Raw genomic sequence first — 137,538 nt, 5'->3', positions numbered from 1 at the left:
CGAGGACTACGCTGTCTATGGGCCCAGGGAAATGGGAGACTTTCCCCCTATGCAGCGCGCACTTGCGACGGCAAGCCGACCAGCCCAGCGAGGAGGACCTGGCTTCTAATTCTCCTACTCCTGATGTCGGGTAACGTGAAACCGAATCCAGGCCCAGAACTGTCTCAGCTGCAAACACCAGAGGAGTTTAGAACGGAAGACGGATTACGTCTTTTTCACCTTAATGTTCGCAGCATGATTAATAAAATGGACTCCATCAGAATATGGGCCGATTCGACTGACTCTGATATCATTGTCCTTTCTGAGACGTGGCTCAAAAAGTCGATTACAAATGATATGATAAATATAAAAGATTACAATGTCTTTAGAACAGACCGTGTGGGAAAAGGGGGCGGGGTTGCGATTTATGTTAAAAACCATTTAGACTGCACCTGCATCGAATCCCTAACAAAACCAAAATGCTTTGAACTCTCTGTAATTAAACTATTGCTCCCAAGTGGTTCAGACATTATAGTGATCGGATGCTACCGCCCGCCCGCTGCCTCAAGCGAAGCCACGAATATACTCTCCAATCTTCTCCATAACTGGACTAAATCCGAGATGGTTTTACTCGGAGACCTAAACTGGGACTGGCAAACGGATTTACAAAACTCTTTCAAGGACACTTGTGACTCTCTCTGTTTGGTGCAACTAGTTAACTCGCCAACTCGGTTAAACCAAAAAGATTTAGAGAAGTCCACTTTGATTGATGTTATTCTTACAAACGCACCTCAGCGTTTCTCCGCAGTAGGCACGTTTTGTAATGATATAACTGCGCAATTGCTTGTGTGAGAACCTGTAAGATCCCTAAAGGAAAGCCACGTTTCATTCACAAGAGGCGATTCAAACATTTCGATGAGCAGGCGTTTCTACATGATGTTTTTAATAGTGATTTACACATTGTTTCACTTATGACCGATGTTGAGTTAGCATGGAATTATTTTAAATCCACCTTCTTGGCTATATGTGACAAGCATGCTCCTTTTAGGACATCTAGGATAAGCGGTAAAGACAACCCCTGGTTTAATGATTCTATATCCTCTCTCATTCGACAGAGAGACACTGCCTGGGCTAAAGCAAAGAAATCGAATATTCCATTAGATTGGAATCTGTATAGGACATTAAGAAACAAATGCACTAAGCTGATTAAAAACTCTAAATGTGCCTACTATCTTAATGCAATACATGACAATTTGAATAACCCTGCAAAGTTTTGGAAACTTGTTAAATCCTCCTCAGGTTCTATCACTCTAAACAGCCTTCCTGATCTCTTAAGGGTAAATCAGAGTGAAATCAAGGGCAAAATGGATATTGCAGACAGCTTTAATAATCATTTTATTTCTGCTGGCTCAATCTTTGATTCTAGCAACTCAGGGATGATCGCTGCAGAAGGAGAGCCAGGTCCTCCGCCACTTGACCCTGATCAACTGTTCACCTTTGCCCCCATCTTGACCTCTCAGGTTCACAAAGCTTTAATGAGCCTAGATGTAAAGAAATCTTCAGGCCCAGACAAGATAGAGCCGTTCTTCTTCAAAGTTGCTGCAGGTCTGATTGCAGAACCCATAACCTCTATTCTGAATCTCAGTCTTTATGCTGGTGAATTACCTAGCTCATGGAAGTCGGCCATGGTTCTCCCCTTGTTAAAGGGCGGAGACCCCTCTGACCTAAATAATTATCGCCCTATTTCCAGACTGTCTGTAATGGCCAAAGTCTTTGAATCTCTTGTAAACGAACAACTGAAAAAGTTTCTAACTGACCATAATATTCTTAGCGAGTCTCAGTCCGGCTTCAGATCAGGCCATAGTACTACTTCAGCGGCTATGCTAGTCTCAAATGACATCATTGAAGCACTAGACAAGAAAAAACACTGTGCAGCATTGTTTGTTGATCTGTCTAAAGCTTTTGATTCTGTGGATCATGCATTGCTACTGCAGAGGCTTGGCTGCATAGGTCTTGGCAAAATGGCTTTGAGCTGGTTTAAAAACTATCTATCTGAAAGAACTCAGTGTGTCTCAGTTGAAGATTATACCTCAGCTGCTCTTACTATAAACAAAGGTGTTCCACAAGGCTCTATTTTGGCCCCTGTCTTATTCTCCATCTTTATAAATGAACTAGGAAATGGGATAAACCCAGCACGGTTTCATTTATACGCCGATGATACAGTTGTTTACACAGTGGCTTCCTCTTTAACTCAGGCTATAGAGCTTCTACAGGATGCTTTTAATACAATGCAACACTCCTTGCTAAGGCTAAGACTGGTCCTTAATGCAAAAAAGACCAAGTACATGACCTTCTCTCGCTCTCGAGCTAATACAGCTGTCCCTCCGATTCTTACACTGGAAGGGACATGCCTTGACAAAGTAGCATCCTACAAATATCTGGGCATATGGATTGATGAAAAGATGGCCTTTGATGTTCATATTGGGAACCTACTGAGAAAACTTAGACCTAAACTGGGCTTTTTCTTTCGTTTAAGGAAATGTTTCCCGTCTGAAGCCAGGAAGAGAATTGTGCAGAGTTCCTTTCTGTCTGTATTAGACTATGGCGATGTGATCTATATGCATGCTTCTTCCTCCCTGCTTAAAAAGCTGGACTCTGCGTACCATACTACTATACGTTTTGTAACGGGTGCAGGCTCTCGCACCCACCACTGCACTTTGTATCAGTCCTTAGGATGGTCCTCTCTGTACCAAAGAAGACAATCACACATGTTGATTTTTATCCTTAAGTCATTGCTAGGTAAGCTGCCCTTATATATCTCCAGACTTCTGTCATTTTATACTTGCTTTTTTAATACTAGACGAGCAGCAAATGGGATGCTTTTAAATGTTCCTTTGATGCAGTCAGAGCTTGGTAAAGCTGCATTCTCCCACTATGCTCCCTTTTTATGGAATACGCTGCAAGTAAAACTTTGTCTAGAGGCACTTCCTACTGTAAATGCTTTTAAAGGTATGCTACGATTAGCCCTGCATGAAACATGTAACTGTTTTACCTGATGCTATTGCTGATGTGATTATGCTTCTTGCCACTGCACAAATGGCCTTCTGTATTTATATTTGAATTGTATGTTTTTTTTGTTTAATGCCTTTGTTTTATGTTGAAACTTGTTGTGTGCCGTGTTGGTCAGGACTCCCTGGAAGAAGAGATCTTGTATCTCAATGGGACATTCCTGGATAAATAAAGGATAAATAAAATAAATAAAAAATGAAGTGAATGACAGTTCATCTCTATGAGCACTGAGGACGTCACACAGTCTGCAGGTGGAGTGAAGGAACAGGAATGCATTAACCTGTGAACCCATGAGGCAGTTTAACAGTTTCATCTTCTGGATGAAGAGAACTGTATTCATTATAAGAGAAAATGTTTGTTTCTTCTCTGCTCTCTCTGCGGTCAGGTTGCTTCTGTTTCAGAGAAATGCATAACTCTGAGAGGTGAGAAACTCACATGCCTGTTAGTGTGAACCCAACATGAACACACACATCACACACATAATCAAGTGGACAGGTAGGATTTGGACACACAGTGTTTAATGATAAGAAAAACATATTTTCAATGACTTTCAATGTTTAAGTCGATCAGTTGAATGAACTGTTAGCATATGTCCAGTGTTTACATTTATTAAAGCACTTTAGCATTTGAAAAACAACCTCACAGCATGCAGCAAAATGTATCACAAACGTTCTGCTTGATACTGGAGGTAATAGAGGAAATCAGTACATTAACCCTAATTCAACTTAAACATGTAACACATGATCGAGTGAGAGAAGACATCAGTACTTTAGTAGTTTGGGTGAACTGACCCTTTAAAGCAGAGGGAGGGAGCTCAGAGTGATGAAGCCTGAATGTGTCTCACTTAAGATCCCCCAGTAGAGGACAGTGAAACATCAGATACTGAACCAGGACCCTGAGACACATTCTAACATCCATCAGTGACTGTTTTGACAAATGTAAGTATATATTTTGTTTTTAAAGATCAAATGAGTGAAACCTATTGCCATTTCAGTCTTTTAGCATTAGAGGTAATTTACTGTATAGTAGACTTACACTTCACACCGAGGACCAACATCTTTGACATATTGGAAAGCAACTCTTTAAAACGGGTTTTACTTGAATAACGACTCATAATCAGGGCGTTGCACAAGCTCTTCCAAATGGACTTTTCTCCAGCACGGACCACTCCTCAACAATATGTCAGTTCAACTTTTATTACAGGTATTTGTGTTCATTGAGCACTGAGGAAATGTAAGAGGAAGGGGTAAGGCTGGTCTGAAGGACCTACTGTAATCCAGGCAGGATATAGGAGCGGTGGGTTTAGTGGTGAACTTTCCTTATAGAAGTGCTCCGTATTTGGCTCTGTATATGCTATATTCTTACCTTATGTTTGGCTATGAGACACATATGACTAAAACTTGACTACACCTGTGGTCAAGTTAAAGGTGTACTGCCCATAGTTAGTAGATGCAAATGAGTGGCAGGACCTTCAACACTTCCAGACCTCTATGCATCAAACTGTGAACTCCGTTTCCAGTGCACTTTTTTGACCTTGTAAAGACTGTAAAGATAGAAATGTTGGTGAGGAGGGCCGTGTTCATTTTATGGACAAAACATTTATTTGTACATCTCCGACATTAAATGGAGAGCCAGCCAGGAGAGTGTTTGGTCTCTTATGGTGCGTTTCCACCATGGCGTGGAGCGCGGTTTAAGCATGCCGTGTTGTGCCGGGCCCCAATTTTGGTTGCGTTTCCACTAGGCCTATTTCTACTTTTTCACCTTTTTTCTGGCCTGAACAAAATCGTGGTTCTATCAGGGCCAACAAGCGGGCTGAATATGCTAAACTAGTGAGAGAATCGCTGGCAAGGGGGCTACAACTACAACAAGATGAACATATTTGACCGTGATTTAATTGTAATACACGTTTCAAAATGATGCAGAAGTAACAACATACTGATACCGGTTAGTAAGAACCATGAATTAATGCTTTGACAAGTCTGCAGACAGACGGCAGAGAAACACCTTTTAAAATGCGTGCTTTCTAAATGGAGATCGGCTAAGCTAACGCTGTATATGCTCCGACCATCCACACTCACAACAACGGCCTACACAGACATAAATAAACCAGCGACTGTATTCTCCATGACACAGACAGTCTGTGGTTTGTACTTGTTTAACTTTTGTCTAGTTTCTGAACAGATATGAGGAGCTGTGAGCTCTGAGGGCTAACAGCTAACGGGTGTGTTGTTTTTCTGAAGATGACGTCACAGCTCCGCCTACACTGCGTTACTATAGTAACTACCCCAGTTCCTAAACTGTAATGGAAGCGCAGCATTAAAGTGAGCCGGGCCTAACAAGGCGTAACAAGGCCTAACAAAACCGTACTAAGTCGAGCGAGGCCTGCGGTGGAAATGTGCCATTAGTGTATGGAGAACTTGGCGAAAGTTAACACCAGACTAACTACAAATAGATTAAGGGAGACAGAAAGAGAAGATGTATAGTGCAGGAATAAAGTGAAGGAATTGACTATTAAGGAATGAAGAGTCAAGGGAAGCAGGGATGAAGGGATTTAGGGATCAAGGGTTCAGGGAGGGATGAAAGGATGAATGGATATGGGGATGAATAATTGAGGGGTAAAGGGTCGGGGTGATGGAAGGGAAAGGAAGGGTGGACTAAAAAAATATATAACATATTACTAAAAGCATTTTCCCCAAGTGTTGACAAAAGGAAAATAATTTAAATGGATTCTCAGTTGAAAACTGTCAGTGGATCTTCATATCAGAAACATCTCAGATCATTATGAACTTCCTATACAGTAGTAACACGTCACCACATCAGAATCAGAATCAGTATCAGAATCAGGTTCGTTACCAGGTAGGTTTGCACGTACGTGGAATTTGACTTGATTTCATGATGCATATATAAAAAATAACATGAACAAATATTAGAAATGCGGAGGAAACTTCTGTGTGGCAATGCAGAGGGAGTCACAGACTCATGAAGGAGACACGGGACGAGCAGGATCTTTGATGTCAAACACTGATGTTTAATACAAGTATCGGCCGGAGAAATTCACATCACAAGTCACAGCAACCAGAGATTCTGACTGCACGGGTGGTTTGCCACGTCAAATCTGACCAGCCTCTCTCCGGTACACCTTTTAACTAGTTTACAGAGAGTTAATCCACATATTGGGGGATGGTGCGTAAACACTGGGAACACAGGAGATATCCCCGACATCTGGATATACTCAATCACCTGTCTGTGGGGCTTAGAAAGCCAGCGTTCTCACAGTCCTAAAACCCTCTGTGACCGATAATAAAGCTGAGAATAACATCACATGACTGCATTATCACATTCCTTACAGGAGATAACAGACTTAGGGTTGGTTATAAACATCAACAGGCAGAAAGGTTAAATATCTAAAGTAAAGACAGAAATATTCCCTCACAGGAAATAATAAAAAATGTAGTAAAATATTGCAGTATTTACATAGAAATAGAATGGAATCAAATGGAATCAAATATGGAATAAAATGTGGCAGTAATACAAAAAAGAAAATAATGACATATATATACAAAAGCAACATTTATTAGATCTGTTTTTGTATTGCTAGCTAATAACGAGAGAATGCAATTCCTGAAGAAATTGCTAGTGGGAATGCTTTATGCTGAAAATGTGACGCTAAACTGCTATGCTGAAATGTAATGTGTAAGAAGAAAGTGAAGAATTTAGATTCAAATGAAATGTGTAAGAAGAAAGTAAAGAATTTAGAATAAAATGAAATGTGTAAGAAGAAAGTGAAGAATTTAGATTGAAATGATACATGAACACTGGGGGCTTGAATATGTGATGAGAGAAGAAAATAAAGTAAAAAGGCTTGGAAAAGCAGCCGAATATTTGAACTGCAAACTTCTGAACTAACTTGATGGCGAATGATCTGTCGCCATGGCAACGGCATTTGATGACACCCCATAATACGCTTAGATGCGTTGACGGCTGCATCGTTAGCAAACCTGTGAAGTTTTGGGCTGTTTGGAGTATTTTCACTGAAGTTTTTTGAAAACCGTGTTTCAAGGCGAGCATTGTGTTGCCATGGCAACAACATTTGAAGAAATCTCAAAGCTGTCCCGTAGATGTGTTCACGGCTGGACTGTTAGTACACATGTGAAGTTTGAGCACTTTCTGAACATTTTCATAGGAGTTATAGTGACATCATGTTTTATGGCGAGTGATTTTCCATGGAAACGGCTTATGGTGAGATCTCAGATTTGGCGTAGAGCTGTTGAGGCATGGACCGGTGATATACAAGTGAAGATTGGGGGACGATTGGACGGTGTCGATTGGACTTACAGCGACATCCTGTTTCATGGCGAGTTGTCTGTCGCCATGGCAACGGCATTTGATGACACCCCATAATACGCTTTGATGCGTTGATGGCTGCATCGTTACCAAACCTGTGAAGTTCTGGGCTGTTTGGAGCATTTTCACTGAAGTTATGAGAAAACCGTGTTTTATTACATTACTCTCTGTCTTCTCTCTCTCTTCTCTCTCTCTTCGGCATATGATGATGACACCCCATAATTGACGTAGAGCTGTTGAGGGCAGGACCATTAGCCTTTATCTGGAGTCTGCTGCTCTGAGCATGTCAGTTGGAGTGATGACATCAGCGTGTTCCATTACACAGGTGTTTATATTTGAGCTAACGAGGTGTCCAGAGATCAAAGGTTTCCATTGTTCTGAATGAGAGATAAACCTCTTACATGTGAACGTTTTGTGGAAGAACCGTAACAGATATCTGTGAAATTTCAAAACGTGAAGCATGTCAAGGAAGTTGAGTATCTGAAGTGTAATTTGTGTGTACTTACTGTTAACAGCATTCCCACCAAATTAAACATTATATACCTAGGGTTGGGTATCTTTTGAATTGCCACGATTCTGATTCCGATTCCGATTCTACTTTTCGATTCCGGTTCTTAACGGTTCTCGGTTTCGATTCTTTGAGGGGCAGGGTAACAAAATGACACATGCTTCTTCCACCAAAAAAATTAGATTTAGTCGAGAAACTTTTACACAGGTTAGTTTACAGTAATATTCACATTAATCAGTCTGTTTATATTCACTGCTATGTAACTGTAACCTGAGAACCACTGAAGCTACAACAGTGCAACTTTTAAAGGAAACCCCCCCCCCATTTAAAAACAGTTCTTGTTGAGAAAAACAAGCATATCTGCCTTCTCAGGCATACCGGGAAGAAATGTTTGAACATTTGAAAGTAAAATGCTTCAATCTGATGCACTTTAATTAAGCAGAATTAATAGAGACTAGATCTAGGGGGTACAACTCTAAACACCCATATGTAAAAGATCGGTTTACATTTGAATAATTAAATAAGTATGTGAACATAACCAATAACCTACCATAGCCAATAACAAGTAACGTATTTTATTTTTGTTGTTCATTCATATCTTATTTTACTATTTTATTAATGCATATGTTTTTATCTCTCCAGTTTAAAACGATATGTCTGGTTTACTGTTCTATAGTATATATTGGAATGATTTCAAACCTGTTTTACCCCAATAATTATAAAGGAGTGCCTTGGAAATATGTGTTTACATAAATTGTGATCAAACCGTTTGAGACCCACTGAGATAACTTAGATTAAAATGAACTATCTAAACACTCAGAGCCCTTTACCTCACTGAGCTGTAGTTATCAGCCACTCAGTCTGACTGGAGAGGACTCTCCCTCCACAACATTGTAGAAACATCTTCTTCTTCCATTAGAGCAGCTAGCACCAGATGCTAATAACAACAGTGCGTACCGGTGCACTCTCCCTTTCTCACTGGCTTGCTCCCAAACTCACTTGCACGTTGGCTGTGAGCTGCGGTTGCCAGATAAGCCAACATCCCCCATTTTCATCACTTACATCGCCCATCGTACAGGGCAAATGAAAAGTGTAACCGGGATGAAAAGGGTGTTACATTTACTTAATTATGAATGTTGTTACATCAAGGCCAAACATTAGGATGAGCACCAACGGTCAAAACATTTTGTTTTCTCCCAGAGCTGTCAGCACAGCGCCTCCACAGATCTGGCGCCCTAGTCGAACATCTATAACGCCCTGGTCTCAGGTTACGCTGTAGGAAGTGTAGGTACAACCGCAATGTGTGGGTTGTTGTCGTTGTACTATGGGTACAACGCTACACTTTGGGTACAACGCTACATTTCCCGCCCCTTCGCAGTCATACAGTAGGCTACGGAGAGCGGCGAGAAACATTTCCTCAGGCATCGAAAAGCGGAACCGAAATTCACATGTCTAAATGATGCCGTTGGAATCGAAATGTTGGAATCGGTACCCAACCCTATATATAACGCAAATTAATGAAACGTTATGCAGAAAATTGATGAAAATTGATTGAAAATGTATCTTTTCCAAACACTCGTCCGATGGTCCTTCACTTGTTGAAGAGCTGGCTGTTGATTTATTCTGATTTGAATCTTACACAGTAACATCTAACAAGGTCTTCTACTAGTGAGCTTGTTTCATTTTGTGAAAATCTAAACTGTACATAGAGTGAAATGTGATGTTTTTAGGCTCTCTCTTTTTTAAATAGACTTATTTGTCTGCCAGGACAGTTATTAACCAAAACACTGATGAGGATTTTTAAAAGTTATTTATTATGTGGAATATAAAAAAAACTATTTGACTAGACTTTTCAACAACTCTGCATATAACAAATAAGCATGTACACATAGCTGAAGCAGTAATATAGAGCACCTGACCATCGGCTGGTCTTAACGATAAATCATGTTTGAAACCTCGACATGATTCAGTTCAAGCTGCCAGCAGCTCATTCTTCTAAACCTACAAGCTGCTGCTACTGAAAACTGACTATAAAACCTTTAAGAGTTGAACATTCATATATCCACTTTGCACACATCCTGCACAGCCTCGCTCTCCACAGGGACATTTCAAAGTCCTTCTTCTTTGTTTCCATCAGGTGAGCATCTGAAGAAAATCACAGAGACTTTGTGTAAAGTTACAGCTGGAACTGTGACTCTAAATGTGGAGTGGGCCTGTTTTATCTGATGCAGGATGCTCTAACCTGACTGGACTTCACACCATGTCTTCCTGCTCCTCTGTGTCTTCTGTCTTTGCTGCAGTGTGTGAGATGTTATCATACTCAGGATCAGAGTCCAACTGATGGGGAAAGAAAACAAAATGAGGCTTTCATTCATGAAACCTGCATTATTTAATATTTTAGCTAAAATAATTTTAATTAAAACTGCGGTCGCAGATGTGCGTGCAGTGATGAGCGGGCCCTCGCGTGCGTGCGCCTGTCGGGTATGGAACGCCCTTTGAGCCACAATTCGCGCGTTTATTCGCGCGTAGTTTCACGCGGATTAACGGGGAGGTCCGTTTATTCGCGCGAAACTACGCGCGAATAAACGGGGAGGTCCGTTTTATAAATGGGGAGGTCCGTTTGAGTTCAAAGTCTCAGTAACCAATCAGTGAAGAGCAAAACCAGACCAAAGCAATCTGTAGATGAAAAGTTCCTGACATTGTGAGGCTGTAAATTGTACGTTATTCCAGATTCAGGGGACTATGTATTAAATTGGCTTTCAATATAATAAATATATCAATCAATATAACCTGCCTTCATTGTCTTTTAAAATAAAATCGCCTTACCTTATCTTACTGAAGGGTATTTATGTCTCCTTAAATCACCTTTTAAAAGTACTTCTTATAACATGGCATGGTGTAACATATCAAAATGATCAGACTCTGGTCTTGCTAGAAATGCTATGTCACTCACCTTAGAGCCACTGTTTTATGAGATACTTAGCTTAGAAATCAGATTTTTGGAAAACACAGATGTACTCATGTCATCCATTTTTTTTGGTGTTTCAGTTTTGGTTTACCAACGTTTTTGGTTCACAAAAGTAGTGAAATATATGAATTACACTATAGGCCTATATAAATGTGTTGTTCATGTCTAAAATGAAAATGTGTAAATTAGAATTTGGAGTAAAATAGTTCCATTACTCTACTTTCACCACAGAAAAGTTACATCAGGACTGATTCATGACTTCATATTCCATACTGGGGTTCATGTGATGTGTACAAATACAAATTGAGCATTACAACTTTTTTTTTTAAACCAACTATTTATGTTAACATAAGAAACTGTAAAATCTCAATATTTACAATACAGGGTTCATACACTTTTTCACCAGTGATTTTAAATGACTCTTTCATGTGGCTAGCATGCGGTACCTCGCCCATATTCGAATATGTTACAACACAGTTTGCATTTAGCACGTCTTGGGTCAATGTCTTTTGATAACCACAATTGGTACTTATTCTTTAGAAGCCATACATTGTTGAAACTGCACTTCCCTGACAGCTTGGCATCTTTATATCAAATAGTAGCTCCTGTAGACTAGAGGGCATGATTGTAAACATCTCTGACCAGCGAAATACTGCCACAGTTGCCATTTTACATTTCATTATACGATACAGTATTTATTATCATTATAGTATTACTATTTCGGCGATTAGATAACATATAAATTATATCTGATGCAACTTTAGTTATATTTCCATGACTTTTCAAAAACTTTGGGAAAAATATTACATTCCATGACTTTTCCAGGTTTTTAATGACCGTACGAACCCTGACAATATCAGAACTTTCTCAACCAATATTCATTATAAATGTAAAGACAGGGGGAGCAGTGCCATGGTCTTTCTCTGTCTGGTCTGGCTGCTGTGTAGGTGATGGTGCATGGGCTGCTGGTGGCTGTGTCGGTGGGAGGGAGGTGTGCTAGGCGAGACTTCTTTGCTGGCTGGGTTGATCGTGATGGCTGTGGTGGAGGCCTTTGTACCGAGGTGTATCTTAATCTTGTGGCAGGCACAGATGGAGGCTGCTGTAGTGATGCTGGTCCTCTGGTCCTTGGTTGTGATGGCTCTGGTGAAGGCCCTTGAGCCACGGTAGATCTTGACCTGGGTGCAGGCACAGATGGAGGTTCTTGCTGCTAGGCGCAGGCAGCTGTGAAATCGGAAAGAAATATAGGACAATAATTAGTACTAAGTTCATTAAAATATAAAGTTCAAGTGGAATGTTTCTCCCCTCTCTCTCTCTCTAACTATGTTTCACCCACACAATGAAAGTACACTATTACTGTAATATTTACCTATCTTTAAATGGATCCTTGTTGTTGTTGTTGTATTCTCCAGGTTCTGATGCTCCATCTCCACTGCTGCTAGTGCTACAAGTCCGCTGTGCAGAGCTGCATATTGCATTCCATGACTTTTCCAGGTTTTTAATGACCGTACGAACCCTGACAATATCAGAACTTTCTCAACCAACTATTCATTATAAATGTAAAGACAGGGGGAGCAGTGCCATGATCTTTGTCTGTCTTCCAAGACAGTGGGTCTGGCTGCTGTATAGATGGGGGTGATGGTGCATGGCATGGCAGGAGCTTAAGGACGTCCCGTCGTCGGAAAAAATAGTGTCGGGGAGGATAAAAAATAATTTTGGGACGAGAGTTAAAATAAAAATACCCTGCTAACTCTACTACAAACGGCGATGAAAATGAAACCGACTGCACGTTTTGTGTAGCACACAGTTATTAAACCTCCTTGTCAACATAAACACCATGATAAACACACACGCACAAAACATTTAGAAACCCGCGAAATACACACATGTTGCTACAGCTGTGCCGCTGACTGTAAGCCAGCCGCCCAGCTGGCTGTGCCCGTGAATTCCTGGCCCGGGTCTAGCTATGTACTGAGTGTGTGTATTTCGCGGGTTGAGTGATGTACAATGGCATCCCGTGGAGGAATTCTGAAATGTTTTACCATTACATCACAAAAATGCACAGCAGAACCAGACCCTGGAGCGCCGGCCTCTTTATTTACTTACTCCTCTTCATCCCCTATGAGAAATAAGGCTGAGATGAGAACCCTCCATCGTATTTAGTCCTTAGCAATATGCTGCGCCTCTCCCCATGTAGGGATGGGTACCGAGCCCCGGTATTAAACGGGCCCCGGACCGGAATTATTAAAGACTAGAAAAATGTGCAAAGTAGGCAATTAGTGTGAGTTCAAAGGCCAAAGAACAGCCTGCGGGGAGCCGCTGTGAAACATGTCCGTGACAAAATCAGACAACATTCAATGTTGCCATGAATGACAGTATATTCTGGATGACGTCCAAGATCTCCTCTACGACCAGCAAGAGGATCAACCTGCGGTGAGTTGCTCCATGTCCTCATCGCTGAGCAGGTGCTGGTTTCAAGGTACGGTGACCCTCTCTGGCTCCTCCTGAGCATCCTCTACTCTGCATCAGCTCTACCCTCTCTCTCTGGCTCCTCCTGAGCATCCTCTACTCTGCATCAGCTCTACTCTCTCTCTCTGGCTCCTCCTGAGCAACATCTCCTGCATCAGCTCTACCCTCTCTCTCTCTCTGTCTGTCTGGCTCCTCCTGAGCATCCTCTACTCTGCATCAGCTCTACTCAATCTCTCTCTGGCTCCTCCTGAGCATCCTCTCCTGCATCAGCTCTACCCTCTCTGTCAGGCTCCTCCTGAGCATCCTCTCCTGCATCAGCTCTACCCTCTCTGTCTGGCTCCTCCTGACCATCTCCTTGTCCTCCACCAAAGAGGCTCTGCATGGCAGAAGTGGTCTGGCCCTGCCGTTCCAGGCAACCTTGGACAAAAAGTTGTATGGGACTCTGGTGTCTTTCGGTCCTCAACCCATGATTGTTCCACTGCTCCAAAAACCCCGTAGGTCATGGTTTATGCGTGGGAGATAGACATAATGCAGGGCCCACATGTGCATTTCATTGTCTCTATTATGCCTTCACTCTCCAGGAAGTTGAAGAGGTCGTAATAGACATTGCTCACACCTCGCCACAGGTCACCCCAGAGCCGTTCTATTCTCTGGTTGTGGGTGCTTCTTCCACGGAGAGCACTGCCTCTGTGAGAGCCTCTGAAGATGCTCATCAATAGGCAGACAGAGTTGTTTTCGTCCCCATGGTCTTTATTTATTCAATTAAATGTCAAACTGTATCACAAAATCCTCTCATAAGCTAAGGGTCTGACAGGCTTGTGTTGGGGGAGGAGTAGAACATGAACAAAATTGAAAAAAGGTGTGTGGCGCTCCGAGACTTTGAGAGTGTGTTGCTTAACTTGTGTGGAACCCGCGTGCAAAATGTGGGGACCCTGCGACCTTCGACAAGGTCAAAATCGAGGTCAGAGGTCAAATGTGCATGTCGACAGTACCCTCGACGGTGCAAAGGAATGTCCGACGGCTTTGAGCTTGGTCTTGTTGGATCCGGCTCGGAAAGTACATGCATATTGATGCCTCTGGTCCAACTAAATGACAAAGGTTACGCCTTAAAATGTAACAAAACCTTCCCTTAAGGCCTTTTGAGATGCAACTGCTGCATGAGTTTTTAAAGGACTTTGGAAAGGGCTAAAGAGATACTTTTTCACAGGGCATTGTTTTTGCCTTAATGATGGACAAAAAACAAGAATAGACCTGAATAGGGGGACACAATCATGTTTGGACCTCATACTTGTGACGGATAGTTTAGTTAAATCGTGTGAATGGTATGTAAAAAGTGCCTGTACCATAGGAAGTGATCATTACCCAGTAACATCACACTTGTGTAAACGGATGGAGAAGATGATAGTGTATAGACTATCACATGTCTTAGAACAAAGAGGGTTACTGAGTGGAACGAGTGGTGTCATAAATGTTGTATTTAATATGTTAATATATTGTTTAATGTTACACTTCACACAAGTCACGACTGTTTGCAGTTAATGTCGTTGCCGTGTGTAGCGGTTAGTTTATATAATGTGCAGCGCTTCAAACAGTGTGCTGCCTTAAAGGCATTTTATAATGTTATAATTTGTTTGCAGTTCATAAAGTCACCACTAGGAGTGCTAATGGTATTGTTATCTTTAAGTTCGCCGTTCTTAGCCTCACTTCCGGTTTAGCGTTAGAGAAACGGAATGGTCTGAGAGAAGAAGAAGAAGACCACAGACGACAGACACATGGCCGCAACTTTCCCTATGCTTCATTCATTTCTCCTGTTCAACAGGTTAGTAGTGTGTACACAGATTATGTCATATTTCGATCTAAGATGTGTCTTTGGAACTGTTTTATGTGTAGTTAACTTTAATGTCATTCTGTGAGCTACGCCACTAGCGTGTGGCTAATGGCTAATAGCGTCCGCTAGCTTCTTTAACACAGGCTCCCTGGATAATGTAGCTCTACTATGTGTATGAGTCCCGTGCACTATTCTGGCTTACATTTCAAGTTTATTCTGTTTGTATAAATATGTGAAATGTTGGTCTGAGGTCATAATTTTCCATATTATTTAAAAGCTAAAGCGCTAATACTATGCTAATATTGTGCCTGTACAACAGCCATGTTAAAGTGAGTACAGTCGGGTTGTGTGTGTTATCTGTTATCACTGTATTATATACTGTAAATGAAAAAGGCTTTAATCCCTCATGAAAGTCATAATATGGCATGTGTATTTATGTCCATTTTTTAATAGAAAACGAAATATGTCAGACATAGTTACTTTGATTGGCTAAATGTATTTTTACATTCTCAGTTAGCTTCAGGCCTCACTGAGGAGAAGTATTATGAGGTAGAAAGCTGGTGAAGCCAATTCCTTATATTCTGTTTGCACAGATAATAAAGCTGGTTGGCAAGAAGGAAGTCATATTCATTCGACCACAACGCAGAGATACATAAATAGAGAAAACGGATATAATTTGTAAGTGAATTTATTAATGTGTTTAATACATTCTGGCTAGGACAACCACACAAACGGCAGCAACTTTCCCTCTGCTTCATTCTTTTCTCCTGTTCAACAGGCTTATTATCTGATTACCAGCTCTGCACAGCAGACTTGTAGCACTAGCAGCAGTGGAGATGGAGCATCAGAACCTGGAGAATACAGCAACAACAACAAGGATCCATTTGAAGATAGGTAAATGTAAATATTACAGTAATAGTGTACTTTCATTGTGTGGGTTTAGTTAAATAGTTTGTAAGAGAGAGAGAGAGACTCCTGTCCCACCTCCCCACCAGGGCTCAAAATTAACTTTTTTCCTCAGTGTCCCACAACTGTCCCGAATTCTACTTTGTATTGTCCCGGATATAACCAGCAGTGTCCCAAATTTAAATTTGTATCGTCGCCCCCCCCAATTATGCAGAATACATATAATTTGATACTTTTTTGTCACTTAATCATCACACCATAGACTCTGGTCCACCATGTAAGTTTAAAATACTTATTCTTTTAAACATATGAATATTAGTCTGATCTCTTGCCTCTCCTAGAGTAGAAGGGAAGAGAGTTGTTTTAAGACATGTTTTTCTATTGTTTCTCAATATCCAGACTAATTTATCATTGTCATGTCAACATTGAAGAATTCTGATTTGTATTTTTCAATTCAATATGGTATGGCTGTATGGTCTCTGTGTTTTATGATCGGAACCCTCTATCTGGCAATAAAAGTGGTATGAATGACAATAAAAAAACAGAAGTTCCATAATACAGTTTAATAAATGTATCTGTTTTCAGTTCTAATTACAAGTTATCCTCACAAGTCGTCAGTAGTACTATAGGAATATAAATTGATCTTCTATCTTCATTCATGAATGTCAATCATCTTGCTCTCACTCACTCACCCACCCCCCCCTCCCCCAGGCACAAAAACAACTGGAACATTACTCTCTCTTAACATGACACATTATTGTCATACCAGAGTTGATTGACAAACTAAAATTACCTTGCGACCCCCTTTCTAATCGTCACCCAATCTGACTGACGTTCTTGACCAAAAAAAAGTAAAACACTAAAAAAAGATGAAAAGCTAAATGATTAGCTAAATGCCTTACGTTTTTGCAGCTAAAGATTCTAGCCTGCTCACTGACTGACTGACAAAGAAAATACAAAAATGATAGGCTGCACCTCTTATTCTGATCAACTGTATTTCACATCATTTTCACAAACTTCAAAAGAACATGACACCGCATTTTAGGACGTTTGTATGCATTGTAAGGCACACTTCAGTTGCTAGCGTTAGTTAGCACCAACATTGGCACTTAAGACAACTAATTTACCACAATGGAAGACGGTGCATCATGACCAGGACTTGGGATGTTTTCGTTTCGGGAGTCGGCAGAATTGGGGCTTGCAACAGGGGGCTGTTTATTCAACCACCTCAGCATTTCTTTCTTCTGTTTTTAACTGTCGTGACCGTTGCATTGGCGCGAGTCTAGCAGCAGTCAGCAGCAGAGTGGATGACGTAGAATGCATTCTATGATTTGACAGCCCAATGACTTTGCAAATAACACCCATTTTGAAGTTTACTTTTAATTTTTTTTTCACTGTCCCGAAATAGTCCCAGACAAAATAGATTTGTGTCCCAGTAGGAATTTGTATGGGCATCGGGACATCGTTAATTGCGAGCCCTGCTCCCCATTTTATTTTGAGTTGTGCATTGTTATTTGTGCTTGAGAAACATTCCACTTGAACTTTATATTTTAATGAACTTAGTAGTAAATATTGTCCTATATTTCTTTCCGATTTCACAGCTGCCTGGGCCGAGCAGCAAGAACCTCCACCTGTGCCTGCACCCAGGTCAAGATCTACCGTGGCTCAACGGCCTTCACCAGAGCCACCACCACCAAGGACCAGCAGCCTCCATCTCCATCTCCGCTTGCCACAAGATTAAGATACACCTCGGTACAAAGGCCTCCACCACAGCCATCACGATCAATCCAGCCAGCAAAGAAGTCTCGCCTAGCACACTTCCCTCCCTCCGACACAGCCACCAGCAGCCCATGCACCAGGGCTCTCGACTAACTTTTTTCCCCATGCTCCCGGAACCGTCCCGAAATACAATATAAGCCGTCCCGAAATTAATGTGGACCGTCCCGAATTTAAAATGTTAGTTTTTCTACATTATCATGAGTTAAAATCATTCAAAGTGACCTTTAACATAAATAAAACATCATACAAATCATTAGATTATAATTCATCAACCTTTTTATTTGAGTAAATCATTCAATCACATAAACAAAGGCCAAATATATTTAAACAAACACACAAATGAGAAAATTACTCATCCAATTAACAAAAAAATTCAACACTGTCCTGAAGACAGAACCCAGAGTAACCACTAACCAGGATGAGAGTCTGTAACACAGTCAGGAGACCTTTACAAACAGCCCCGCCCCCTCGCACCCAGACGGGTGAGAGAGATCTCGTCTGGATTGGAAAACTCAAAAATACATCATAGACGCATGTTGTAGTCTTATTGCATATTAGAAACGGAGTCGGTGAAACTAAAACTGCGATATAATGTGTATGTAGCAATAATACATATGACATATATTTTTTAAATGTCTCCAGTACCGATAAAAAGTCTGATAACGTCGGAGCTTAACGTTACCACTGTCTTTAATAATTCTGGCCCGGGGCCCGTTTAATACCGGGGCTCGGTACCCATCCCTACATGGGGAGAGGCAGCATATTGCTAAGGACTAAATACGATGGAGGGTTCTCATCTCAGCCTTATTTCTCATAGGGGATGAAGAGGAGTAAGTAAATAAAGAGGCCGGCGCTCCAGGGTCTGGTTCTGCTGTGCGTTTTTGTGATGTAACGGTAAAACATTTCAGAATTCCTCCACGGGATGCCATTGTACATCACTCAACCCGCGAACAGAACATAGCTAGACCCGCAAATTTGCGGGCACAGCCAGCTGTAGCTGCATGTGTGTATTTCGAGGGTTTCTGAATGTGTTGTGCGTGTGTGTTTATCATGGTGTTTATGTTGACAAGGAGGTTTAATAACTGTGTGCTACACAAAACGTGCAGTCGGTTTCATTTTCATCGCCGTTTGTAGTAGAGTTAGCAGGGTATTTTTATTTGAACTCGTCCCAAAATTATTTTGTATCCTCCCCGACACTATTTTTCTACGACGGGACGTCCTTATGCTCGAGCCCTGCCATGCACCATCACCCCCACCTACACAGCAGCCAGACCCACTGTCTTGGAAGACAGACAAAGACCATGGCACGGCTCCCCCCGTCTTTACATTTATAATGAATAGTTGGTTGAGAAAGTTCTGATATTGTCAGGGTTCGTACAGTCATTAAAAACCTGGAAAAGTCATGGAATGCAATATGCAGCTCTGCACAGCGGACTTGTAGCACTAGCAGCAGTGGAGATGGAGCATCAGAACCTGGAGAATACAGCAACAAGGATCCATTTGAAGATAGGTAAATATTACAGTAATAGTGTACTTTCATTGTGTGGGTGTAACATAGTTAAATAGAGAGAGAGGGGAGAAACATTCCACTTGAACTTTATATTTTAATGAACTTAGTAATTATTGTCCTATATTTGTTTCCCATTTCACAGCTGCCTGCGCCTAGCAGCAAGAACCTCCATCTGTGCCTGCACCCAGGTCAAGATCTACCGTGGCTCAAGGGCCTTCACCAGAGCCACCACCACCAAGGACCAGAGGACCAGCATCACTACAGCAGCCTCCATCTGTGCCTGCCACAAGATTAAGATACACCTCGGTACAAAGGCCTCCACCACAGCCATCACGATCAACCCAGCCAGCAAAGAAGTCTCGCCTAGCACACTTCCCTCCCTCCGACACAGCCACCAGCAGCACATGCACCATCACCTACACAGTAGCCAGACCCACTGTCTTGGAAGACAGACAAAGACCATGGCACTGCTCCCCCTGTCTTTACATTTATAATGAATAGTTGGTTGAGAAAGTTCGGATATTGTCAGGGTTCGTACGGTCATTAAAAACCTGGAAAAGTCATAGAATGCAATATTTTTTTTTGGAAAAGTCATGGAAATATAACTAAAGTTGCATCAAATATAATTGATATGTTATCTAATCGCCGAAATAGTAATACTATAATGATAATAAATACTGTATCGTATAATGAAATGTAAAATGGCAACTGTGGCAGTATTTAGCTGGTGAGAGATGTTTACAATCACGCCCTCTAGTCTACAGGAGCTACTATTTGATATAAAGATGCCAGGGAAGTGCAGTTTCAACAATGTATGGCTTCTAAAGAATAAGTACCAATTGTGGTTATCAAAAGACATTGACCCAAGACGTGCTAAATGCAAACTGTGTTGTAACATATTCAATATTTAGAATATGGGCGAGGCAGCGCATGTTAGCCACATGAATGAGTCATTTTTTTGGTCGTGGAAAAGTCATTTAAAATCAGTGGTGAAAAAGAATTAACCCTGTATTGTAATTATTGAGATGTTACTGTTTCTTATGTTAACATAAATAGTTGGTTAAAAAAAAAAGTTGTAATGCTCAATTTGTATTTGTACACATCACATGAACCTCGGTATGGAATATGAAGTCATGAATCAGTCCTGATGTAACTTTTCTGTGGTGAAAGTAGAGTGATAGAACTATTTTACTCCAAATTCTAATTTACACATTTTCATTTTAGACATGAACAACACATTTATATAGGCCTATAGTGTAATTCATATATTTCACTACTTTTGTGAACCAAAAACGTTGGTAAACCAAATCTGAAACACCAAAATAAAATGGATGACATGAGTACATCTGTGTTTTCACAAGTTTTTAAGTTTTCCAAAAATCTGATTTCTAAGCTAAGTATCTCATAAGACAGTGCTCTAAGGTGAGTGACATTGCATTTCTAGCAAGACCAGAGACTGAACATTTTGATATGTTACACCATGCCATGTTATAAGAAGTACATTTAAAAGGTGATTTAAGGAGACAAATACCCTTCACTTCAGTAAAATAAGGTAAGGCTATTTTATTTTAAAAGACAATGAAGGCAGGTTATATTGGTTGATATATTTATTATATTGAAAGCCAAATTAATACATAGTCCCCTGAAGCTGGAATAACGTACAATTTCCAGCCTCACAATGTCAGGAACTTTTCATCTACAGATTGCTTTGGTCTGGTTTTGCTCTTCACTCATTGGTTACTGAGACTTTGAACTTAAACGGACCTCCCCGTTTATAAAACGGACCTCCCCGTTTATTCGCGCGTAGTTTCGTGCGAATAAACGGACCTCCCCGTTAATCCGCGTGAAACTACGCGCGAATAAACGCGCAAATTGTGACGCAAAGGGCGTTCCATAGTCGGGGAGGGCAGCCGGTCATCCCGGCATCAAGCAGACGCGCGCAAGTCTACCGAAATGCAATGCTTTAGTACAGGGGTCGGCAACAGGCGGACCGCGGTCCGGATCCGGACCCAGACGCCGACCTATACGGACCCGAGCTATAATCAATACATTAATAGGGGATTTTTCGGCGCCTCCCGCTTTTTTAACGCTGATTTGGGTGACTTGTGTAATTCGTGGAGAACCGAAGAGTTTTCGACTGACGGACAACTTCTCACTTCACAAAAGAAGAAGAAATCTAGACCGCAAAAATAATTAAACAAGCGAGTTCCTGTTTTTCCTGGCCAAGGACAGGTTCATTGAACACAACACGAGCGTAACCTGTCTTCACGTGGTATATGTCTCGTCTGAAAGGAGTGCTGAGCACCGGAACGCCGCTCCAGCCCTTAAAATATTGCATATAAGGATAATAATCCACAAGGAGCCGTACACATGCCGCAGTGTTTGCGTGGCTGTGTCTTTAGTTGTAAACACAGTGGCGATCTGTTGTTATTAGCATCTGTTTAGCTAGCTATGCTAACGGTTTAAAGAGCTTTTCTACAACCAGGTGGAAGAGAGCTATCTCCTGAGAGGCTCAAATATCCTCAGCTCAGTGAGGTTAAGGCACACCTTGATATGATCATTATAGTTATTAATGAGACTAAATGAAAAACAGGTATAAAATACTATATGACAGTAACAAAAAAGTTGTTAAAAATAACAAGAATAGAGTTTAAAAGGGGAGTGATTTGTAAAATATCCAAAAAGAAAAATATGCTTACAGTTCTGTTTCATATGGGTGTTGAGAGATGTATCCATAGATCTCTTAATGTTGCTCTCAAAGTGTACCAGATTGATGCTTTTAACTTCAATATTTTAAGCAAAGGTTGAGTTCAATAAGTTATACGACCCTCGGAGGATGTTGTAAAAATTGAAAGGAAAAAGGTTCCCCACCCTTGCTGTGAATAATAATAAAAACCCTTGATTTTTAACTTAAAGGTGGGGTAGGTAAGTTTCAGAAACCGGCTCGAGATACACTTTTTGTTATATTCCATGGAATGCTCTTAACATCCCGATAGCAATGAATAGCTTAAGTGCTTTGACAAAAAATCCATAAAAAAACGTCATCTGTGGAAGCCGTAATACTGTAAAAAGTACAACTTGACTCCATGTCAGCCCAGATTTACAAACTCCTGGCAGGACAAGCTCAAGCTCAATTCTCACACTGAATTTAACAAAAGTGAGTGGGGGACTGCAATATAAGAGGGACAGAAAGAGAAACTTTGAAACTGTTCAATTGTTATGATGTGTAAAGACTGATATTGTTCTATAATCGGCTGAAACTGTTAAGTCATGATGTGAAACGGTTAACAAAGAAAAAGGGACACTCAAGCTGCTGCTACACTTTATTTTATGTATCTAAAATTAAGCACTTTTAAGATGCATATATTTTCAAAAGCTATTTTATTTATTTTCTCTAGTTTATTTGTAAATGCAGCCCGAGAAGAACATTACACATATCCACAGTATTTAATTTTAATTGACAATAAATATTGTTGTTTTTGAATTGTACTTTCTTTATTTGATTGGCAGTCAGTTGTTGATTACATGCAGACGTTGATAAAGCTGCAGGTCACTTCAATATATATCACACTAATTCATGAAGCAAGTTAGACATTTTGATGTTCCGGACCTTTGCATGGGGACATTTTCTCTAACTGGACCTCGTTGAATTTTAGTTGAAGACCCCTGCTTTAGTAGATATCTACAAGTAAAGAGAAGATATTTTTCATGAAACCATATAGTGCTTCACATAATAAAATATACAAGGGCTGTAGCCTGATATACATTATATGCTTTAGGAGCTGTATGTGTGTGTTGTACAGTCAGTACATGTGTGTTGTGGAGTGTATAGGTGTCTGTTGTAATTGAATATGCAGCCAGCAGAGCCGGTGTGTGGGTTAGGGGTAACCCTAATGATTTAATCGCTGTTAGCTTACAACCTCCACGATTGAGCTATCAAACATTTCCTTCGCAATTTACCATCATATTGGATAGGGGATGAACTTGTCATGGATTGGAATTTTTCCGATCATTCCCCTAGGAGGAGTTTGCAAGAATGTCCTTAAAATGCATGAAAAATGCACATTTTTCTAAATGGCCGACTTCCTGGGGGGCGGGGCTAATGGAAGCTTACTACAAATATGTCTGCAATTTCATGAGGAATGTCAGTGCCAAAATCCGTGAAGTTCTGAGAAACTATATTTGACTACCACACAATAGGGGGCGCTAGTGAGCATTTTTCTTTTAAATTACGTTTTCTTTTTACATTCTCTAAAACGTCGTGGGCTCTGATGTGTGTCCCAAGTTTTGCGTCCGAAGCTCATTTTATGCTATCGCAATTTAAAAAAAAAGCATAGGCCACGCCCACATTCTGTATTTGTTGCGACACTTTAAATCTCAGTTCGTAGTCACCCCCAGAGTATGTGTAAAAATTATATAAAAAGATTCATCCATCCGTTCTTGAGTTATAAATTGGTGGTGTATTTGGCGCCCCCTATAGTCCAAAATGAAAAGTTGTTGGTGTGCCTATTCCCCAAGACAGAATGAACTTATCCACCAAAATCTGTGATCTTTGGATACATTGTTGATGAGTTATGAGCATTTATTTCTAAGCCCTGCCTTTTTGCGAGTACGTTTTGATTAATGGTTTGCAATATTTATCATCTGAACATGCTAATTTTCTACGGTTGTGTCTGACCCTCCACCGATACTGTATATGAAGTTTGGTTTTGAAAAATGAAAATTGAAATGTAAGTGAATATTTCACTGTTTTGAACATTATGCTAATTTAAGGATTATTTGTAGAGCAGGTCCACCCGGATATGTGTGCAACATATGGTGCGACTTTGTAAATGTATTCCGAAATGGGATTTTGATGGTGGCGCTAGCGAGCATGTTGGAATATTTGAACCGATTGACTCCAGAATGTTGCAATTTTTTACCGGTTCTGGCGTCCGTGCAAAATTATACAACTTTTGAAGCATCCTAAAGCCCTCAAACAGGAAAAATGGTGATTAATAATAATAATAAGAATTCCTCCAATAACAATAGGTTCCTCGCACTTCGTGCTGGGACACCGTTGGGTCCTAGCGCTCCATGCTCTGGCCCTAATGATGTTTCAAAGTAGATTAGTTTATGACGTTGTTTACAATGCATCCAGCCGCTATGGAGCGGGTTTTATTTAAAATATGAGTAGATTTTCCAGAGCATTAATGAACATATTTCTACTCGTGACATCGGGAACATTTTGTCGATAGGGCGTCTTTCTCTCACCTCTATATCTTCAGGTTCATGTGCTTCAGTGGTAGAGCTAAGAGCTTTCTTCTTCCTTGATTGAATACAACAACACATTTTTACCACAATGAAATTCATAACATTGAAACTACATCATGATGCATGGTGGGTGAACTGATGTATTTATATTGTTGTACCTCATCCACAGACTCAGGAGAAACACAGAGATCAGCATCAAGACCACCAGAGTCGTCCTGATGATATTCACTGACATTGTTGAACTCCCTAGAAACATGAATACATATGTGATACACCTCAGTAATAGATTGATACATCCCTTTGTCAGTCTAATTTCTCTGACCATTCCTGTGTTTTCTTTGAGAGCTCTATTTCTGTTCACAAACATTTTCAAAAAGAGATAACCACAAAGCGATATTTAACTGAAAATACTAGGGAAATGTTTACTCAGAATTTTTCTTCCACACTTGCCCCTGGTAACATCTCAGTAAATGAGCTAGTAGATCATTTTAATTGAAAAATTAAAAATTGTATAGATGCCATTGCTCCAACTAAGGTAAAGGAAGTGTCTGGCAAGAAAATATCTCCATGGAGAAAGGCCATGACCGTGAGAACAGAAAAAAGAGAATGTCGAAAAGCGGAACGCAGGTGGCGAAAAACAAATCTCCAGGTTCACTTTGAAATCTATAAAGAGAGACTTGGCCTTTATAATTTGGAATTGAAAAACGCACGACAATCATTCTTCTCTGACATCATTACCAAAAACAAAAACAACACACGTGCCTTGTTTGCTACCGTCGACAGACTAACTAACCCGCCAGTGTCAGTAGCCTCTGAATTTCTATCCACCAGGGCGTGCAAAGATTTTGCCTTCTTCACTGACAAAATTCAGAAAATCAGACAAGCAGTCAGTGCCTCTGCATCAGGTACAGCAAATGTGTTGTCTGTGTGTCCACTTAACATCAAGTCAAACACCATGACACAATTCCATCAGATTAATGATAAAAACCTAGAGGACATTATACAACTTCTGAAATCCTCCTCCTGCTGCCTTGATATTATTCCAACAGGATTTTTCAAAGATGTTTTGCCTTGCATGGCCTCAGAACTACTTCATATAGTAAACAAATCTCTTCACTCAGGTATTTTTCCACAGGCCCTGAAAACTGCAGTCATTAAACCGCTCTTAAAAAAGAATAATTTAGATGCTTCAGTAATGAACAATTACAGGCCCATATCAAACCTTCCATTTCTAGGTAAAATCATTGAAAAAGTTGTTTTTCAACAGTTGAGTAATTTCTTGCATTTAAATGACTGTTTTGATGTGTTCCACTCAGGCTTTCGTCCAAACTACAGCACTGAGACTGCTCTTGTAAAGGTCTTTAATGACATCCACTTAAACACAGACAGTGGCAGAACTTCAGTGTTAGTATTATTAGATCTCAGTGCTGCGTTTGACACTGTTGACCACAGCATATTACTAGACCGACTGGAAAACTGGGTGGGACTTTTGGAAACAGTTCTAAATTGGTTTGAATCCTACTTAAAGGACAGAAACAACTTTGTTTATATAGGTAAATACACATCTGAGTTGACAAATATGACATGTGGGGTTCCTCAAGGCGCCATATTGGGGGCTCTTCTCTTTAATATCTACATGCTACCACTGGCTCAGATAATGAAAAACAACAAAATAAGTTACCATAGCTATGCGGATGACACACAAATGTACGTAACAATTTCCCCAGGAGACTATGCTCCAATTCAAACATTGAGTAAGTGCATTGAACAAATCAATGACTGGATGTGTCAGAACTTTCTCCAATTAAACAAAGATAAAACTGAGGTAATGGTTTTTGGAGCCAAGGCAGAACGTATAAAAGTTAGCGCTGAGCTTCAGCCTGCAATGTTCAAAACAACAGATAAAGCCCGAAATCTAGGTGTAGTCATGGACTCTGACCTGAGTTTCAACAGTCACATTAAAACAGTTACTAAATCAGCCTACTATCACCTAAAGAACATATCTAGGATTAGAAGACTAATGTCACAGCAGGATTTGGAAAAACGTGTCCATGCTTTTATATTCTGTAGACTGGACTACTGCAAAGGTATCTTCACAGGTCTCACTAAAACATCTATTAGAAAGCTGCAGCTGATTCAGAACGCCGCTGCTCGAGTCCTCACTAACACTAAGAAAGTGGATCACATCACTCCTGTTCTGAAGTCTTTACACTGGCTTCCTGTGTGTCAAAGAATATATTTCAAAATACTGCTGCTGGTTTATAAAGCACTGAATGGTTTAGGCCCAAAATACATTTCTGACCTCCTGCTAAATTATGAACCATCCATATCTCTCAGGTCTTCAGGGACTGGTCAGCTTTCTGTCCCCAGAGTCAGAACTAAACATGGTAAAGCAGCGTTCAGTTATTATGCTCCAAATATCTGGAACAAACTCCCAGAAACCTGCAGGTCCACTGCAACTCTGACTACTTTTAAATCCAGGCTGAAGACTTTTCTTTTTGTCGCTGCTTTTAATTGAACTATTCATATCTTAGACTGCACTTTAACTTTTATCTATGTATTTTTTATTTTTATGTTTATTTTATTAGCTTTTATTTTTAATGACTGATTTTAAATGCCATTTTCTTAATGTCTTTCGTTTTTTGTAAAGCACTTTGAATTGCCTTGTGTTGAAAAGTGCTATATAAATAAACTTGCCTTGCCTTGCCATGCCTTGTCATCGACCTCTGACACCATGGAGGTTCCTCCCTGAACACTGACATTTTTATTTTCATTTGTATTTTCTCAACACCAGTTATGGTGAATATTACAAAGTGAATAAGGTCTGGTGAATGTAGAGAACTTACCTGCCACAACAATCAGAGTTAATATGGAGTTGCTACGTCCTAACTTGTTCTGGGCTCCACAGGAATAACTCCCACTGTGTTCAGCTCTGAAGTCAGTGATGGTGAAGATCTGTCCTGAGGCTTTTGGAGAGTCTTCATTCTCCTTGTACCAGGTGTAGTTAGCTGCTGGGTTAGCATCACTGCTACAGGTCAGAGTCACTGAACGGCCCTCCTCTATCTCAGCAGAGGGACTCACTGACACAGAGGGAAGCTTTGGACCATCTGGAGGAGAAAATAGTTTGGATAATTGATATTATTAGGGCCCGAGCATGGAGCGCTAGGACCCAACGGCAGTAACCTATTGTTATTGGAGGAATTCTTCTTATTTTTCTGCTGGCGTTTCCTGTTTTTTAGGTCTTTAGGATGCTTCAAAAATTGTATAATTTTGCACGGATTCCAGAATCGGTGAAAACTACAATATTCTGGACTCAATTTGTTCAAATTGTCCAGCATGCTTTCTAGCGCCACCTATGGCCATTTCCATTTTTGGAAAGATGTACAAAGTCGCACCGTAACTCTGAATGACCTGAAATGTTGCACACTTATTTTGGTGGACCTGTTCTACATATAATCTCCTTGAACCCCTAAGCTCCACCTACTTTTTATTTTGTAATTAGCATAATTTATAAAACAGTTAAATATTCACTTAAATTTCAAATGTTTGTTTTTCAACACCAAACTTGGTATACAGCATCACTGGATGGTCAGACACATTATCGTAGGAAATGAGCATGTTCAGTCGATAAATGTGGCCGTCATTACTCTAAACGTGTTTGCAAAAAGGCGGGGCTTAGATAGAAATGCTCATAACTCATCAACAATGTATCCAAAAAACACACATGTTGGTGGTAAGGTTCAATCTGTATTGGAGAATAGGCACAAAAAGTAATTTTTATTTTGGACTATAGGGGGTGCCAAAAACATGACAAATGTATAACTCAAGAACTGATGGACGAAATAAAAATATTTTTTTTAGACGTACTCTGGGGATGATTATGAGCTTATATTTAAAGTGTCGCAACAAATGACAAATGTGGGCGTGGCCTGTACATTTTTTTATGACAATGTTTTAAAATGTGTTTCGGAACGCAAAACTTGGGACACACGTCAAAGCCCACGACCTTTTCGAGAATGTAAAAATAAAACGTTTTTTTTCCAAAAAACTGCTCACTGGCGCCCCTTATTGTGTGGTAGTCACATATAGTTTCTCAGAACTTCACGAATGTTGGCACAGGCATTCCTCATGGAATTGCGGACATATTTGTAAATGGAATCTCCATTAGCCCCGCAATTTTAAGCACATTCTTGCGAACTCCTCCTAGGGGAATGATCGTAAATATTCCAATGCAGGACAGGTTCAGCCCCTTGCCAATGTCATGAAGAATTGCGGATTACATTTTTGATAAATCAATCATGGAGGTCGTAAGCTAACAGCGAATACACAATTTTTGACGATTTACATGTCGCAAATTACTCCAAACTAACCGGATATAGTTATTCCAATATTCACGAAACGCTGTATAGATATTGCTATCATGATTTCACACATATTTCAAATTGTCTTCCATTAGCCCCGCCCTCCAGAAAGTCGGCCATTTTGAAACATTTTAAGTTTTAAGCACATTTCTGCCAATTTCTCCTAGGGGAATGATCGGAAAAATTCCAGTCCAGCACAAGTTCAGCCCCTATCCAATGTCATGCTACATTGAGAAGGAACAGTCCTTCGCTCAAACGCGGAGCTCGTAGGCTAACGGAGAATATACCATTTTTGACCATGTATATGTCAGATAACCTACTGATACCTGCCTGTCTGCCTGCCACATCAACACACACACACACACACACGCACACACACACACACACACACACACACACACACACCCACACACCCACACACACACACACACACACACACACACACACACACACACACACACACACACACACACACACACACACACACACACACACACACACACACACACACACACACACACACACACACACACACACAGACACACACACAAAACCACACCTACAGTACAAATATCTACTGTTTATTTCTAGATATCTCCTAAAGCCTACAAAGTTTGAAATGTAGGCCTGTTACATATATTATTGAGCGATATATATTATACACACGTTCTGCTTTCTGCACTGACCTCAGCAGCTGTTCTCACTGTAAACATCGCCTCACAATAAAAGCATAACCTAACATCCAGGGGAGATGTGATTAGTGAGTAAACAAATAAACGGTAAAGGGCAGAAAGTCTGATGCACATTTGATAATCTCAAATAACTTATAATCACAACGGGAACAGTTTGCAGAGCTGTGATTCGTTGACATAAGTCCAGCCATGCGTCACGCATCTTTTAAACATCACTGTTGGCTGAAATAGTCTCCGGAGAATACATCAGTGTACCCTCGGTTATAGCTCCTCCAGAGAGACTCCTCTCTCCTCTATATCAGTGTATCCTCGGTTACAGCACCTCCAGAGAGACTCCTCGAAAATCGATCCTCGACGAGCCTTTAGAGAAATTTGTTTTCCTTCGAGAGGGCGCGCCGACATCCGTTTCCGGGTCGCTGCCGGAGGACCTGGGAGTCTGGGATGCGAAAATTTGAGAAATGACAAACGGCTAATTTCCCAGAACTCGCGCGTGTCTGCTTGACGCCGGGACGACCGGCAGCGCTCCCCGACAGGCGCGAGGGCCCGATCATCACTGCGCGCACATGTGCGACCGCAGTTTTAATTGGATGTATAATTCCGCATGATTTAATGTCATCATTTATTTTAGATGTAGACCCTTGAGCTCTAAAACATTAAACGTTTCATTTTTGTAACTGACAGCCAATAACAATTTAATATTTTAGTCCTTAATTGTTAACACCTCTACACATTATTTTCTTTATATTATAACAGTACTGACTGTCTTCAGTTCTAGTTGAGAGGCTGTCAATTATTTTTCATTACCACTTTCTGGTTCTGTTTTGTAAATAAACATCGTATGCGTATGAATATAATTACATTAAGACTAACAGACTGTAAGCAAATATATACTGTATGTATTTCACTGGGGGTGATGCAAATACATTTCCTGGTTTATGCAACTTTTACCTTTCATGTGACTAAATTTAAGAGCATAACGGAGAAAATGTGGAGGATGGAAGAATGCCTGTTCGATCAACTTTATTATCAGTGTGAGATTATTGAGACCTTTTATATTAATGGATGCTGTATCTGGTAATCAATTGTCAAAAGATTAATATTATACAAATGATTAAACTAACAACAGTGATCTGTACAACCCTATTTGATACAATAGATATAATCATTACTAGGCCCTTACTGCTCTTTTACCCGCTTAAATTATCTTGTGGGCCTTCATCATTTACTGTCTTTTTATTCATTGTGCACCTGAAACCTGGAAAACACAAAGATTAATCTAAAGCTAATGTCACTGTTATCCTCAGTTAAATATTTTATTTGATCCAAATGGACTTCCAGGTGTTGATTTAGTATTTAAATTGAATAATTGAATTGCTTTGATTATGACTCAATTGTTTTGTGATCTATTTGGTAAGTATAGGATTTCCTGTCATTGTTTTGTTTTTAACTAACTACTTACAGCTCACAGTTTAGCTATGGTTTTCTGTAAAAAAATACTGTGGTGTCCATATTAAGATTAAGAAGACTCCTGAGAGATATGTCTGAAACTGTGATGGTATTGTAATGTCAGTGTGTGTGTTGGTAAACTCACACACTGGAGGAGAAGGGAAGTCCTCATATCCTTCAATAGCACAGGAATATCTGTCTGCAGAACCAAGTGTGAAAAAACCAGTAGAATACATTGACTCCGGAGTTATCTGTCCGTTCTTGTACCAGATGTAGGAAGTATTAACAGGTACAAGACACTGGTTCTGACATTTCATCTCTACCTGGTCAGTATATTTGGCTTCCACCTGCACCGTGATACCTGGATTTAAGTAGAAGGAACAGGAATGTTATTTTAGACCAGGGGTGTCCAACTTTTTTCACCGAGGGCCACATACAGAACAATATCCCAAGAGCTGGGCCGCTCACTAGAGGTATATTGCCTCGTGAGTTAAAAGTCAGAAAAATCAATCAAATGTAGATAAATTATGGTTGATATTGATGAGAAAAACACACAGCTCTCTGATATGGTTTCATTTATTGTGTTGGCAGCTCATTCCTTAAAACAGAAGCATCAGATTGATGATAATAAGGAGAATTATGAAGGGTATATTTCAAGGTTATTATAAGTCATTGGGCTTTTTTCTCATAAACTAAGATATCTTAGAAAATGTTTTCAACTTTAATTGACTGATTTTATTTGAAAATTGGGATTATTAATACATGAATACTGTGTTATATATTTGAACCTATGTATATTAAGAAGTACAATAGCAGATGTTTAATTTGTGGGCCATATTTAATTAGACTTTTTAATTTGCTGAGGGCCGATTCAAAATGGTCCGCGAGCCGCATTTGGCCCCCGGGCCTTAGTTTGGACACCCCTGTTTTAGACAGAACTGTCAACACACATTCATACAAACATATTTATATTATTATATTCTTGATGCGGAACATTTGAAAATACTTGATATGAATGAAAATATTACCTTTGACAGACAAAGTGACTCCAGGTTCACCGGCATATATGACTAGGTTTGTTTCGATCCTGAACATGTACTCAGCTGAGTCTCTCTCTGTCAGGTTTTTGATTCTCAGAGTGCAGATGTTGTTTTCACAGCGATCCTCTACACGACCTGCATACTCTGAGTCTGTGGTCAGATCTACAAGTTCACCATCTTTCTTTTGAGTAAACCAGAACGTATTCTCCACTGTGGTATCACTTCCTTTCCATATGGATGGGTATGTGTAGGAGCAGTTTATTTCCACTGTTGATCCTATCACTGCACAGATCTCAGTAGAAGAGTAAGTCACTCCCCAGCCATCCTGACCCTGAACCACTGAAACACAGAGCACATCAGAAACAAGGATTTCAGATTATGATTTAGGGTTAACAATAAGTTAATGAGACAAACTGGAAGTTAATACCAGTATGATGTGCGTAAATGTTACCCGGACCAGTTTCAAAGTTCTCAATTATCAGATAATAACTCATCGGGCATCTACAGGATCTAATGAGAAATGAAGTTGAATATAGAATTGAATGATATATATATCATTGGTATGACTCAGAAATAATTCTTACTTAACGTGTTTGAACTAGTGTCTATTTAATGTACACAATCTTCAAATTGTTTGAAAAGTGCCATTTACTCGTCAACAAACATTTTACTTTTCACACACTTTTTCTATGAAAGAGAAGAAGAGAATTTTAAACTCACATCTTAATTCCTTCTCACATACTTTATAACTGCTGAAAATGATACCCTTTTAATGTTATTTCTGAACTAACCCTGGCAGAATAGAAGTAAAAAGCAATGTGTTAGCTTAGTTATACATATAGTCAGTGCACTCAAAGATTGGAAGATGTCTTAATAGTGAATTATTAGGGATCATAATAATTAGAAAAGTGTGTGTTTCTCTGTCCAGTTCCCTCTCTGTTCGCTCTGTGGTCAGGTTGCTGCTGAGTTAAGTGTGAAAAATAACAATAAATGCAGAACACTGAGTTGAGAGCAGCTTCTGTCGGATATACAGATAAGAAAAAGAAGAAGACTGCTTTTAACTCAGAGCGTGGTAACTTGCAGAGTTTGGTGCAGAGGTATTGCAACATAAGAGAAGATGATAGACAGCATGTAATGACTTGTGGGAGAATATCTCTTAAAAACACTAAAACGTATTGAAAACGACAAGCAATTCTTTAACCAGTGTCATCTTAAAAATAAAACAAAGCAAAATGTGTTCACATGGTGAGGAGTGAACAGTCATGAATGAATATTATTCTCAGTTTACAGCGTGTAAAAGTTGTTTGAACAAAGACATTTCATGAAAAAGATAAGTGCAAATGATGTTGACCAACACAATATCCACTAATCACAAGTAACATTAAAAACTAACTTTAAAAAAGAGTTTCAACAAATCTACACAGAATTGATATTTATAATATTTCTGGGAAGTTTGCATTTCACACAACTCTGATCTATTCCCACATGTGACCTGATTGAACAAGTCCCACATTTCCCAGAATCCCCTCTGTTCATGTGATGAATGTAAGTGTAGATGTACAGTACCTGACACAGAGAGAAGGAAGACAACTAATCCACTCGCTGCTGCAGTGAAACTCATAGCTGCTCCTCTCATCTCTGTGAGACTATAAAACATGTCAGATTAAATAATGTCCACAGGAGGTTTACAGAATCATTACATCAATAAACTGTTTCTACTCACAGTGAAGGAGGAACCATGTGTTGAAAGATGCCTTTCCTCTGTCGCAATGAGCAGAAGACGGATATCAGGCTGTTAACAGACTAGATTTACTTCCTCTTTAGATTATTGATATGCATGATGAGCCAAACCCCAGTAACACCCACTACACAGTAAAGTTTGGTTGTTTAACAAACAATACACTTTTCTTAAACTAAATAAACTCTGGGTAAAGACCCGTTTAGCTGCCTATACTGACTCCTGAAAAAAGCATTAGAAGGGATTTAAAATGATAAGGGTGAAACAGTTGATCTCTCTGAGCACTGAGGACGTCACACAGTCTGCAGGTGGAGTGAAGGAACAGGAATGCATTAACCTCTGAACCCACGAGGCAGTTTGACTGAACAGCATGAAGAGAACCAAATTAATTATCAGAGAGGATGGAAAATGCCATTTCATTTCTCTTGGTGTGTTTCTTCGCTGCTCTCTCTGCGGTCAGGTTGCTTCTGTTTCAGAGAAATGCAGAACTCTGAGGCGTGAGAAACTCCCATGCCTGTTAGTGTGAACCCAACATGAACACACACATAATCAAGTGGACTGATAGGATTTGGACACAGTGTTTAATGATACGAAAAACACATGTTCAATGACTTTGGATGTTTAGGTGGATCAGTTGAATTAACTGTGAACATATGTCCAATGTTTACATTTATTAAAACACTTTAACATTTGAAAAACAACCTCACAGCATGCAGCAAACTTTATTATGAATGATTTGCATGTTTAGGAGGTAAGAGAGGACATCAGTACTTTAGTAGTTTGGGTGAACTGACCCTTTAAAGCAGACAGTGGAGGGAGCTCTCTGAGTGAAGAAGCCTGAATGTGTCTCACTTAAGATCCCCCAGTAGAGGACAGTGAAACATCAGAAACTGTATCAGGACCCGGAAACAATGTACAGTTTATTATTTAAAACGGATTGTTTTGGCACATGTAAATGTACTTGTTCGTCGTTATCTCAATGAAGCAGGATAAACTGTTCAGCCCTATCGACACGGGGCAACCTTTCTAAAGAGATGAGCAAAATGCAAGTAACACAGATTTGGACTCACAGTGTTATGATGACGTTGATTAAAACAATAGTTTAATAACTTTAGCTTGTTTTGGTGGATCAGTTGGAAGAGCTGTGTTCATCTTACGTTTAAACAGAAGCTTTAACATTTGAAAACTGACCTCACAGCATGCAACAAATTCATCAAAACTATCTCCATGTTTAAATACGACTGGAGGTAAGAGAGGATATCTGTATTTTTGCAGTTTGGGTACATTTACCCTTTAAAGCAGACGCTGGAGGGAGCTCTCAGAGTCATGAAGCCTGAATGTGTCGCACTTAAGATCCCCCACTAGAGGACAGTGAAACACCAGATACTGACTCAGGACCCTGAGACAACATGTTAACATCAATGACTGATTATTTTGACAAATTCAAATTCACTTTTTGTTCTTTATCTAAAAATATTATGAGTGAACAAATGTGCATTTTTAGGTTTTTACCATGGACATCCAACCCAATAAACATTAGAAGTCTTATCGTGTATATAATACAAATAGTTCACACTGGTCACCAACATCATTTACATATTGCAAACTCAGCAGAAACTTTAATACAATCCTTTATTCTTAAACATAATCTCATAGTGTTGGTTATTGACTAGCATTAACTAATGAACTTTTCCCTGTAGGACCACACCAAAACAATAGTGGTGCAGTGGTCTGTGCGTTTGGTCATCAGATCAAGGGGGTGTTGGGGAACTCCAGTTCAAAACCCGCTCCCGCCCCACTGCCTCAGACCGTTGTGTCCTTGGGCAAGACACATATATCAATGTGTACTTGTAAAAGTGCCTTGATGACTTCGAGGTGTGAAGATGATGTGGCGCAGTGCGCTGTGCATTGATTATCAGATCAAGGGGGTGAAACCCGGCGCCGCTGCGTCTGTAAAGCCGTTGTGTCCTTGGGCAAGACACTTCACCTGAACTTGCTCCTGTGGGGATTGTCCACAGTACATGACCATTACGTATGATCTGTATGTGTAATGTGTATTTGTAAAGTGCTTTGAGTCATTGATAAAGTGCGATAATAAATATAAGGATTATTATTATTATTAATAGATCAGCTAACGATTTATAGCAGGCAGTGTAGGATGTTAAGCACTGATGAATTTCATTTTCATTTCAAACCTTTATTTATACAGATAAAATCCCATTGAGATCATTGATCTCTTTTCCAAGGGAGACCTGCTCAAGTAGTTCCACATGAAACATAAAAGCATAAACAGAACAACAAAAGGACGTCATACAGCATCCTTTACATAATTATCCACATGAACAGGTACCAACAGCTTCTGATTGAGTAGCATCCAACCGAGCTTTAAAAACATTTAGTGGCACCAGATTGTTCAGTTTCCATTTAATTTGCAGACTATTCCAAGACAGAGGAGCTGCGCATCTAAAAGCTGTCTTCCCTAAGACAGTCCTAGCAGTTGGCACATTTAATAAAACCACAGCATTCGATCTCAGGCAGGAGCCACTTACAATTCTCAGAGAGATCAGGGAGCAGATATAAGATGGAAGTTTCCCTAGCATGGCTTTGTATATAAAGATGTACCAGTGACTGAGCCTCCGTACAGTTAGTGAAAGCAAACCAGCCCTTGCATACAGGGTGCAGTGATGGGTTAATGCTTTACAGTTTGTCACAAATCTCAGTGCGCTGTGATACGCAGCATCTAACCTGACCAGGCAATGGGCAGGTGCATTCATATAGACCAGATCCCCAGAGTCCAGCACAGGTCAAAGGTCACAGAGCCTTTTCCTGGCCTCAAGCGAGAAACAGGACTTGTTTCTGAAAAAGAACCCTAGCCTAACCCTCAGTTTTTTTAGCAGGTTATTGACATGAAGTTTAAAAGAGAGACAATCATCTTGGGGAGAAGGGAAAAAAGGATGAGAAGGTACTGTAGTCTCTGCAGAGCCCACTGACGGTACCTAGAATGAGACAAAGTCTACATTGGATGAAAAAGGAAGTGATGAGTGGAGACAGGAAGAGAGGATGAAGGGATGTAGTAAATAAAAGTCAAAACAAATGTAGGCACGGAGGGATGAAGTGGTGTAGGGATGAATGGATGAAATGTCATTGGAAGAAGCGACTAAGGGATGTATGAATACAAGGAAGGATGAATGGTAGAGGGATGTAGCAATGGATGGATGTGGATGAATGAAAGGTAGAAGAGCAGCCAGGAATTAAGGGTTGAAAGGATGTAGACGGGGAAGGACAACAAACTAAAGGGATGGAGGGATGGAACAATGAAGGTAAGTAGAAATGGAGGGATGGAGAGATGAAGGGAGGAAGTAAGGATTGGATGAGGGAGTGTAGTGAAAAGGGGATGAAGTTTGAGGGACGAATACATGGATGACGGGATATTGGGATGAAGTGTCAAGGAATTTAGGGAGGAAATTATGAATGGAACAAGGGATGTGGGGAAGGAATCAAGGGATGAATGGAAAAGGGGAACTAGAAAGGGAGGGATGAATCAATAAAGGGATATAGGGAAGGAGGGATGAATGGATGTAGGTATTGAGGATGGATGAAGGGAGGGATGAAGACATGAGGGAGGGAGGGAGGGATGAATGGAAGAAGGGATACATGGATTTGGGAATTTAGGGTCGAGCGTTTAAGTGTCAAGGAATTTAGGCAAGTAAGGATGAATGGAAGAAGGAAGGGATGAGTTGATGAAGGAATCTTTAGGGGATGTAGGGACGAAGGGTGGAGAAAGAAAGCGGATGTAGGTTGGGGGGGATGAATGGAAAAAGGGATATATGGATCTGGGCCTTTAGGGTTAAGGGTCAAAGGGATGTAGGCAGGAAGGAATCAAGGTATACATGGATAAAGGGATATAGGTAGAAAGGGATACATGGATGAAAGGATGTAGGAAAGGAGGGACAAATGGTTGAAGGGATGAGGCTAAGAATGAGGTAGAAAGGGGAAGGAATTAATGGAGGGTGGATGTTGAAATATAAAACTTCAGCATTTTGTCAAGGTTTTGATACGGCAGTCGTATGTTTGGGTCTGTTGTGAAGAGATGAAACGAGGACAGATGTATTGACTGGATAAAAGAACTATAGCAGATGATAAGAGATGTTGATGCTGAAATAGCTCCTTCACATTCAGTGAAGCTGGATCTTACTGCTTAGATCAGGGGTGCAATACGTCGACCGGTCGATCGCGAAGGTAGTGTGGGTAGATCGCATGGCTTTTGTTTTGTTTTAAAGTTAGCCTATCGTCCATCCTTACTATGGCATTTGCCACTTGATTGACGTACAGGTAAGCCAGTCTGAGTTGTATTGTGACATACGGGCTCATGCAGTTATGAGGGGGCCTCACCTCCTCATCCGAAGTGAAAAAGTGTGGGCACCCCTGGCTTAGATGAATGACTCTGTATGTGGCAATGCCAGAGTTGGATCAACTTCTCAGTTCTCAATGTCCGGTCTCTGTTCATTAATTAACCTACATGGCATGGCATTGAATAATTGTATGCGTCAGCTGGAAATAGAAACACTGGAAACAGAATATAACTTGGTGAGCGTCCAGTTTTTGTCAAGATACATGACAAGGTGAACACAGGAAAGGCAGACTGGGCGATGGAAAGCACAGCCACAGTCCTGCTTATCATTGTGGGACATGTAGTTTAGTCAAGCTGCAGTTTGTGGTGCAGACTGTTCATCTATTTTGACTCATGCACTTTTCTACTTAAGATGTATTTGATGTGAAAAGTAGTATTGCAAACTTTTCCCAGTTTGTTCACTGCTGAGATTACCTGACAGACCATTGGTTTAGCTTTCTTTTACACAAAAGGGAGACATGAGAACTAAGAGAGGTGGTCTTTATAAAGGTTTTGTTTGGCCACAACACCTTTTTTGCAAAACAAGCTTTGCATTTTAATAATGTCAAGAGGAAGGAAGGGGCATTTTGAATCTTTTCACTCTCGAGCCCACAGAAGGACGTTAAGGTTCAAGAGAACTTCCTTTAAGTTGATGTAGAACTGTTTTCTTGTCATTATTCTTTATTTTATAGCCACACGGAGACGAGAGGAGCCGCTATGATTTTAACAGCGAGTGGATTTGTTGTCTTCCTTCTCTGTATGCCAGGTAATGTCTATCATTGTACAACATTTACTACACTTATTCAAAGCACTTCGAAGAGAGATATATTACACATAGATAGTTGTTTATTTTATTTTCAATCGACTGTTGACCTTGTTTTTCATTGAAGGTCCTTTGACAGTGTGTCTCTGTATGTGTTTATGCTCTTTATGTCTTTCTATAAATCGTTTTTTGACACAAAATACACCTTTAATACAATTTGTTGACAATTCCCATGTATCCAAAACTGATCAAATATAATACAAACTTGTATTCTATATTCTAGTTTAGGCATAGTTAAATTGACGCATTATCAGGACGTTTTGTTGATAATGACTGCTGATAGTTGGGTCATTTTAAGCTTATCTATGTTTCCATTGCCCAAAATCTCATCAGTAATTTGATCCACTTTGTCTAATTTACTGATATTAGCTAAGCATTGAATTAGTTTCTGGTGTGCTCTGTGTTTCAGCGGTTCAGAGTCAGTATGGCTGGGGAGTGACTTACTCTTCTACTAACATCTGTGCAGTGAATGGATCAACAGTGGAAATAAGCTGCATCTACACATACCCATCTAAAATATATAGATATGACAACACAGTACAGAAAACCTTCTGGTTTACTCAGAGGAAAGATGGTGAACTTGTAGATCTGAAAACAGACTCAGAGTATGCAGGTCGTGTAGAGGATCTCTGTGAAAACAACATCTGCACTCTGAAAATCAGAAACCTGAGAGAGAGCGACTCAGCTGAGTACAGGTTCAGGTTCAAAACTAACCAACCAGATGTGCGTTTTGCTGCTTCACCAGGAGTCACTTTGTCTGTGACAGGTAACTTTTTCATATAAATGTTAAATATGTACTGTGCTGTGAATGTTTGAACTTAGTGTGATGTTTCCTGCTATGCAAGTGGTCCGACCTAATCCTGCTGTGTGTGTGTGTGTGTGTGTGTGTGTGTGTGTGTGTGTGTGTGTGTGTGTGTGTGTGTGTGTGTGTGTGTGTGTGTGTGTGTGTGTGTGTGTGTGTGTGTGTGTGTGTGCGTGCGCGCGCGTGTGTGTGTGTGTGGGGGGTGTGTGTGTGTGTGTGTGTTTTTGGTTGATATTGTCTTCATTTAGTTCAATAGCTACTATATAATGAACCTTCTGGTGAAACAACACCCATTATAGATACTGTGAATAATTTGTGGTATTTATATGAATATAAATCATCATTATTACATGTTTTATTTCCTTCTCAGATCCAGATCTACTGGTCAACGTCATGGAAACAATGATCCACCAGAGTATTTCCAAAGCAAAGCTTCAGTGTCGCAGCAGATGTCTTTTACCTCATGATCCTTCCTACATCTGGTACAAGAACGGACAGAACATTCGGGCAGAAACATCTTCTGCTTTTTCAGTCTATTTTGATTCAGCTGACAGCTTTTCCTGCGCTCTTAAAGGACATGAGAATTTCCCGTCTCCTTCACATTGTGAGTTTACTTCACAGTCTTTCACTAACAGAACGCCATGGCGCAATGATTGCAAGTACTTTGAATATCAATAAACCCACTTCCCCTTTTTATGTTAAGTTTCTATTGTTGGCCCCTCGCTCTCCATGATCACTTCTGCTTTAAGCAACTCAACAACCTGCTCTGTATTACAGCTGTGAGAGAAGGAGCTGTATCAGCTCAGTTCAACAAATGTTTTATCTTTGAGGTGTTGACGGTCAAATCTCCAACCGATTCTCTAACAGGCACAAAAGTATCTGTGCCTTTAAAGGGTCATTAGTTGACATTAATTACATGTATAGGATTTCTATCATAACAATCCATCACATATGGTTTCTGGTTCAGTCACTCATCAGTGGCAGAATCCTTTACGACCTGAGGACCTTAGTGAAGACTGCCAGTACACAGCTCCTGTGAAGGTCCTTGAAACACAGGGGCTTTACATCACGTACAGCATGTACAAACACATTTAAAACAACAACATTTAAAACAACAACATTATAAATTGTTTTTGTTTTTCAGGTGTCAGAGGTCAAACCTGTAACAGAGTGATTTACAACGACAGAAGCATCTGTGCCTTCAAAGGGTCATCAGTGGACATTTCCTGCACGTACAGCAATGCATATGTTCAATCTAAGTTCTGGTTCAGACCTGAGCGTAGTCATCAGGGACAGAATCCCTCTCAACCTGAGGACCTTAGTGAAGACTCCCAGTATGCAGGTCGTGTTCAGATCCTTGAAACACGGAGGGGACGCTCCACTCTGAGGATCTCTGACCTGAGAGACTCAGATTCAGCTCAGTATCTCTTCAAATTCAGAACAACAAGCTTTGAATGGGGGAGTGATTTACCTGGAACCACTCTGACTGTCACAGGTACTGACCAACCCTCACTGATGTTATACAGCATACCAGTAGTTAATGTGGAAGGTAGCTGTTATAATGTAGACTGTTATTTACAACTCTGTATCCATTCATGTTTATCTTATTTTAGACTTTGTAACCTTGATTTGGGTATTTGATAAATAACAAACACTTTTTCCCCCTCAAAGATCCAGATCTGAAGGTGCAGGTGCAGGTGCATTCATCTTCATGGTCTAAGCTCCAGTGTTACACCAGTTGTCGCCTGCCACATGGTTCTTCCTACATCTGGTATGAGAATGGGCGGAAAATGGCAAAAGAAACATTCTCTTATTCAGTCTACTTTGGTTTTGCATCCAGCTACTCCTGCGCTGTGCGAGGACATGAGGATTTCCCCTCGCCTCCAGTGTGTGAGTGTTTCCCTCTGGCCCTCTGGTGGAGCTTGTAGGTTATTGCACTTTACCTTCAAAGCTTTTAATTCAGTAGTAGCTGTTCGTCAGAAATAGCTGACACTCAGAAGAAAAGCATACTGCTGATAACAACATTGCAGAGATGTTGCAAAGACCATGCAATTGTTTTTACATACTCTTTCTTCTTCTTTGACTTTTTTTAGTGACTCACTATTAAATGACGTCTTTATGAAAAACTGTACTGTGACTTTTTATGAGATTATATGGAATATTATAACATGATTTGATTGACTTTTGTGTGACATACTATACTTTTTATGACACATTTAAATATTACTTTATTGTGAATCCCAGCAATGTGTGTAACCCAATATAAACCATTTACAGTGATTAAAGCATGTTTATTAAAAAATGTGTGCACACAGTTATGTTTTCCATTGTTCACATGTGCCCTAAAAGACTGCTTATTTGCAATACACATTCACTGACAACATTTTAAATTGTTTTGTTTTTCAGGTGTCACTGGTCAAACCTGTAACAGAGTAATTTACACTGAGAGAAGCATCTGCGCCCTCGAAGGATCATCAGTGGACATTTCCTGCACGTACAGCAGCTTTGAAGACGATGTTAAATCTAAGTTCTGGTTCAGTCCTGAGCGTAGTCATCAGGGACAGAATCCCTCTCAACCTGAGGACCTTAGTGAAGACTCCCAGTATGCAGGTCGTGTTCAGATCCTTGAGACAGAGAGAGGACGCTCCACTCTGAGGATCTCTGACCTGAGAGACTCAGATTCAGCTCAGTATCTCTTCAAATTCAGAACACCAAGATTTGAATGGAGGAGTGATTTACCTGGTACCACTCTGACTGTCACAGGTACTGATCAACACACACTGATGTTCACAGCAGCAGCAGTTTCATTAAAAACAATATTTTTATTATTATTTTTAATATTTTTTATTTTTTATGTCTGAAAGTATTTCACTTTTTATTTGTAATGTTAAACATATCCAGCTCTGCAGGTGCAGGTGATCACATCAACAGTCCACCAGTCTTACACCTATGCAGAGCTGAAGTGTCGCAGCGGCTGCAGTCCAGCTGGTGTTTCCTACGTCTGGTTCAAGAACGAGAAAATCATCAAAGAGCAAAGACCTTTATATAAAGACCAGTTTTATCCTGGAGACATCATCTTTTGTGCTTTGAAAGGACACGAAAATTACAGCTCTCCTTTGCTATGTGAGTGCGCTACACGGTGTAATTAACATCACCTTCCACATACATTGCACCTGACATTTGCCTCACAGAATTGTTGTGTTCTACTCCAGATGCTCTGAAGTTTCCCGTTGTGTCGGTGAGTCCTTCTGATGACATCATGGAGGGCAGTTCAGTGACTCTGACCTGTAGCAGTGATGCTAACCCAGCAGCTAACTACACCTGGTACAAGGAGAATGGAAATCAGAAACTTCATCCACTCACTAAAGAACGACAGCTTTTCTTCAGCTCCATCCAGGTTTCTGACTCTGGAGAGTATAACTGTACAGCTGAGAATGAGCTGGGGAAACGGACATCTGAAAGGATCTCTGTTGATGTGAAATGTGAGGAAATACAGTGTCTCAATAATTGTCATGTTTTTATCACTTGAAATACTTACTTCAATTTCAAATTCTGCTAATTTTGAGACCCTTGATGGAGAGATGTTTTCCTGATGAGCTGGGTGCAATTTGTGCATTAATCGTGCAAACTAATCTCCTCCAGATGCTCCAAAGCTCCCATCTGTGTCAGCGAGTCCCTCTGCTGAGATAGAGGAGGGCAGTTCAATGACTCTGACCTGTAGCAGTGATGCTAACCCAGCAGCTAACTACACCTGGTACAAGGAGGATAAAGACTCTCCAAAAGCTTCAGGACAGACCTTCACCATCACTGACTTCAGAGCTGAACACAGTGGGAGTTATTCCTGCGGAGCCCAGAACAAGTTAGGACGGAGTAACTCCACCTTACATCTGATTGTTTTGACTGGTAGGTTTCATTAAACGCACCAAACTAAAAAGAACAAAATGATAACAGGATTATGACAATTAACATATCTGGGTCCTGTTGCAGTAAACTCAGAGAGCCAACTAACCTCTTCACTTGTTTTTTATAATGTGTCCGACTGCAACTGTGACAAATTAATTCTTGATTTTGACTTTGTTTCACTTCAAAATAATGAACACGCACAGCTCTCTTTTGAATGGGGGCGGTGGTGGCGAAGTCGATAGGGACTTGGCTTGGCAATTGGAAGGTCACCAGTTCAAGTCCCGGCAAGACCAAGTGCTACCGAGGTGTCCCTGAGCAAGGCACCGTTCCCTACACTGCTCCCCGGGCGCTGTTCAAAATGGCTGCCCACTGCTCCTAACACTAGGATGGGTCAAATGCAGAGAAACAATTTCCCCACGGGGATTAATAAAGTATATCAAAAAATCAAAAATCAGACTTTTTTAAAAGAAAATATGCATGAAAAATATGGAAACGGTTTTTCTGAGGTTTGTTTCTGATCATGCTCAATATTTTCGACTAGTGTATGTGGAGGAAACGTCTGTGTAGCAATGCAGTGGGAGTCACCGACTCATGAAGGAGACACGGGATGAGCAGGAGCTTTGATGTCAAACACTGATGGTGTATTTGGAGTCACGGCCGGAGAGTTGACAGGTGGTGTGTCACGAGTTGACACAGCGGTTGCCAAACCAATTCTGAAGAACTCTTTCTGCAGCTCGAGGTTTTAACTCGTTCAGAGTGTAATAATCAACATTCCTCATCAGTGAGACTAAACATTATGGACCCTGAATCTAACTAGAGCTCTCGTCCATAGGAAAGAATGTGTGCCAGGGAACCTGAACAGTAAACTACCTCATGGCGGCTTGTGCTCGGTCATAGACTGGCAACAACAATGCGCCCAAGCTGCTCCTCCTCAAGAGAGATAGCAGCAATACCTAAGCTCCTCCCCCTTAAGAGGGATAGCAGCAATACCCAAGCTCCTACCCCTTAAGAGATATAGCAGTAATATCCAAGCTCCTCCCCCTTAAGAGAGATAGCAGCAATACCCAAGCTCCTACCCCTTAAGAGGGATAGCAGAAATACCCAAGCTCCTCCCGCCACAGTGAGAGGAGAAAATGATGAACTGTGTCAAAGGTTGAATACCTAGGCATATTATTCCCTAACAATGTAGACCTCAACTTGATAAAACCAATACCGATAAAAAACGATATGTTGATAAAGAACCATTATTATTTTACTGTCAGAAAACACAATGTATTGAATTGTAAGATCTAGGTTTTTCTTTTCATATTATATTCATAAAAGCTTCATTAACTGTCAGTGTTTTTTGTCTTGTCAAAGGAGCATGGAGATCTAGAGCTTCTGGAATCACCACTGCTGTTGTCCTGTCAGTCATCCTCCTCTCTATCTTTTTACTGATCTGGTAAGCAGTCCACTGTCATTCAGGTAATGTTTAGTGAAAGCACTAAACACGGTATGCTGGATATTTTGATAATATTGGGCAATAAAAAATGTAAATTAGGACAACACTGTAAAGTTATATCTCATCTCAATATCTTCCTTTTCTTCAAACTCACTGTCAGACTGAATTTTCAGAAATGTGATCGTCATATCCTATTAAAGATTAGTTGAGGCTGTGGCGCAGTGGGATAGCGCTGGTTCCACTCCCACTGCAGTCAACTTGTCGTTATTGGACACTTCACCACAAATTGCACCTGTGGAGATGTCCACAGTATTGAGAGTATGTAAGTCACTTTGGATAAAAGCATCTAAAAGGTCAAATGTAATGTAATGGTTACCGCAAGATGGAGGATTAAATGTGTGGGAATCTGAAAGCAGAAAGGTCTTTGATCTTGAAATGTAAAAATGAGTCTGAGTTTCTTTTATGATAACAGGTCCCACAGTCAGGAACACCATGAAATAGTTCAAACTTGTGTGTTTGTATCATTTAGTGCTTTCCAGAAGTCAGCAATTATCTTGGATATTTGACTGCATTGAGTTATTAGGAAAGGATAATAGGCGCTTTCACACCGGAGTACTTTTCCCATACTTTTCCCGTTTAGTTGTCACGATCTTGGTGTTATGTCACGGTTTTAGTGTTGTCTGTCTGGTAATGGGTTTTGTTTAGCTGTTCTGTTCTTCTTGTCTCTTGTTTTCCTCCTGTGTCTGATTGTCTCATTGTGTTCACCTGTTGCCCTTGTGTTTCTGCCTCCCTTACCCAGCTGTTTCTCATCCCGTGATTACCCCTCCCTGTATTTAGTCTTTCCCTGTGTTCCCCTGTCGGTTCATTGCTTGTCTTTCCTGTCTCCCTCCATGTCAGTCACGGTCAGGTTTTTGGTAATGTATCTTCCTTGTGACCATCTGGTGGTGAGTTGGGTCGAGTGGCGGGGGAAGCCTCTGGATAGACCTGGTAAGCCCAAAGTGTGGTTCGGGTGAACAGGGAACATCTGGAGGAGGCCCAAGTTCAGGAGGCCTTCAACTCACACCTCCGGCGGAGCTTTTCGGGCATTCCTGTGGAGGTTGGGGACATTGAACCAGAGTCGTCTGTGTTCAAAGCCTCTATTGCCGAAGCCGCGGCAACTCCGCCCTCTATGTTAGAGGCAGAGCTGGAGTATGACGGGGGATCAACACCAATCTCCCGGGGGGAGGTCACTGAGGTCGTCAAACAACTCCACAGTGGCAAAGCCCCGGGGGTGGATGAGATCCGCCCAGAAATGCTGAAGGCTCTGGGTGTTGAGGGACTGTCATGGTTGACACGTCTCATCAACATTGCGTGGAAGTCGGAAACAGTACCGAAGGAGTGGCAGACCGGGGTGGTGGTTCCCCTTTTTAAAAAGGGGGATCAGAGGGTGTGTGCCAATTACAGAGGCATCACACTACTCAGCCTCCCCGGGAAAGTTTACTCCAAGGTACTCGAAAGGAGGGTCAGGCCGATTGTCGAACCTCAGATTGAGGAGGAACAATGCGGATTCCGTCCTGGTCGTGGAACGACGGGTCAGCTTTTTACTCTTGCAAGGATCCTGGAGGGGGCTTGGGAGTATGCTTATCCGGTCTACATGTGTTTTGTAGACTAGGAGAAGGCGTATGACCGAGTTCCCAGGGAGTTACTGTGGGAGGTTCTGCGGGAGTATGGGGTGAGGGGGTCTCTACTCAGGGCCATCCAATCTCTGTACTCCCAAAGCGAGAGCTGTGTCCGGGTCCTCGGCAGTAAGTCGGACCCATTTCCGGTGAGGGTTGGCCTCCGCCAGGGCTGCGCTTTGTCACCAATCCTGTTTGTAATATACATGGATCGGATTTCGAGGCGTAGTCGTGGGGGAGGGGGTCTGCAGTTCGGTGGACTAAGGATTGCACCACTGCTTTTTGCAGATGATGTGGTTCTGATGGCTTCATCGGTCTATGACCTTCAGCACTCACTGGATCGGTTCGCAACAGAGTGTGAAGCGGCTGGGATGAGGATCAGCACCTCCAAATCTGAGGCCATGGTTCTCAGCAGGAAACCGATGGACTGTCCACTCCAAGTAGGGAATGAGTCCTTACCCCAAGTGAAGGAGTTCAAGTATCTCGGGGTCTTGTTCTCGAGTGAGGGAACAATGGAGCGTGAGATGGGCCGGAGAATCGGAGCAGCGGGAGTGGTACTACAGTCGTTTACCGCACCGTTGTGACGAAAAGGGAGCTGAGCCAGAAGGCAAAGCTCTCTGTCTACCGGGCCATTTTCGTTCCTACCCTCACCTATGGCCATGAAGGATGGGTCATGACCGAAAGAACGAGATCGCGGATACAGGCGGCTGAGATGGGTTTTCTCCGCAGGGTGGCTGGTGTCTCCCTTAGGGATAAGGTGAGAAGTTCGGTCATCCAGGAGGGACTCGGAGTTGAGCCGCTCCTCCTTCGCGTCGAAAGGAGCCAGTTGAGGTGGTTCGGGCACCTAGTTAGGATGCCACCTGGGTGCCTCCCTAGGGAGGTGTTCCAGGCACGTCCAGCTGGGAAGAGACCAAGGGGTAGACCTAGGACCAGGTGGAGGGATCATATCTCTTCGCTGGCCTGGGAGCGCCTTGGGATCCCCCAGTCAGAGCTGGTTGATGTCGCCAGGGAAAAGAAAGTTTGGGGCTCTCTGCTGGAACTGCTACCCCCGCGACCCGACCACGGATAAGCAGGAGACGATGGATGATTGAATAAAGCTCGCTTTTGTTTTCTAGACCTTTTTATCTCTTTTTGTAGTCTGCTTTTGGGTCCTACCTTTTCGGCGATCTTAACAGAATGAACCGACCAACTATGGACCCAGCGGATTTTTATGATTTTTACTTGGATCTGTTCGATCTGGATTTCTCCCTTCAGTGTTATCATGCCGAGTGGAGTGGAACCTCGTCTAGAAGGAACAAAGAGGCTATCCTCAAAAAGGCACAAATGGAGGTGGCCAACATGCCTTGGTTGAGGAGCTTGTTGCCTGAATGGCTCAGAGTTTTTTCACGTAGCGCTGAGTGCCAGTCTCCATTTTCTGACCCTTTATTGGGATCCCGCCTGGCGTTTGGAGGTCCACGGAGCCTCCAAAAAACCTCTAAAAGAAGCAAGGTCAGGGGGCCAGCTCGTGCTCCAGTACCGGCCCACACAGCCATGGTTCCGTGCTCCAGTGCCGGCCCACACAGCTATGGTACTGTGTTCCAGTACCATCCCACACAGCCATGGTTCCGTGTTCCGGTTCCGTGCCCAGCAGCCATGGTCCCTGCTCCAGTACCGGCCCATACAGCCATGGTTCCGGCTCCAGAACCGGCCCACACAGCCATGGTCCAGGCTTCTGTTCCGGTCCCAGCAGCCATGGTCCCAGCTCCAGTTCCAGTCCCAGCAGCCATGGTTCCAGCTCCAGTTCCAGTTCCAGCCATGGTTCTGGCTCAAGTACCGGGCCCAGCAGCCATGGTCCCGACTAAATGTTGCTATTTAGTTTTAGTCATATTTAGTCACCTTCATCCTGTTTTTATTTAGTCAAGTTTTAGTCGACTAAAAGTCTGAGCATTTTAGTCTCATTTTAGTCGACTAAAACAGTAAACATTTTAGCCAAGATTTAGTCCACTAAAAGTCTGAGCATTTTAGTCTCATTTTAGTCGACTAAAACAGTAAACATTTTAGTCAAGTTTTAGTCGACTAAAAGTCTGAGCATTTTAGTCTTATTTTAGTCAAAGAAAACTAATTATTTTAGTCTACTTTTTGTCAATGAAAACTGTTGAGTCTTTTTTAAGTCATCAGATTATATAGAACATTTCAGTCAAACTGGTCTAGCCAAAACCAATCATTTGTCATTTTAGTCAAACGTATTTCACAATAAGTGTAGGAGCCATTTTATGGGTGTTGTTGGTGTGTCAGTTTATTTAAGTTATATGTATAGTGCAATATTATTTATGAACACTGGGTGGCGGCGTTTAGCTGCACCGGGTGTAGATAAAGAGGTCATAGGTGACAGGAGCCCTGTTGTTGCCATTCAATTTTCTGTTAAATAAGGTTAGTTGGACCATGAGTTTAGACGCGAGTCTTCCTGACAGTTCACATTGTGCCGCTGCCCGGTGTAATTAAAATCTACCGACGCGCTCAGCACAGACACACAGCTGCTGCCCTGCCGCAGCACCGGAAATGGAACTGCTGGGAGAAAAACTGACTATCAGAGATGTAACGTTATCTTTGATAATATTTCGTCTCCTCATTTTTCATCAACGAAAGTAAAGAGAGATTTTGGCATAGTTTTTATTTAGTAAACTACATTTTCGTCTCGTCACTTTTCGTCAACGATATTGCATGATTTCGTTACAGTTAATTGTTTACTGCCGTCTCGTCATCGTCTCGTTTTCGTCATGGAAAAAAAAGGTTGTTGACGAACATATTTCGTTTTAGTCAACGAAATTAGCATTTAGTCGGCGTTCTGGCGATTTACTTGGAAGGCTTCAGAGTCGGGAGTCCCAGCAGCTTCTACTGAAGCCAGTCTCCAACTCCGGGGACTTCCGGCCGGGGACTTCAGGTGGCAGTATACGTCGTGAAGTTGTTTACGGCCTGCCAGTAAATCCAAAGCAGAAGAAGAAGAAGTGACGTCAGAGGCTCATTTGCCTAATCCTCCCTCAGGGAACTTATTACGGTGTGAACGCGATCTGCTCTTAGTTCCATGGGGGTACTAAGTGCTGGGAACTAAGTACGGCAAAGTACTTGGTGTGAAAGCGGCTAATGACCAATACAAGTAACATGAAAAATATTGTTTTCATTAATCAGTTTAGCACATTGCTAAAACTTTATTGTTTAATTATTTTAACCAGGAAGAAGAAAGCTGCCAAGCGATCATCTGAGCCCGGAGAGCCAAACAGCAAACAGGTGAGAAAGAATAATAATCAACAAAAGCAAAACAGGTTTCAACAGTTCAGTTATTTTTTATAAAAATGTTTGCACTACTAATTACTGGTAATTTTTCCATTACTTGTGTGACCCTCTATGTTTCCTGTAGATGTTTGATTGCTCTTTTTACTGCACTTTTAGTGTACAGTTTTGCTGTTATGCTGCTGTGTTTGTTGTATTGTTGTGGCTCTGGCCATTTCCGTTGGGATAAATAAAGTCTTATCTTATTGCTAGGCTACACAAAATCTCTTCATGTCTTAAAAGATGCATTCAAAGTAGAAAAACAGTCCCAGAGGGTAAACTGGCACGAGTCTACATACAGTTTTGTTGGTCCAATCAGGACTTGAATCAGCAATTGTTCCGTTCCCAGGCCTACACACTGAGCTACTGCCACTCCAAGACAGAGCTTCAAGTAAAGTTCAAGATTGTTTTGGGGAACATTGGGGATTCTTAACCTTCACATATTCCCTCGCAACACAGACCCAAATCCTTTGGGTATTCTTAGCCACTTAACCAGTTAAGCCCGGAGCCTGTTTTTCAGGCCTCAGGCTCGAAAATGACATTCCCAGAACAAATGACCATATCTTCCCTTCTAAAAGGGGTAAATTAATAATCTTTTTTCTTAAAGCAATGATAAACCCATGAGTTGGATGTAGACAATTCAGAATCAATATAGAATATTTTTTATTTTAAAGTAAATTCAGATTGAACATAGTAAAAAAATAGAAATGATAGTGTCCGTCCAAAAAAAACATTACTTATAGTGAAAACCACCCTTGAATGATGGGATAGTAGACTAAAACTTTAGGAGTCCACACTATAACATATAATAAGTACCCTGTATCAAGATTGATGCAAAACAAGTTTCATTTGACCTTTTTTAGAGAGGTTTAGCAAAACAATTCTGTTTTCTGATCAAAAGTTATGTTCAAGGGCAGTAAAATGCATATTCTTATGCTGCTGAAGGTTAATCCAATGTCTCTGTGTCACTTTGAAATGATTACTCATCATAATCCATCATAACATTTATGGCAATAAACTTATTTCTCATATAGTGCTTTCAGTTTTGGGAAAACTGCGTGCACATCACTCACTCCTCAATGGTAATGTTTAGGTTGATTTAGGAGCCCCCCCTCGATTCTATTGGCTCTAATGGTTAAAAAGTGGTGTCAATCACCAAAGTCGACCAATGTGTTCCAGAGATACGGAAAATACACCCAAATTTGACTTCTAAAAAGGTCAAATGTCACTTTTGTTGCATCAATCTTGATACAGGGTAATTATTATATGATATAGTTTGGATTCCTAAAGCTTTTGGTCTAATATCCCATCATTCAAGGGTGGTTTTCACTATAAGTAATGCGTTTTTCTTTTGGATGGAAAATATAATTTAAAATGTTTTACTATGTTCAATCTGAATTTACTTTAAAATAAAAACACCTATATTGATTCTGACAGTTCTACAGCCAACTCACAGGTGTATCATTGCTTTGAGAAAAACAATTATTCATTTACCCCTTTTTAGAAGTGAAGTCATTTGTTCTGGGCATGTTATTTACGAGCCTCAGGCCTGAAAAACAGGCTCCGGGCTTAACAGGTTAACCTTCACATATACCCTTGCAACACAGACCCAAACCCATTTAAGGTAATCTTGTCTATGCAATATCTGCCCTTCAGAGTCCTCAGGAGGAGCTTCTCTATGCCAATGTCCAGTTCTCCAAAAACCAATCAGATCCTCTTTCCTCCAACATCGAGGATAGTGTTGTGTACGCTGAGGTCAAATTTAACAGCGCTGCCCCGAGGTGAGTAGATGCTCTCACGGGAACATTACCCTGAGTTTAACGTTGAAATGACTTGGAATAAAATCGACACTTGTTCACCTTTGCATCTGCCTGATCTGATTTTACGTGTTTTACAACCACTGTTTGGCCATTTGTACGATATCTAATCTGCAAAACTTCTAAATAAATGTTTCTCTTTGAAAAACAGAAGTCAGATGTCTGCCACGGAGGACTCAACTGCATTGTACAGCACAATCAACACAACCAGGACACAGTAGGAATCTACAGCCCATCATTTTTATTATAGGGACCATATTGGGTTTTCCCTTCACTGTAGTGTGTTCTATAAGTTTGTGTGCATGTAAATGGTCTGCAAAGGCTAACCTCCCTGTGTTCCCTCCAGAGGGAGTTTCTCCATTGGACTCCTTTGTTTACTTCCTTAACATAGTGACATCCCTATGGAACACTTGGCTCCTATTGGCTTCTTTCTGTGAAGATATGTGACTTTAGCTTGTTGTGGTGTTTGAGCATTGGCTCTAATGACTACATAGCCTATTTAATGCCTTTCATTATAAACATAATGTATGTATATTAAATGGCCTATTTAATTAAATGTACAGAAGTAAGGACACACTTTTTTAATCTTTTATTTGTTCTTTGGATTGGTGTTTAACAATGGAGTAGATTGATACGACTCTGCATGTCATTATTCAGAGGGCAATAGAACACCAACATTGTTTTTACTTTCCATTTTACCAAAAAAAAGAAGCAATTTAAGTAACTTGTTAACTTGTAAAACATGAGACAACCTTTCAACTTGAAATAAAGAGTATACAGACCAATGGGTGTTGCTATATCATGTTGTACTTATAAAACCTTTGTCAACAGTACTTTATATTTTAGCTCTTGTTATGTTAAGGAATGGGAACGGTCAGCTGTGGCTGACCTTACCAGTTTAATGACCGGTCAACTCTCGGTCACAAGAGCCCTAGAGTCAGATAAAGATGATTCAGTGCTTCCCGGTGGACACAGATGCCTTCCCCAATGTGGGGGTTGTCTCCCTGTAAGCTGGTTAAAAGGTCTATTAGGATGAGAGGCGGATTCAGATTTGACATGGCAACCCACCCGTGCAGTCAGAACCTTTGACTGTGTGACTTGTGATGTGAATTCTCTGGCCGATAGTTGTATTAAATCTCAGTGTTTGACATCAGAACTCCTGCTCGTCCTGTGTCTCCTTCATGAGTCGGTGACTCCAGATGCATTGCTACACAGAAGTTTCTTCCACAATAATAATGAAGCTGTTTGGTGTTTTATTAATGTGTGGCAGCTAGTCGTATTTAGTCTTTCCTTTTATGATATCATTACAGTAAAGAAAAACATGTATGGGTCCGGGTTGACAAACAAAACTGCACCCACAGCCACAGTCCTGCTTATCATTGTGGGACATGTAGTTTAGTCAAGCTGCAGTTTGTGGTGCAGACTGTTCATCTATTTTGACTCATGGACTTTTCTACTTTAGATTTTCTAATTGGCTAAAATAATGCATCTTTTATGTCGTGATATTGATGCAGTTTCTTTGATGGGAAAAGTAATATTGCAAACTTTCCATCGTCTCTTTGTGAATGATAGTAGTATAGTTAGTTTGTTCACTGCTGAGATTACCTGACAGACCAGTGATTTAGCTTTCTTTTACACAAAAGGAAGACATGAGAACTAAAAGAGGTGGTCTTTAGAAAGGTTTAGTTTGGACACAACTCATTTTATGCAAAACAAGCTGTGTATTTAAATAATGTAAAGAGGAAGGAAGGAGCATTTTGAACCTGCTTTCAGTCTCCTTTTCACTCTCAAGGCCACAGAAGGACATTAAGGTTCAAGAGAACTTCCTTTAAGTTGATGTAGAACAGTTTTCTTGTCATTATTCTTTATTTTATAGCCACACGGAGACGAGAGGAGCCGCTATGATTTTAACAGCGAGTGGATTTTTTGTTTTCCTTCTCTGTATGCCAGGTAATGTCTAACCACATTAACATTGTACAACCTTTACCACACTTATTCAAAGCACCTCGAAGAGAGATATATTATTCAATCGGCTGTTTTACTTCATCGTCATTTGACAGTGTGTCTTTGTATGTTTTTATGCTCTTTATGTCTCTCTATAAATGGTTTGTTGACACAAAATAGACCTTTTATACATTTTCTTTTTAGATTGAATAGACCAGAACTGAACAATCCAGTAGTAAGAAATATTCCCATGTACCCAAAACTCATCAAATATAATACAAACTTGTATTCTATATTCTAGTTTAGGCATTGTTAGATTGACACATTATCAGGACGTTTTGTTTGTTGATAATGACTGCTGATAGTTAGTCTCAGAACCCAATTCAAAGTACTGGTCTTCACATATAGAGCTGTCCATGGCCAAGCCCCAGCCTACATCAATGACCTTATCCACCCGCACATCACAACCCGGGCCCTGAGGTCCTCTGAGCAAGGCCTCCTAAGGGTGCCCTGAACCAGGCTAAAGACTAAGGGTGACCGTGCCTTTGAGGCTGTGGCCCCAAGGCTTTGGAACAAACTCCCCCAAATAATAAAAACCTCGGCCTCAATAGAGATTTTTAAGGGGCCTTTAAAGACCCACCTCTTCCGACAGGCCTTCGGGTCGTCGGAGGAGGTGAGTTAGTGGCATTATCTTCTTTTTTTTCCTTTTTTTATTATTGGTGTTTTGTCGTATGTTTTATCATATGTATTACCTGCTGCCGTTTTATGCCTTTTATTCTACATTTTATAGTTGTACTGTGAATTGTGTCCTGTGTCCTGTACTGTAAAGCACTTTGTACATCCGTGTTGAGAAGGGTGCTATATAAATAAAGTGTTACTTACTTACTTAGTTGGGTCATTTTAAGCTTGTCTATGTTTCCATTGCCCAAAATCTCATCAGTAATTTGATCCACTTTGTCTAATTTACTGATATTAGCTAAGCATTGAATTAGTTTCTGGTGTGCTCTGTGTTTCAGCGGTTCAGAGTCTGGATAGCTGGGGAGGGACTTACTCTTCTACTAACATCTGTGCAGTGAATGGATCAACAGTGGAAATAAGCTGCATCTACACATACCCATCTAAAATAAAGCACCAAGTAAACACAGTACAGAAAACCTTCTGGTTTACTCAGAGGAAAGATGGTGAACCTGTAGATCTGAAAACAGACTCAGAGTACGCAGGTCGTGTAGAGGATCTCTGTGAAAACAACATCTGCACTCTGATAATCAAAAACCTGAGAGAGAGCGACTCAGCTGAGTACAGGTTCAGGTTCATAACAAACAAAGATGCATATACTGCTTCACCAGGAGTCACTTTGTCTGTCACAGGTAACTTGTTTGTATATAAATGTTAAAAGTGTACTGTGCTGTGGATGTTTGATAAAGAACTTAGTTTGATATTTCCTGAAATGGAAGTTTTCCAACCTAATCCTACTCTGTGTGTGTGTGTGTGTGTGTGTGTGTGTGTGTGTGTGTGTGTGTGTGTGTGTGTGTGTGTGTGTGTGTGTGTGTGTGTGTGTGTGTGTGTGTGTGTGTGTGTGTGTGTGTGTGTGTGTGTGTGTGTGTGTGTGTGTGTGTGTGTGTGTGTGTGTGTGTGTGTGTGTGTGTGTGTGTGTGTATAAATCATCATTATTACATGTTTTGTTTCCTTCTCAGATCCAGATCTACTGATGAACGTCATGGAAATAATGATCGACCAGGGCATTTCCAGAACAAAGCTTCAGTGTCGCAGCAGATGTCTTTTACCTCATGATCCTTCCTACATCTGGTACAAGAACGGACAGAAAATTCGGGCAGAAACATTTACTCACTCAGTCAATTTTTATTCAGCTGACAGCTTTTCCTGCGCTCTTAAAGGACATGAGAAGTTCCCGTCTCCTTCAGAGTGTGAGTTTACTCCACAGTCTTTCACTAACAGAACGCCATGGCGCAATGATTGCAAGTACTTTGAATATCAATAAACCCACTTCCCCTTTTTATGTTAAGTTTCTATTGTTGGCCCCTCGCTCTCCATGATCACTTCTGCTTTAAGCAACTCAACAACCTGCTCTGTATTACAGCTGTGAGAGGAGGAGCTGTATCAGCTCAGTTCAACACATGTTTTATCTTTCAGGTGTTGACGGTCAAAACTGCAACAGAGTTATTCACACTGACAGGAGCATCTGTGCCTTCAAAGGATCATCAGTGGACATTTCCTGCATATACAGCAGTTATGAATCTATCACTGATGGATTCTGGTTCAGTCCTGAGCGTAGTCATCAGGGACAGAATCACTCTCAACCTGAGGACCTTAGTGAAGACTCCCAGTATAAAGGCCGTGTTCAGATCCTTGATACAGAGAGAGGACGCTCCACTCTGAGGATCTCTGACCTGAGAGACTCAGATTCAGCTCAGTATCTCTTCAAATTCAAAACAACAAGCTTTGAATGGAGGAGTGATTTACCTGGAACCACTCTGACTGTCACAGGTACTGACCAACCCTCACTGATGTTATACAGCATACCAGTAGTTAATGTGGAAGGTAGCTGTTATAATGTAGACTGTTATTTACAACTCTGTATCCATTCATGTTTATCTTATTTTAGACTTTGTAACCTTGACTTGGGTATTTGATAAATAACAAACACTTTTTCCCCCTCAAAGATCCAGATCTGAAGGTGCAGGTGCAGGTGCAGGGGGGGAAATCATCTTCATGGTCTAAGCTCCAGTGTTACACCAGTTGTCGCCTGCCACATGGTTCTTCCTACATCTGGTATGAGAATGGGCTGAAAATGGCAAAAGAAACATTCTCTTATTCAGTCTACTTTGGTTTTGCATCCAGCTACTCCTGCGCTGTGCGAGGACATGAGGATTTCCCCTCGCCTCCAGTGTGTGAGTGTTTCCCTCTGGCCCTCTGGTGGAGCTTGTAGGTTATTGCACTTTACCTTCAAAGCTTTTAATTCAGTAGTAGCTGTTCGTCAGAAATAGCTGACACTCAGAAGAAAGTTCTTAGTTATTCTATGACTTTTTAGTGACTTACTATTACATACTTTTTTATGGAAAACTGTACTGTGACTTTTTATGAGGTTTTCTATGGAAAATTGTAACATGATTTGATTGACTTCTATGTGACATACTTTACTTTGTATGACACATTTAAACTTTATTGTGAAACAACCAACCAAATATTTGTACAGTATATAACCCAATATCAACAATCTCAAAATCACCTCAGTCGGCTTTACAGTGATTACAGCATGTTTGTTTAAAAAATAGTGCACACACTTCTGTTTGCCATTGTTTGAATGTGCCCTAAACGAACGCTTTTTTGCCCAAACAAATTCACGAAGAACATTTTTAATTGTTTTGTTTTTCAGGTGTCACTGGTCAAACCTGTAACAGAGTAATTTACACTGAGATAAGCATCTGCGCCTTAAAAGGATCATCAGTGGACATTTCCTGCTCGTACAACAGTTATAAAGTATATGTTAATTCTAAATTCTGGTTCAGTCCTGAGCGTAGTCATCAGGGACAGAATCCCTCTCAACCTGAGGACCTTAGTGAAGACTCCCAGTATGAAGGCCGTGTTCAGATCCTTGACACAGAGAGAGGACGATCCACTCTGAGGATCTCTGACCTGAGAGACTCAGATTCAGCTCAGTATCTCTTCACATTCAGAACACCAAGCTTTGAATGGGGGAGTGATTTACCTGGAACAACTCTGACTGTCACAGGTACTGATCAACACACACTGATGTTCACAGCAGCAGCAGTTTCATTAAAATAACTACAACTTGTGTACCACTTTCTTAACAATTTGGTTGAAGGGTTTTATAACTATTGGCTTTTACCATGGTTTTAACACTAGAACCGCCAGAGGTCGCTGTATACCTAAAACCGCCAACGGGTCAAAGTTACCCGCTATTGATTTTCAAGGTACAATGTTCTTTTATTTATCATGTAGAACAGTGAGTTTTGATCGCACAGCGTTGAAACTTATACCAATAGAATATGTGGACTCTCAGCTTTTCATATGATATAGTTTGTGCAGATAGCATGAAGACTAAAATATCGCTACCAGTGCTGATTTAAACGCTTGGTGTTTAGACTTGTGTTTTGTTTAGGTACAAATCTCTCTATCTCTCTCTCTATCTATCTATAACTATCTATCGATCTATCTGTAATGTTCTGTTCTATGGAAATATAATTGTCTACATAAACAGACGACGCAGACTACTTCTCTCATTCCAAGTGTCCATCTTTATTCAACTTGCATGTAACCTGCACACATGCATTACGTCCTCAACGTGAGCTCAGTCATCCAAGATCTTGTATTCTCTAAGATGTTACACTATCTATAACTATCTATTTGTCTATATCTCTCTCTCTCTCTCTAAGGAACCGCAGTAGACAAAAGGCGTTGCTATAGCAACACGTCATGTTTACAATGCATTTTCTATGAGGTAATTATTACCCGCTGGCGGATATAGGTATAAATGGAAAAATATGTTTTCAATCTGACTTCATATTGACAAATGTTAACAACAGAGGGTGCTACATAACACACTTTCAGCAAAAGTCACGGACTGGGAGACTTTAATATTTTATTGAAAAAGGTTACATACAATCAAAAAACAGCTGCGGGTAAAATGTACCCGTTGACGGTTCTAGTGTTAAATGTATAAATGTGCAATTGAACATAAAGATAGCCTTTGGGTTACCAGGCTTTAATAACAATGCTTTGGCTAAGTGTTTATTTGAAATAATAGCTCACTGTAGATTATTAGGAACATTATCTCAATTAATCAGAGGAAGAAGAATCAAGTTATGTACAGTATTTAAGACAAAATAGTAACACCACATTGTAAACATGTTCTGTTACAAGTAACATTCATTTGTTACTTAAATACAAGTAAGAAAGCTATTAGCATAGCTATTTGGTTAGCAAATAGCTATTCAATGTATTATCATCTAAATATACTTACAGTAAAGCTGCTATCTACAGTGAAATAGTCACAAGCTTGTTCATTTACTAATAACATTTCTAAAATAAAGAATGTTTGCAAAACAAAAGTTCCCATGATTGGCTCATAGCTGAACTCCTCAAGATTTAAAACATGTGAACACTTGGTAAAGTAATATAAAGAAATGCTTACAACTAAAGTTTATATTAAACCATAACAAAAGTTTGAATGATTCTCGTAGCTAACCTTCATAACCACTTCTGTTTGTGTATATATCATAACTTTAGATTTATATTTACCAGTTTATAACCAATTGCCCCTTGCAGGATTTATAAAGTTGTTGATATTTGTTATTTCTGATGTCTGAAAGTATGTCACTTACAACCTTAAAAGTTATCACATTTGATGTTTAATGTTAAACATATCCAGCTCTGCAGGTGCAGGTGATCACATCAACAGTCCACCAGTCTTACACCTATGCAGAGCTGAAGTGTCGCAGCAGCTGCAGTCCAGCTGGTGTTTCCTACGTCTGGTTCAAGAACAACGAGAAAATCATCAAAGAGGAAAGATCTTTATATGAAGACCGGTTTTATCCTGGAGACATCATCTTTTGTGCTTTGAAAGGACACGAGAATTGCAGCTCTCCTTTGCTATGTGAGTTCGCTCCACTGTGTAATTAACTAACATAATTATATTGAACGACATAACAGGGACGCATTAAGGAATTAACCTCCTTTGCATCTAATATTTGCCTCACAAAATTGTTGTTTTCTCCTCCAGATGCTCTGAAGTTTCCCGTTGTGTCGGTGAGTCCTTCTGATGACATCATGGAGGGCAGTTCAGTGACTCTGACCTGTAGCAGTGATGCTAACCCAGCAGCTAACTACACCTGGTACAAGGAGAATGGAAATCAGAAACTTCATCCTCTCACTAAAGAACGACAGCTAGTCTTCAGCTCCATCCAGGTTTCTGACTCCGGAGAGTATAACTGTACAGCTGAGAACGAGCTGGGGAAACGGACATCTGAAAGGATCACTGTTGATGTGAAATGTGAGGAAATACAGTGTATCAATAATTGTCATGTTTTTATCACTTGAAAGGGGTCTTTCAGGATTCTCATACTCACTTCAATTTCAAATTCTGCTAATTTTGAGAACCTTGATGGAGAGATGTTTTCCTGATGAGCTGGGTGCAATTTGTTCATTAATCGTGCAAACTAATCTCTTCCAGACTCTCCAAAGCTCCCCTCTGTGTCAGCGAGTCCCTCTGCTGAGATAGAGGAGGGCAGTTCAATGACTCTGACCTGTAGCAGTGATGCTAACCCAGCAGCTGACTACACCTGGTACAAGGAGAACAGAACACTGTTTCAGGGAGCAGAAGGAAGTTATCATGTCACCTCCATCAGCTCTGAGGACAGAGGGAACTACTACTGCAAGTCTGAGAATCAATATGGAGAGATCAACTCGACGTCTCTATTTGTAGATGTTCAGTGTGAGTAATAAACAACAGCAATTCTCATATGCTAACACTTTATTTATAAGTAGGGATTCGTTGGTTGCTTTGTGCCATTGTGGAGATAGAGTCTGGTACATTTGTTTGTTATTAATAACAAACAAATGAACGGTCTCTTAATATCGTCCTCCAGATGCTCCAAAGCCTCCCTCTGTGTCAGTGAGTCCCTCTGCTGAGAGAGAGGAGGGCAGTTCAGTGACTCTGACCTGTAGCAGTGATGCTAACCCAGCAGCTAACTACACCTGGTACAAGAAGAATGAAGACTCTGCAAAAGCTTCAGGACAGATCTTCAACATCTCTGACTTCAGAGCTGAACACAGTGGGAGTTATTCCTGTGAAGCCCAGAACAAGTTAGGACGTAGTAACTCCACCTTTCATCTGATTGTTGTGACTGGTAGGTTTCATTCACTTCACACGCACCGGCGAAGTAAAACACCTTCTAATGCACGGACATTTCACTTGCCAATGCTCAGACCACATCTACTCTAAGATAAGCAAAGTTATTTCAAGGTCCAAGGAAAATGCAATGCCTATATACAGGACTAATCACACTGACAAGACAAAGCTGGAGATGGCAGGAAAAAAACACAAGAGCAGCAAGAAGATCACCCTGGAAAGAATCAGGGCAGGGCGGACAATTACACAGGTGGGAAAACACTAAGACAAAACAGAAGGAGAGAATACATTTCAAAATAAAACAGGAAACTAAATTATAAGAACAGGATACTGACGATTAACTTTGTCTGGGTCTTGTTGGAGTAAACTTGGAAAGCCAACTAACCTCTTCACTTGTTTTTTATATTGTGTCCGATTGCAACTTTGACACATTTAATATTATTTTTTATTTATCATTTCAAAATAATTCACACGCACCTCAGGTCTCTTTTGAATCTTTTGAATGTATTGAAAATACACAAACAAAAAAGGTTTTTCTGAGCTCTGTTTCTGATCATGATCAATATTTTTTGAAAATGTATTGAATGGTAAGATCTAGGTTTTTCTTTTCATATTATATTCATAACAGCTTTAATAAATGCTTTTTGTGTTTTTTTCGTCTTGTCAAAGGAGCATGGAAATCTAGAGCTGTTGGAATCACCACTGCTGTTGTCCTGTCAGTCATCCTCCTCTCTATCTTTTTACTGATCTGGTAAGCAGTCCACTTTCATTCAGGTAATGTTTAGTGAAAGCACTAAACACGGTATGCTGGATATTTTGATAATATTGGACAATCAAATATGTAAATTAGGACAACACTGTAAAGCTATCTCTCATCTCAATCTCTTCCTCTTCTTCAAACTCACTGTCAGACTGAATTTTCAGAAATGTGATCGTATATATCCTCCTAAAGATTAGTTAGGGTCAACTCCCACTGCAGTCAACATGTCGTGGGGATTTTCCACAGTATTGAGAGTATGTATGTCACTTTAGATAAAAGCATCTAACAAGTCAAATGTAATGTAATACCCCAAGATGGAGGGTACATGTGTGGGAATCTGAGAGCAGAAAGGTCTTTGATCTTGAAATGTAAAAATGTGTCCTAGTGTCTTTTATGATAACAGGTCCCCCAGTCAGGAACACCATGAAATAGTTCAAACTTGTGTGTTTGTATAATTTATTGCTTTCCAGAAGTCAGCAATTATCTTGGATATTTGACTGCATTGTGTTATTGTCACGATCACAGGTACAGATCAGAACCCAATAGCACGACTCAGATACAACTAGTGCTGCGTACCTGGACTCACATTCAGGTTCAGGTCCGGACTCAAGTCCAGAGGTTCAGGTTCAGGTCCGGACTTATAAGTCCGGACCTGAACCCATGGCTTGTGTCAAGTTGTGTGAGTAACTAAAGTGAACTTATTGTGAGCTAATTATCAATTGAAAATTAATTCATAATCAACTCAAATTGAAACTCATCAGGTTTATTGTGCTCCCTTCCAACTTGTGTCTACATTTCTCTACAAAGTACAAATGTTTGCCACTTACAGCAACTACAGTGAACTACTACAAAGTTCAAAAATGTATTTCATTTACCAAACTAAAGTAACCAAACAGTCCCTGAGCTGACTGAGCCTAAATCCCTAAAACGTTGCTGAAAGGTAGAGTGTAGAGTAGACTATACGCATTACACTGTTACACACCTACTATACAGTAGACACTGTAGTGACTGTACAGTCAGAGTGTACTGTACTGTCTGTACACCATGTATTTTCTACAACTCTACATGTGTACATTATACAGTACATACATAGTGATGTACATACATACTGTTAGAAATTAAAATCAATGTTGATATGGCGTAATTTTGAATTAAATACACGATTTAATTTAAATCAGTTTTATTCTGAAAAAACCGGAAGTTCACACTATTAACTTAATACTTTTATTCTGAAAATTCTTCACTTCCGGTTATCATTAGCATGTGGCGAAATGCTACGTTTTCAAACCATGAATCGAAGGTGAAATGACATGTGATGTTGTACACTGAGCACACTGGGATTAGCACTCATTTATTGACGCTGAATAACGTTCATCAGGGAATGTTTAAATAACCACAGACACCAGAATATACGTAAATGCTAGTTTTTTTGCGAGTCCAAGTACCGGTTCCCGACGTTCCGGTTTTAACCGGACTTGAACCGAAACTTTGTACAAGTCCAGTACCGGTTCGGCGTATCGGTACGCAGCACTAGATACTACCAGTATAGTAATGTTCAGTTTATTCCAGGTCAAGGACAGGCAGAGTCAAACCCAGTAAATCCGTCAGACAGGCAGGCAGGAATCAAAAACTGGGCAGGACAAAACTCGGGACTAGAGCACAACACTCACTGGAGAGCTTGGCGGAAACGACAAGACAATCTGGCAAAGGACAACTGACAATGAGGTGGTATAAATACTGTGGAGTGATGAGGGAATGAGTAACAGGTGAGGGGAAGGGCTGAGGAGACCAGGTGAGGGAAATGAGCTGATTACAAGGGCCTGGAGGAAAGCGGGATCTGAAATGACAGGAGAGTTTAGATGAGGCATCAAACAAACAATAATAGAAGTGTCTAACTTGTGACAGTTATTAGGAAAGGATAATAGGCGCTTTCACACCGGAGTACTTTTCCCCGTACTTTTCCCGTTTAGTTGTCACGATCTTGGTGTTATGTCACGGTTTTAGTGTCTGGTAATGGGTTTTGTTTTGCTGTTCTGTTCTTCTTGTCTCTTGTTTTCCTCCTGTGTCTGATTGTCTCATTGTGTTCACCTGTTGCCCTTGTGTTTCTGCCTCCCCTACCCAGCTGTTTGTATAATGTATTGCTTTCGAGAAGTCAGCAATTATCTTGGATATTTGACTGCATTGTGATATTAGGAAAGGATAATGACCAAGTACCATGACAAATATTGTCTTCATTCATCAGTTTAGCACATTGCTAAAACTTCAATGTGTTATTCTTCTAACCAGGAAGAAGAAAGCTGCCAAGCGATCATCTGAGCCCGGAGAGCCACCAGACAACAGCAAACAGGTGAGAAGGAATAATATTTTTTTTTTTTTTTTGCACTACTGATTACCGGTAATATGTGCATTAATTATGTTTCCTGTAGATGTTTGATTGCTCTTTTTACTGCACTTTTAGTGTACAGTTTTGCTGTTATGCTGCTGTCTTTGTTGTATTGTTGTGGCTCTGGCACAACAATTTCCTTCGGGATAAAGAAAGTCTTATCTTATTGCTTAAGCTCTTTATGTCTTAAAAGATGCATTCAAAGTTGTTTTGGTCCAATCAGGACTTGAATCAGCAATTGTTCCGTTCCCAGGCCTACACACTGAGCTACTGCCACTCCAAGACAGAGCTTCAAGTAAAGTTCAAGATTGTTTTAGGGAACATTGGAGATTCTTAACCTTCACATATTCCCTTGCAACACAGACCCAAACCCATTTAAGGTAATCTTGTCTATGCAATATCTGCCCTTCAGAGTCCTCAGGAGGAGCTTCTCTATGCCAATGTCCAGTTCTCCAAAAACCAGGCAGATCCTCTCTCCTCCAACATCGAGGATAGTGTTGTGTACGCTGAGGTCCAATTTCACAGCGCTGCCCCGAGGTGAGTAGATGCTCTCACGGGAACATTACCCTGAGTTTAACGTTGACATGACTTGGAATAAAATCAACACCTGTTCACTTGTGCATCTGCCTGATGTGATTTTACGTGTTTTACAACCACTGTTTGGCCAGTTGTACGATATCTAATCTGCAAAACTTCTAAATAAATGTTTCTCTGTGAAAAACAGAAGTCAGATGTCTGCCACGGAGGAGTCAACTGCATTGTACAGCACAATCAACACAACCAGGACACAGTAGGAATCTACAGCCCATCATTTTTATTATAGGGACCCTATTGGGTTTTCCCTTCACTGTAGTGTGTTCTATAAGTGTGTGTGCATGTAAATAATTCCGGAAAATAGTGACATCCCTGTGGAACACTCTTCGATCGGCTAGCGCTTCAACACATTGTACATGATAGGCTAAGGGGCGGGACATCTCTAAGCAGTTGACCAATCACAAAAGAGCCTGCCAGCCAACCAATCAGAGCAGATTAAAAGAGGTGCTGGTGCATAATGTGCTTAAAAGCTTTACAAGAGATTAATTATGAATGAGATATGTTTCTTTCTGAGACAAACATATGACTTTAGCTTGTTGTTGTGTTTGAGCATTGGCTCTAATGACTATGTAGCTTATTCAATGCCTTTTATTGTAAACATAATGTATGTATATTAAATAATAATAATAATAATATATAATATTTTTATAGCGCCTTTCAGGAAATCCAAGGTCGCTTTACAAGTCGGGTAGGGGGGGGGGGGGGGAGTAGGGGAAAAAAAAAAGGCAGACAGGTTAAGGGGGTGGGGGGGGGAAGTAGCGGAAAAATAAACCTATTAAACTAACTATACAGTGGGGAAAGCCTTGGTAAAAAGGTGCGTTTTTAAAATGGCCTATTTAATTAAATGTACAGAATCAAGGACACACGTTTTAAATCTTTATTTGTTCTCTGTATTGGTGTTTAAGCATGGAGTAGATAGATACGACTCTACATGTCATCATTCAGAGGGAATTAGAGACACCACAATAGTTTTTACTTTCCATTTTACCAAAAATATAACAATTTAACTAACTTGTAAAACATGAGACAACCTTTCAATTTGAAATAAAGAGTATACAGACCGATGTGTTTTGCTATATCATGTTGTACTTATAAAACCTTTGTCAACAGCATGTTTTATTTGAGCTCTTGTTATGTTAGGCATACTCATTTGTTTTGTGAAATAAACCATTGAATAAAAGCTATAATAATGAAGCTGTTTGGTGTTTTATTAATGTGTGGCAGCTAGTCATATTAAGTATTTACTTTTATGATATCATTACAGTAAAGAAAAAACGTTATGGGTGCGGGTTGCCAAACAAAACTGCACCTACAGTTCTTTTTTTACATTTTGAAAAACAAACCACATGGTATTCAATCCCTTTTCTTTAGCCCTAAAATGATCTTTGCATCTTCATGTGTGCAGGTAAAGGTGTGCAGCTGCCTCTCACACAGCTCTACAGCCTGCAGGCGTTGACAGACAGTTCCTCTGCAGTATCATGGAGGGTCTTGCATTTAGCTTGCAGTTCTGGACTGCTGGAGCACTCTGCAGGCGTCGGCCAGCGCTCCACCCAGGTGTCCTTCCCCAACATGTAGATGAACCTGACGGACAGGGAGGAAGGAGATGAGTTCACACAGTTTAGTTTTTACTCCTTGAGCTAGAAGTTAGAAGATGTGCAAGAAATTGGGAAAATATCTGCTACAAAAAGCTCATGTAGGACGTATGACCATTGTTAGAAGACAGTCTGAAACACACCCCTGTATAACTTGCTAAATCTCTCAGCCAGCCAAACTACTACTCAAGCAGCACGCGTTATGCCATGATCTACGGCAAATTTGCATTCAGGAAAGCAAGTTCCCGTAAAGGCGAGTGGATTTATGGCAGGCAGTGAAGCAGCGATAAAAAGAACGGCTCTCACCAAGTACGACTCGGTTCCCTTCATTCGTACCAAAAGAGCCGTTCAAAAGAATCGGATCGTTCGCGAACGTAACATCACTAATCCTTTAGTTGCTGACCTGTTGGTGTCAGTGTCAATGTTCCACTGGTCCACTTTGGGCCCCATGACGAGGTACTGGGAGCCCTGCTGCAGGTTCAGGTCATCTCTGCAGCCTCCGTGTGACATGAAGACCCTCTTCTGACCCACCTCCACCCCAGACTCCACTCCTGGAGGGAAGGAAGAAGAGGTTCAGTTTATGTACAGAGGCATTATAGAGAGGTGGAGTGATGACGTATTTTTGTAGGCCGACTCGGAAGCTTGCCATTTTTCTTTTGACAAAAAACCCTTCCATTCTCCTCTGAATGTTGGAATACAGCAGAAAATAACCTTTCAAAGTTAACAAACAATTGAAAAATGGTATCGGAAGAAACGTTTTGTTGGATTTAATAACTGGGGTATATGAAAATGCACATGTTCGGTAAGTAGTGAGAATATAAATGAGAATTTGATCACACAGCTTGATTTATTTTAAGACATTCAGACTGTTCTCTGGTTATTTCAAGAATTCAAAGTAACTAAGGGCGAGTGATTGATATACAAATGTGTTTTGTAGGTGAAGTATTCCATTAAAGTATTTTACTTGGTAGATATCTTGTACTGGGGCAATTATTATCTTACTTTACCTTCATTTGACATACAAGCTGTTAACCATAAACCACAGACTCACCCAGCTTGATAACTTGTGTGATCTCCATCTCGTATTTGTCGTAGTAACTCTGAGTCACACTCAGCACCTTCACCTGGAAAACTGAAGGACAAGAAACACACTACAAAAACTCGAAATCTTGCCAAGTATATTTGTCTAATATCTAGTCAGAATATGTCTTGAGTCAAAAAGAGTTGCATCTCAGATGAAACACATATTTCTTTACACATTTATTAGAAACTCACCAACTTACATCACAAAACTGAACACTTTTGAGTATTTGCAGCTTATATTGTAACACAACATTTCCTGATTCTGGTCAAATATAGTTCAAAATGAGTTCTCCCAGATAATTACAAGATGTGGTTTTTCTAAATATCCCGTCTTATTTCAATAAATCTTACCAAGCACATTTTCACTTGTTCTATTGGCAGATCTTTGGACTTATTCCAAGTGAAAACGACTTGTTTTCATTATTGTTTAACTTTTTTTTGGAGCAGCATTTTTTCCAGTGCAGGTGTAATTTCTTGTAGTTTATGTTCATGGTTTAGGGAGGATTAGTAATAATGTTTTGGTGGGGTCAAAACTCTCATGTCTACAAAAAATAGCGCAGCCTAATAAGAAAGGTAAAACGGGAATGTCTATTTATATATACATATCAAAACCTATTATAATTTCTGCAACCAATTCTACCAGCCAAATAATAACTACAAATGTGTGGCTTGATAGTTTCAATCATTTCATTTTATATTATTTTTGACCTATACAGTAGATGTGCTGGATTCAGCCTTCAACTACTCAAGAGCTATTGAAGCTAATTTTAAAACTATTAAAGATTACTATTGATTCTTTTTCACTATATTTTGTAAAACATAATTCTACAATTAAAGTTACTGTTATCAATCAAGACATCATATTAAGGATTCACACAACATACTATAGGTGAAGTAATAACCGTTTCAAAAAGCTATGTTGATAATTTCATTTTGAGGTTTAATGCAGCATTCTTTTTATAAATATATATTGGCCACTCAATCTGGAATATTGTAAAAGCTTTGACTGGTGTTTTAGGTAGAGGCTTGAGACTTGTTGTGACCGATGTTAACCGTGTGTGTGTGTGTGTGTGTGTGTGTGTGTGTGTGTGTGTGTGTGTGTGTGTGTGTGTGTGTGTGTGTGTGTGTGTGTGTGTGTCAAAGTTGCAAACGTGTGACAGTGTATCTCACCGTGGTGCAGAGTCGTGCAGGCAAACGTCTCTCTTTCTTTGTTCAGGAAGCTTTCACTTTCGCTCTTCGGGACGCAGCAGTCACCTGGAGATTATGAGCAAATTAAAACTTACACACACCATGAACACACACAGGATCTGACGCCGTGTTGCAGACTCGTTCACACTTCACCCTGCGTGCAGCGGCAGACGTTGTCTCTGCAGATCTGAGTGAGCTCCTCTCGGTCCTCCCTGGGAGTGTAGGTGTGAGTGCAGCGGTGATCTGAGAGAGAGCAGAGACACAGCCTGTCAGCATCAACTGAGAGATGCAATATTCACTTTTAATTGATCATTTAAAATTAATATACTGAGCATTGTCTACATAGTCAATATGTGGCCTTTTCTTTGGTCTAAAACGTGGGTTTCACCGATGTTTAAGATGTTTAAACTATTTCTTGTATATTACTAATCTCACATGCATTGGATCTTCACCAGATGATGAAAGTAACTACATTTATTCAAGTATTGTATTTGTACTTAACTAGAGTTTATACTGGTTCACTACATTTCAGAGGCACATATTGTGTTTATTTTACATTCCAAATGTGCAATACCTTCACAGATTCAGAAACATTCAAAACAACAACAACAAAAACTCTGAAAGAGTGGAAGATGTTCTCTGAGATCTGCTGTAGTTGGATGTAATCTGTGCTGGTCAGGATGTTACCTGGGTTGTAATACTCGTAGACGGTGACTGAGGACGGCTGCAGGAGGCCCACTTTGAACCTCTGCTGCAGCCTGAAGATCAGGATCTCTGGCTCTTTGTGAGACACCTGCCACGAGGAGAGAGGAGGATAAAGATAATTTAGTGCAACAGAGAAGATAAACAAACATTAGAGACAAGTTAGCAAGCTTGAGTTCCATCGTATGGACCCCCAAAGAGCTGATTAACTGACTTTTCGCTATAACAGATCCGTCTACAGTTCAAAAATAACTTCCTTTGGGTTTTGATTATCCAGATAACTTAGTAAACCTGCTTCTAAGAAAGGGCACACACAAATTGATATTTACAGATGCAAAAACTGACTTAAAGAGAGAAGTTTTTTGTGCTGTGTAAAATATTAAATTTCCTAAAATCTAACGTTCTGTTTAAAGCCCCTGTCACACTGTCCCGAAATTGACACCCGATGGACACGCGATAAAGGAAATGTTCAAATTCGGCTGTGATCGTAGCAACATCGGACCGTTCGTGAGGGCATCTAAGCCATCGTATGACCGCCGGTGGAGTTTCTCAGGCTCCGGCAGCAACTTCGTGAGCGGCAACTTCGTAAGGCACTCGTGAGGGCATCTTGTCAAGTCGTGTCATCTTCGTGTTATCATCGGTGCATTCACCCTCACTCTGATCGGGGCGAATGCCCGATGGCACCGATGATAACAAGATGCCCTCACGATGGCCTTACGAAGGGCACCATGGACACACGAATTCAACACGAAAATGAACCTTCGCAAGGTCCTTCGGCTATTTGTTGGCATGCCAAAGATTTTGCCACCGCTCACGAAGTTGCTGCCGGAGCCTGAGAAACTCCACCGGCGGTCATACGATGGCTTAAGATGCCCTCACGAACGCCCGATGTTGCTACGATCACAGCCACATTTGAACATTAATCGTGTGTCCATCGGGTTGTTTTATTGCACAACAAAATCATGTAAATATATTATGTAAATAACCCAATTTGTGTTCTGTGAAACTAAAAAGGATATAATATATTATTTTGAAGGACAGTTGACAGGAAGTTGTTGTTGCTATGGAAACAATATGACGGAGAAAACGTAATATTTTCTACATATAAAGACGGAGAAAGTAAAGAACAAAGTCTGAAGATATCAGTACAGTATCATAGTACTGTAACATAATTGTTTGTGTTACTTTCGTTGCAGTTGTACGTCTTAAAAGTAATGAAATGTTGCCTTCGTGTGGTTCGGGGCCATCTTCGTGCGAAATTCACAATTCCATATTCGTGTGTCCATCGGGTGTCAATTTCGGGACAGTGTGACAGGGGCTTTAACGACTTCCTCTGGGTTTAACTAAGCAACATTATCCAGAAGATTCAGTTACCTGCTTCTTGGAATCACATATTGTTATTATTGACATGTTTTTATGGGAGGACAGCTTTAAATGTGCAAAAACTCTCTCTCTTTGCAAACAAACCTTGAACAGGTGGAGGATCAGAGAGCCTCTGTCACTCAGGTTATCAACGATCTTGAAGTCATTGATGTAATGGTCCACGGAGTTTGACAACTGGACAAAAACACACAGAGTTAGAGTTAGAAAACCAGGCCTCTCATATTATCACGTATTATCTTCTTAAAGGGATTGATTGAGATTTTGCTCTGAAACATTTTAGGTACTGCACCATCAAGTGACATGTTTCACCATCAAATGTATCCTCTGTAATCTGTGAGTTAAGACACCCCACGAATGACTGACCAGTAGCACAAATGTAATAAATAACCATTCAAACTAACTATGTTCGTACGTACATGGTGTCTTGTGAAAATGGGAGATTACTATTCATGTCAGAAACATCACTTCATGTTTTTCCAAGTTATAACCAAACAACTCTGCATTGAAAGTATTAAGCATCTCTTTTGGCTTTAACTTTCCTATTACATTTTTCTATGAATGTTTCATATTTGGAAATACACTCAACACTTTAAACTGGATGATCTGCAGGCAGATTACCATCTCCAGGTCGGAGTTTTCTGGAGTGAAGCCGGTGGGCAGACTGATATCCAGAACCACCATCCGGACATCTCTGGGTCCTAAAGCCCTGTGGGGGAGGAAGAAACCAATCAAAGGGTAATTAGTGTTTCGTTCAACTTGTTTAATTTGAGCAAAGGTGAGAAGATGTTACAAAAACTCACCTCACTTTGATGGTGATCTGGTAGGACTTCTCTACATCTGCTGGAGGTTTTTCTGGTACAGGATATAAACAAAACATGTAATGGTCTGAGGTTGGGTTGGCTAGTATTGGATTTATGTGTACATGATAATATGCTGCATTTGGGTATGCTACAGTATGCTGTTTTATTGAATTGAAAATATATTGAGTTACCGCTGGACTCTTCTATGTTGACTTTGAGCTCAAAGTCTTTGCAGGGCATTTTCTCATCCACCTCATGCAGCTGGTTGTAATAAGTCACAACCTGGAGAAACACAAGGAAAACAAATGTTACAAATCATACAAAATGGTAAAAAAAAAGAGATAATTTGAAAGTAAGTCCTTCTGTATTTATGTATTGTGTTTTGTATGGGTTTAATTATTTAATGAAACTATCAAGGCAAGGCAAGTTTATTTATATAGCACTTTTCAACACAAGGCAATTCAAAGTGCTTTACAAAAAATGAAAGACATTAAGAAAATGGCATTTAAAATCAGTCATTAAAAAGAAAATCTAATAAAATAAACATTCAAATCAAAATTATACCAATCCTCAACTACAGTTTTGGCCATGTGATTGTACCAATGATTGCATTCATTGTGTTGCTGTTTTGATATTTTTATTGTATTGTATTTCCTTTTTAATACCACTGTGAAGTGTCTTTGAGCACCTGAAAAGGCGCTTGGAAATGAATATCCATATGGGATTTTATGTTTAAAATAACATATAAAATGTGATCATACCTCCAGTATTCCCTGTCCATTCCCTCGAGCCTCCACTTCCAAATCCATACCAGCAGGCAGCTACGGAAAAGAGCACAGAAGAAGAAATGTGAAGTTCATGAAAAATACATCTCTTGTTTTGCCACCCAAATCCGAAAAGGTCCTCAAAGATCACAGTGTGATGTGGTTAACATGAACTGTGAGCCGTGTTAAACATCAATAGAGAACTCCCTGATACACTCATGCGGCTTTCACACCAGCGCTTTTCAGTTTCTAGCTCCGAGCGGGAGCTTTTCTGGTTCAGCTCCGGTTTCCTTTTTCAACTCCCGCTCTGTGCACACCGCCCACTGGCGCCCCAGAGCTGCCCCTGCTGCCTCATGACGTCACCGGTTACATCGCTGATTTGCCCCCCAACGGCAGCCATTACGGCGCTCACAACAACAACAACTGCGTCGGGTCGATGATCGTGTTGCTTTTAATCACACGAAGCCAGAATAAATTGAATAACGACTTCTCCAACCATATACTTTTCTCCAGAGTGCCGTGGTTCATTGTTTATTAATGTGTTTCTGCAGCATTTACCGACCGCTGCAGTATTGGCTGCTCTTCCACAGGAGTGTATTCTCCCGTTAGCTCCCGGTTAGCTCACACTGCAGCGGCCGCTCTAAAGTATTCACTGTCCGACTCACACAAGCAGCTGATGCATATCCCCAGTTCCCTTAGCCTAAGTGAATGTGTGTCAGTCTGAATTGACACTGTTTGGTATCACAACGCTGTTATGAAAGTTTCTCTGGTATCAAACGGGTGATGTTGGCATAGCAACCGAAGCTAAACTGACTACTTGCATCCGATAGCTGCAATAATACAAAACAACACGTCTGCCTCTCTCCACAATGATCGATGACAGCGAACGGATGGTCAAAGTAAGGCACAAATAAACAGAATCACACGAAGCCTGGTTAGTGCTGCCTGACTTTATAAAGTGTGTTTATAGGCACTACTGCTTGTAGGCAGGCATAACAGTCGACCCATGGGAGGTGGGTTTAGTTCCCTGCACGCCTCGACGTGAGAGAGACGTAAGCGACGTCGCCTCTTAGCTCCAAAGCTCTTGCCTCTGGACCGAAAAATGTTTGGAGCTGGAAATGAAGCGGATTCCGGAGCTAAGAGCCGGCGCCGCTGCAGTGTGAACTGGAAAACCCGGTGCTTTTCAGGCTCTAGCTCCGAGCCGGAGCTGAAAAGGCGCTGGTGTGAAAGGGGCATCAGTGTCTCTACTGATGAACCGTCCTGGTTTAACCTGTAGTGTCATGTCTCTCACCCTGGAGGAGCGAGCAGCGTAGGAATTCTCGGGGTTGAAATGGTAACGGATTTCCCTTCGTCCTCTTAACCTGACGTCCACGTCCAGAGTGACGTCAGCAGGAGGAGGCTTGTGGATCAGGTACTCAGACAGAGCCTGCAGCACCACCATGGTGGACTGGGAGAGGATCGAGAAGAGAGGAATTTAATTGGACAAATGTTCCACATTTGGAGTAACGACATCTTCTAACATTGATAAATATAATGTTCTTATGTTATTTTGTAATCATTAGTGTTGGATATTTCAGTGAGTGAGAAACCCGAAGCCAATAAGTGTTGGTCACTTCATTTGATTTTTTTATTCTTTTACTTTTAGAAGATATTTACTTTAAGATACCTCATTAAAAAATGGCCATCATATTATTCACCAAGCGAGTGAAGTCTAAAATCAAACGTCACAGTGGTCGAAGGTAACTCAGGATATTCACTCAAGCACTTAAGTACAATGTCTAGGTATATTTGCTTGACTTCATTCTTCGACGCCACTAAATATTGGAGACTTTTTTAATACTATTGGTAAGCAAATAGGTTAGATACACTTCATTGAACCCTTGTTGAAACTACCCAGCAGTAAATGTTGTAAATAATAACCCCAATGATGAAAACCATGAAGGTTATAATCCTCTGTTTTTGTGACTTGAGTCTGTTTTAAAAAGCGTTGAACATCTGTAGGAATTTGGTGGCTCTATTTTATGTTGCTGTTGGACTATTCAGCATTATCCAGAGAGGTGTTTCCCTTATATCTCGACTGATATTAAAGTTATTGAATTGACTGATATTTTATATTGATTGTTGGGCTTTTTATTTATGTCTTAAATGTGTGCATATGTGGAAAAATGTGTCTGTTGATGTATATATAGGTACATACATATTTTTATATATATTTGTTTTTGTATTCGGGATTGTGGGAAACGGTATTTTGATCTCTCTGTCTGTACACACAAACTGAAAGATTGACAATAAAGTTGACTTTGATATAAATGAGCAAGGCAAAATAAACTGGATGCAGTTATCAAAGGCCTGACAATTGCATTTTCAGATCACACCAAACTCTCCTGCTGTCACCTGAGTGGAGCCGAAGCCCCCTCCTCTCCTCCGCTGGCTGTTCAGCCATTTAAACGGCGCTGCCGCTTCCTCCATGCGTCCCAGCTTGACCAGAGCCAGCAGGGCGTAGCCGGTCCCCTCCAAGGTGAACAAGGTGTTCTTACTGTCGGGCCAGTGGCTGCCACCTGCAGGACACAGGAGACAGTGAAGAGTTCAGATCAGAAGCACTTTAGCTTTAAAGGTCCCCTGTTATACTGTTTTTCATCAATATATCACAGGTCTCAGATATATCCAGAACCTGTCTCTGATTGGCTGAAACACCAAACAGATCATTGCAGCATTACCCATAACCCCCTCTGTTTCAGCCCTGTTTCCAAAGTGCTGATTCTCTGTCTGTTACTTTAGATGAAAATAAGGAGCCCCTCCCCACGCCCCTCTGAGAGACATCTGGTTACAAAGAACTCAATGGAGCTCTAGGAGGAGATTCAGGGGATAAGGGGGGGGGGGGGGGGGGGGGGGGTTACCTTGTTGCTGATTGGCTAATGGTTACACAAGACAACACATCGTTATGACATCATAACGTGGCCAAAATAATATTAGCTCATTTTCAGACAGGTTTTGTCCGCTCTTTACACAGAGAGGACACATGTTTATGTATAAAAGACATGATAAAGTGGATCTTGCATAATCGGTGACCTTTAATATATATGTTTGTGTTTAACCTGTTAGACCCCAAGCCTGTTTTTCAGGGTCTCAGGCTCGAAAAGAACATTTCCAGAACAAATGACCATATCTTCCCTTCTAAAAGGGTTAAATTAATAATCTTTTTTCTCAAAGTAATGATAAACATGTGTGTTGGATGTAGAAGAGTCAGAATCAATATAGATGTTTTTTATTTTAAAGAAAATTCAGATTGAGCATAGTAAAAAACTGTAAATTATAGTGTCCGTCCAACAATTATTTTGTACTTATAGTGAAAACTAACCTTGGATGATGGTAAGGTAGACTAACAGCTTTGGGAATCCAAACTAACATATAATAAGTACCCTGTATCCAGATTGATGCAAAACAAGTGACATTTGACCTTTATGGAGAGATTTAGCAAAAAAAAACTCCACCTCTGGGGTGATTTGAAAAATTATATATTTGAAATCATACATCTGTGCGGGTCGCTAATACATTACCAACAACCATTATCTTAATCACAAATAATGCATGTGTCAATGTAAAGAGTATTATTTAAGTTAACGAGGTAAATAGGCTAAAAGAAAAACATGTTTTCCAAAATAACTAGCATCTCTTGAAGACAATATGCCTGCACTGCACCTCCAAGGTGCCCAATACATTATTGCGCAATCTATGCCTGTGAGCGTGCTGCGGGAGCCGAGATGATGTGTGTGTGTGCGTAGTTGAACCGTTTCATATTTAAGTTTGAAACAAGTAGAGGGCTGCTGCTGCTGCTGTGTGTATGTGTGTGTGTGTGTGTGTGTGTGTGTGTGTGTGTGTGTGTGTGTGTGTGTGTGTGTGTGTGTGTGTGTGTGTGTGTGTGTGTGTGTGTGTGTGTGTGTGTGTACGTGCGTGCATGCGTGCGCGTTAGTTTTAAAGACCCCCATAGAGATCAGTTTATAACTCGAACCCTGGTTAGTCCTATTCTAGTGATATTTCCATAGGCCCGTCCACACAGCGGCGTGCGTTGAAGCTTCCAACGCTTCTGACGTCACTTTTAGCCGAACTGCATTTTGGGAAGCGATGTGGAGCGGTGCTGGCGTTGCTGGCTTCAAAAGTTGAGCAATGTTCAACTTTTGATGCCTCGACGGAGGCGTCAGCCAATGAAATCCCGTTTATGCAAATCTGCCAGTACAAGCGCTAGCCAATCAAACCGCGTGTATGCTGGGAGAGACTACGCAGGTCATTTCCTCATATTCAAAACAATGGAGGTATTCATTACAGCGGTAGTGAATCACCCGGTGCTGAACGATCAGTCTCTGTTCATCTACCGGGATACAAACCAGAGGAGCGAGGCATGGAGGGAGGTGGCAGAGACAGGGGGTGGAACTGGTAGGTTTTCGCCTGTTTGGGGATTTTATATCCAGTTTACTTCGTTTGAACATTGCTATTGCTTTGTATGTCGGGGGCGGGAGATTCATGTGATTGGTTGTTGGTCGCGTTGCTCACAAAAAATCCCCAAGCTTCAGACACGCCTACCTCCAAGCGTCAACGCACGCCGCTGTGTGGACGGGCCGTTAAAGTGTCACAAATTAAGGGGTTTGGAGCCAAACTAAAACAACGTAGCTTTAATTAGCTGAAGCTGATCACAACAACTGTAAAACTGTACACAGAGGGACAAGGCAAGGTAGTACAAACTAAAGGAAAGTATCAAAACTAAACGAAAACGGTTTGCTTTCAGGCATATACACACACAGGACCAAATACACAAACAGACACAGCTGGAGAGGGTCGGCAAAAAGAGAAGGGCTTCAGGTGATTAGAGACAGGTGGATAGGATCCGTGCAGGTCAGACAATCACAAATAGCGGGAACACACAAAGACACACGAAGAGAGAACCTTTGAAAATTAAAACAGGACACACAAAGACGGATCATGATAACATTATCCGTACTGTACAAGTGTGAGTGTATGAGCTACCTGGAGCTGCAGCACTGAGTAAAGATTGTGTCGGGTTGTAGTTTCGATCTTTCCCCAGCAGAGCCAGTGCGTAGGAGGCGATGGCCACAGTGTACGGCCTCCTGCCCGGCGTCACCAGCGCTCTCTTCAGGTATTCAGCTGTCTTTCTGATAACTACCTGCAGCAGGCAGACGCGGTTGCACATATGTGTAAGAGCTCCACAGGAAACAGGGAACAGGGAACCAACTCTGCAGTAATGTTTCTGTGTGAATTACCTTTACGCGTGAACTAACGCAGCTGATCCCGGCATGCTTGGCCTCGGCGAGTGCTATCAGGACGAAGGCGGTCAGGGTCGTCTGGGGGTCATCTCCACGAAGACCGCCCTGGAGACAGAGTCATAGAATACAATAAATAGAGAACCTAGATACAATGGGTTTTGATTTGTAATCTATTTGGTAGGAGGTTTGTCTTGTTCTGATAATCATTAATTTTAATGAATTGAAAGGTTACAAGACAAAAGGACAACGAGGAGGGAGATAAGAAAGAAAAACCTGTGGATAGAGATTACATCAATTATCAAAAGGGTGACGGAGTCCCAGTTCCAAACCGACCCCTACACACTCCAACTTCGTCTGTAATCACTCACACAGCTAATAATAATAATAATTAATACTAATAACATTTATTATAGCGCTTTTCCAGTGCTCAAAGCGCTTTACAGATACACATTACACTTTTTCTTCCTTTTTTTTAATACATGCAATGGTCACTGTGGACAATACCCACAGGAGCAAGTTCAGGTGAAGTGTCTTGCCCAAGGACACAACAACAGCTGAATGAGGCTTCTCTCTAAGGCATACAGCAACAAGCTTTGGGACAAACTCCCCTCCACCCGGCAGAAAGAGGACTGTTGTAAAATATCTTAAGCGGTTAAAACACTTTTTAATATAACTGCAAAAGTCTAGTCCCAAACGATGTGGAAGTAGGGGACACGGTGTAATGGTCGGTTTGGAATTGGACCATGGTGGAGTGTTAATTGTGTCTTACAGTCATGGTGGTGCTGTAAACTGGGTTGTCCTCTACGAAGTTCCCCCGAGACATCTTGTGTTTGTTGTTGACCAGGTAGAGCAGGGGCTCGCACACTTGCTGCTCGTTGATACCAACGATGGAGTGAGCCATGGAGAACACTTTCACCACGTACGCTGTGATCCTGAAAGTCAGGTGGATAGTGATTAGCCTTCATTTGGTCACTTTTAAACCTACGTTTTTAATCTTACCAACAGTATTTAATGGATGAAGCTACAAGAACATTTCATATTTTATAGATCTCTAAATATCGTATGCAGGTCAGTCCACAGAGAAGGGCACATTGTCTTTGAAATCAGCTCATGTGTTAAGAGTTTGAAATAAATATGTAAAATGTAAAATCTTGAGAGTACCATGTACTTGCGCCTTCCCTCGTGTAGGGGGGATAAGAGCCGTCACTCTTTCTGTACGCCAGCTGGTTCTCATAGCCTGGACACAACATGGAAGAAATTAAAGATGTGACGTGAAGGATAGAAGTGATCAAAGCAAAGCATGTTCTAAAATCATCAATCATACATCTGGCTGTCGATCTGTCCACAAATGCTGCAGTTTATCCATCAACCATCCTGATTTTCTATAGCTGACTTTCCATTCATTTACTAGATACCTATCTGTTCATCCATCCATCTATGGATGTAGATATAGACATAGATAACCATGGATATAGATCAGTGTTTCTCAAAGTGTGGTCCGCGGGCCACTGGTGGTCCGTGAGTGCCCCCTAGTGGTCCGTGAGTATATTGGTAAAATGTCACATTTGAAATAAATTAATTATTTTAAGTTTTCCGCACTCACGCGGGAATATCTCCGCAATGGAGCGAGCTTAAGTTTGACTTTCGATTGCATGATATAGCCCAGATAAACACCTTCATCACACATGTTGCCACTTGTTTGTACCATTTTCAGGCGATTTGTAAAAAACGATGTGTTTTTGGATATGTGTGGAGTTAGGTGGTCCGCAAGTGTTTTTTTATTGGTTAAGTGGTCCTTGGTATGAAAAAGTTTGAGAAACACTGATATAGATGGATCATGTTGTAGATTCTACAACATGAGCCATCTATATCCATGGCATTTGAATTGCCATCAATCATCAATTTTACTTTTCTTTACATGTTCTGGATTCATCCATCTCTCATTCCTCCACGTGTTCCTTCCCTCTCTCTCACCTCTCCTGATGTAGCGGAGAGCCTCGGCTTTGCGCTGCACCCCGACACTCTCCCAGCTGTCGGTGGTCTCCAGGTAGAGGGTGGCGATGAGCGGCAGAGTGATGCTGGCCAAGTTCTGCTCCACACAGCCGCCGGGCATCCTGATGAGGGCGGCCAGAGAGTCCTCGCTGATGGAGTTATCAATGCTGTCTGCCAACACATTGCCTGGAGGGGAGAGGAGGAGTCAGGAATGGGAGAATTCTAGGTTCATTTCTTGACCTTAATCCCCTCTCTCACATTGACTTACCTCTGACATTGATGAACGTCTCCGGGAAAGAGTTTGGCACAACTGAGTCCAGGTTGACCCTGACCACACTAACCGTCTGAGTTCCTGTAGTGGACAGAAACAGAGAGAAACATTTAACACTCCATGAATTAAAACCAGATCCTAAAGAGGTCCACTCCTTACATAATGAAGACACCAATATGTGATTAATTAAATCATTTCAGGTTAGGTATTTTAGTTTTTTTTCTGAAAGAACACGTCCACTAGTTCATGTCATTGTTTTGGATTTATGTTGCCATTTTCCACCTTTTATTTTGAAATGTTTTCCTCGTTGTGTCTTGTCTGGTCCTACTTCCTGTGTTTTCCTTCCTGTCTTTAGCTTCCCTCCTGTGCCTGATTGTCTCATTGTGTTCACCTGTTGCCCTTGTGTTTCTGCCTCCCCTGCCCAGCTGTGTCTTGTCCTGTGATTACCCTTCTGTGTATTCAGTCTTGTCTCCCCCTTTGCTCCATGTATGGTCGTTGTCTTTTTGTCCTGGTTACCTGTCTGCCCATGCTAGTCTGAACCGGTCTTATTCATATTTAGTTGTTTCTTGTTTTTCTTTGCATCAGCTTTTATTTAATAAAGCTACATTTTTGTTATTTCTTATTACTGCATTTGGGTCCTGCCTTACCCAAAACAGTTTAAACCTGATGCCAACAAATACAAAATAGGAGGAATGCTGTTTAAAACAATAAGTAAATGGATGAAGGGAAAAGGTTATAATTTGTCACTTTGAGTAGAGAAAGCATGATGCAAACATGAAGTCTCATTCAACATGTGGTTGAAAATATATGATGCATCGCTGCAATCTCCTTACCTCCCTCAGCCGACGGGTTCAACACTGCACTCCAAACTGCAGTCTTCTGGACTCCATCCATCTGTTTCGGAAAAGGAAACAGTTTTAGAAAAAACTTCCTGGCTTCCTGTTAACACCGTGATTAAACTGCCATCCCATCTTCATCATCAAGATCTCCTCACCACCACATTTAGAAGCTTCCGGATGCGGTCTCCTCCCATTGCGTCTCTGGCTACCACCATCACCTCCAGAGGGAGTTTCCCCACCACCAGCGGTACGATGGTGTAAGGCAACGCAACAGAAGCGCCGGCCGCCAGCGTCACTTCCTGTGTGTGTCTGTCTTTAAAGGCAATGCTGCACATGCCTTCTGTCTTCATCAGAACCACCCTCACCTAAACAGAACCATTCATAAGATGTATTCATTCAAGACTTAGGTTCAAGGTTCAAGGCTTTATTGTCATGTGTACATAGCTACAGTGTAGATATGTCAATGAAAATCTTAGGTCACAGGCTCCTCCAACAGTGCAACACAATAAAACAGACAAAAAGATAAAATAGTGCAAGTAATACAAATAAAATAGAGTGAGGAGAGTGTCACAATCCCTACTCAAGTCCCTATGTCAGGGACGTGCACAGGTACGGGCTAATGTTGCCCGGGCAACGGCCCTTTTGCAATTTTTGTCTGACCTGCCCCTCTGGAGAGAGCAAGAGGTTTATGTGTTTTCTGTTGTGGCCGAATAAACATGATAAGCCCACAATTAGTATTGTAGCGTCTCGCTGCGATAAAACTCACCTTGTCAGCGCTGTCATCTTCCCCCAGTCACGTGACTTTGTTTACAATCTGACAGCTGAAAGCAAAGGACAGCCCTCCGGCCTCATATGGCTATGGTGATCATACCAAATGCCCACCTGTCTTTGGTGGCAAATCCCCGGGTAAATGTGTCCCCGGAAATGTCCCCGTTTTTAAATAAGCTTAAATTGATTTTGAGTTTTCTCATGGCAGTGAGAGGGACAAACCAGGGGACTGTACTTCTTCTTGACAACGTCAGTTATTTACACCCACAAATCTAAATAGGCTATACTTGTTATTGTGCTTCTGCAGTGTTCGAATTACGCATTTGCTTTCGGGGGAGCCTATTTTTCAGCGCACATCCTGCTACTAAATATGTCACACGCACGCTCTGTTGACTGGCGCAGCAGCGCGGATGCGATCAATTGCTATAAAAACACTCTGCAATAACATTTCCGCCTGGCCAGGTTATTCTGTTGATCACAGCTGAGCTGGCTTTTCCCTGAATCCATTCTTCCATCCGCTGAGGGTCCTGCCAACTCCGTGCCCTGACCTGTTGGGGGTCCCGCCGACACCTGTCCTGCCGGGGGTCCCGCCAACACCTGTTTCGTTGGGGGTCCAGCCGACACCTGCTCCGCCGGGTTTCCTGCCAACACCATGTCCTGTCCTGTTTGGGGTCCCGTCGACACCAGCCCTTGCTCCGTCGGGGGTCCCACTGATACCAGCCCATGTTCCATCCAGGGTCCCGTCTACGCCTGACCCGCCAGGGGTTCCACCAGCTCCTGCTCTCGATCCCAGTGCTCTGGCGATCCAGCTGACAATAGAGGGGTCCCATCGCGGCCTATGCCGTCTTCCTGCCCGTCCTCCGGAGCTGTTCCTACGCCGTCTTCCTGCCCGTCCTCCGGAGCTGTTCCGCCGCTGCCTCTCTGCCCGTCCTCCGGAGCTGTCCCGTCGCCGTCTTCTTGCCCGTCCTTGTGCCCGGCCCCCTGAGTTCCCCAGCCGCGGCCTTCGCCCTCGAGCCCAGCCCCCTGAGTGCCACGGTCTTCGCCCTCGAGCCCTGCCTCCTGACTTTCCCGGTCAAGGGCCCTCGCCCTTGGGTTTCCCGGCCACGGCCCTCACCCTTGGTCCCGGCCCCCTGGGTTTTCCGGCCACTGCCCTCGGTCCCGGCCCCCTGTGTTCCCTAGCCGCGGCCTTCGCCCTCGAGCCCAGCCCCCTGACTCTTCAAGCCGCTGCCTTCGCCCTCATGCCCGGCCCCCTGAGTTCGCCCGCTGTGGCCTTCGCCCCTTTTTTAACTCTGCCTTGCCCCCGGGCCGTCCGCCTGAGACCCCCACCATGAACTCTACCTTGCCCCCGGGCCGTCCGCCCGAGTCCCCCTTCTCGGCTTCTGCTTTGCCCCGGGATGTCCGTCTGGACACCAAGCGCTTTTTGAAGGTAGGGTTTTATTGGTGATCCCCTGACCTTTCCTCTATCGACACCATAAGAGTCACCTTTGTGGTTCTATGGCAAGTGACATTCTTGGGTAAATGACAAGTAAATACCTGCAAAACTAATTCCTATCAGCCTCAGTTTCAAATACCAAATTAGGAGCAATTATTAGCAGCTAAAAATGTTTAACTACGATGCTAGAATTAGCATTTAGCCTAAAGCCAAAGACATATTTTTCAGTTTTAGAGATTTTTGTTTTTATTTATCAGGCTACTCATGTTGCATATTTGCATCCAGTAGTATAGTTTGTGGGTGATTTTCTTACGTGCAGTTCGCCGTCGCCATAGTTATGGACCACAGCCTTGATCTCAACCTGCTCGTTCCTTGCCACAGAATACGGCAGCTTCAGATCCACGAAGAAAGGTTTCCATGCTTTGACGTTGTAAGGCTTGGCTACACAGAAACCTGCGGACATTCAGAAAAACATCACGGGTTCTGAAAATGTTTGAATATATTTGTAGCATTTTGAGATTCAACTTTCAGTCAGGATGTTTTTTGAAGAATGTGTTCAGCCTTTGCTTTGTATTACTATTAAGAATTAGATTTGCTAGGATTCACACTTAAAGTAATGCAACTATTACATCAAGGAATGTGTTCACCTTTTTTCGATAAAATGAAACAAATGAATGTCACAGGTTGCGTAATAGATTATTGAGAATATATATAGACAGAGATATGGATGAAGATAGAATGGCAGGTGTGCCACATTGAGACTACCATCTCAGCCCCTGCCTCTCATACCTGTGTGTGGTGAGGCGCTTATGGCCAGAATCCCCCATTCTGTGATGCTGTCAGGTAAAGGGTGGTCCACGTTCGCAGACGCCAATCTGTTGATCAGATTCTTGTGTTCAAAACCACAGTTTCTTGAGGTTTAGCTGATGTTTTTCACAGTGCAAAGAAGGACATTGCACACATACAGAATCTGCATTTGGTACACTGCAAAAATGTAAAATCTTGCCAAGTATATTTGTCTAATTTCTAGTCAGAATATGTCGTTACACTTGATATAAGACTTAATAACTTAAGTCTTGTTTTTAGACAAGGCATCTTAAGCATCTTTTTAAGTCAAAGTCTCTTAAAAACATCTTATTTTATAGGAACTAACATCAGAAAACAGAAAATGTCATGTGCATTTCTGGCTTTTTTTGTTACAAATTCCCTAATTTTGGTCAAATATAGTTCAAAATAAGTTTTCCCAGCTAAATACAGAATCAGATTCAGAATCAGAATACCTTTAGTCCCACAGAGGGGAAATATTCAGCGTCACAGCAGGAAAGAGCCACAGACAGCTTAGTGTTGCATATCTTACATGCGTTAAAAAAAGTACTAAGTTATAATATAATAAACAATATGCAAAAAAAGATAAAAAGTTACATAATTTCAAAAATACAGATCAAAAACAAATCAAATCTACAAATCAAATCCTGTAGCAGGATTTAGCAGCCCGGTATATATAAAACAGTTATTAAAGATGGCATATGTATATAAAGTATATATTGCACATATTGCACATAGTTTGACGGTATTTAACAGCAGCAAGTTACACAATTTACAAAATACAAGTTACATACCTTGTAACAGTAACAAGGGTTTGGCAGCCAGGTATAAATTACACATCTAATTTTTCTAAATATCCCATCTTTACTTCAAGAAATCTTACCAAGCCATTTTGCACTTGTTCTATTGGCAGATTTGTTCACTTATTAAAAGCGAATTAATTATATATTTACTTGATGTTGGAGCAGCATTTTTCCAGTGTACCAACATGAATGTCTGTTTGACACAGGAAACCGAGTCAGTGTTGTTTACTCTGAGCTGTTTATCCCGCTGCTATCACTGAACAAGCATCACATGATGCAATGCAGGGAGTTCACAGTGCTGTGTGTTTCTCTCATGTGATGAAACGGAGGCTTTACATTGGCCCTGATCCATCTTTTTATCACATTTCAATGGCTGTTTTTTTAAGGAACCTGTTGCTGGTCCATTCCTGCATTTAAAAATGTATATCCACACTTAACACAATACCACTTGTTTCATCCTTTGTTCTTCTTAGTAAGATCTATTTTTTAAATGGAGCATTCAAGAAACAGGTCTGTGAGGTTTATACTATATTACTTGCATTTATCTATGGGGACTTAATTAAAAGCTTGATATCAACTTAAGAGTGAGAGGGAAAAGACTCGGAGTGCATCCTATGAACATTAAAATGCTTAATAAACAATACACTACATTTGTATCTATTCATTCAAGCTATATTAAGAGAATTTTTCTAGCACATGTTCAAACAACTTGATGTATAATGGACAGCATTTCAATGATAAATCAAAATATAATATAAAGAATGAAGCACCATTTTTAATTGGTTCAAGCCACAATTCAAGTGAAAATGAAATCGTCATACAGCATTTTAATTGAATGAAAGGTTAAATGCTGTTTTCATTTAGAAACTCCCATTATAATTTTAACAACGTCCCTTATGGGTCATTTATAGGTCTTTGTTGGAATGGTGGTCATCTTTTGCTATTTCTTTTTATTTCCATTTGATGATAGCTTGTTCACTATTTTAGGCTATTTTCACAACAGCTTTCAACCTGCAACAACCTTATTGCGATTCAATAATTCATAAATTGCACTTATACAAACCCAAACTAAAGAGTGATGGTTTTTCTGCTAGATATCTAAAGTAAACTATTGAATGCATGTAAGTCGCTTTGGATAAAAGTGTCAAGTAACAAGTAATGTAAGGTAAAGCATCTTTGAAAAAGTACTATAAATATACCATGTATTATAATTATTAAATCAGAGATCTTTTTCTGCCTCTAATATTTCACTCACCCGTCTCTGTCTGCCTGGGTTGGCAGGTCAACATCCGTCCACAGCCAAGACTCGTAGAACTTGGATCGTAGTCTAACTTCACTCTCATCCAGATACTCCCACTCTTCCTCCTCGTCCTCCTCCACCTCTTCTCTTTTTATTGCCGTTACAAATCGAGAGGAATGCAAAACCAGCTGTGGGTGCTGTAGAGGAGGCGTGTTGTACACTATTTTAAAGTAAAGTTAGATTACCCTCAGTCAATGTTCTTACCTTTCAAAATAACAGACAGCCTTCAGATTATTCCATGATTATATAAAGAATTTGATTACAGTACATTAAATGGACAATGCTGTGACAGTGAATTCCATTGTACTCTAAATGGGACCATAATTTACAAATGAAGGTCATAAGGAATACTCTAACTAAGTTAATTTTCTATAAACTTCTATACAATCTGCTGGCAAGTAGAGAAAATATAGGTTTTAGGCACTTCCCCGTTGGATTAGCCTGATGCCCATGATGAATTGATTTATTATTATTTAACAACAGCATCAGCTACTTTCTTAATCTGTCTAAACCTTTAGTTTGTGACCAAAAACCTACAAAACTAAAAACATTCCCATCAGCCTCAGCTGTACTTTGTGTTCATAATGCTAACACAATAAAGCAACCCTAAAAACATTATACCACTTAATTTCAAAGAAAGATGCTTAAATGTCTCAACGTATCTCGCTAACTACAGAATGGGAAAAGGTTGAGGTAGAGTTCTTCTAAATGGTCGTATTTCTCCAGCATAGAGACCTATTCTCCTCCTTTGAACAGTGGGCATTGGTTGAGGGGTGGTGGTGGGCGGAGGTGTTGTAAAGGGTGGTGGGATGGTGGGAATCTCGGTGTTAAACTCCTGGTTCCTGTAGGTGGCGCAGCAGTAGCGGAAAGCCTTCATGCACTCCCAGCCCTCGGTGATGTAGAGGGAGCGCCGCGTGCAGGAGTACGGCATGGGGATCTCCCTCAGGCCGTCCTTACAGCAGCGGCGCTGCAGCTTCTCTTTGTAATGGCTCTCTGCGGGGGGCAGAACACAGTCATCAGTGCAAGAGGTGGGAAGTAGTACAAATACTTTGTTATTCTACTTAAGTACATTTTTCTGGTATCAGTACTTTACTCCACTACTTATTTTTCTGAGGAATTTTTACTTTGACTTCTTACATTTTGAACCCTAATACCTGTACTTTCTACTTCTTACATGTTGAACTCAAATACCTGTACTTTCTACTTCTTACATGTTGAACCCAAATACCTGTACTTTCTACTTCTTACATGTTGAACTCAAATACCTGTACTTTCTACTTCTTACATGTTGAACTCAAATACCTGTACTTTATACTTCTTACATGTTGAACTCAAATACCTGTACTTTCTACTTCTTACATGTTGAACCCAAATACCTGTACTTTCTACTTCTTACATGTTGAACACAAATACCTGTACTTTCTACTTCTTACATGTTGAACCCAAATACCTGTACTTTCTACTTCTTACATGTTGAACACAAATACCTGTACTTTCTACTTCTTACATGTTGAATACAAATACCTGTACTTTCTACTTCTTACATGTTGAACACAAATACCTGTACTTTCTACTTCTTACATGTTGAACACAAATACCTGTACTTTCTACTTCTTACATGTTGAACACAAATACCTGTACTTTCTACTTCTTACATCTTGAACACAAATACCTGTACTTTCTACTTCTTACATGTTGAACTCAAATACCTGTACTTTCTACTTCTTACATGTTGAACTCAAATACCTGTACTTTCTACTTCTTACATGTTCAACCCAAATACCTGTACTTTCTACTTCTTACATCTTGAACACAAATACCTGTACTTTCTACTTCTTACATGTTGAACTCAAATACCTGTACTTTCTACTTCTCACATGTTGAACCCAAATACCTGTACTTTCTACTTCTTACATGTTGAACCCAAATACCTGTACTTTCTACTTCTTACATGTTGAACACAAATACCTGTACTTTCTACTTCTTACATGTTGAACCCAAATACCTGTACTTTCTACTTCTTACATGTTGAACTCAAATACCTGTACTTTCTACTTCTTACATGTTGAACTCAAATACCTGTACTTTCTACTTCTCACATGTTGAACTCAAATACCTGTACTTTCTACTTCTTATATGTTGAACTCAAATACCTGTACTTTCTACTTCTTACATGTTGAACCCAAATACCTGTACTTTCTACTTCTTACATGTTGAACTCAAATACCTGTACTTTCTACTTCTCTCATTTCCCAAACAGCTGGTTCCTTTAGTCTGAATGTGTGTTTGGTGGCGTGATCATTATTCTGTAGAGTCACTGCGTGCCTATTGGTTGGAACACGATCCGTGTATCCATCACTTCCTGGTCTTCTCTAAAGAAGAGGGACCAATGGAAACGTTGTCATGTTGCCGTTGTTCAGCATGGAAACATTCATTAGCTAACGATGACATTATTGTTCTATTGATATAAAGGGAGGTCAGGTACTCTTTAAAACAGCTGCTAGTTATGGGTACTTTTTACTGAAGTACACTTCAAAGCCTCTTTACTTTTACTTGAGTAAAGAAGTTTAGTCAGTGCTTCTACTTTCACCAGGGTATTTTTAAACACGAGTATCTGTACTCTCAATAATATGTTCATAGCTACAGTGTAGAAATGTCAATGCAATTCTTCTGACCTGAGCTCCTCCAATAACTCAACATATATACTGTAATAAAATACAAAAACACAAAATAAAAAATTGTGCACAAAGTCTATATACATGTAAAAATCTATATACAGGTAAATGAAACAACGAAAAGTAAACAAACACTGATAAGAGCGTCCTTAGCGGCGGTCTGCTAGCGGAAAAGAGCAGACTGCTGAATGTCCTAATAACCAATCAGAATCGAGTATTCAACCAAGCTGTGCAACAACTCAAACTGGATTTAATGTTTCTTTCTGCTGGATGTGTCAAAAGGCAACGTTTTGCTAAAACCAAAAAATATAAAAAGATTAGCCAGTCATTTTAGATTTTCTTTTCCATAATCAGACAATTAATGCAGTTATTTTAATATTTGTACTCACCCAGCTGGGCTTTACGCTGCAGCTTTTCAGCAGAGCGCCTCCTTCTGGCACTACCGGGACACTTCAGAGCTGATCAGAGGAGAAAGACGTCCTTAGTCTTTTTAATGTACAATAGATCGTCATTTTGCTAATCAGTACCTTTATCATATAAATCCTTTTTTTTTATTACATAAATATGATCAAATATGACCAGTGATTTAAAAAAGAATTGTGTGCCTCCCGTATATCAAGAATTTAAGAAATGTAAAACGGAAATGTTCAGATGCTTTCCAGGTATTTGACGGTTTAAGTGGACAGTTGTAGTGCCCCATGAGAGTTTAACATGACTTTCTCTTTTCTTTTGAATATAGGCAAAGGATAACTGCTATCCAAAGCGTGCAATTGTGGCATACAGAGCCATCAGTGGGTTGATATACCTACATTATTAGTAATTACATTGTTAACATGATTTGCATTTAGGTTGGTTTATTGTTTGAAAAATGTAGTTATCTAGCAGTAGAGAGGGCGCGTTCGCTACACTGTGTTGGGGACAAAGAGAAGTCTCGCGTGAATACGTTCAGAGTAAACACCCACACTTGAGAGTGTGTGTGTGTGTGTGTGTGTGTGTGTGTGTGTGTGTGTGTGTGTGTGTGTGTGTGTGTGTGTGTGTGTGTGTGTGTGTGTGTGTGTGTGTGTGTGTGTGTGTGTGTGTGTGTGTGTGTGTGTGTGTGTGTGTGTGTGTGTGTGTGTGTGTGTGTGTGTGTGTGTGTGTGTGTCCTAGCATTACTATATTTGTGGGGACCTAAATCTGTTTACACAGTTACGTGTGGGGACTCACCTCCCTTATGGGGACAAAATGGAGGTCCCCATAAGGGGGATCATTAATTTTAGGGTGAAGACTTGGTTAGGTTTAGGGTTAGGGTTAAGGGTTAGGGTTAGGCATGTGTTAGTTATGGTTAAGGTTAGGATACGTCTCCAGGAATGTCAGTCAATGTAATGTCCCCTGAGTGTGTGTGTGTGTGTGTGTGTGTGTGTGTGTGTGTGTGTGTGTGTGTGTGTGTGTGTGTGTGTGTGTGTGTGTGTGTGTGTGTGTGTGTGTGTGTGTGTGTGTGTGTGTGTGTGTGTGTGTGTGTGTGTGTGTGTGTGTGTGTGTGTGTGTGTGTGTGTGTGTGTGTGTGTGTGTGTGTGTGTGTGTGTGTGTGTGTGTGTGTGTGTGTGTGTGTGTGTGTGTGTGTGTGTGTGTGTGTGTGTGTGTGTGTGGCGAACTGTGATAATAAGATACCGCATAATCCTGCTTTATCCGACCATTTCTTAGTAACTTTTGAAGTACTGTTACTAGACTACAAAGCATCAGTCAAAAGCTCTTGCAGCAGAAACCTATCTGTTAGTGCTATAGCCACATTTAAGGAAGAGATTCCACCAATACTTAACTCGATAGCATGTCTGCATGTAGGGGAGGAAACTGATACAAAATGTACACCACCCCAAATTGATCATGTTGTTGATAGTGCTATAGATGCGCTGCGAATAAAATTAGACTCTGTTGCTCCTTTGAAAAAGAAGAAAATAAAACAACATAGATTAGCTCCATGGCATAATGCCGAAACCCGCAAAATAAAGCAAAAGTCTAGACAACTTCAAAGGATATGGCGTTCCACTAAACTTGAAGAATCTCGTTTAATTTGGCATATTACTCTCAATGAATATAAGAAAGCACTGCGTAAAGCGAGAGCAGCCTACTACTCTTCATTAATAGATGAGAATAAGAATAATGCAAGATTTCTTTTCAGCACTGTAGCCAGGCTGACAGAGAGCCACAGCTCCATTGAGCCTTCTATTCCCATAGCACTCAGTAGTAATGATTTTATGTGCTTTTTTAACGATAAAATTGTTACTCTTAGAAACAAAATTAATGACCTCTTGCCTTCGACCAGTATAGTGTTATCAACAGCTCCCGGAATCGTAAGTTCTAATATTACACTAGATAGTAAACTAGAATGCTTTTCAGCCATTAACCTTGAACAATTACATTCAATGATTCTCTCTTCTAAACCATCAACGTGCATGTTAGACCCAATTCCAACTAAGCTGTTGAAGGAAGTTTTTCCATTAATTAGCACTTCTTTATTAAATATTATGAATATGTCTTTATTATCAGGCTATGTTCCACAATCATTCAAAGTAGCAGTGATAAAACCGCTTCTTAAAAAGCACAACCTCGATCCAGAGGTTTTAGCCAACTATAGACCTATTTCTAATCTTCCGTTCCTCTCAAAAATTCTTGAGAAAGCGGTCGCAAAACAGTTGTGTGATTACTTAAAAAACAATGATTTATTTGAAGATTTTCTGTCTGGCTTTAGAACACATCATAGCACAGAGACAGCTCTGGTTAAAGTCACAAATGATATTCTAATAGCCTCAGACAAGGGACTGTCTCTATTCTTGTTTTGCTCGATCTCAGTGCTGCATTTGATACTATCGACCATGATATCCTATTGCAAAGACTAGAGCACTTAGTTGGCATACAGGGAACTGCTTTAGGCTGGTTTAGGTCCTATCTATCTGAACGCTCTCAGTTTGTACGTGTTAACGATGAATCTTCCACGCAAACCAAAGTTAGCCATGGAGTGCCACAGGGCTCAGTGCTCGGACCTATTTTGTTCACATATATATGCTTCCGTTAGGCAATATTATAAGGAATCATTCTGTAAACTTTCATTGTTATGCGGATGATACTCAACTATATTTATCAATCAAGCCTGATGAAATTAATCATCTAAATAAAATGCAAGACTGCCTTAAGGACTTAAAAACGTGGATGACCTTAAACTTTTTGATGTTAAACACGACCAAAACTGAAGTTATTGTACTTGGCCCGAAGAATCTACGAAACAAATTATCTAAAGACATACTAACTATGGATGGCATTAATTTGGCCTCCAGTGAGACTGTAAGGAATCTTGGTGTTATATTTGATCAGGATTTATCCTTTAACGCCCACATAAAATCAATTTCAAGGACCGCCTACTTCCATCTACGTAACATTGCAAAAATCAGGCATATCTTGCCTCAAAACGATGCAGAGAAACTAGTCCATGCATTTGTTACTTCTAGGCTGGATTATTGTAACTCTTTATTATCAGGGAGTACCAAGAAGTCAATCAAGTCGCTTCAGCTGATTCAAAATGCTGCAGCTCGTGTACTAACCAGAGTTAGGAGAAGGGACCACATTACTCCTGTTCTGGCTGCCTTACACTGGCTCCCTATAGAACACAGGATAGAATTTAAAATTCTTCTTCTCGCCTACAAAGCCCTTAATGGGCAGGCGCCATCTTACCTTAAAGAACTCATTATACCCTACTGTCCTACTAGGGCATTGCGTTCCAAGAATGCAGGGTTGTTGGTTGTTCCTAGAATCTCTAAAAGTACAATGGGAGCCAGAGCCTTTTCTTATCAAGCTCCACATTTGTGGAATCAGCTTCCAGTTTGTGTTCGGGCGGCAGACACCCTATCCGTTTTTAAGAGTGCGCTTAAGACCTTCCTTTTTGATAAAGCTTATAGTTAGGGCTGATTAGATTCAGCCCCTAGTTTTGCTGATATAGGCTTAGTTTGTCGGGGGACATCTTACTTCTTCCTTCTCTCTGTCTATACCCGTGTACACTCATGTTCCGATTAACCCAGCTTCCCCAAATGTCTTTCTTTTTGGTGTCTATATACGCTGGGATCCGGAGTCATGGATGATCCTGCGGTCCTGTGTCCTGGATCGCGAGCGCTGGATCTTGAGTCGTGGCTGTGGTCCTGGATCATAGGTCCTGGATGGATATCCTCGTGGATTCATCTTCCTATTATACACACATGCATTTCCAAACATTTGGACTACCTATGTTGCAAATGTATTATCTTTTCAATTTACACACGGCATCTATTGCACGTCTGTCCGTCCTGGGAGAGGGATCCCTCCTCTGTTGCTCTCCCTGAGGTTTCTCCCATTTTTCCCTTTAAACTGGGTTTTCTTTGGAAGTTTTTCCTTGTACGATGTGAGGGTCTAAGGACAGAGGGTGTCGTATTGTCATACTGATATTCTGTACACACTGTGAAGACCACTGAGACAAATGTAACATTTGTGATATTGGGCTATATAAATAAACATTGATTGATTGATTGATATTTTTGCTCTTTGCAGAATAAAATAAAATACTTTCAAATTAAAATGTGTAGTGGATATGGGCTACTTCACTCTATCAATGCAAAAATGTTGGCATTAAATTAGCCGTCATATGAGTTACTGTTTGTCAAATGCAACAGTATCGAAGCTCCAGTATTTCTTCACTTTTAGCAAACAGACAGTGTAAACATGGCCTTCAGCTACCAAACAACACTTTGACTCCAACGGCTTACTGCGACGAAAGGTGAGAAAGACACATTGCCGACACAGTATACTGTAGTGCTACTATTTTAACATCCATCTTATGTTTCTTACTCGAGGAAAAGGTCATAAAAACAGCTTGTATCTCATTAAAACAGGTCATTATACAACAATATTTTAAAGACTTTTCTCCCCAATTCATTTAATTAAGAGACTTTGAATTGCTAATACAAAAATGAAGCAATAATAACTACTATAATGACTCATATAAGATGACAAGAACAAGAAGGGAGTTTGTTTAAAACACAGGATATGAAGTTATCCTGTGAACTACTCTGTGTTTTGCTTACCAGCTTGAAACCACTGAAACATAATCAAAACAAGGCCAACTTGACATATCACTAACATTCTTACAATATTGTTAGAGATGTCCCGATCCGATCACGTGATCGGGGATCGGAGCCGATCACGTGATTTTCAAAAAATCGGGGATCGGGATTTTTTTTTTTATATAATTTTTTTTTTTAATTTAATGTTACAAAACAAAAATGACCATGTTCACGTCTTAAAGTCATCCTGAGGACTTAGTTTTGGTTTAAAATTACACAACATCATGTATGTGTTGCTTTCTTTGGGCTTGTTTTCATAGACCTGGTTGCTTATTCCTCTCAAATCTGGCAACAGAGTGGGCGCAGTGTCTAATAGTAGCAGTAAGCTAACGAGAGGCTACGTTCAGCTGGTGACTCGGGAGTCGGGACGGAGAAAATGTCAGGAGTTTGGAAGTATTATAAAATTGAAAGTGAAGGCAGTGTAACAGCCAGATGCAATGTTTGCAAGGCGGAGGTTCCGCTTGGTGGAAAGAACAGAGCTACGTTCAACACGACCAATCTAACATGCCACCTGAGAAACAAACACCAACAACAACACGGCGAGTACACAGCGGCCACTCAGGTAACAGCACTGAAACAACCAACACTTTCAGAGACTTTCAAAAGGAAAGAGAAACTGCCCCAGAACAGAGACAAGGCCAACACAATAACAGCCAAGATAGCTGAATTAATCGCGTTGGATGACCAGCCGTTATCTGTTACCTTTTTTTTCTCTTAATGCATTGCATAAAGATCGTATCGGGAAAAATCGGTATCGGCAGATTGTCAAAATTAAATGATCGGAATCGGATCGGGAGCAAAAAAAGGTGATCGGGACATCCCTAAATATTGTAATAGCCCAAATTCACCAAACACCCGGGCTGAGTGTGTCGTGGCTCCATGCTCGTAGGTACCTCGTCTGAAAACAGTTTGGAGCCCGGTGCTGGAGGCGAAGAGCAGTCCGGCGTCTGAGAAAACCGCCAGGGCATTTTGGCCTCCCCCTCGGGTGCAGCCGATGTCTCCGTGCTCCACCGCGCCCCAAATCTGGGAAGACATGTGTTGGGGTTAGGGGGTTTGAGCTCGGTAGAAAACAACAAACAAAAACACTGGTTCATGCTAAAAACTGTTTGCGCTGTATCATATATTACATTGTGTCTGTTGCAGATACGATACTTCATTTTATCATTTAAAGTAGCGGTAGTTAAATGTGCAGACTTTACAGATTCTACATTATGCCATGGATTGATTGTCTTACTCTTTGTATTTATAATGTGTATAACACACTTTCTCCCTAAAAAACACAAAGACACACACATGCACACACACACACACACACACACACACACACACACACACACACACACACACACCTTCTCCTGTGTAAGTCTGTCCCTGTTGAGGAGAAACACAGCGTTGTCCACGGCCACCAGGTTGACCTTTGCCCCCGGGTCACCTCTGATCTGGAAACTAAAGCTCTTTCCAGGCGTGTAGTCTCGATTTACGCCGTCGACCGGCCCGACATGCAGCTGTGAGAGATAAACAAAATAGTGAAAAACAGAATATAATATCTAATTTTCTGGATAGCTTGTCTTTCAAACAAGACCAGGATATAAGTTCCATAATTGTCTTATTGTCAACAAACCCCACAAAAAGAACAGCGTCAATATGTCTCCCAATCATTTCTGATTTCTTTACGCAGTCAGCGGGACTCAAACGCGTTGATTCCTGCTTAAGACTCAAATCTATAAAACGAGCTTCATTTTCTCCAAAGGCTCGGTATATCCCGGAACGTCAATGTTTAGAGACGTATTCATTGTTACCATTCATGTTATTCTTCCATCTTGTTTGTTATCAGAATTGTACGGAGCCCCCTAGGGGACATGGAGAAGAAGAAGAATTTTTGTTTTGAATAATCTCGCAATACTTTTGCGAGATCTCGCAAAACCCCGTTGCAGTTTGTAGACGGTCCCTAAGCACTCCTCCTCTCCCTCCTCCAGCTGCAGATTGTGACCAATTCTTGATGTTTAGCTCGGATGGCGGCGCGTATCGAACTGTTCTGATAAAAACGACTCTGTAGCTCGTTGTCTACCTTGCTATGATTGTAAAGTCATGTTGTTTGTATTTTTACAACGTTATGTTCATGAGTTATTGATCCGCGAAATTCGAATCTGTCAATAACTCAGCTCAGAGAGTGCATGTCCCCTCGCTCTGAGTGTTCTCTTGAGGTGTCTTCTCTTATGTGAAACCCTTTATATATACAGTCTGTGTGTGAAACCCGTGCCTATTGCCAAGCACTGGTGTTATATCTTTATATTTAAGGCCAAGCTCAAAGTAAAATCGATGAACCGCTCCATTGTTGTGGTTTCTGTGTTGCCGTAGCAGCCGAACTGACCAGGAAGTTGAATGAAAAGTTTTGCGAGATCTCGCAAAACATTACTATTATTATTTTTTCAAATCTTTTTTTTTTCTTCTCCATGTCCCCTAGGGGGCTCCGTAGAATTGACACGAGATGGAAGACCAAAGGACATTTTAAATCAACCAAAATTGTAAAATATATTGCTGTTAAAGTCTGTCCCTGTTGGCGCGACCTCTCTGGTTGCAAAAAGAAGTGTGATTGAGTGGGAGGCTATAAGAAATGTACCCTTCTTCTCCGATGATTCATTAACATTTTCCTGACTTGCATGTTAAAACTCTATAAGCTAAGACAACTCTGAGAGCGAGCCGATGACTCACCCCTCCAACGCAGGAATCTTCCACATCCACCCAGATGGAGTCCGGCACCACCTCCTCACCCCCATCCCAGGGGATACTGTAGAACGCCACAAAGCGGAAAGAGGGCATCATCTCCGGGGTGATATGAAGTTCGACACTGGTGATCAGCTGACCTGTCACATCCACACGCTCAGCAACAATGATTTTGCCTTTATTCAGCACCTATTGTTTTGAGGAGAAATCAATCGCTGAAGGTTCTACTTGTACTTCCTGATTTCCATGTGTATTGGAAATGGGCTGTAATGGATTTGTACTTCTGTGTTCTTGTCTCACCAGGTAGGTGATGTGTGTGATGTATTGTCTGTATGTCGGGTCTGCAACAGCGATGATCATCTGCAGGGACAGTCTGTCTCCAACAGACACTGTGCTGGTCCCCGTGGAGATGTACAGGTAGTTCTGTTTACGGCTTCTAAAGGCGGCGAACGGCTGAACAGTGATCTGTTGTTTGGCCTGCTGCTCTGGTCTGAGTCCAGCCTGCACCGTCTCAGCCTGGGAAGCAGAAGGAAAACAAAATAAAGTGTGAGATTTTGCTTTTGATAATCCTTAAGGTAGCCATACTGGCTTTTTGCTCAGGGGGTGAGTAGCCGTCAACCAATCAGAGTATCAGAGGTTCGAGCGACAGCCATTGCAGGTTCCTTAGGCAAGATACCTAAACCCAAAATTGCTCACATAGGCATGTCAACGGTATTGAAGTATGTGCTGCTTTACATTAAAGTGTCAGCTAAATCACTTGTCATGTAAAGAGAACAAAGCATTCGAAAAAATCATTGTTCAATGCGTTACACGAATAGCCATTATGTATCTCAGGGGTCAATAACGATAATAACGTCTATCGTTACAATGACAAAATAATGTCTTTAAAATATGCTCTTTTCCAGGATTTGCACATTCAGAAAAATAACCTAAAGTACTCCGCGAACCCACGACTGCACATAATGACTATCTTGATTATTGTTTAGAAAACAACTAGATTGAGATTATTAATAATCAGTAGAAAGTCGCTTGTTTAATCCAAAACCAAAAGTAAATGTGCTGTCATCTAAAGCAAAAGCAAAACCTTCACATCGCATTTTTTACTAGAGCAGTGTTGTCTATAGATTAATGATTAATAACGTAAAGATAAGCTGGGTCAAGGCTCTGTGAGAATGCAGTCGTACTCACAGTGATGGTTTGTGCGCGATGTTGTTGAGGCATGTTGACGCTGGCTCTGGTGGTGCCGGAGGACACAACCAAGAGCGTGTCTAGAAATGTCACTTTGAACATGACGTTTCTGGCTGGAGAACCGTCATGTTGGCTCACTTGGATCTGACATTTTTGGGGGGAAATGGACGTTTGTGAGTACAGTTTTCCACCAAGGTTTTTACCCAAGACACAGAGGATCCACTTGTGGTGTTTCATTTTACTGCACAAAAACAGAAGTCCAGTTTTTTGCAAAGTGATCATAGACACAGAAGATGGTCCTTACTGTTAAGTCCAAGGGCATGCCCGGCTTGAAGTACTTTGGTACTTCTTTGAAGGATATGGCATACGGAGACTCCACAATTTTAATGCCAGTCTTTTCTGCTTCAACCAAATCGCTGCCTGTAAAGGAGGAAACTCTGGGTCATAAATAACAATAACCACAAACCTGGATACTTTCAGGGAGCCAGACTCAAGTTTCCCCTGTGAGATGTAGACTTTTTTATACCATGTTATACCACTCTTTGTTGTGTTAAGGTCAACTTGTTCTCTTTTTAATGTCACATTGTTTGCTTGAGTTATAGGAAGTGGAGAGTTTTAATAACTGGTGGTCTTTTGTCAAATGCAGCTAATGTCTCCTCATATCAAACATCGCTGCTACAACCCGCCGCTGCAGATACACGCTTTACAACATCAGGAGGATACGTCCCCAGCTGACCCAGAAAGCCACGCAGGTTCTGGTCCAGGCTCTCATCATCTCACGCCTAGACTACTGCAACTCCCTCCTGGCTGGTCTACCTGCATGTGCCATCCGACCTCTGCAGCTCATCCAGAATGCAGCGGCTCGCCTGGTCTTCAACCTTCCTAAATTCTCCCACACCACGCCGCTCCTCCGCTCCCTCCACTGGCTTCCGGTAACTGCTAGAATCCACTTCAAGACACTGGTACTTGCGTACCATGCTGCGAATGGATCTGGCCCTTCCTACATCCAGGACATGGTTAAACCGTACACCCCAGCGCGTGCACTCTGCTCTGCATCAGCCAAACGGCTCGCTGCACCCGCACTGCGAGGGGGACCCAAGTTGCCATCAGCAAAAACACGTGGGTTTGCTATCCTGGCTCCAAGATGGTGGAATGAGCTCCCATTGACATCAGGACAGCAGATAGCTCACACACCTTCCAGCGCAGACTGAAAACTCATCTCTTTCGACTCCACTTCAAGCGATAGAACTATTAACAAAGCACTTATATACTAATAAAGGACTGGCTTATCTAAAGCCAGTTGAGTAGCACTTGAAATGTTTGGCTCTATGAAACCTGATGTACTTATATGATTTAGTTTTCTTCAAGTTTGTATCTTGTTGGTCGAACGCACTTATTGTAAGTCGCTTTGGATAAAAGCGTCAGCTAAATGCAATGTAATGTAATAATATCAAACCTAAAGCAACAAATCAGTCTAACTGTATTTGCTGTGGAATCCCAGTCAGATCAGATTGGGTGTGTTTTTGGGTGCAGTCTTGATGAGGGTGGGCTTCCAAGTGTTTACTGCGACCACTACTCGATCCTGCTTGCCAGAGGCATCATGTCTTACAGGGGAGTGGTCATGATCCGGCTGTCAGTCTTGATCCAGTCAAGAAGCTGGAGGCAACATCTAATGTGATCTAGAGTTCTGTGTTGGCTGGACGAGACTCAAAGGTGGAGTCAATCGTCCACTCGGAGGCGTGTACAATAGCACTTTTGCTTCCATTTCTGGAAGCACCTAGACAGACTAGGGATCCAATGATAAAACATGCAACATGTGATGTCGGTACCCAGACGGTGTCATTAGGAAGACATTGGAGTTGGACGTCACAACATCTTCTGTGGATGGGTCCTACTTAGAGGATGAAAAGAGCCAGACCTCTGCGCTCAAACTTCCTACCAATTCCCCTGCAATGCCTGTTTGTTTCATCGCCTGGGCATGACGACCACTTCTATACTTTATTAACTGAGTTGGAGAACCCACTTGCAGTCTGAGGTGAGGCTAAAGAGTTCATTGGTCCAAAAAAAGAAAAGAGTTTCTTATTCCTGCCTCCAGAGGAAAAAGGTAGTAATCTGATTGCACACCGGTGACACCAGACAGATTCCATCTAACACGTGGATGGATGTTGGAAGAGGAAGGACCAACACTGTTAGTAGCAACAGAGCAATGTGCTGGCCAGCGAGATGGATGACAAGGACGATGACCTTGGGATATTCAAAGGGCCCGTTGAAGGTCTTGGCCACTTTAAGGTATCTCAAGTAGGAGGTTAGATAATAAAAATAACATAAAAAGTGAGACTTATCTGGTGAAGGGGATTTGTTTTGGTATTCTGTTCAAATCTATTTCCCCAGAAGGGCAGAATTCATCTTCAACTGGACTTTTGCTTTTGACCTTTAAAACTAATGCATCACCCTTTTTGTAAAATGCCCCACATTTTTCAAAAGCCTGAGTCATAGGGAAGAGTTAACATTTTGATGAAGTGATTTTGTCCACATGGCTAAAGGTCAGGTTGCAACTCACCAAAGTATCGATCTGTCCTTAATGTTGAAAAAACAAACTCTACATTGCGACATGTCGGAGAGTTTATCTTACTAATCTGTGGTGCGACAGGAACAATGCAAACACAACAATAACACTGCACAGAACATTTAGTTTTTGTGCCTAAGAAAGATACATTTTATGGATGGGAAATGATTAGTGACAGGGTTGACTTTCTGACATGAGGTGCTGACCTGACTTGGTGAGCACTGAAGCCTTCACATACACAGAGCTGCCCAAAAGAGATCTGATGTTGGGGTGAGCTCGTTTGAGCTCCTCGATACTCAGTTTGACCACTCCTCCGTCCAGCTGCAGGAAAAGAAGAATACAGAAAGTAAATCATCTGATTTCTAGTTTACTATAACTTCGAATTTTTCCAGAAATGAATTGACCGCCTCCAACACCGATGTTTTCCACGTACACAGTTTATATTGTCTTTTATCTGATAAATAGCAAGAAAATGAATATGTTGTGCATGTGTATGTAGTCAGTGACAGCAGCCTAGTATTTCAGAATAAGCAGTGACTCACATCTGTCACTTGCTTCACTGCAGGCAACCTCCTCATCTCTTGGTTGATCATCACTCCAAACACCACATAGGCCGTGCCCTGGACCGGCTCCCCATACAGGTATCTGAGACAAAACGATCACACAATCGGAAGTCTTCATACTTCATATTTTCAAATAGACCTGAAGATTTGGGAGGAATATCCTTATGTCAGCAGATAACCTTATAAACAAGGTTTATGTGTATGTTCCTGTGTTTTAGTATGAGGATTCATTGCCCTTGCACAATGGGAAGTCAATAGTGAGCACTTAATATTTGCGTACATATTCGAAAATCCCTACATATTCATCAGATATCCTATTAAACAAGGTGTGTGTGTATGTTCCTGTGGTTTAGTATGAGAATAATGTATGTACACTTCTGAAATAATATTATGAAAAACTTGGACTCCCATTTATCCCCCTTTTACACAGCCCCGACTCATCTCTGCACATTTATTGAAAACAGATAGATATAATAATTTCCAAATTTCAGAACATGTTTTTATTTAATAAAATATCTTGCCTCAGTCCTTATTTGTTGGCGTTCAGAGATATTTGAATATGGTTTAAGAGTTCAAGTTTATGTTTAATTGTATGTTTATTTAGGATCCCTATTAGCTTTTGCTCTTGACAAAAGCTACTCTTCCTGAGGTCCGACACTTAAAACAATACAACAATAATACAACAACATTCAAGACATAAGTCCTGACATCATTAACAACATTAACAGCAAGAGTTAAAGTTGGGAATAGGTTTTTTAAAAATGAAGCGCAAGATTGAGCAAGGTAGGTTGAGGTTTACTTTAAGGGGTTTGTGAATTAAGTCAATGTGTGTGTGTGTGTGTGTGTGTGTGTGTGTGTGTGTGTGTGTGTGTGTGTGTGTGTGTGTGTGTGTGTGTGTGTGTGTGTGTGTGTGTGTGTGTGTGTGTGTGTGTGTGTGTGTGTGTGTGTGTGTGTGTGTGTGTGTGTGTGTGTGTGTGTGTGTGTGTGTGTGTGTGTGTGTGTGTGTGTGTGTGTGTGTGTGTGTGTGTGTGTGTGTGTGTGTGTGTGTGTGTGTGTGTGTGTGTGTGTGTGTGTGTGTGTGTGTGTGTGTGTGTGTGTGTGTGTGTGTGTGTGTGTGTGTGTGTGTACATGATAAACAAAGTGTTTTGATACTATTCATGGCTCGGTGGTTGACCTGGTCAACCCTTTTGACCTGTGTGAAATGTAAAAGTGTGCTTTGAGAAGGTTAAGGTTTGACTTGTATTTGAGAAGGTTAAGGTTTGACTTGTATGGCAGATGTGGTTAGACAACATTCTTGGTACTTCAGTGACTCCTGATATCAAAGAGATTATCACACATATAAGACTCAGTCACTCAAGACTAAAGGTTCTGGAATAAAATACTTTTTGTAATTTGAGACAAGCATATACATAATTTTCAATGTTGGTTTATTTTAAACATCTATTTTGTTTAGTCTCCATGTCTTTACATGTCTTGTTGTAGTGAAACATCTGATAATACATGTTAAATGCTAAAACACAGGCTTAGGTCAACAAATATATAAACTCACTGACTAAAATGGGACATTATAGACATGACCCCAGGAGTAACATTGAAATCTGTGTGTATGCAAATATATGCAAATGTATGTACATTTTGGTCCCCTATAACCGTTTCTACTGGGTTTATCCCAAGCGGCAAACTCTGGGGAAGAGCCGGGACGCCAATACGGAAGTGCCACACACTGCAGTTCACCTAGTAGCCAGTAGGAGCAGGCTGCAGAAGGGAGCAATTTCCATAGACCCCCATGTTAAAATGCCCAAATTTACAGCAGAAATAAACATGTTTACATCGTGGTTCAAAAAACCATATTCTCTGATTCCCCCTTCATGACTACTGTGTGGGGGGTAGTGTTAATTTCGTTGACTAAAACTATGACGAAATATGTTCGTCAACAACCTTTTTTTCCATGACGAAAACGAGACGATGACGAGACGGCACCGACGGCAGTAAACAATAACTGTAACGAAATCATCATGCAATATCGTTGACGAAAAGTGACGAGACGAAAATGTAGTTTACTAAATAAAAACTATGACAAAATCTCTCTTTACTTTCGTTGACGAAAAATGAGCAGACGAAATATTATCAAAGATAACGTTACATCTCTGATAGTCAGTTTTTCTCCCAGCAGTTCCTTTTCCGGTGCTGCGGCAGAGCAGCAGCTGTTTCTGTGCTGCGCGCGGCGGTACATTTGAATTACACCGGGCAGCGGCACAATATGAACTGTCAGGAAGACTCGGGTCTAACTCATAGTCTAACTAACCTTATTCAACAGAAAATAAAATGGCAACAACAGGACTTAGGAGCAGTGGTCGCGTTAACCGAATACCCCCCCGTCAGCGCGAGTGAGTGATACATTGTGCACTCGACGGATAATAATGGATTATGACGGAAATGTTACGATCCTGTCCGTCAAAATGACTGACAACGAAAAAGTCTAAAGCCACCACTGCTTGGGAGAAAGAAACGATGTGATATTTGGGCCCATTTTCGCAACAATGAGGCGGAGAAAAAAAGCGAATGCATTGTTTTATCAGAAGGGAAGCAATGTGGCCATAACACAGCTGGTAAAAACATCACAAACCTGACCAGATACTCTCTGCAAAGCTGCATTCTTAAATCATTCAACCTGTGTTTTTCATCAAATAAGGACAAGATAATATTATTTATGTATATACTAAAATGACAAATTATTGGTTTTGGCTAGACTAGTTTGACTGAAATGTTCTATATAATCTGATGACTAAAAAAGACTCAACAGTTTTCATTGACAAAAAGTAGACTAAAATAATTAGTTTTCTTTGACTAAAATAAGACTAAAATGCTCAGACTTTTAGTCGACTAAATCTTGACTAAATAAAAACAGGAGGAAGGTGACTAAATATGACTAAAACTAAAAAGGAAATTTAACACAGGACTAAGACTAAATTAAAAAATAGCTGACGAAATTAACACTAGTGGGGGGTGCATTTTTTCTCAACTCATCTGTTTAATTAATATTAAGCCTTACATATTTTTGCATAAATTAGGGCGTGGTCACTTTGATGGACACGTACATGCCTCACTGTAAGCTAACAGCAACTTGTCCACTCTGCTAGGCTACAACCATAGAGGCTACAACATTAGTTAGTTATAGTTACTGTACTTGACCCTTTAGCTTTAGCCGTGTTCGTGGTGATTGTGCCTTTTAGGGAATATTGTTACAAATACCAGACAATTAAAATGTTGTGCTGTGCGCTTGAATGTACTAACAGAACTTCCAAGAAGTCTAAAATTATAATATTATACATGTTAACCCCGTTCGCAGGTGTTTGTGTGCTTGGTAGCTTAGCTTGCTACTTATTAGCCAGCTAAGGACGTAACCCTTTATACATACATATACATTTTAGTTTCTGATTCAGCCTTGGGTAAGACTTTTATAGTCTATGGCTATGACGCCCATAATGCTAAACGGGAGCAAATGTTAATAGGGGACCCAATTATCCCAGTGGTGGACGGAGCTAACGGAGCCGCAGGGGGCTAGCTCCAGCCGGCGTCCCGGAGCTAGCCCACTGCGGCTCCGTTAGGTCCGGGCGGTGGAGTCCATCTTTTCTCAACGTGTGAATGACAAGCATTAAGAATAACAAAATATAGCTAATTCTCTTGCAGATTGTCTCATTTGATTATGAATGTAACGTTTGTATAGGGGAACTACACTGTTAGCAGTAACTTGGTATGCATGTATTTCATGTTAGCTTAGCTTCTTAGCCTGAGCTAGCTCTGTTTACTTCCAGTTCGGAGGCAGCAGGTCCCGCCACGGCTCCGACTCTTTGCCCTTATTTGGAGCAGGCGGGATTAGACTCTGACGTTACAATCGAGCCGTTAGTGGCCGACTCCGCCTACTAAGGGCTTCACGGCAGCTCTGCAGAATCCTATGGGTGACGTCACGGACATTACATCCATTTATATATACAGTCTATGGTTTATCCTGAGTCCCCATTAGTGATGGGGATAACATCATGTTATATTTAATTTGTTTTTAGTATGTTTTAACGTATGTTTGAGTTAACTAAGCAAGGGCAAGTGTCCCTGATTTGTTTCAGACCTCTAGGCCCTCTAGAAAGGCTGGTCCCCTGAAGTGATTATCAGAAAATTGGTCCTCAATGCACATGGAAACCAGCATGTGTGTGTGTGCGCGTGTGTGTGTGTGTGTGTGTGTGTGTGTGTGTGTGTGTGTGTGTGTGTGTGTGTGTGTGTGTGTGTGTGTGTGTGTGTGTGTGTGTGTGTGTGTGTGTGTGTGTGTGTGTGTGTGTGTGTGTGTGTGTGTGTGTGTGTGTGTGTGTGTGTGTGTGTGTGTGTGTGTGTGTGTGTGTGTGTGTGTGTGTGTGTGTGTGTGTGTGTGTGTGTGTGTGTGTGTGTGTGTGTGTGTGTGTGTGTGTTGGACAAACCTGGCCGAGATCTCTACTTCCAGTTCAGTATCATGCAGGTCGAGGAAGGACTTTCTGGGCGTCAGAGTAACATTAAAGGCAGGAAGCACTGAAACACAACACACCATAAAAATGCTACATTAGACCTCAACCGAAAAGTGATATTCAGATATGGAAAGATGTGATGCCTAAAGGAAAAAAACATACGTCTTGTTTGAGTTGACCTACCATATTTCTTCACCTGGAACTGGGAGGTGAAGGTGTTCTGCTCCCAGTGGTCAAATTTTGCAATCACTGTCCATTGTCCTTCACTGCCGAAGTAAAACAATGTATACATGATAAACACCTACATTCACATAAAGTGGAAGGTGTTAAAATATTTTAAATAATTAGGCTTTTACTTGACAATTTCTGAGAGAGGAAAAGTGTCAGCAAAAACGCCATCAAAAGCTTGGATCCTGGAGACCTGTTTAACCACAACACCGTCGGGATTCTGAAACACACACACACACACACACACACACACACACACACACACACACGCATTCACAATTCATTAACATAGATTGAGCTAAAAACAGCTATGGCTAACACAATATCAAAACCTATGACCTGTTGTGTTGCCAAAACATAGCACCAGGTAGAACATCTTAAGATTCTCTAATATCCCATTTCAACATCTATACTTAAACTTTACATAAACCAGGCCTGCAAAAATCAATTCATCTATTAATCTTTTAGACTATAATATAGTTTTAAAAAATGCACCTTAATGCACCAAGGCAATGTTTTTAAATGGTCTTGTTTTTAATTCTTTACCTGGATATCTATTGTGACGGAGCTGTTAAAGGCCTTAAAAGTTGGTGAGGACGTGAACACTCTGAAACGAACTGGAGAGGGAAAGAGACAAAGATCAGCCAAAAAAACACCCAAAATAAAATATTCACTATATGTACAGCAGCCTTTATTAGCCTTTATTAGCATCAATTTAAAACTACTATTAAAAAAACTACTATTAAACTACAGCGTATTTTTGCTGGAAAGAAAATATGTTTTAATCTAATCCAATGCAAACCTTCTGGATCAAACAGAAGCAGCAGTTTCTTCGCACATTCTACGTTACATTGCGGTAATGTTATTTATTATTGTATTATATGTATTTATTAAACAAGGACCATGCATAAAATACATACATCTCAAAAATTGAAGAGATGCTACATGCCAGATTATAGATAAAATATAATTTCCATTCTTCTTATTATACATTTGGATTGTTTTATCAGTGTCTCCAGCTCTCACCAGTATCTCCGGGTTTATAGATGGGCTTGTCTGTCTGGATGAAGATGTATCCAGAGTGAAAGGACACCATCAGTATCTTCTCTATCGAGTGGTGGCCAATAAAATTCACCTTCAGAATCACAAACTTGTTCTTCTTTTCTTTGCGGTCCAAGCCATTCCAGGAGAGCTGGGGGAGGATTAGATTTACCCAGTTATTATTGTGTTTTATTCCATGTTGCTTTTCAAATGTATTTACTTTTGTTATATGTGTGTATATGAGTGCCATGGCGAGTTTTCTTTTCTAACTATAGGTGGTTAAGACAAGTGAGTTTTTGCCAATTTACACTCATGTCTTGTACGAGCCATTAACTGAATTTATTATAACGTTTTGTTTTTATTTTATTGTTTAATATGTCTTGCTTTATTAGCATACACGGCCTACAGGTATTATTTGTTGAATATTTCTCAACTCACCTTAGTTCTTTACGCCCCTGAATATATTTGTTGACACCCCTTGTTCTCCTATTCGCTATAGTATCTCTGTTTATGGGGAAGGGGTTGGTTTTAAACGAGGGAAGCTAAACCAGTTCAACCAGACACACTCAGAAGGAGAGATGTATGGTGAAAATGGAAAATATATGGATTCATCTTGACAAATGGATTATCGTTCTGGATTATTTGTTCACTGAAATAACACCCCCGTATGTTCGAAGTGGCTGCTCTAGAAACTTCTAAGCCAATACATGTCTCTTTGAACTCGACATTTTGATTAATTGCTACCTGAAGAGTTTTGAGAGTGTGATATCCATTTTCCAGATTCAGTGTGACGGAGTCCTGCAGGAGCATGGTGGTCTGACTGAAGTCGATGATGGAGATGTAGACATTGACGGGGGAGGACAGACCTTCTGCCTGGAGGAAGATGTTCTCCTGGCTGTCTGTCCTCAGCAGGTCTGGAGCTAGGACAGTAAACCTGCAGGAAAATATTCATGAATGATGCGGGGGCTGCCACAACTTTAAAGAGGCCCTATTATGCTTTTTCCTGTAGTGTGTTCTATAGGTTTTTGTACATGTAAATGGTCTGCAGAGGCTAAATCAGAGCAGACTGGGCTCTGGTTTCATACAGAGGGTGAAAAGAGGTGCTGCAGCACAGACAGTATGAGAAAAATAAAGAGCTATTTGAAAATTAAAGCATGATATACACCTGAACATCAGCAGGAGAGGACTCTTTAAAGTAGAGACACTACATACTGATATACACCTGAACATCAGCAGGAGAGGACTCTTTAAAGTAGAAACACTACATACTGATATACACCTGAACATCAGCAGGAGAGGACTCTTTAAAGTAGAGACACTACATACTGATATACACCTGAACATCAGCAGGAGAGGACTCTTTAAAGTAGAGACACTACGTACTGATATACACCTGAACATCAGCAGGAGAGGACTCTTTAAAGTAAAGACACTACATACTGATATACACCTGAACATCAGCAGGAGAGGACTCTTTAAAGTAGAGACACTACATACTGATATAAACCTGAACATCAGCAGGAGAGGACTCTTTAAAGTAGAGACACTACATACTGATATACACTTGAACATCAGCAGGAGAGGACTCTTTAAAGTAGAGACACTACATACTGATATACACCTGAACATCATCAGGAGAGGACTCTTTAAAGTAGAGACACTACATACTGATATACACCTGAACATCAGCAGGAGAGGACTCTTTAAAGTAGAGACGCTACATACTGATATACACCTGAACATCAGCAGGAGAGGACTCTTTAAAGTAGAGACGCTACATACGGATATACACCTGAACATCAGCAGGAGAGGACTCTTTAAAGTAGAGACACTACATACTGATATACACCTGAACATCAGCAGGAGAGGACTCTTTAAAGTAGAGACACTACATACTGATATACACCTGAACATCAGCAGGAGAGGACTCTTTAAAGTAGAGACACTACATACTGATATACACCTGAACATCAGCAGGAGAGGACTCTTTAAAGTAGAAACACTACATACTGATATACACCTGAACATCAGCAGGAGAGGACTCTTTAAAGTAGAGACACTACATACTGATATACACCTGAACATCAGCAGGAGAGGACTCTTTAAAGTAGAGACACTACATACTGATATACACCTGAACATTAGCAGGAGAGGACTCTTTAAAGTAGAGACACTACATACTGATATACACCTGAACATCAGCAGGAGAGGACTCTTTAAAGTAGAGACACTACATACTGATATACACCTGAACATCAGCAGGAGAGGACTCTTTAAAGTAGAGACACTACATACTGATATACACCTGAACATCAGCAGGAGAGGACTCTTTAAAGTAGAGACACTACATACTGGTATACACCTGAACATCAGCAGGAGAGGACTCTTTAAAGTAGAGACACTACATACTGATATACACCTGAACATCAGCAGGAGAGGACTCTTTAAAGTAGAGACACTACATACTGATATACACCTGAACATCAGCAGGAGAGGACTCTTTAAAGTAGAGACACTACATACTGATATACACCTGAACATCTGCAGGAGAGGACTCTTTAAAGTAGAGACACTACATACTGATATACACCTGAACATCAGGAGGAGAGGACTCTTTAAAGTAGAAACACTACATACTGATATGAACCAGAAAACGATGTCCTCTTTAATTCATGTAATTTATACGGGTCAAATGATTCGCCATGCGTCTTTTTCATTTGTGTTGGACACACTGTCATATGGCACCCGTACCTTGGTTCAGAACTGACTGTGACCTTTAGGTTTGGTGTCCTTAAAAAAGAAAAAACAGAATCAATATTATTGTTATTCATGACACAACTCTACAAAACACTTAAACACTTATGAATGTGTGGTATTATAACATGGTCAGTTATATGGTATCAAGACGAGGAGAGGGGGAAAGGTAGAGACATTTATAGGAAATTACATGATATATAAACAGTAAAATAAGAATAGAAGCAGGAATGTATTTATATGTTCTTGTCAAACATGGTGTATCTTATCATGTATCTACTACTGAATAGACTTAACCTTATTATGTTCTGGGATTAACTGGAGAAAGAGCCTTTTTAAGAGCTGTCCCACCTTAATAAGGTCATTTTTAGTAACACAGATATGTAAAAATGGCATTGAAAGATATGATAATGATGGAAATCCTGTCATTCAAACACCAGGGATGATTATATTGAATTCATGTTTTAATTAATTTTGTTTTATTGATTTCCATAGAGTTTAATTAAACACATTTTTTCACAATTAAAAATATTATACTACATGTTGTTTTCTGTTAAGTGCAGCTTTAGTTACTTACTCGTGGAGTTCCCAGAAAGCATCTGTAGGTGTAAATCTGGGGAGCAGTTTCAGAAATCATAACTTGTCAGAGACAGAGGTTAAAACTAATAATTTGATCTCTGTGCAAACACTTACCTGTCCCCCCAGCTGAGTCTGTAAAGAGGACAGACCCATTAGTTTGAGAGGAAACACAGCTTTAAATATATGCTCTTTACAGTCAGCAGAAAACCAGCGATGGAAATCAGAATCAGAAATCCTTTATTTGTTGCGCAACGGGGACATTGACATTATGACAAGGTAAAAGTGAGGAGAATAGACTAACATATTACAACAATTACTTAGTTTGCACACAATATTAATAATAAGAGAACACCATAAGTCAAAAAGAAAATAGCATATAAGTACACCCTGGTAAAAAGGAAGCAGTGTTTGTTTAAAAAATCAGCCAAACGACTCGCTGCACCCTCGCTGCGAGGGGGACCCAAGTTCCCATCAGCAAAAACACGTGGGTTTGCTATCCTGGCTCCAAGATGGTGGAATGAGCTCCCATTGACATTAGGACAGCAGATAGCTTACACACCTTCCGGCGCAGACTGAAAACTCATCTCTTTCCACTCCACTTCGAGCGATAGAACTATTAACAAAGCACTTATATACTAATTGTGAGGGAAATATTTTGTTTAAGTGTTTGTACCAACGAGCATTTTGTGTTTCACATAGGTCTGCCATAACTTAGAGCAGGGGGTTATAGGTTAAAGGGTTAAAGGTTCCGCTTTCCTGTTGGGGGACTGTGACTAACTGCCAGAGGACTTTAACAGACTGTCTTTGTCTCTGAATCCATGTTCTTGTGATTATCGATCAGAAGACGCGCGAAATAGAGGCTCCTCCTTGATTATCTGTGTAGATTTGCGCTGTGTTTCTGTGTAATCTTCAGTGTTGGCTGGGGAATCACATGATGAAGTCGTGTGAGAACCCTGCCAAGGCTCCCGGCCGTGGCTCTCAATAAACTCAGGTGTTTGATATAAAGCGGACTCCAGCTTCCAGTTCTTCCATCAACATTGCTGAGCAGAAGTTTCTCTCACACTAATAAAGGACTGGCTTATCTAAAGCCAGTTGAGTAGCACTTGAAATGTTTTTGCTCTATGAAACCTGATGTACTTATGTGATTCTGTTTTCTTCAAGTTTGTATTTTGTTGGTCGAACGCACTTATTGTAAGTCGCTTTGGATAAAAGCGTCAGCTAAATGCAATGTAATGTAAAAAAAAGTGACATATAGAATTAAAGAAGTACTGTGTACTAGTTTCATGAGGGTATATTGCACAATACAAAGTATTGCACCTAAGGCATATTAATGCTACGTTATACTCCACTGCATTTCAGAGGCAAAAATGTACTCCACTTCATTTATATAACACTCACAGTTTCTTTTAAAAACACATGATATGCTGTAACGCAGTGCTGTAATCTGCATAGTATTCGAAGTATTTGGTCCATATTGACAAACTAGATTGCTCTTATAATAATCCATAATAATACAATATAAAAAATATCCTTTCTGCTTAACAGGTCCTTTTACTTTTGATACTTGAATTACATTTATCTGATTATATTTCTGTACTTAATATTATTCTGAAAAGGGCCGAGTACTTTTTGTACTTTAAGTATATTTTGATGCAAAAAAACTGTTGAAATCAGGACTTTTACTGAGTATTGACAACACTAATATTTTAACTTTCAGACGTACCTTCTTGGAAGATTTCCGTAGGAGCTGCAGAGAAGCAAGAGAAATAAAAAGTTGGGAAGCGTCCAGTGAGCCATGGTGACTGACTGGAAGCCTCAGTGGACTGTGACCACAGATAGACTGTTAACTACTTTAAACACACACACACACACACACACACACACACACACACACACACACACACACACACACGCACACACACACACACACACACAAAGGGTCTCTAATCAAACCGAGTGACACACTAAGTACGACCACTTTTTGCAGCCTTCTCACGATGCAGTTACAATAACAAACATATAAATGAAAAGCAGTCATACTGTAGCAGCAAAGAGAAGATTATACTTTTGGGGTCCTCACCTCCTCTAGGGGTCCGGGGGCATGCTTCCCCGGGAAGATTTTTTTTTTAAATATTGAAGTTAAAAGCATCAATCTGGTGCACTTTGAGAGCAAAATTAAGAGATCTATGGATACATCTCTCAACACCCGGATGAAACAGAACTGTAAACAGATTTTTCTTTATGGATATTTTACAAATCACTCCACTTTCAAACTGTATTCTTGTTTTGTCATATAGTATTTCATAACTGTTTCTCATGTATTCTCTCTGGCTGTCCATCTCATAATGTTCACATACAAACTAGCTGTAAATAGGAATATCATTCAGAAGAATTATAATTTCATGCAAAAATCTGTCACAAAAAGAGGTTGCACATTCAGGTGTTGTTATGGCAACGTCAGTGGCCAATCAGCCACATTTACTGCTGCAAATACGTTCAAACCTATATATACAGTCTATGCTGTCGATACTAAAGCAGTGGCAACTATGCCACCATTTCAGCTGACTTTTTCTCAGAAATACTGTCACATAACATCCATATATTTCAGTGCTAGGTTGATGCTTAGCTAAGCTAACTATGAAACACTTTAACTGACAGGACTCAGGGTCAACTGTGTACTGTAATCTCTAGCTTCATGTCGAACAGTAAGTCAACCTTTCCCAGAGAACTTTCTTTGAAATCACCAGGTAACGCTAAAAAACATTACATTTAGATTGTATGACAAAATGTTTATTTAATATATCTGGCTAGCTATAGCTACTTGCTAACGGTTTAGCTTACCCTGCGATTCAAAGTAACGTCAACGTAGTTTTTCCTGGCTCAAGTGCTGGCTCTGGGGTTGTTGTGTGAACCACCACTTGAGAATTGTCGTCTTTTTTAAGAACAAATGTTCTTATGTCCATCTTCAAAAACTCTGAGTCTGAGACTGACAGTTTATTGTAAACATTGTCACAGCTCACAGGATAGGTACCTGTCAGCCAATAAGACAGATGTTTATTTCCATTCAACTCTCTGGTTGGTCTGGTGTCATGCCTCTGTTGCATTCACTGAACACGGGAAATTATAATCCTGCCGTCCTCTCTTGTGTCATGATGAGGTTCAGGTAAAGCACGGTTAATGTATTATATGAGTGACTCAATAATATAATACATGACTTTGAGAGTAGGCAATCTCGGCATATTAACAACTTTCTTTTTTTTTTTTTTTGCTAGGGGGCCCTTAGTGGCTGCGGGGCCCTAAGTGGCCACTTGTGTCGCTTAATGGGTCGGGCCGGCTCTGGGTGCTAGTAAAAATTTACAAAGGAATAGGAGTTCATGAAAGGCAGTTAGAAAAAGATCAATACTTTTTGGTTTATATTCATTTGTGGCTGCAGTTCTATGAGGGGTTGAAGTGTTGTGATGTGTGTGTGTGAAGGTCCATGGCGTGTGTGTCTTCACAGTTATTGTAAACTAACTAGTGATTGGGCAGGGATGGCTGGGATGGAAGACACAACCTCCTTTTGTGACACTCTTAAATCCTCACATGAAACCTGGTTCACTGAATATTAAAGGATAACTAAGGCTTTTCTTTGTTTTGTTGAAAAAAATATTTTAACCCACAACAAACCCCACTTTAACAAAAACAGATACATTTAGTTAACCCTCCTGTGGTGTGTTCAGGTCAAATCTGACTGTTTCACTACTTTCATCAATCATACAGTGGAGGAAATAAGTATTTGATCCCCTGCAGATTGTGTAAGTTTACACAGTTTGTCTGAAGTCTGTCTGATTGTTGTATTGTAACCCACTTTATTATTATGATGGTTTTGATTGAAAGTGTGTTATTATAATGTGTATGTGTGTGTCTCCAGACTGGAGAAGATGAGTGGTTTAAAAGGTGAGGAAGAGGACACATCTTCAGTCTCCAGCTGTCTGTCTCTGAAGAGTGACCAGTCTAAAGGCTCTCCTCCATACTTCAGTAATGAACCAGGACCCTCGGACACAGGGTAAGAGTCTGTTTCTACTGTAAACTGACCTGAAGAGCATTCAGTTGTTATGTAACAGCAGAAACCCACAAGCACGAGTCAAAAACTCAAAAATGTTTAATCAGGTGACCAGACAGAAGTCAAAAGCTGCTCTTTAAATGAACTAATGATGTGTCAAACATTTGTTGTTTCCAGAGACAGAGAGCAGAGTCTCCATTCTCCTGACGAGTGACCGGTCTAAAGTGTTACCTATAAACTCCTATTATACTAATTTTAGGCATATATTATAGGGCTCAGATATATAAAAAACATGTCTATGAAGTGTTTTGCTCAAAATACTAAACAGATCACCCCATTCCCCTCTATTTCAGCCTGTTACTAAAGTGCTGATTCTGGGTCAGTAGCTTCAAACATTCACACTTCAACATAACGCATGTTATGAGTTAAGATTAAGCAATAAGGTTGAGGGAATATGATACAACCTTGAGAACAAAATACTGTGGTCACTACCGAAACAGTGGATGTTTTGTAAAAAATGTAGTATATTGATTTATCAGCTTAAATGATATGATACTGATTGGTTTAATATGTATGTTAAATTTCAACAATCATCAACTCTGGAATCAATATGATCAGTATTATGCATTTAACAAAGAAAGTTTGCATTATGATTTTTATGAATTGTATAAATTGAACTTTGAAATTTGATTAAAAATGCACTTTTATTAATTTAATTGTGAAAACTCTCAAGAAATATTTGTTAAAATACTATTTAGAGAAGGGAAGGTAAAACAATCTTAACAGGTTAATATAATACATTTTAGCACGTATTTACTATGTTTCGGTAGTGGCCATTTTTGGTAGAGGAAGAACATTCCAATACAGTCTGAAAATATGATATAAAAATGTATGGTTCTTTTACTAGATATGTATTTAGATAAGGTGCAAAATATATATGGACAGAGTTTTGGGGGAAAAACATACAACATTTCAAAACATTTCCAACCTGACTTTGCACCAATACGGTAGAATGGCCCATATATAAAGTTATAAAGTTGAGAGGACAGACTGTATATATAAAGTTATAAAGGTATGTTTAGAGCAGATTACTGTAGAAACAGACTCTTACTCTGTGTCTGAAGGTCCAGGTTCATTACTGGAGACCAGTAACACACTGATTTTTAGACTTTAAAACACATTTATTTCAAAACTATGGGATTTGCCTGCCTACCATTCCATTTTGTCACTACCGAAACGATCATGTCAATTACCGAAACGTAACCATATGTTTCGGTAGTGACTGTTTCAGTAGTGACTGTTTCGGTAGTGACGATTCTAGCTAAGTTTGAGAATATCAACTAAAATGATATGAATGCTAGCAAGTACATGGCTAGCATACACGTTTTTGAAGAGGTTTACACACATAAAAACATAATACTTTGCATAAAACTCCGAAAAAGTTGACTTAATTAGAGATAATACGTGTTCGGTATTGACAATTCTTAAGGTGACACGCCGATTTTCAGATTTTGGAACAGATTTATATCAAAAGTATGGGATATAGCCACTTGCCATTCAGCCATGAGGGACAGGGATGCAGTGTCACTGCCTTGGGGTGTGGCTAAAAACCAGGCTCAGCCATTGGACTAAAACCCCTTTTCGGCAGTGACATGAAACTGGACACATGATTTTTTGAGTATAGTTTTTTTATTAAAAACTTAAACCCACAATAAATCTAAATATTCCAATTTCTGTTTGAATGTAATCATAAAGATCTTCTAAATACACCATTGAACAAAATAAAATAAAATGTGTTAAATGTTATTAACAGAAATTGAAATGTAGATGTCAGGGTTGGGGACAGCTACTTCCTAATAGAAAGTACCCTATAAATTATGTTTTTGTATATTATAAGCTTAATCACTATATCATGTAATGCCTTATGTTTAAATAGACCATGACATATTCTTAGTAAATAAATATGTCTGAATACTTAATTGTTTTGTAAAATAGTTTTTCTTGTTGTGGGACCGCACTTTGTACTAATTCGGTAGAATGCCCCATATACAGTCTGTTCTCCAAACGTACCTTTATAACTTTATATATACAGTCTGTACTCGAGTACAGTATAGTTTAATTTAAGTTCCTTGGCACCATAAGCAATAATAAATAATCTACTATAGTGAAATCATTATCACACTCCATATAATGGACTTGTGTTGTGCAGTAGAAAAGAGCCAGTTGAGGAGGTTCGGGCAGTAAGGAGGTCACCTGACTGACTCCCTAGACCGAGGGACAGCTCCAGCACCTGGTTGAGGGAATGTATCTTCACGCTGGCCTGGGAACTCGACTTTGAATAAGCGGTGGAACAATGATAAAAACCTTAAACTTGCCTCCTTATTGTACCATTGGTTAAAACTGCCCACCACTAAAGTAAAGTGCTATAAAGGATGTTTTCATCTCCACAGAGAGAAGAGGACAAGTCCTGTTCCTGTGCTGTGTGTCAGGGCGTCCTGAAGGATCCAGTCTCTACCAGCTGTGGACACTGGTTCTGCAGACAGTGCATCTCCTCATACTGGGAGCAGCGACTTCCATCAGGAGACTCCTCCTGTCCCCAGTGTGGAGAAAGATGTCGCATTATTCACAGTAAGTCTAAATATCTCTCTGCTGGTGTCTTCATTCCTGAAAAAGATTGTTCCTCATAAAATTGTTTTATAAAAAAATGTCAGATATATAAAAACTTGTATTAATTTCAAATGTGTTCTTTTCTTACAGCAGATAGTGGTCTGCAGGAGGTTTTAGATGAACATAGGCTCAGTCTGAGGGGCAGATGTGAACGTGTGACTGAAGGAACTGATGAAAGTGAAACCCTCCTCAACAGGATCTTCACTGAGCTCTACATCACACAGGGCCAGAGTGAAGAGGTTAATATCCAACATGAGGTGAGGCAGCTGGAGTCTGCTTCCAAGAAAGAGATCCTCCATGACACTCCAATCAAGTGCCAGGACATATTTAAAGCCTTACCTGACCAACAGACTCCCATCAGAGCGGTCCTGACCAATGGAGTCGCTGGAGTTGGAAAAACCTTCTCGGTGCAGAAGTTCACTCTGGATTGGGCCGAGGGTTTGGGAAACCAAGATGTCAGTCTGGTGATCCCGCTCTCCTTCAGGGAGCTGAACCTGATCAAAGGTGAGCAGTACAGTCTTCTCAGGCTGCTCCATGTTTTCCATCCGACCTTACAGAAGGTCACAGCTGAGCAGCTGGCTGTCTGTAAAGTGCTGCTCATCTTTGACGGCCTGGATGAAAGCAGACTTTCTCTAGACTTCAGAAACAATGAGGTTGTGTCTGATGTCTCTCAGCAGTCCTCAGTCAACGTGCTGCTGACAAACCTCATCAGGGGGAAGCTGCTTCCCTCGGGTCTCGTCTGGATAACTTCCCGACCTGCAGCATCCAATCAGATCCCTCCTGAGTGTGTGGACAGGGTAACAGAAGTACGAGGCTTCACTGACGCCCACAAGGAGGAGTACTTCAGGAGGAGATCGAGTGATGAAGACCTGTCCAGCAGAATCATCTCTCACATCAAGAGCTCCAGGAGCCTCCACATCGTGTGTCTGATCCCAGTCTTCTGCTGGATCACTGCTGCAGTTCTGGACCACATGTTGACTACAGACCAGAGAGGACAGCTGCCCAAGACCCTCACTGACATGTACTCACACTTCCTGCTGGTCCAGACCAAGAGGAAGAAGCAGAAGTATGAAGCGGGACATGAGACGAGTCCACAGCAGCTGACGGAGGCTGACGGGGAGCTTCTTCTGAAGCTGGGGATGCTGGCATTTGAACATCTGGAGAAAGGAGACATCATGTTCTACCAAGAAGACCTGCAGCGCTGTGGCCTTGATGTCACAGAGGCCTTGGTGCACTCAGGAGTTTGTACAGAGATCTTCAAAAGAGAGAGTGTGATCTTCCAGAAAACAGTCATCCCTGGGTGTCTTCCTGAAGAGTGCAATGGAGAAATCCCTCGGAAGTAAAAATGGCCACCTGGACCTGTTTGTCCGCTTTCTCCACGGCCTCTCTCTGGAGTCCAACCAGAGACTCTTAGGAGGCCTGCTGGGTCGCACAGACAACCGTCCCAACATTGTCCAGAGACTCTTCAGAGATCTACTGGGACGCAAAGACATCCAGAAAGCCATCAAGAACCTGAAGAAGATGAACAGTGAGGAAATCTCTCCTGATAGGAGCATCAACATCGTGCACTGTCTCACAGAGATGAACGACCACTCAGTACATCAGGAGATCACAAAGTTCCTGAAGTCAGATAACAGATCAGAGAAGGAACTCTCTGTGATCCGACATGCTGCAGATGTCAGAGGAGGTTCTGGAGGAGTTTGACCTGAAGAAGTACAACACATCAGCGTAGGGACGTCGGAGACTGATTCCACCTGTGAGGAACTGCAGGAAGGCCAAGTAAGTCCAGATATCATCATACATTACGGTACGTCCACACAGCAGCTTCAGAAGAAACTTCCAACGCTTCTCTGGCCATTGACTTTGAATGGGGATGACGTCACTTTGCCTCGCTTTTCGCCGAACTGCATTGTGGGGGAGCGAAGCGAAGATTTCCAGGATGTCCAGGATATCCAGGATTCAAAAGTTGAGCAATGTTCAACTTTTGAAGCTGAGCTGGAAGCGCCAGCCAATCAAACACGTTAATGCAAATCTGACAGTAGAAGCGCTAGCCAATCAAACTGCGTGTAAGCAGGGAGAACCAGACCGCAGTTCATTTCCTCATATTCCAAACGAGAAATTACGGTAGCAAATCACCCGGTTCTTTACGACCAGAACTATTAACGGGATACAAACCGGAGGAACCAGGCATGGAGGGAGGTGGCAGAGGCAGTAGGTGAAACTGGTAGGTTTTCGCCTGTTTGGGGAGTTTATATATATATATATATTGCTCGCATAAAATCCCCGAGGTTTTTTGCTGTGTATGTCGGGGGCGGGAGATTCATGTGATTGGTTGTTGGTCGCATTGCTCACAAAAAATCCCCAAGCTGTCAGACACGCCCAGCTCCAAGATGTTCAAGATTTTTGAAAAGCTGCTGTGTGGACATACCGTTAGTGTAGATCAGAAGTTTACTTCTTCGAATAAACACGATATCATTGATAGTGTTTCAAATACTGTGAGAGCAAAAGTAATCCTTTATGACACATTCCAAAACAACATGGACAGGGTAACAGACAAATATCGTACTAGAGAAGAACCCCAACAGCATTTAAGTTCTTCCTTGATCTAAGTTATTACAACAGTATTGTAGTTTCTTCATCATTATACCTGATCTGTTTTTACCACAATGCTCAAAAGTGTAAAATAAGATCTGACAGGCTGAGCATGAACATATAAAACTCAATTATATACTAAGTGGATTAACAATGAATGTTGATCATAACATGATGGGTCTAATGTGTTTCATCGAATGCATGAAGTTAATATAATGTTTCATCTTTTTGTGAACAACTCACTCTGTAAAATGTGTCATGACAGGCTAACTAACTGTGGACTCTCAGGGGCTTACTGTGAAGTCGTGGCCTCGGCTCTGAAGTCGGACCCCTCCCATCTGAGAGATCTGGACCTAAGTCACAACAAGCTGCAGGATTCATGAGTGGAGCTGCTGAGTTCTGCACTAAAGAGTCCAAACTGCAGACTGGAGGCTCTCAGGTCAGTTCAATGACTGTAGATCATATAGTATTATTGTTTTTATGATTTTCTGAATTTGCCTGAGAAGAAAGAACATTGAAATGATTTGTCTTCCTGTTTTTCCTAATGTTTGAGTATTTATCAGAATAAATAAAGATCAGAGAAGGTAAATGTGTGACAGAGAGCTTCCACAGACTCACTCTGTGCTCCATGAGTCGGTGAAGATGCTGTCAGTACTGATGAGCCGTGAGGGAGAGGAAGGAGTTGTTAAAGATCTGATGACAGAGAGAAACTGCTGCAGAGTTTGAGCTTGGATTATCATGGATCTACATCTTTCTAGACTCTGACATCTAAAGCTTCTTCAGCTCTGAACAGATGATTGCACCGTGAAACTTACTTCATGTTTTCTTTATTCAGACTGAGTGGCTGCAGGTTGTCAGAAATCAGCTGTGCTGCTCTGGTCTCAGCTCTGAAGTCCAACCCCTCCCATCTGAGAGATCTGGACCTGAGTCACAACGCTCTGAAGGATTCAGGAGTGAAGCTGCTGAGAGATCTTCTGGAGAGTCCAGACTGCAGACTGCAGACTGGAGACTCTCAGGTCAGTTCTCCACCTCTTACTTCTGTGCTGATATTAATATGCAGACTTCAGGCTGATATCACACTGATCCTCACTGAGTATTGTAATGCTAAAGTCTACTTTCTTCTTCTGTGGTTTAGTTCACTGACTGTGGCAGAGCAATGCTGATCTTTACATTTAAATATAACAAAAAATATCCTTCAGCGCATAATTCACTCTGAACCTCTTAAACACCTGAAACTCATCTCCCAGTTTCCTTCATGTTTTTAAATATACATTTTATGAAAGACAAATGAATACTTGTTTTTATTAAAACTATCAAACAATAAAGATTATATTCATTATTTGTAATTTCAAGCATTTCTATTAAGCTCCATGATGCTTATACTGACTGAATAGTTTAAGCGTACATCATGTTTTCTTTATTCAGACTGATGGGCTGCAGGTTGTCAGAGATCAGCTGTGCTGCTCTGGTCTCAGCTCTGAAGTCAGACCCCTCCCATCTGAGAGATCTGAACCTGAGTCGCAACGATCTGCAGGATTCAGGAGTGAAGACGCTGAGAGATCTTCTGGAGAGTCCAGACTGCAGACTGGAGACTCTCAGGTCAGTTCTCCATCTTTAACTTCTGTGCTGAGATGAAGAGAGTTGTGTTGAGCTGCAGACATCAGGCTGATATCACACTGATCCACATCGAGTATCCTAAAGCTCACCAATTAAGCTATATTCAAACAATATATTATAGGGCTATATCTATACAAAACATGTCTCTGAAGTGTTTTGCTCGAAATACCAAACCGATCACCGATTGTAGCCATTCCTCATACCCCTCTATTTCAGCCCTGTTACTGTGCTAAGTGCTGATTCTGGGTCTAGCCCTTTAACTGTAACCGAGCTGCTGTTGGCCACGCCCCTTTGGAGCGTCCGAATGCAAGCAGTGAGGTCTGTGAAGAGTAGAGTGTCAACCGGTAGAAAGTCAGCTAAACGCTGCCGTGATTAAACGCCATAGTATGTTCCAAACCACATTAAGGATTATTTCTGAAACAGTAAGGAGCTCAATCGCTTTCTCTCTCGTGGGTTTACCACAAGGTGAGTACCTTTAACATCCAGCTTCTTTACACATGTTCTCTCCAGTACAGCGTTAGCTCTGAGTGTTAGCGATGCTAATGTAAACACAGAACATATCATTTCCAAAAAACTTTGCACATTGTTTCTGATAGAGCAATGTTTGTGATAGGGGAAGATAGGCTGGGCGGAAGGAGTTCAACGTAAAGCCAGCCCACATTTTAGTAATGTCGTCATGACCGCAGCAAATCTGGACGTTGTACCCCCGTTTTTAGAGATGTGGGTAAGGAGTAAAAGAGAGAGGGTTGTAGTTTCTGGCACTTTGTGAGTCTCCTGACACACCGGGGATACATATATATGTATAAAAGACACACAAAAAGTGCATGATAGTTTACCTTCAATGCTCTCACAGTCTCCATGTTTTTAATCAATTATATAAAAGACAAATGAATAAATGTTTCTCTTAAAACTATCAAACAATAAACATTATATTCAGTATTTGCCTTTTCCTACATTTCGATTAAGCTCAATGTTGCTGATACTGACTGAATAGTTTAAACTAACATCATGTATTCTTTATTCAGACTGAGTAGCTGCAGGTTGTCAGACATCAGCTGTGCTGCTCTGATCTCAGCTCTGAAGTCCAACCCCTCCCATCTGAGAGATCTGGACCTGGGGTACAACACGCTGCAGGATTCAGGAGTGAAGCTGCTGACAGATCTTCTGCAGAGTCCACACTGCAGACTGGAGACTCTCTGGTCAGTAACGGCCCGTCCACACTACAGCGTCGACAGCGTCGACAGCGTCGACAACTCCAATCTGCCCATTCACTTTGAATGGGGTGACGTCACGTTGCCTCGCTTTTTCGCCGAACTGAATTGTGGGTAGCAGAGCGGTCCGTCTCCGGCGTCTCCGGCGTCAGAAGTTGAACATTGTAGCCAGCGCCAGCCAATCAAATCCCGTTTCGGAAAATCTGACAGCTCAAGCCGTAGCCAATCAAACCGCGTCTAAGCTGGGAGAGATATCCCGCCGTTCATTTCTATATTTCAAAAAAAGTTGGAGGAGAAACTAACTATCGCCGTAGCAATCACCCGGTTTTGTATGACCAGACCCTCTTCACCTACCGGGATACAAACCGGAGGAACCAGGCATGGAGGGAGGGGGCAGAGACAGTGGGGGAAACTGGTAGGTTTTCGCCTGTTTGGGGAGTTTATATATATATATATTGCTCCCATAAAATCCCCGGGGGTTTTTGCTTTGTATGTCGGGGGCGGGAGATTCATGTGATTGGTTGTTGGTCGCATTGCTCGCAAAAAATCCCCAAGCTGTCAGACACGCCCAGCTCCAAGCTTTTTTTGAAGCTGTAGTGTGGACGCTCCGTAAGGGGTCTAATGGAGTACTGGAGTAATCCCTCCAGTTCTTCCTTCCAGACGTAGCCTAGTTTAGCACAAAACATCATGCTATCCATTCACTGCAGTTTCTTATTTGTTTTCTCTCATTCTTCCACAAACATTATTATGTGAGCTTAAAATGTAAATCCACATTTTAGTAAGTAAGCATCTTTGTAACGGATTCACAGTATTTTATAGAGTGAGTCCGTTGCGTTCTCCTGTCAGGATTTTAGTTTTTAGACTAATGAGCCGTTATTTGCTGTAAACTGAGAGCTGTGACAGTCAGTCGTAGTGTTGAAGATATGCTTTAATATATAATGGGATGTAAAGCACGAGAGCAGTCAGGACTCTGAAGCTGACTCAAAGAACAAACGCTTATTTTAAACCTGATCCATAACTGTTGGGTTGTGTTCATCCCTACAGGATCGATGCCAAGATGATCACAGCGAAGAAACAGAAGAGATGTGAGTATTGAAACCAGATCCTCCATTCATCAAGCTCTTCTACATTCTAATCTGATCTTGAAATGAAAAAAAATATGTACCTATTCCATCTCTCTTCAATCTTTTTACTTGCTCATGTTTCTCTCTGTTCATGTTTTATTATTATTATTCTTTCAGGAGACACCGATGTCAAACAGGAAGTGAAAAGTGGATGAACTGACGGTATATTTTCAATAAAAAACTAAATTATCAATTGCACTGATGTAGAGAGGAAACATAAATATAGAATAGAAAGTAAATGTATTTCAAAGCAAAAATGTACAAATACATTTCAATACAAAGTGCTGCGATTGGCTGGTTCTACTGTCCTGCGATTGGCTGGTTCTACTGTCCTGTGATTGGCTGGTTCTACTGTCCTGCGATTGGCTGGTTCTACTGTGCTGCGATTGGCTGGTTCTACTGTGCTGCGATTGGCTGGTTCTACTGTCCTGCGATTGGCTGGTACTACTGTCTGCAATTGGCTGGTTCTACTGTCCTGTGATTGGCTGGTTCTACTGTCCTGTGATTGGCTGGTTCTACTGTCCTGTGATTGGCTGGTTCTACTGTCCTGTAATTGGCTGGTTCTACTGTACTGTGATTGTCTGGTTCTACTGTGCTTGTCATATCCTCCATCGTAGGTGTTTGAACATATACAACTGCTGATCACCACTGTCATTACATTTTGAGTCGGTTAGTCAACTGTATTACACCGAAGATGTTTAGGAAATGAATGGGTAACCGTTGGTTTTAGGTTGTGTGATGTTCAGTTTGATTGGGCCAGGATTTATCTTACAAACACATTTACAGAGTTTGTATGTTTGGATGCAGAGGTGGCTGTTTTCTATGTATTTGTGTTCATTGTTTGACAACTAAAGTATTAAGGTTATTGTTGTTTGTTTTCCTTAAGAAGTCATTCAAACATAGCTTAGTTAAGAGTCCTCCTTTTGTTCCGTTTATTTCTTGGTTTCACACTACACCCTCACCTGTGGTCATGAAGGATGGGTCATGACCGAAAGAACGAGATCGCGGATACAAGCGGCCGAGATGGGTTTCCTCCGCCGGGTGGCTGGCGTCTCCCTTAGGGATAAGGTGAGAAGTTCGGTCATCAGGGAGGGACTCGGAGTTGAGCCGCTCCTCCTTCGCGTCGAAAGAAGCCAGTTGAGGTGGTTCGGGCACCTAGTTAGGATGCCACCTGGGCGCCTCCCTAGGGAGGTGTTCCAGGCACGTCCAGCTGGGAAGAGACCGAGGGGTAGACCTAGGACCAGGTGGAGGGATTATATCTCTTCGCTGGCCTGGGAGCGCCTTGGGACCCCCCAGTCAGAGCTGGTTGATGAGGGGAAAGGGACGTTTGGGGCTCTCTGCTGGAACTGCTACCCCCGAGACCCGACCACGGATAAGCGGGAGAAGATGGATGGATGGATAACTACACCCATTTATTTAGTTTTTTATACTGCTGCAACGCAAACATTTCCCAAACTGGAATCAATAAAGCACCGATCAATCAATCGATCAGGCCCTTTGTTGTTTTTATTTGAGGACAAGTCTTTGAATCATTTTAATTTGAGATTGTCAATAAAAAAACATTTAACCAACATCTGGTTTTGTGTTCCTTCCCTTTCCCCAAAAGAGCTGGGACGTAACATCCAGGTTACAAAAACCCAGAATGTCAAGTTACACAGTACTTTTCATAAATGTTTACAAGGTGCCTCACAGTTTTATAATCAGATTGGAATCTAAATAACCAGATACTTTAAACGTAGTCAGCAAAGAAACCTTTATTTACAGGTCAGATTAACTTCAAGAGACAAAGTAGACACATGTGGAAGTCACGCCGCCATTATACAACACATGTAAGACAAGGACAGTCCCAAAATGATGTGTGTTGGATGTGTAAAATAATCAGAAAGAATACAAAAGCAACACTTTAAATGTCTACCAGATATGCACTTTTCAAATTAAGTTATTCAGCATGAAAACAATCTTTTAAAAATAAATAATCGTCTGAAGAAATACCAAATCGAGCAATTAGGAAACGTATCAACTAACAGGAAGCCGCCCTATCACTGACGGGACATTCTGCAACAAATCAAGCTTACATTTGAATCTTGAATCGCACATTTTGGATAAGAACACTAACATGTTTCCGCTGTGAACTGACAGGTGAGCTAACCAGAGATTAGTCAGTCTCAATCTCCAGTTTAAGATTGATAAAACTGACTTTGCATTCACTGAAAGAAAATGAAATTGTCCCCTTTAAGCTCGACTTCCAGCCTCATGAGTCTGAGTCTGAATCTGAGTCGCTGTAGTCGGCCATGATGGATGTGAGCGCTCCTAAACTCCTGCCCCGCTCCTTCCCAGAATCCTTTGTGGTTGTCACTCCTTCCTCTGTGGTCTTAACATGTGTCTCTCTGGAGCCATTAGTCTCTGTCACATCCTGACACATTTCTGTCGGGCTTATACTCGGCGTTTCGTCTCCTTCACACGTGCTGATCTCAGGGTATGAGTTTCTGCGCGTGGCGGTGGCACAGGGTTCAGTTCTGGGTCCTGCGGAGCGTCTGAGGATCAGCGCGCTCTGAGAGGAGCTCAGGGCTTTGGCCACGGCCGCCTCCTTCCCCTGCAGACCCAGCTTATGGAGCAGACTTCCTGCAGGACTTGCTGGTGTCGGAGACGGGGAGGTGAACCACGAGCGAGAGGAGATCTCTTTCCTCTTGATGTGCTGCTTGTCGTCATAGGCTGAGGAGGGAGGGGGAACAGAGGAAGAGATTTTAACAGGAGTCTTAATATTAAAGGTCACATATTAAATCCACTTCTTCACGTCTCTTCTACATCAACATGTGTCCCCTCTTCCTCATGTCTCTTCCACATCAACATGTGTCCCCTCTTCTCCATGTCTCTTCTACATCAACATGTGTCCCCTCTTCTTCATGTCTCTTCCACATCAACATGTGTCCCCTCTTCTCCATGTCTCTTCTACATCAACACGTGTCCCCTCTTCTTCATGTCTCTTCTACATCAACACGTGTCCCCTCTTCTTCATGTCTCTTCTACATCAACATGTGTCTCCTCTTCTTCATGTCTCTCCTACATCAACACGTGTCCCCTCTTCTTCATGTCTCTTCTTCATCAACATGTGTCCCCTCTTCTCCATGTCTCTTCTACATCAACATGTGTCCCCTCTTCTTCATGTCTCTTCTACATCAACATGTGTCCCCTCTTCTTCATGTCTCTTCTACATCAACATGTGTCCCCTCTTCTTCATGTCTCTTCTACATCAACATGTGTCCCCTCTTCTTCATGTCTCTCTACATCAACATGTGTCCCCTCTTCTTCATGTCTCTTCTACATAAACATGTGTCCCCTCTTCTTCATGTCTCTTCTACATCAACATGTGTCCCCTCTTCTTCATGTCTCCTCTACATCAACATGTGTCCCCTCTTCTTCATGTCTCTTCTACATCAACATGAGTCCCCTCTTCTTCATGTCTCTTCTACATCAACATGTGTCCCCTCTTCTTTTTTTTATTTTTTTTATTTATCCTTTATTTATCCAGGAATGTCCCATTGAGATACAAGATCTCTTCTTCCAGGGAGTCCTGACCAACACGGCACACTTCATGTCTCTTCCACATCAACACGTGTCCCCTCTTATCCATGTCTCTTCTACATCAACACGTGTCCCCTCTTCTTCATGTCTCTTCTACATCAACATGTGTCCCCTCTTCTTCATGTCTCTTCTACATCAACATGTGTCTCCTCTTCTTCATGTCTCTTCTTCATCAACACGTGTCCCCTCTTCTTCATGTCTCTCCTACATCAACATGTGTCCCCTCTTCTTCATGTCTCTTCTACATCAACATGTGTCTCCTCTTCTTCATGTCTCTCCTACATCAACACGTGGCCCCTCTTCTCCATGTCTCTTCTACATCAACATGTGTCCCCTCTTCTCCATGTCTCTTCTACATCAACACGTGGCCCCTCTTCTCCATGTCTCTTCTACATCAACATGTGTCCCCTCTTCTCCATGTCTCTTCTACATCAACATGTGGCCCCTCTTCTCCATGTCTCTTCTACATCAACATGTGTCCCCTCTTCTCCATGTCTCTTCTACATCAACATGTGTCCTCTCTTCTTCATGTCTCTTCTACATCAACATGTGTCCCCTCTTCTCCATGTCTCTTCTACATCAACACGTGGCCCCTCTTCTCCATGTCTCTTCTACATCAACATGTGTCCCCTCTTCTCCATGTCTCTTCTACATCAACATGTGGCCCCTCTTCTCCATGTCTCTTCTACATCAACATGTGTCCCCTCTTCTCCATGTCTCTTCTACATCAACATGTGTCCTCTCTTCTCCATGTCTCTTCTACATCAACATGTGTCCCCTCTTCTCCATGTCTCTTCTACATCAACATGTGGCCCCTCTTCTCCATGTCTCTTCTACATCAACATGTGTCCCCTCTTCTCCATGTCTCTTCTACATCAACATGTGTCCCCTCTTCTTCATGTCTCTTCTACATCAACATGTGTCCTCTCTTCTTCATGTCTCTTCTACATCAACATGTGTCCCCTCTTCTTCATGTCTCTTCTACATCAACATGTGTCCTCTCTTCTTCATGTCTCTTCTACATCAACATGTGTCCCCTCTGTGGAAAGAGACTCTGAAAGTTTCAGGAACAAAGATGTTCTCTCTTTTTGATCCATTTCTATAAAAACCTGTCTGAAAACGAGCTGATCAGATTTTGGCCACTTTATGATGTCATAACGATGTAACTTTCTGCCCTAAAGCGTGTGATAGATCCTGACATGTGTGTTGGATGTAATTGTAGAGTGTGTTCTCACAGTCAGGTGCCTGGTATGTGAGCAGCGCTGCCAGCTTCTTGTCCTCTTCCTTCTCCGGCAGCAGAGGGATGGACAGGTTCGTCCTCAGCCTCACCATGTTGTCCTTCTCCTCCTGCTCAGCAATCACTTTCTTCTCCGTCTGTGCAAAATAAACGGAGCCATCCATGTAGTGACAATGTAATAGATAGACAGAGAGACATAGAGATAGAGAGATGGATAGATAGATAGATAGATGGATGGATGGATGGATGGATGGATGGATGGATGGATGGATGGATGGATAGGTGGATGGATGGATATATAGATGGATGTATGGATGGATGGATGGATAGATAGATAGATAGATAGATAGATGGATGGATGGATAGATATATAGATAGATGGATGGATGGATAGATAGATAGATAGATGGATGGATGGATGGATGGATGGATGGCTCGCTCGCTGGCTGGCTGGCTCGCTCTCTCGCTCGCTGGCTGGCTCGCTCTCTCGCTCGCTGGCTGTCTGCTGGCTCGCTCTCTCGCTCGCTGGCTGTCTCGCTCTCTCGCTGGCTGGCTGGCTCGCTGGCTGGCTGGCTCGCTGGGTGGCTGGCTGGCTCGCTCGCTCGCTGGCTGGCTGGCTGGCTGGCTGGCTCGCTGGCTCGCTGGCTCTCTCGCTCGCTGGCTGGCTGGCTGGCTCGCTCGCTCGCTCGCTGGCTGGCTGGCTCGCTCTCTCGCTGGCTGGCTCGCTCTCTCGCTGGCTGGCTGGCTGGCTGGCTCGCTCTCTCGCTGGCTCGCTGGCTGGCTCTCTCGCTCGCTGGCTGGCTGGCTGGCTCGCTCGCTCGCTCGCTGGCTGGCTCGCTCTCTCGCTGGCTGGCTGGCTGGCTGGCTCGCTCGCTCGCTGGCTGGCTGGCTCGCTCTCTCGCTGGCTGGCTCGCTCTCTCGCTGGCTGGCTGGCTGGCTGGCTCGCTCGCTCTCTTGCTCGCTCTCTCGCTGGCTGGCTGGCTCGCTCGCTCTCTCGCTGGCTGGCTGGCTCGCTCGCTCGCTCGCTCGCTCGCTCGCTCGCTGGCTGGCTGGCTGGCTGGCTCGCTCGCTCGCTCGCTGGCTGGCTGGCTCTCTCGCTGGCTCGCTCGCTGGCTGGCTCGCTCTCTCGCTGGCTGGCTGGCTTGCTCTCTCGGTGGCTGGCTGGCTCGCTCTCTCGCTGGCTGGCTGGCTGGCTCTCTCGCTGGCTGGCTGGCTTGCTCTCTCGGTGGCTGGCTGGCTTGCTCTCTCGGTGGCTGGCTGGCTCGCTCTCTCGCTGGCTGGCTGGCTGGCTCTCTCGCTGGCTGGCTGGCTCGCTCTCTCGCTGGCTGGCTGGCTTGCTCTCTCGGTGGCTGGCTGGCTTGCTCTCTCGGTGGCTGGCTGGCTTGCTCTCTCGCTGGCTGGCTGGCTCGCTCTCTCGCTGGCTGGCTGGCTGGCTCTCTCGCTGGATGGATGGATTGATATATAGGTGGATGGATGGATTGATATATAGGTGGATGGATGGATAGATATATAGATGGATAGATGGATAGATATATAGATGGATGGATGGATTGATAGATATATAGATGGATGGATTCAATACCTTGGAAAATGCCCTTTAATACTTTTTAATAGCTTTAATTTTCGCTAGATTGATTTATCAACTTTGAATACTTTTTAAGACCCCGCGGACCCCCTGAAAACACATCACCCCAGCACTCAGATCTCTGCACTGCCTACCAGTAGCCTACAGAATCGATTTTAAAATGCTATTGCCAACTTATAAAGCATTACATGGTCTGGGACCCCGATATATGTCCCACATGCTTCTCTGTTACGAGCCACCCAGTCTTACTCCTTGTTCCCCGGCTCAGAACCAAACACGCCGACGCTTCTTGTAGTGTTTATTTAATTTATCCACAAATGGAAAAACCTTCCAGAAACTCTGAGGTCTTCACCGACGCCGAGTTATTTTAAGTCGAGGCTAAAAACATTACTTTTTTCATGTGCTTACCCAGAAGTCTTGGCACCTACCGAATTTACAATGTTGTTTTTAAACTATTCTGTGTCTCTTTTATGAATCAGTTATTCCATTGTGTTCCTTTCTCTTGTCTTCTTCTTAAGTGTTAATGTTGACGTAAAGCCCTTTGAACGTACCCTTACCTTTACCAAGTATCATGCTTCACTAATCCATATTGCGATTTCGTTATAATCTCAATCATGTATTGTGCACCCCTAGCAGTAGCCGTCATCTGAGGTGTCTCTCTTACCCTGAACTTCCTGCGGAGGGAGCTGTTGAGCTGGAAGTCGTCCTTCTTGCTGGCCTGGTAGTCTTGGATCTCGGCCAGAGAGGGCAGAGCCTTCTTCATCTTCTCCTTGTCCTTCCCACCGTGGTCCAGTTTGAACATGGCATCTGTCTCCAGTTTCTCCTTCTCCTTGTGCTCTGTACGGAGAGACGGACAGGATTAGGAACAAACGAAAAATCAGGAGGCGAGAAGCAGACCGTGTCTTTGTGAAGAATAAAATAAAAGCCCCAATGCAGCGAAAATATGAAAACCCTTTTTCCAGTTACGATGTGCTTTACTTTTGACAGAGCACGATCAAAATAAAAACCGTTGGGTTGATGTTATGGTGCTGATTTCCAGCATGAATTACACCACAGTAGTGAAGTAAGAAAGCCACAGAACTTATGAGTGATATCAAGGGGTTGTTATCGTTTGAATTTGAATGATTCTGGTTCAAAACAGGTTCCATGGTTTTACACAGAAAAATAAAACATGTGGAGCCAGTCCCCAATCCATTATAATAATAATTATAATAATAATAATGCGTTCCATTTATAAAGCACTTCATATTTGAATTAAAATCCCGAAGTGCTACAAGTAGTGAGCATGAACGGTATAAATAAACATTACACAACACGGTAGAATTAATAAAAAAGCAATACAAAAATAAAAAATAAATAAAAGGGTGATAAAAAGGTCTAGGCAAAGGCTCTTTTGAAGAGATGGGTTTTGAGGCCTTTTTTAAAAGCCATTCATCCGTTTGTCATCTTGCCATCCACTTATTTATATACATAGTTATCACCGCAACAATAAACCTTATTACATGTCATATTAATGTACATTATTTAACTTAATATTCTGTTCTCGTACATATCATATTCTATTTTACATGTACATAGAGTGCCAGTGACGCGTCCTAAAACCCGGAAGTAAATTCCTTCCGGTTCCTTCGACAAAAACCAACGCAATCGATGGATTTAGGATTAGAAAATTATAAAAGTAGGGTCGAGATGTGGAGATTATCCGACTGAACAAAACGTGATCCGTCTCTTAAATGTGTCACAGACCGTATCTCCAGCTATTTTCCAAAACCCTGTGGAGAGACTGCATTGGATGAATGATGTGAATCTAACCAAGTGTTGAATCAGACTTTAGTTCCACCTGGAGTGAATCCACCAGCTACCCTGCAGTCTACAAAGTACTTCAGACTAGCTGCACCTTCACCAGCTACCCTGCAGAATACAAAGTACTTCAGACTAGCTGCACCTTCACCAGCTACCCTGCAGTCTACAAAGTACTTCAGACTAGCTGCACCTTCACCAGCTACCCTGCAGAATACAAAGTACTTCAGACTAGCTGCACCTTCACCAGCTACCCTGCAGTCTACAAAGTACTTCAGACTAGCTGCACCTTCACCAGCTACCCTGCAGAATACAAAGTACTTCAGACTAGCTGCACCTTCACCAGCTACCCTGCAGTCTACAAAGTACTTCAGACTAGCTGCACCTTCACCAGCTACCCTGCAGTCTACAAAGTACTTCAGACTAGCTGCACCTCCACCAGCTACCCTGCAGTCTACAAAGTACTTCAGACTAGCTGCACCTCCACCAGCTACCCTGCAGTCTACAAAGTACTTCAGACTAGCTGCACCTCCACCAGCTACCCTGCAGTCTACAAAGTACTTCAGACTAGCTGCACCTCCACCAGCTACCCTGCAGTCTACAAAGTACTTCAGACTAGCTGCACCTTCACCAGCTTTGAGAACACTTTCATGATCAATCATTATAAAACATATCATATATATTATTCTGAAATGGACCAATCTGCACAACGACTACTTTCACTGTCTTTCACTATATTCTGATGAGAATACTTTTCTACTTTCAGTTGAGGAACATTTTGAATGCAGGACTGTTACTGTAGCAGAGTATTCCTACACTCTGGTACTTCTACTTTACTCGACTACAAGATCTGAGTACTTCTACTTTTACTCAAGTACAAGACCTGAGTACTTCTACTTTTACTCAAGTACAAGATCTGAGTACTTCTACTTTTACTAAAGTACAATATCTGAGTACTTCTACTTTTACTCAGTACAAGATCTGAGTACTTCTACTTTTACTCAAGTACAAGATCTGAGTACTTCTACTTTTACTCAAGTACAATATCTGAGTACTTCTACTTTTACTCAAGTACAATATCTGAGTACTTCTACTTTTAGTCAAGCACAATATCTGAGTACTTCTACTTTTACTCAAGTACAAGACCTGAGTACTTCTACTTTTACTCAAGTACAAGATCTGAGTACTTCTACTTTTACTAAAGTACAATATCTGAGTACTTCTACTTTTACTCAGTACAAGATCTGAGTACTTCTACTTTTACTCAAGTACAAGATCTGAGTACTTCTACTTTTACTCAAGTACAATATCTGAGTACTTCTACTTTTACTCAAGTAAAATATCTGAGTACTTCTCCTTTTACTCAAGTACAATATCTGAGTACTTCTACTTTTAGTCAAGCACAATATCTGAGTACTTCTACTTGTACTCAAGTACAAGATCTGAGTACTTCTACTTTTACTCAGGCACAAGATCTGAGTACTTCTACTTTTACTCAAGTACAATATCTGAGTACTTCTACTTTTACTCAAGTACAATATCTGAGTACTTCTACTTTTACTCAAGTACAATATCTGAGTACTTCTACTTTTACTCAAGCACAAGATAAACAGTCGCTACATCAACAACTGTACTTGGCTTGCCTGTAAGTTGGCTCATTAACACTCACTACATTGCGGGCAGGTGAGTAAGGAATATTAAAGTATTTACAAGATACACTAAATACAGATTTAAAAATTGCCAGATTTGTTTTTGTCGTAGGAACCGGAAGGAGTTTACTTCCGGGTTTTCGGACGCGTCACTCGACTTCTTGCCCTATTTTTTTATTTGTATTTCATATATTATATATATTATATGTTGCATTGTTGGAGGAGCTCAGGTCAGAAGAATCTCATTGCCATTTCTACACTGTAGCTTAAGTCCATCCAACCTTTGAATCTATTTCCGATCCCAACCCCATTGATAACATACACACATCCGTTCCCTTAACTCAAATGAACCCGAACCCTCAATGTGTGTGTTTCGGAACCGATAAGCAAAGCAGATATCCTCTTGTTTAAACGGCTACCAGGCATTTTGTATTCGTCTCTTACCCGGATCCTAATTTCAGTTCCCAGCCCAAACTCGTTACCTGTGGTGATGATCTGCTCGTTTTCCGCCATGTCCCAGCGCTCCTCCTTCCTGCTCCCTCCGGTCACTATGACATAGTCGCAGGTCGCCGGGTCCGTCTGCATCTCGATGTAGTTCACACACAGGTGGCACTTCATCTTAAACCTGGTTGATGCAAGAGTCTTTAGTTACTCAGCTGTAAATCTCTTTATCAGAGAGGCTCATGGTTATCTAAAGCAGGGGTTCCCAAACTGTTCAGCCCGCGCCCCCTGTCATCGGGGGGGGGGGCTAGTGCAGTGTTTCTCAAAGTGTGGTCTTAAGTCTCACTTTCGATTGCATGCTATAGCCCTTCGTCACACAGCCACTCGTTTGTACCATTTTCAGGCGATTTGTAATCTGTTCTCGAAAGACGATGTGTTTTTTATGATTTCAAGAAGCGTAAAGAACAAACAATGGATGCATTTTGTGAACATGTATCCATGCTGGAAGTAGATTTAGATGTTAGGAGTGAGATAGAGATTATTAGTTGAGGATCAGGGGCTGTTGTTAGACCAGGCCGGCCTCAGAGAGATAAACTTGGACCTGCGACCAAAGTTTCACTGTATTTTGTTTTGAAAATCCACAGCGGAGGTTAGTGTCGTACTACATGCGGTGTGTTTGCATTTCTCTCAGCAGCCAACGATCTGTGAGTCTGTCGGACATAAGCTCCGTAATAAATGTAGTCTACATTTCAAGAGGTGTAAAACCTGATAGCCTTTGAAATCGCATTTGAACTAAATGCTTATATAATCTGTAGTTGTTGATTTATTGTGTGGACGAGGCGATGCGGAGAAGGTTAAGCGGTCATTAATAGGCTGTATGTACTGTTGGAGTGGCGAGCAGGCCTATTGAGGAGTCAGGTGGTCCGTGAGTGTTTTTGTATTGGTGGTCGTTGGTATGAAAAGGTTTGAGAAACACTGCGCTAGTGAATTGTCAACGGGGGGAGCCTCGCTGCGGGGATATTCTACAGATGGCCAGCCCGACCCTGAAAAATGTCTATGCACAGGTTATTATTAAAACATATATATTACATTGCTTTTAATGTTGTAATCATCTCGCGACCCCCACTTTGGGAACCCCTGACCTAAAGGACAGTTTCATCCCACAGGCCATAAGACTTTTAAACACCTGCACCTTTGAAAGAACATTCATCCGTTTGCAACTTATACATATCAATATTTCAATTACTTGTATATAGACTATTCTGCACGATTCCTACTATATTCTATTCTATTCTATTTACTTGCACTATTGTCTCCGTGTTGTTGTGCTGCTCTGTGGGAGGAGCCTGTGACCTCAGATGTACATCGTCAGAACTGTAGCTACGTACACATGACAATAAAAGCCTTGATCAGTAGACATGGAGAGGGGTACTGCGTTCACCTGTAGATTGGCGTGGTGTAGTAGTTCCCCACTTTCTTCTTCTCGGCGTTGTAACGTACTCCTGGACCGAGCAGAAAATCAGTGTCAGGGAAATGAAAAGCCATTGTATTCGATTGTGACACTAATGGAGCGTGGTTCTTCAAACTCACCCATGCCGATGTGATTCTTGCAGCCATCGCACCAGATGTTGTAGGGCATCTCAAACCTTCAAGGGACAACAAGGTAAACATGCATTTAAGCAGCGTCTCAACAGCAAACATCACATCAAATAAATGTGATTATCTATTACTATATTTATTTCAATCGTGGCACTAAATTGTATATGTTTATCAGTTATATGAAGCACGCATACTCACTTATTTGTGGCAGTAAAACGCATTATATACAAGTAGAGAGCTTCATTTTCTCATACAAATATGTCCTTTTCGATAACTTCCAAAGCTGACATTTAATTGTAAACATGGAAGTACCCGTTTGGCAAATAATTAAAATCCAACTAACATCAGTTACAACTGCTTTAATATGTGTACACTAACCTGATGATGAGGATGCCCTGGGACAGTTTCCGGGCCCTCTCCCGCAGAGGGTGGGTTTTATGGTAGCCATTGAGGGATCCATGCTAAAGACAAAGCATTATGGAAAGTTACACACACACACACACACACACACACACACACACACACACACACACACACACACACACACACACACACACACACACACACACACACACACACACACACACACACACACACACACACACACACACACACACACACACACACACACACACACACACACACACACACCACACACACACACACACACACACACACACACACACACACACACACACACACACACACACACACACACACACACACACACACACACACACACACACACACACACACACACACACACACACACACACACACACACACACACACACACACACACACACACACACACACACACACACACACACACACACACACACACACACACACACACACCTTGACTGGATTAAAATCCGGAGGGTAGTAATGGTTCTGTCCTTTTCGTTCACCCTGTCAGGAGAACAGTAAAGGATACTCCGTTAGTGAGGAGTACAAGTTGGATTTGAAACATCTTCATTGTGATTATTGTGAATCTCATAATGACTTACCATGGTGACAGCTGGATCAGCACACCAGCTACGGCTTCACCCTTTCTTCACTGGATAAGAAAGTAAGTCATGTGAGTGAGAACAAAACATGTGAGGTTACATCTAAAACAAAACTATTCAAAACACGAGGTTTGATAAGACCATGAGCTAAAAACAGGGTTGTTGTTGTTAGGGACAATGTCAACAGTAAATGTTGGCAGTAATTAAGTATGTTTACTCAAGTACTGCACTTAAGTACAATTTTGAGGTACTTGCACTTTACTTGAATATGTCAACGTGTTGCTACTTTGTGCTTCTACTCCACTACAGCTCAGAGGTACACGGTGTACTTCTACTCCACTACAGCTCAGAGGTACACGGTGTACTTTTATTCCACTACAGCTCAGAGGTACACGGTGTACTTTTACTCCACTACAGCTCAGAGGTACACGGTGTACTTTTATTCCACTACAGCTCAGAGGTACACGGTGTACTTTTACTCCACTACAGCTCAGAGGTACATGGTGTACTTCTCCTCCACTACATGTATTGAATACCTTTAGTTACTTCACAGATCTGGATGAATGATGTGAAATATAATCAAGTGTTGAATCAGACTTTAGTTCCACCTGGAGTAAATCCACCAGCTACCCTGCAGTCTACAAAGTACTTCAGACTAGCTGCTCCTTCACCAGCTACCCTGCAGTCTACAAAGTACTTCAGACTAGCTGCACCTCCACCAGCTACCCTGCAGTCTGCAAAGTACTTCAGACTAGCTGCACCTTCACCAGCTACCCTGCAGTCTGCAAAGTACTTCAGACTAGCTGCACCTCCACCAGCTACCCTGCAGTCTACAAAGTACTTCAGACTAGCTGCACCTTCACCAGCTACCCTGCAGTCTACAAAGTACTTCAGACTAGCTGCACCTCCACCAGCTACCCTGCAGTCTACAAAGTACTTCAGACTAGCTGCACCTCCACCAGCTACCCTGCAGTCTACAAAGTACTTCAGACTAGCTGCACCTTCACCAGCTACCCTGCAGTCTGCAAAGTACTTCAGACTAGCTGCACCTCCACCAGCTACCCTGCAGTCTGCAAAGTACTTCAAACTAGCTGCACCTTCACCAGCTTTGAGAACACTTTCATGATCAATCATTATAAAACATATATATATATTATTCTGAAATGGACCAATCTGCACAACGACTACTTTCACTGTCGCTACTTTAACTATATTTAGATGAGAATACTTTCCTACTTTTACTTGTGACAGTGTATTTTCTACACTCTGTTTCTTATACTTTTAATTACCATTCTCCACACAGTACTTTTACTTGAAAATTAAGTATTTTTACAATATGATTTAAGTATTTTTACTCAAGTAAAGACTATAAATACCTCTCTCCACCACTGGTTGTAAGGTATATAAACAAAGTGTAAACACTCGCTACATCGACAACTGTACTTGGCTGTATGCCTGTAAGTTGGCTCATTAACACTCACTGCATTGCGGGTAGGTGAGTAAGAAATATTGACTATGGAAGTATTTACAAGATACAGTAAATACAGATTTTAAAAATGCCAGATTTGTGCATGGAGGACTTAAAATAGCTAGCATGCTAACATTAGCAATAGCTAGCTTTCTATGTAACGTTAGCGTCTCCTACGTCAGAAATATATACACACTGTAGCTTCATTACAACTGCAAACAAAACAACAGGTAGTACGATTCTTAAATGTGCTGCCGTGATGTTTACATAGAGTAGAAACCTTTAAAAAAGACACTCACAAATGCTCACGTTTCCGCACCACCGACCAACTGGGGAACGTAATACGTAACTTCCAGTTTCGGAAGTGG

General features: G+C 41.3%; 5 protein-coding genes and 1 pseudogene across 14 annotated transcripts in view; 3 read left to right on the top strand and 3 right to left on the bottom strand.

Annotated features, from left to right (window-relative positions):
* Positions 1-9,724: 9,724 nt before the first annotated feature.
* On the bottom strand, positions 9,725-33,951 carry LOC117451266 (cell adhesion molecule CEACAM6-like). 8 transcript variants are annotated; one of them, XM_034089481.1, is made up of 9 exons: positions 33,873-33,951; positions 33,716-33,795; positions 32,138-32,488; positions 31,255-31,470; positions 27,457-27,717; positions 24,769-24,856; positions 24,611-24,665; positions 10,143-10,237; positions 9,725-10,045 (listed from the first exon to the last, which is right to left on the bottom strand). In XM_034089481.1, exons 1-8 carry the CDS (start codon positions 33,887-33,889, stop codon positions 10,154-10,156), a joined length of 1,152 nt encoding a protein of 383 aa, XP_033945372.1. In that variant the 5' UTR covers positions 33,890-33,951; the 3' UTR covers positions 9,725-10,045; positions 10,143-10,153. The 8 variants fall into 8 exon arrangements, with proteins under 8 accessions (XP_033945372.1, XP_071059947.1, XP_071059937.1 ...); XM_071203836.1 differs by lacking the exons at positions 9,725-10,045; positions 10,143-10,237 and adding an exon at positions 11,182-12,089; XM_071203844.1 differs by lacking the exons at positions 9,725-10,045; positions 10,143-10,237 and adding an exon at positions 15,858-16,013.
* Positions 33,952-38,862: 4,911 nt separating this feature from the next.
* LOC117451207 (uncharacterized) lies at positions 38,863-53,180 on the top strand. Its single transcript, XM_034089392.1, has 13 exons — positions 38,863-39,043; positions 39,510-39,866; positions 40,273-40,506; positions 41,047-41,397; positions 41,574-41,792; positions 42,309-42,665; positions 42,804-43,025; positions 43,115-43,384; positions 43,545-43,805; positions 45,165-45,246; positions 50,111-50,165; positions 51,864-51,988; positions 52,176-53,180. The coding sequence occupies exons 1-13, from the start codon at positions 38,995-38,997 to the stop codon at positions 52,243-52,245; spliced, it is 2,652 nt and encodes an 883-aa protein (XP_033945283.1). The 5' UTR covers positions 38,863-38,994; the 3' UTR covers positions 52,246-53,180.
* A 610-nt stretch (positions 53,181-53,790) lies between these two features.
* LOC117451194 (sialoadhesin-like) lies at positions 53,791-65,277 on the top strand. Of its 2 annotated transcripts, XM_034089364.2 has the most exons (14): positions 53,792-53,974; positions 54,985-55,335; positions 55,663-55,893; positions 56,120-56,473; positions 56,650-56,877; positions 57,363-57,719; positions 59,379-59,603; positions 59,730-59,999; positions 60,180-60,440; positions 60,595-60,855; positions 61,527-61,608; positions 63,904-63,964; positions 64,413-64,537; positions 64,725-65,277. In XM_034089364.2, exons 1-14 carry the CDS (start codon positions 53,926-53,928, stop codon positions 64,792-64,794), a joined length of 2,925 nt encoding a protein of 974 aa, XP_033945255.1. In that variant the 5' UTR covers positions 53,792-53,925; the 3' UTR covers positions 64,795-65,277. The 2 variants fall into 2 exon arrangements, with proteins under 2 accessions (XP_071059931.1, XP_033945255.1); XM_071203830.1 differs by lacking the exon at positions 64,725-65,277 and having other exon boundaries at positions 53,791-53,974; positions 64,224-64,506.
* A 180-nt stretch (positions 65,278-65,457) lies between these two features.
* LOC117451186 (venom factor-like) lies at positions 65,458-111,377 on the bottom strand. 2 transcript variants are annotated; one of them, XM_034089351.1, is made up of 44 exons: positions 111,270-111,377; positions 109,661-109,678; positions 109,545-109,580; positions 108,965-109,003; positions 106,958-107,147; positions 106,199-106,364; positions 105,719-105,789; positions 105,301-105,392; positions 105,128-105,210; positions 104,921-105,008; positions 100,431-100,533; positions 100,095-100,209; positions 97,627-97,742; positions 97,323-97,466; positions 96,435-96,650; positions 96,123-96,323; positions 94,760-94,915; positions 94,304-94,433; positions 88,677-88,745; positions 86,348-86,605; positions 85,568-85,772; positions 83,474-83,559; positions 82,998-83,137; positions 80,640-80,849; positions 80,479-80,539; positions 79,643-79,726; positions 79,357-79,560; positions 78,544-78,619; positions 78,152-78,314; positions 77,380-77,487; positions 77,126-77,282; positions 74,501-74,664; positions 73,398-73,553; positions 72,104-72,163; positions 71,534-71,624; positions 71,343-71,394; positions 71,161-71,248; positions 70,627-70,716; positions 69,145-69,250; positions 68,611-68,700; positions 68,440-68,523; positions 67,238-67,318; positions 66,590-66,737; positions 65,458-66,175 (listed from the first exon to the last, which is right to left on the bottom strand). In XM_034089351.1, exons 1-44 carry the CDS (start codon positions 111,341-111,343, stop codon positions 66,031-66,033), a joined length of 5,214 nt encoding a protein of 1,737 aa, XP_033945242.1. In that variant the 5' UTR covers positions 111,344-111,377; the 3' UTR covers positions 65,458-66,030. The 2 variants fall into 2 exon arrangements, 1 of the variants encoding a protein (XP_033945242.1); XR_011643603.1 differs by lacking the exons at positions 65,458-66,175; positions 66,590-66,737; positions 67,238-67,318; positions 68,440-68,523; positions 68,611-68,700 and having other exon boundaries at positions 69,162-69,250; positions 71,348-71,394.
* A 1,489-nt stretch (positions 111,378-112,866) lies between these two features.
* LOC117453223 (protein NLRC3-like) lies at positions 112,867-122,771 on the top strand (annotated as a pseudogene).
* Positions 122,772-124,538: 1,767 nt separating this feature from the next.
* Positions 124,539-137,538, bottom strand: part of yju2b (YJU2 splicing factor homolog B) — a 13,031-nt gene continuing 31 nt past the window's right edge. The window contains exons 1-10 of the mRNA XM_034089469.2: positions 137,470-137,538; positions 135,703-135,752; positions 135,551-135,604; positions 135,071-135,153; positions 134,684-134,739; positions 134,535-134,595; positions 133,135-133,277; positions 129,868-130,040; positions 127,617-127,755; positions 124,539-125,511 (exon numbers count right to left, since the gene is read on the bottom strand). The exon at positions 137,470-137,538 is cut by the window's right edge and continues 31 nt beyond it. Coding sequence (XP_033945360.1) covers positions 125,051-125,511; positions 127,617-127,755; positions 129,868-130,040; positions 133,135-133,277; positions 134,535-134,595; positions 134,684-134,739; positions 135,071-135,153; positions 135,551-135,604; positions 135,703-135,705 — 1,173 coding nt within the window. The 5' untranslated portion in view covers positions 135,706-135,752; positions 137,470-137,538 and the 3' untranslated portion in view covers positions 124,539-125,050. The remainder of the gene's footprint in view (positions 125,512-127,616; positions 127,756-129,867; positions 130,041-133,134; positions 133,278-134,534; positions 134,596-134,683; positions 134,740-135,070; positions 135,154-135,550; positions 135,605-135,702; positions 135,753-137,469) is intronic.

The sequence above is a fragment of the Pseudochaenichthys georgianus genome, chromosome 1 (genome assembly GCF_902827115.2).
Source record: "Pseudochaenichthys georgianus chromosome 1, fPseGeo1.2, whole genome shotgun sequence".
Taxonomy (NCBI): Eukaryota; Metazoa; Chordata; class Actinopteri; order Perciformes; family Channichthyidae; genus Pseudochaenichthys; species Pseudochaenichthys georgianus.
Note: the sequence above shows the minus strand (reverse complement) of the source record. Positions and strands in the feature narration are given on the sequence as shown.

Bases quoted from the DNA above. Each gene is read 5' to 3' on its own strand.
- LOC117451266 (XM_071203836.1), bottom strand. The intron at 31,471-32,137 runs GTAATATTTTCA...ACTTAAATCCAG, and splicing joins AGTCACTTTGTCTGTCAAAG to GTATCACGGTGCAGGTGGAA. The intron at 27,718-31,254 runs GTGAGTTTACCA...TTTCTCCTCCAG, and splicing joins CTTCCCTTCTCCTCCAGTGT to ATGGTCCAAAGCTTCCCTCT.
- LOC117451207 (XM_034089392.1), top strand. From the start codon at position 38,995: ATGATTTTAACAGCGAGTGGATTTGTTGTCTTCCTTCTCTGTATGCCA. The intron at 43,385-43,544 runs GTGAGGAAATAC...AATCTCCTCCAG, and splicing joins GATCTCTGTTGATGTGAAAT to ATGCTCCAAAGCTCCCATCT. The intron at 45,247-50,110 runs GTAAGCAGTCCA...TATTTTAACCAG, and splicing joins TCTATCTTTTTACTGATCTG to GAAGAAGAAAGCTGCCAAGC.
- LOC117451194 (XM_034089364.2), top strand. From the start codon at position 53,926: ATGATTTTAACAGCGAGTGGATTTTTTGTTTTCCTTCTCTGTATGCCA. The intron at 57,720-59,378 runs GTACTGATCAAC...AAACATATCCAG, and splicing joins AACAACTCTGACTGTCACAG to CTCTGCAGGTGCAGGTGATC. The intron at 64,538-64,724 runs GTGAGTAGATGC...TGTGAAAAACAG, and splicing joins TTTCACAGCGCTGCCCCGAG to AAGTCAGATGTCTGCCACGG.
- LOC117451186 (XM_034089351.1), bottom strand. From the start codon at position 111,343: ATGGCTCACTGGACGCTTCCCAACTTTTTATTTCTCTTGCTTCTCTGC. The intron at 100,534-104,920 runs GTTTGTCCAACA...GTTTTGTCTCAG, and splicing joins GAAGTAGAGATCTCGGCCAG to ATACCTGTATGGGGAGCCGG. The intron at 72,164-73,397 runs GTGAGAGACATG...TCTTTTCCGTAG, and splicing joins ACGCTGCTCGCTCCTCCAGG to CTGCCTGCTGGTATGGATTT.